Source organism: Schistocerca gregaria, chromosome 3, assembly GCF_023897955.1.
Source record: "Schistocerca gregaria isolate iqSchGreg1 chromosome 3, iqSchGreg1.2, whole genome shotgun sequence".
Lineage (NCBI taxonomy): Eukaryota > Metazoa > Arthropoda > Insecta > Orthoptera > Acrididae > Schistocerca > Schistocerca gregaria.
In genome coordinates, this window is record NC_064922.1 from 295,065,536 (window position 1) to 295,209,714 (window position 144,179).

A 144,179-nucleotide genomic window follows, 5' to 3' on the forward strand; every position below is an offset into this window, starting at 1 on the left:
GCACGGCAGTACAATAGTAGAGGAAGGACAAGGGTGGTGTATGCGGTCTCTCTAGTGGAGGTTTGCACCTTCTAAGTGTTTTGCCGGTAAGATACATAGTCCGTGGTTCGCCTTCCCCACAACATTGTATATGTGATCGTTATAGTTTAGTTTGTTCGTAGCTTTAATCCCTAGGTCTTTAGTAGAATTGGCAGTCCTTAGATGTGTGCGATTTGTCGTGTACCCGACTCTTAACGAATTTCTTTTGGTACTCATTTGGAGACGCCAAACTTTTCATTATTTAGGGTAGGTTCAAAAAATATTTCTAATGGCTCTGAGCACTATGGGACTTAACTTCTGAGGTCATCAGTCCCCTAGAACTTAGAACTACTTAAATGTAACTAACCTAAGGACATTACACACTTCCATGCCCGAGGCAGGATTCGAACCTGCGATCGTAGCGGTCGCGCGGTTCCAGACTGTAGTGCCTAGAACCGCCTTGGCCTAGAGTAAGTTGCTACAGCGGTTTTGCCCAAATTATGTTGCCATTGAATGTGACCTTATGATGACTTTACTACACTGTAAATGGGAGCATCATCAGCAAAAAATCCAAGAAGGCTGCTCAGATTGTTTCGTAAAGCGTTTATGTAGCTTAGACACTGCAGAGGGCCTATAAAAGTTTCTTGGGGAACGCCACATTTCACTTCTGTTTTACTCGATGACTGCCTATAGAGATCGTCTCAGGAGTGTAACTCGATTCGTGATTTCCTTTCAGAAAGAACTATAAACCTTCCTGACAGGAAATCGCGAGTCGAGACGATCTCCATAGGCACGCAATTTGATCAGTCGCTTTTTAAGAACGATATTAAAAGCATTCTGGAAATCTAGAAATATGGAATTAGTCTGAGGTACTCTGTCGATAGCACACATTACATCGTGAGAATAAAGACCTAGTTGTGTTGGACACGAGCGATATTTTCTGAATCTGTGCTGATTGTCAATAGACCGTTTCCTTGAAGTTGATGCATACACAGAGATGAAAAAGTCACGGGGGTAGCGATATGCAAGTATAAAAATGGCGATAGTATCGCGTACATAAGGTATAAAAGGGCAGTGCACTTTCGGAGCTGTCATTTGCACTCAGGTGCTTCATGTGAGAAGGTGTCCGACGTGATTACGGCCGCACGATGGTAAATAATACACTGAACATGGAGTGGTAGTTGCAGCTAGACGCATGGGACATTCCATTTCGGCAATCGTTAGGGAATTCAGTACTCCGGAGGTCCACTGTGCCAAGCGTGTACCGAGAACACCACATTTCAGGCATTACCTCCAACCACGAATAACGCATTGGTCAACGGCCTTCTGTTAATGGCCGAGGGAAATGGCGTTTGCGTAGAGTTGTCAGCGCTAACAAAGCGTGAAATAACCACATAAATCAATGTGGGATGTATGGCGAGAGTATCCGTTACGAAAGCGCGTTGAAATTTGTTGTTAATGGACTAAGGCAGCAGACAACCGACGAGAGTGCCTCTGCTAATAGCTCGACGTCGCCTGCAGTGCCTCTCCTACAATCGTGACCACGTCGGTTGGACCCTAAAAGACTGGAAAATCATGGCCTGGTCAGCTGAGTCCGTATTTCAGTTTGTAAGAGCTCATGATGGGCTTCGAGTGTGGCGCAGACGCTAAGAAGCCATAGACCCAAGATGTCAACAATGCACTGCGCAAACTGGTGGTGGCTCCATGACGGTGTGGGCCGAACCTAACTTGCAGCCATTCACGGACTTCATGTTCCCCAGCAACAAAGGAATGTTGGTGGATGAGAATGCGTTACGTCACCAAGCCGCAACTGTTCGCGCTTGGTTTCCAAACCACCTATCGAGCATTTATGGGACATAACCGAGAGGTCAGTTCGTGCACAAGATCCAACCGTGGCAACACTTCCACAATTATGAACGGCTATGTAGGCAGCACGGCTCAATATTTCTGCAGGGGACTTCCAACGACACATTTCCATGCCACGACGTGACTGAGCACTACGTTGTGCAAATGGAGGTCCGACACTATGGTAAGAAAAATCTCATGATTTTTGACAACTAAGTGTACGATCGAAAATACTCAAGCACCATAGCAAGATTTTACGCCCGTCAGAGATAGCGAATAGTTCCGCGGTGTGACGTCGCTCTAGCCAATCCTGCTTCAGTTGCAGCGAGCTGGTGTGGCGGATTTGTTTGTCTTGGAGGGGGCGGTATGTGCAGCCACGCTATGTTTGCAGAGCCTAGCCTTGGCACCGCATCTCCGGCGACGAGTGAGTGCAAGCAGGCCGACATGGAATCCTTTTCGCACAGCCGAAGCGGCCGTCTGACTTCTCGACAAGTGTAGCTGAACCTATCGAGAATTCTGTCCTTTCTCCTCGTTATGAATAACAACAACCTCGCGTTCGTTGGAAGTCTTTCTATAGGTTCGCGGTGGAACATTGTACTAATTTGTACTAATTTGCCATCGAGTGCTGCTCTTCATTTCGATTTACAGACCCAAACAGACCTCGTACGGGAAACGGGGAAATGTATTTTAGTTGGTACACCGGGTACGGTTACATTGGCCATTTCTCGCCGAGTGGGCGGATAAGTCGTTCATTGCATGTTCAACGGCCGTACAGGATCCCGATTCATTAAAGCAACTCATCTAGGCATTACATTTAGTAACTCATATAATCCATTTGACTTACCAGAAAGGAACAAAAAACGTATCATCAATGCAACGGATACGCCATGCAATGGTGAGTTATTTACTCGCATTCACTGAACTTGATCTCTGATAAGTTATTGGTTCAAATGGCTCTGAGTACTATTGGACTTAACATCTGAGGTCATCAGTCCGCTAGAACCTACTTAAACCTAACTAACCTAAGGATATCACACACATTCATGCCTTGCGGTCACGCGGTTCCAGACTGAAGCGCCTAGAACCGCTCGGCCACATCGGCCGGCTAAGTAATAGGATAATCACTAAACCTCTCTGAGGGAAAGGAAACGAAACAGACTTGAACGACAAGGTGTTTGTGTTCAGAAAACTGGCGACTTACACAAAGCTTAGTAGCTGACTGCACATAGGCAAATACATAGGCAAACGTACTATGCTTTAGTCCCTTGCGCACATGCAAAGTAGGGATGGATCGCGGTACGTTTTACGGGGGTATTCAGCACGAAAGGACTCTTTACACCTTCGACAGAATGATCTACGTTGGAATGAATCTACGCTTATGCCCTCACGTGGGGATACCACAGAGATAGAAATTAACAGTAGAGGACAGCCTATAGTCTCAATCTGCGTTAAAGGCTAGGAACCGCAGATTATTCATTTGACACCATGACTACTGTGGTTCATTAGACTCGTGGGTCTGAGATCCTTCCAGCTAAGGAGATTACAATCGAAATTGGTGACGACGAGACGTCGATCACCGCGTCAAGGAAAAAATCACTAATTTCACTCAGCATTCATTTAAGAGCAAACGCAATTGGTACTATGGCTACCCAGCTGCAGCTGAGGATCGCGGAAGAGACCTACTGAAAAATTAAGCACCGGTTTCATAGAGACCATGCGACTTATTACAAAGCTACACAATCACTCGAATTTATGATTCTAAGTTTCACACATAAAATGAATGACTACGTACATCTCAGGATACTGATACCACCAGTTTTGAATGCGACTTAGCTTATAAAATTTCAACTCATGTTAATATGTAACACAGCGTTCCATCACAAACGTATGTACTCACCGGCCGCCAATGTCCGACGTCGCTATTGAAAATGTTTCACAACATTCCCCAGCACAAAATATCTAAATTCAGTATTCTTTACGTATGGGCGGCAACTAACCTATTGCCGGCGCCTTTTAAGAACGTGAGCTGCTATGCTAACCAGGAGTGCTGAAAAAGAACGGGTAGCCGTTGACCCACCCAATACTCTATCTAGACTGAGAAATGTTCCAGAAAGTTGTAGAAGGATCTGAGCGGGTTTCTACAGGGCCATTAAAAGGACTCGATTTAAAAAAAAAAGTGGTAAGACTGGCTTTAGTCATTGAGACTTGTTCACGCCAGCAGGCATAAAAGAAGTCAACGAAATTTCACCTGGCCCCCAGAGCAGAATAAAGAAATCAACTTCCTCTACTCTTGAAGTTATGTCGTCATGTTCTCATTTCATTTAGGTGACTTCATTCAGACTTGATATATGAAAAGGGCCGAGGCTGCTGATCCGCATAACAGAATTTAAAAAAATCCAACAGAAAATCCCCCTACAAACAACGGAATGTGATCTTATAGAAATATTCAATAGCAGAAATCAGATGGGGGAAGATAAAATTAAGAAACGAGTGGGAAAATAACGGACATCTTTCAACATTTACAACAATGTGTACAGTAATAATTTTATTCCTCATTTTCTGGGCTTGTATCTAGGCACAAACACTTCCCCCTGCGATATTTCAGCAGTGAATCGTACACCCATGTTCACTGCGACAATATTTACTGTGAAATGCTAAAACTGCGTGATTCACAGTTATTCTAGGAAACAAAATGCGAATGCGTCATAATTCACACAATCGAAACAGCTTTGTCAGTTATTGACGAAGCTTTTGCGTCGAAGTTTAAGATGTTGCAGGAAGACATCTGAACACAGAATACTTGTATATTCAGTATACTTATCAAGAAATGCTTTCAACATGATAACGTAGAAGTTGAGACGCATGGACACGTGCAACGAATCACCGATTCGCCTTCATAGGACTGTGCATTTACAAAAGAAATATTACAAGATGAATGGTTGCTGTCCTCCAGATACGCTCTAAAATTGATGGAATATTCTATCTGCTGGAAAAACTTCGAAGATCACGATAACAACTTTGGTAAAATATTGCCACTGCCTACTTTGAGACACAGAACAACCTATAGCATAAAATGGTTATCGAGCCCCTCGCCGTCATCACTATTTAACCTCCAAGGGTAGAGTTGGAGGAAGATTCTTAGAAGAAATCACCATAGAGGAAAGCATTTACGCTGTCTGAGGTAGAACCCTGGTCTCCTACGTCCAAGCAGACAGTCTGAAAACATTTCTACGCCGGTGCTCTTAGTTTCTAATATAATTATTTATTTCCGTCACACTGTATATAACACGTCAACGGCCTTACCGCAGTGGTAACACTAGTTCCCGTCAGATCACCGAAGGTGAGGGCTGTCGGGCTTGGCTGATACTTGGATGGGTCATCATTCGGATCTGCCTAGTATTGGCAAGCGGGGTGCACTCAGCCCTTGTGATGCCAATTGAGGAGCTACTTGATCAAAGAATAGTGGCTCCGCTCACGAGAACTAACAACGACCGAGAGAGCGGTGTACTGAACACATGGGCCTCCAGATCCGCATCCAGTGACGTCTGTAGGATGAGGATGACACCGCGGTTGGTCAGTATTGCTGGGTCTTCCGAGCCTGCTCACATGGAGTATATAACATGTGACCGTGACTTTTGTTTGATTCTACCTTCAGACACACACACACAACTAGATGTATGCGTGTGTTTGTTTAAGTATATCGCTGGATTACATGAAGCAACTACCACCCAACTTAGCACACAAATCACATAGCAACAGGACTTAATTACCGTTTAGGGTAGGGAACGTTGGTTGGGCTGTGGAAGGGAACGTTGTTACGTATAAGCATAACACTCGATCGCCTGAAGCTGTTTCAGCCAAATTGCTGCATAAATGTTACCTGGAAAATTTTATTCTATTGGTAAAACATCTCTACTCCCTTCAATGGTGGAATATATGTAAGAATGTGATGACTTGTAGAATTAATCGGAAACGAACTACATTTTTTTGAAACCATAGTTTTTTATTGACATCACACTACTTTGCTGAATGGGTCTTGTTTCAGTACCGTGTTGTAATGCATTGTTTCCATGTTTCCTGGTAAGCAGGGGATATTAATTTTCGCAAATAAACGCTTCTTGTAGCTAACACAAACTAACCCATTATTAACTCATGTGTCTACCCCTTACTTTCCCACCCTCTTCCCCCTCATTGAACATACAGTGCAGTTTGACGTTTGTGTAGACACATTTTGCGCACTTTCACTGCAGTATAATGAAGTATAATTTTTATACGTATATTAAATAATAACTCGCATTTAGTCCGTTTTGTAGGACGTCATGGCTCTTTCCATTTAAGTTATACTTATATGTCTTAGTTGCTACATATTTTTTGCCTAATCTTATGCTAGGCAGCAAAAAGTACGAATTCTGTCTACGGTGCTGAACAGTTTGATTATTTACATCTTTCAATCGTATAATTAAGATATGGAAATTAAGTAATATTTTAGAAAATTCATTGTAGTGTTAATTAAACATGAAACTTAACTGTATACAATACATCACTCCCCGTCTGAAAACCTATGAATGTCTAGCAGTGAATTGTTGATTAGACAAACAAGAAATATTAGGGAGAAAAATCGCGAGGAAAACTTTAGATCCAGTGAGAAGCAGAGAATCCAGGAAGTTCAAAAGTAATGACCAGTTGTATCAAAATATAGATGAAGAAGAAACAAAAAGTAAAAGAAGACGGATCATTTTGAAGCATTTCTACAGTTTAAATGGCAACAGGCAGACAAAACAGGTCTTCAAGTATATCTGGGAATAAAATTAACAAGCTGGACCAGAGAAGTGAAAATATGTTTCAATATATACAACATAAAAGCAGAAGAAGAACCAGAAAGAGATATTCTCAGTAGGAAAGTTTAAATTTCAAACTTTCAAACCTTTCCAAGTCAGCAGCAGATGGGAAGTGGTTTGAAGAAAGAAGAAAAGAGACATGATGAGAAGATGAAAGAACATTGGAGGAAAAGGAAAGAACAATCACAAAGGAACGGCTTGAGTATCAGTATAACATTGGATTTATTACGACAATAATTTTAGTTAGTAGATTTATTATTTTTCTTTATGCTTCTGCGACAGTTGCATTATGGGCCACACAATTCGAGTTATTGATTTTCTTTGGTTTTATTCTCAAACGATATGATTTTGACCTTGACGTTGCTGGGAGTCGTAAATACTTCTCATTGTCAAAACTTGTTTACCATTTACCTCAGGAAATATGATATTTCAAGAAATTCGATTATTTTCCCGAAGAAATGAACTTGCTTATCGGCCTTCGCGAACTCCTACATGAACCACTAAGCTCGCCAGTGGGTAACGCCTGTCTGTTGCTAATGTATGCTGCCCGCCTGACATCTGTGAGTTACGCTGCGAATGTTCTGCATCCCAGCATTTAGAGTGCTACGATAAAACACTGGTATATTATAATTAATGGCATGTTTTCAGCCCGAAAGTGCTGTCAATCACAACCAGACAGAATGTAACAGCTGCCCCTTTAGTCGCTAATTACCCATATTTCGGTTCAATGCTCTATGAGAGTTTTACACATTAATACTAAAACCGCGGAGATCATTCTCACTAGGATACCGCGCCTATTCGTCATCATCGATTTCGTCCAAATTCATGGTATATGGTATGTCCATGGCTTGCTCAGAAATGAATATGACGGAAGTGGAAGCTCCAGATAGCCAAGCGTTTAGGAAAAAATATCATTTGTGGTACAGGTCAGGCATGGCATGAGCCATTCATATTAGCGTAGTTTCCATGTAGCGGTTGACGCATCGGAATGAGAACACAACGGTAATCCAGCAAACGAGTCCGTGAGGAGAATCTTTTTTTTTTTTTAATTTCAATTTTTAGGCTACTTACACTACAAATAAACCAAGATAATGCTCAATGTACTGTATTTAATTTGATGAAAGCCAAAGTGCATGCTACCATATTTTTTCTGTTAATTGACTTGTGGAGAGTACAAATACAGAATTATAAGAAGGGATTTTCAAAGTAAAATGCGTTTGCCATCATGCAGTATTAAACTGATTACCCCCTTCCTCTCTGCCAACAAATGCTAGCGTAATCTTGCGATGTCTAATTCTAGCGTCAGCTGAGGAATTTGATCAAAAAGCTTCAAAACACTCTTATCCCGTCGCAAGAGAAAAAGAAATCGAAATACATTACATTGTACAGCACTCGACAATAGTAGGCGAAATAGTGCCTTACGCGTAGTTTGGTATCAAAATGTGCGATGAGAGAAAACGTCTTATGAATGTAAATCAAGTTTGTTTTTGCACACAATCTTTGAAACAACAACTTAATTGTAAAAGTGCAGCGATTATAACAACGAAGATGTCGAGAAAATTAGTACTTCCGCTGTTTTTACAGCGAATATCACCCCAGAATGTGTAAGCTATCAAGTGTAAAATAATAAAATAATTTAATTTTACACATCGAATTCTCGTCTGCACCAAACCATCTCTTCCTGGAAATTTGTTTGCAATCCCAAATTTTCCTTTACCTTTCCATTTATGAAAATATAAATAAATGCATTATAGTGGTTTACTTGCAGTCTGAGTAAAATAAGAATTAAATTTAAAAAATTTAGGTTGCAGAAAATGCTATTTTTTTCTAAGTGCTTTGTCATCTGGGGCTCCCAGCTCTGTCACATTTATCTCTGCCCAAGCCCTGCATATACTATAAATTTGGAAAAAATCAGCGATGACTAATAGGCGCCGTCCTCTTTTCAGTGGAAGACGGAAGTAACTGCTCTCTTACATAACTTCAAAGGCTGGAACTTATTTTAACATAATATCAAGAGGTATGTTTACAAAGTGCAACATTTGGCATCAAGGAATATCGAAACAGAAGTTACGACGTGAAAGTTCTAATGAAATAATGTCTCTGATTTTCAGTTAGCGAAACATTTAAAATGTGGAACACATACCACACCAATGTAACATGCGAATAAACAAAAAAGAAACATAAAAGGTATGTATTGTAGGGGTTATTATTTCCGTAACAAAGCACATTTTCTGAAAATAGCATTTATTTTTACCACTATTGGCTAATTTCTCATTCGCTTAGGTTATTTGAGATCATCATCAATCATGTTCTTACAACCACTATCGCACTTTAAAATAATTTAGTTAAGGTATAGGCAACAGAGTTATAGATGCAAACACGGAAGCGTAAATATGGAGTGCCACAGATCATCTGCCGGCCGCGGTGGTATCGCGGTTCTAGGCGCGCAGTCCGGAACTGTGCGACTGCTACGGTCGCAGGTTCGAATCCTGCCTCGGGCATGGATGTGTGTGATGTCCTTAGGTTAGTTAAGTTTAAGTAGTTCTAAGTTCTAGGGTACTAATAACCACAGCAGTTGAGTCCCATAGTGCTCAGAGCCATTTGAACCATTTTTGAACAGATAAAATTTTTTTACCATGGTCGTAGCGTCAATATGTTCTCAGCATACGTTCGCTGCGCCTTTGAGATCTCATAGAAGAGATTTCGTGTGCAGAGTGTTCTAGCATCTTGATGGATTCCTTTTAATGAATCTACATGCGGTAGATTTGTCGAGCAGTGTATGAACAATTGAAGTTAACGATACAGATGCATGGCTCCTACTTGGGAGAGCTGCTTCTTCTGTTGTATAGCCGGATAGATCACTAACTGCAACTGGCGGGCAGACTTGGTAACAAGTGTCGGCAGAGCCTGCCGATGTCAACGACCGACATTTTGGCCTGTGAGTGAGTTCGACACGACACAGTAGTTGGTGCTGTTACGACATTTGCTTGTCATTCTGCGAGAGTGAGGATCGTACAGGCTATGTTCTTGTAGAACTAATGGATACTTTCGTAACTACCTTTATAGCTTCTTCCATAGACACGACCTGACAGTGACGTAATCCAGACATAGGCTTCAATCAGTTCTGCATACTGTATTAGATACTACCTTTGTAACCGAAATTTGGCAGAATGCCTGGTTGAGCAGCACATCGTGCAAACTATTTCATATGATTTGGTGAGCCATTACATTCAACAAGTGAGCCGTTATTGAGTGCCATCGGAGCAAATTCTGCTAACATGGATTCCTCAGAGTCCGACGTAATGCCCCTGAGGTAACGCCGCACCCGGTACATCAACGGGACAATGTTCAAATGACTCTGAGCAATATGGGACTTAACATCTGTGGTCATCAGTCTCCTAGAACTTAGAACTACTTAAACCTAACTAACCTAAGGACATCACTCGCATCCATGCCCGAGGCACGATTCGAAATTGCGCCCGTAGCGGTCGCGCGGTTCTAGACTGTTGCGCCTAGAACCGCTCGGCCACCTCGGCCAGCTTGGTGAGTCTTGTGGGTGGTAGTCTGCTGATGTGTCCATAAGACGTAACCTTCTTTTTTTGATGTCTAATGTTCGGTTTAACATATTCTCTGTGGTTTTCGTAGAGATTTTTCTTCTTTATTTTGCGTTCTTCCTTGAGTAAGTTTCCTGTGTTGCTTTTCGTATAGTGTGTTTCGTCTGTCTATCATATTACAGGCTTGATTACTTTCTTGTAATGTCTACCTTTGTATAAATAGACATTTCTTATTATATAATATGTCCTGTGGCTCGTAGTACGCTTCTTTTTTTGTAGTCGAGTCATTTATGAGATCTCCTCTCCTCCAGTAGATCCGAGGATTTCACCTACGTATTTCAAGTGTGCGCACTTTTTACCTTGCCTTTTTTTGTGTTTAATTTTAGTGTGTTTAATTTTGTGTGGAAGAATTCATGTTACTGGGAAGAGATTTCTTTCAGTGTGCCTGTTCTAAGATGTAAAAAGGGATTGTAGGTCAATCAATTTGTATGCCTTCTTGAAGTCTATGAAGGTGCGAATGATTGGAACATTCCTGATGACGTTGTACTTCAGAAATGTATTAAGGCTAAAGATCTATTCTAGACTATCGACTTGAGCCGAATTATGCCTTGTATTCACCATTTCTGCTTTCTAATAGTTCTTATGTTATCTAGAGGAAAAATGATGAGAGAATTATCTCTATAGATATCTCTATAGATTTTCACAGTCGTCTTAGCCTCTTGCCTGTGCCACGGATGGGGATAAGTGTGTATTTCCAGTTGTTAGCAAGGTTTATTACTTGTTAAGTTACATATCCTTTAGTAGTCCTGCAATGATACCGTCAACACAGATTGTCCTGTTGCTTTATAGTTTAAGTATACATCTGTCGATTATGGAAATTGCCCCAGATTCAAGAGAAAGACAGAAAAATGAGCAGCCAAAGGTGTTCAAATTCTGGGAAAGGCCCTCATTCTACACGAAAGTATGTACACCGGTGCACTGCACTTAGCCGAATATCACAAGTTCCGCTGTGACAGTCGTGCAGTCGTGGACGGGTTCGACGCTTTCAAATGTTTAGAATGCTGTCAGACCCATTCAGCGAAGTTCCGCTCGCGGTCCATAAGCGCAAATACTCACGTTTGCTGTTGAAAGGGTAGCGTAGCAGCAGGCGTATGGCCACCGTGGAAGTCAGTCGCTCTGTAGAGTCGCGGCCTCTGAAATTTGTCGCTGTTGTTCTATAACACCCAGTATATTATCATCAACTGCAATTTCGTTCCCAAATTCATATCAGACTGCTGTTTAACCTTCCTACCATTGCACTTACCTTGGTATGCAGACTAATCATGCTGTGGGTAGCAAACGTAGACGTCATAGACGTGTCGTCTGAGGCAATGAGATGACATATGCATGAAGTATACATGGAAAATTTCGAACTTACAGAAGGAATATACTTTCGCATTCTTACACATAGAGAAACTATATGTTGGTTCCTTTAGTAAGTAACTTTGCTCTTTAAGTTCTCTCAGGATCCGTTACTATTACAAAGAAGCCACAAAGATAACAATGAGAAATAGTATGTAGCAGCTCTTGGTGCCAATACGATAACGTTTTGCTTCGACTAATACTTTCCAGTCAATTATGATACACTTAAAGTCAAAAACTAATTCAATCTTCACGACGTGTGGTTACATCCGCCTTCACCTGAAATTTTTTCGAGTTACGTCTGAGTGGAACTTGCTTTCTATAAAGGAGCACAAACATGCTCATTTAGAAAAGGTTTGATTTCACATAGTCTGGCTCTTACGTCTTCTCTTACTCAGCGTTAATCCGTCTTGTAAGGCATGCGATGTACTCAGTATTTTGCAAATTATTTTTTATTTAACTTCGCTTCTGAATGCCCTTCTTGCTACCGCACTCGTCAAATAATCTACGGGAGGGAAGTAGTGTGCTCCGTCTTCCTGTGAATTGTGTAAGCTTTGTTATGTCTGTTATCGTGTTTTAACTGTTTTGGCACCGTATTTTCTGAGGCGCAAATTGAGGAACAGCCCACCATTTGCCATAAGAAGCGCGGCAAATCGCCTAAAAAAGTTTGAGCATTATGGGCACAGCCATCCAACCAGCAATGGATTTTGACGAACTGTACCGCCAGTTGGACAGACTTTGGCACGATTACCCTCAGAGTACATCCATCTCTCTCAGTCAGTGCCATGTAAAATAACTCCTAGTTTACACGAAGGGCCGGAGATTAACCAACACATTTATCATCTTACTCAATTCGTGTAGCTCTTTCTCGGAAAAAAGTCATCCAATTTTTCTGAAATTGTAATTATTTGCTTGTGTGCCCATACACAGCACAGCTACATATTTTCATCGGATATATATATATATATATATATATATATATATATATATATATATATATATATATATATATATGCTGTGGCACATGATTAATAGTTAATATTTTGTAGGTATTAATTTCTACCAGCTATGTACAATTGATTAGATTTTGTGCCTCCTCTATGATATTCTGGTGTAAACCGAAACCGATAATTATAGCAAAAGACAATTAAAGAGCTGAGTATCACTGATATTTGTTCCCTATACCGCTGTGCAAATGTTACGGACGAAAGTTACTTTCGCACGATGTGTCACTGTCAAGTAACATAACCAGATGAAACACTGACCTTGCATAGAAAGAACAATTACATGATAGTATCGTTCAGTAACTGAAAAAAATACGCAGTAAGAAGAGCAGGAATGACATTTTTATTCAAAGATAATAATTAAACAAAAATTAGACAGAAATCACTGTAGTTCATAATAGTCCCCTGTACATTAAAGATGGCTGGAAATTGTTCTTAATAGAATGTGTGGTCACCATTGACGGCAGTGGGTGCTCTGGAATGTTCTCCAACACTGGTGACGAGGTTGTTAAGGAGTTCTTGTGCAGGGCGCTCCAATCCACGACCAGTGCGGTTGACAAATGATGGATGGTCGTTGGTGCATATGGACGTGCTGCAACGGGTCTCCGCAATGCATTCCATACGTGCTCAATGGGATTTAAGTCGAGGAATGGTGCAAGCCAGTCCATTCACCAAATATTCTCTCGCCGCTAGAGCTCCTCTAACTGTACAGTATGATGCGATCGCACGTTGCCATCCATATAAATGAGTTCAGGGTCCAATGAACCACTGAAGAGATGCATATGAGGAAGGAGAACAGTGTCACAATAATGTTGGCTGCTGAGTGTTCTGCGTTCAGAGATCTGAAGGTCAATACGTCCTTGAAACTTTATGCCTCCCCACACCGTAACATATTTGTGGTATCCTGTATCGATACCATCCCACTAGCGATTTTGGTAACATAATGATAAGTGGCCATCTCACACTGACAGCGGTCACCTGGGACCTGGCATCCCTACTGAGCCACGCCTCCAGCGGCTCTGGACTACGAGCGCCCTCTGCCACCACGATGTAGGGCTCAATCCACTTGCGCTCGGAGCCACTTCGACGACACGAACAATTCGGTTTCAAGGATAAGTTGTCGGCTGAAATTCAACTTCTACGGATCACCGAACGGGTACAAGAAGGATACAACAAGCAGCACTTAACAACAGGCGTATTGCTTGACATCGAAAAAGCATACGATAAGGTGTGGCGGATCAACTGTATGTCCGCATCGACGACAAAATCTCCGAAATGAAACTGATCTGCGTGGAATTCCGCAGGGCTCTGTCCTTTCGCCTCTGCTTTTCAACTTGTATATGTATGACATCCCAACATTCCCCCTTGTTACGGCGAGTTTTTATGCTGACGATACGGCCTTTCTGAGACTGGACACTTGGACCAGCTAATCGCTAGGATGCAATGGAACGCTGGGGGCTGCAAAATAAGATAACGATCAACCCGACGACAGCCGTTCTGTTTACACGAAGAAAACCACTTCTGAACGACAAACTCCAAACATTTGATCAATTTATCCCATGGTCGCCGGGAGTGAAGTACCTTGGTGTCTATCTTGACAAAATATTGCTCTTACGCAGAATATTGACGAGAAGAAGACGGCTGCCTAGAAGATGGCCAGGTCATTGATTCCGTTCCTAAAGAGTAAGGATCTCAAACCTAAGACTAAACAATTTTTAAAGGCAACGGTGGAACTCACAATGTTATATGGCTCCACCTCGTGGGGAACTACGTGCGCCTCCAACTACAACAAACTCCAAACGCTGCAAAACATCTGCTACCGATGGATCACAGGAGCTCCATGGTGGACAAGAAACGTCGACATCCGCACCGCACTCCACGAGACCACTAAACAAGAGAAGGTCCATGACAAGCCTCTACGTGTTTTTGACAAAATCGATGCCCTTAGGGACGAAGTTCGACAATTAGAAAAGTTTGGAACCGTAAACCCTGCACGATGGCACACATATCGAGTACCGAAGTCAATAACGTTTCACCCCACATAGTCGGTCTGTCATAACACGAGAAAATAGTCACACATAACAGCCTAGACACATCTTACTCTCCACAGGAGATAGACATCATCAAAGACAGCAGACTAAAGGACCCATTGAGTGCCCAAGCCTAACAATGTGTAATAAATAGTTTTCCTATTATCCTTACATCCCATCCTAGAAGAATAAGCCATCATGGATGATCTCTTCAGTGCACACTACACACACACACACACACACACACACACACACACACACACACACACACACACACACACAAAGCCACTTCGAAACGTGACGCTACGCAGACGCCGTGGTCGCGGTTCCAGCAGTATAGTTCATGCTTAGTACAGCGAGACTTCTTCTTGTTAACCTTGATGAGCTGGACTCTGGTTCTTGCTGCACTGTTTGTAGTGAGTCTCCGTAAACTTGAAGGAATACAAATGAAGTACATCTTCTGTACTGTTGTGTTGACTTGCTCGCTAATAATTTCTGCTACTGTCCAACTTTCCTGCGATGAAAGTTGCCGCACTGCTCTTTTTAGTGTTCTGTACGAAATCGTACACAACAAAATGGACCACCACAACGATAACGTTAGATAGTGCCGAGGGGTGGAAACACGTAATGTACCGAGGAACCTTGTTGAATATGATCAATTTAGGTGGTCTACGTCTTATTGTGTAGGGAGGCATAATGATGCATGGGCATAATGACTTCCTAATCTGTTAACACGATACACTTACCTGTGAAAGCTATTGTGACACTGTACTCCTTCCGATTTTTGCATCCGTTCGGGGACAAATTCCACCCTGACTTCACTTTTATGGATGCCAATCTACGAAAAGCAATTCAGCAGCTGTGTTTAGGAGAGGTATTGCAAAAAGAAAAAAAAAGAAAAATATGTTCAAATGGCACTGAGCACTGTCGGACTTTGGGAGTTAACATCTGAGGTCATGAGTCCCCCTGAACTTAGAACTACTTAAACCTAAGGACATCACATACATCCATGCCCGAGCAGTATTCGAACCTGCGACCACAGCGGTCGCGCGGTTCCAGACTGAAGGGTCTAGAACCGTTCGGCCACAGTGGCCGACAGAGGTATGGCAACACATCAGTTGTGATGGTAGAGCAATGTAAATCCGTACCTCAAGAAATCTTTACCAACCTAGTGCCCAGCATTTGACCACTTTTCAGAGCGTGCATTGTCCCTCGTAATGGTCACATACCCTATTAGAAACCTTTTGTAACGACCAGAGGACCATTATGAATCGCGGCGACTTCAGTGTCAATTTTGTCTCTGAATAAAGGTGCCATTTCTGTTCGCGTCAATTAGCATTCCTTTCAGATGCCTTCTGTAGTACACTGTAGCAGTTCTTCTGTCTCTGTATGGTCCAAGTTTCGAGGTATGTTACTTGGCAGTGGCACATCTACATCTACATTTACATGATTACTCTGCAATTAACATTTAAGTGCTTGTCAGAGGGTTCATCGAACCACAATCATACTATCTCTCTACCATTCCACTCCCGAACAGCGCGCGGAAAAAACGAACACCTGAACCTTTCTGTTCGAGCTCTGATTTCTCATATTTTATTTTGATGATCATTCCTACCTATGTAGGTTGGGCTCAATAAAATATTTTCGCATTCGGAAGAGAAAATTGGTGACTGAAATTTCGTAAATAGATCTCGCCGCGAAGAAAAACGTCTTTGCTTGACTTCCATCCCAACTCGCGTATCATATCTGACACACTCTGTCCCCTACTACGTGATAATGCAAAACTAGCTGCCCTTTTTTGCACGCTTTCGATGTCTTCCGTCAATCCCACCTGGTGAGGATCCCACACCGCGCAGCAATATTCTAGCAAAGGACGAACGAGTGTAGTGTAAGCTGTCTCTTTAGTGGACTTGTTGCATCTTCTAAGTGTCCTGCCAAGGAAACACAATCTTTGGCTCGCCTTCCCCACAATATTGTCTATGTGGTCTTTCCAACTGAAGTTATTCATAATTTTAACACCCAGGTACTTATTTGAATTGACAGCCTTTAGAATTGTATTATTTGTCGAGTAATCGAATTCCAACGGTTTTCTTTTGGAACTGTGTGGATCACCTCACACTTTTCGTTATTTAGCGTCAACTGCCACCTGCCACACCATATCTTTTCTAAATCGCTTTGCAACTGATACTGGTCTTCGGATGACCTTACTAGACGGTAAATTACAGCATCATCTGCGAACAACCTAAGAGAACTGCTCAGATTGTCACTCAGGTCATTTATATAGATCAGGAACAGCAGAGGTCCCAGGACGCTTCCCTGGGAAACACCTGATATCACTTCAGTTTTACTTGATGATTTGCCGTCTATTACTACGAACTGCAACCTTCCTGATAGGAAATCACGAATCCAGTCGCACAACTGAGACGATATCCCACAGGCCCGCAGCTTGATCAGAAGTCGCTTGTGAGGAACGGTGTCAAAAGCTTTCCGGAAATCTAGAAATACGGGATCACCTTGAGATCCCCTGTCGATAGCGGCCATTATTTCGTGCGATATGCGTATATGCTCCAAAACCCTACTGCAAACCGACGTCAATGATACAGGTCTGTAGTTGGAAAGATACTTTCGTCCTTAGGTTTTGCACACCAGCGTAGTTTACCAGATGGCTGCGGCCGTTCGACACAAAATGCTGTGCTGAAGAGCAACTAGTCCATTGCAAACGTCTGTAGCGGCAGACAGGCCAATAGGTGACGACATCTGTGATCAGAGTGCCATTGTTGCTGCCTGCCGCCTGGGAGACGTGGAAAGAGGAGGCGCTGAGCGTCTCCATTCAGCTGCACACAGTGGACAGCGGCAGGGGCAGAAGAAAAGAGAGAGGCAAGCAGAGGCGCCGACTCCGCTGGGGCAGCTAGCCGCAGCGCCGCTTCCGCGTCGCCCCTCCGCGCGGCGTCGACTTCCTTGACCTGGGCGAGCGGCGGCGGTTGCGCTGGTCAGTGCCTGCTGGCCGCTGGCCGCTGCCGTGTCCCCCTTTTTTACCGGCTGCTCCGCCCCCTCGGGGGAAATCCCGGCCCTCCCCGGCCGGGCGCGCGCTTTGTGGGGCGGAAGGGGGCCGGACGGCGGGTCGCCGCCCCCGCACCGGCGCAATCAGCGCAGAGTGGACCCGCACATTTCTCAGGCCGGCGATCCGCGTTCGGCTAGTGCCTTCTGTGAGCGCAGCGAGGGTGCAGTCGGGAGCTCCACAGCCCGGTATCTCGCTCGTGTACGTGATTACTACTGCACGAACCGTATTACTCACTTCGCTCTCAGACTCCGCATTCTACCAGCGTTCCTCTTTCGGAGCTCTGCAGCTGTGAGATTTGTTAGACTCTTTTGTGACTGAACAAGTGGAAGACGTTAATCCCAGACACTGAGCACGAACGCTGTGTCGTCACGCTGTGGATCTCATGGGTACCCACATGCAGGCACCACTCTTGAACTTCAGTGAACTACTACAGCATTTACATCTGTCAAATTGTTATGGTGGCAGAAGAGCCAACACCGTGTCACTAGTGGAGGCCAAAATGCACCCGTTTTAGCTCACGAAGGCTGGCGTGAGGAGTGAAGGACTATACTGACGTGAGGTCTGGAACATGACAAGCAATTAGGATTCAGAAAGCGGACGAAATTGATACTTAACTTTAATCCACTAATGATGAAAGTCGCTCTTCATGGTACTTGATTCACAATAATTATCTGTTCAAATACATTCATAGTAACTGAATATGGCGCCATGCTAGGTCGTAGCAAATGACGTAGCTAAAGGCTATGCTAAACTGTCGTCTCTGCAAATGAGAGCGTATGTAGACAGTGAACCATAGCTAGCAAAGTCGGCTGTACAACTGGGTCGAGTGCTAGGGAGTCTCTAGACTAGACCTGCCATGTGGCGGCGCTTCGTCTGCAATCACTGATAGTGGCGACACGCGGGTCCGACGTATACTAACAGACCGCGGCCGATTTAAAGGCTACCACCTAGCAAGTGTGCTGTCTGGCGGTGACACCACTCAAATGAATATGTACGATTCCAGAGACCTTTTAAAGTGTCAGACGTCTATGATTTATATATGCAGACTGAAACGTCGAATGAAAATTTTTATCTAGACCCATGTCTCCTGCTCACTAGGTAATTCCGCTAACCACTACACCACGCTGACGCCATGACACAGTGGCTTTGCACCACTGCACGGACTTCCCTACCACGTCTCCTTTTTTCATTTTCCTTAGAATTCGTCCCGCCTTGTGGCGGAGTCCTCCGAGTAGCTTCGCTTTCTCCATTTTATTCCGTTATGGGGGTAAGGGTTGCGGAGATTTGTTATTGCTTGCTAATTCTTGAACTGAGATCAACTGTGTGAGGTGTAATGGCAAGTTTAATGTCGCCACATTTCGCACCACATTACAGCTTTTCACACAGTTTTCAACTCGCCAACATAAAAATAGCGCAACGGATAATGCATCTTCCCAACACCAAAAAGTGAAATAAGTTTATACACAACAATGTTAAATATTAACTCTCTGAAAGAACGTTAATCTTGAGCACAATATTATGAAAGTTTAATTGGAAGTTTCTTTACATTAATCCTAAGCACAATATTATGACAGTTTAATTGGATGTTTCTTTACAAAACTGCTCCTACACATACGTTATGATGTTGGTCATTACTACGAAAATCGTCCGATTCCGGTTCAAAGTTCGGTACTATTTAGGATGACAATCAAGTCTACAGTGGATGGTTAGTCAAGTGACAAATCTGAGTGCAAGATTACCCAAGGTCGCTCGAGTTTACAGGGGACGCAAGCTGGTGAACCAACAAGGTTTACGCCTCTGCACGCGCTATTTACCTTAAGCTGCGACGTGCTGCTGTCTGCAAGGCCGCTCTCTCCCACTAAAATTCCTACAAAACTAATCTGGCCTTTGCCAGTATTATTATGTGACAATATACACGCGCATGGTTGGAGCAGCGTGCATATTGTAGTGCCCTCCCAGTTCTCGCAAGAACAGTTAACTAATTTGACTGGTTCGTTTCTCCACAGTTGGAGCTAAACGTTGCTACAGCTAATTTTGGTTGGAGTGCAGCAGCTGTGAACGCAGTGTCCACACCAATTTCTTCTCCGCGTCGTACGGAGCATTAAGCGCTCCGTTCTGCACTTTACGCCAGTTCAGAGAAGAGTCCAAAAAATTTCTCTCTTGTCCTCTCATGGCAGAACTGCCTCCCTTCACTTGGGTTCCTTTTTAACGTCACGACTTTTGTCGGCCAATAGGAGCGTTTCTCTCATTTTGTAGAAACACCCTCGACCAATCGCAACTTCCCTTCTATCAAACTGCGTCGAACCTTCAGCAGTTTTCTCCTTCCTAATGAGTTTCCGCCAATCGGACGTTTTGAGTCCATTCTAGACGCCTAAAGCATGTTGACCTTTCCGTGTGTCGTACTCGCTGGACGAAAATGCGTCACTTGCTTTTGTCCGTATCCCATTGGAATTTCGAAATGCAGATTTCTAAAGCTTTTTCTCTCCTCTGTACCGATGACCTCGCTACAGGCAGCCCTCCAGCCTCAACATCTGGCCGAGTGTCACTGTTCTCCTTTCTGCCACCTTTTTAAGTGGTTGCCGGCGCAACTGCCACAGCGCGGCTTCGCTACGCCATTGTGCAGCTGGCTTTTCAAAACTACCCTGTTCTACCTCCCACGCAAAGACATGCATTGTATAGGAATGGTGTGTTAATTACCGTGGACTGACTGTCATCCCTTTTTGCATTACATCTTGACAGGCAAATGTTCGCATAACTGTCGATTTACGTTAGGTGTCATCTTCACCTTCTCACTGCGATTTGTAAATGTCTCATGCAAGGTGCGAATTTGACCATTTATTCTGCCACCTTACATGGGCCATGTCTCGATGATGATGTACCCCCTTCATGTCGTTGTGCAAAGCGTCGACCCATTGTGTCTAGGTCGTCCTTCAGGTCTGTTTCCTATGACTTCCCCTATGTCAACTGTCTTCCCAGTGGTATCATCCTCTGCACACATGACATGTCCAAACTATCGCAGACGGCATTTTCGCACTTTCTTCGAGACCAGTGACACTCCAAAATGTTTACTGATAGTGTTGTGAAAAACTTGATCCAGTCGAGTGATGCCACCTTTCCATCAAAGCATCTTACACTCCATGGTTTCCAGTCGTCAGAGTGCCTCTTTCTTAAGTGGCCAGTACTCTATGTTGTAGAACACATGTAAGGAGTCGGGATATTGGACACCGTACATGTGGGGTGCCTCAGTTTTACGTGTCGTTTATAGTGTTGCAAAACACTGTTTTATGTGTTTATATTTCTCTTGTTTGAGTTTTAATACACGTGGCATCGAGAGTGTCGAGAATAATTCTTTTACGTAAATTTGCATGTTTAAGTTGGGTAGAAACAGCGTGGAAGAGTCACTGGAGGGGAAGTCAGCCACGCCGTGACACAATGGCCTGCAGAGATACAGTCTAGTAGAGGTCAAGCGCGGGTGACGGGCACGGCAGAGAACTGGAGGAAGAACAGTATATCACGTAAGCGGCGCGTGAGGACGTAACTTACCACTCTTGTGGATGATAGAGTATTAATAAAGGGGATAGCAGACCTGATTGTTCACTTGAAAGCCAGCCAATTGTATGACACTTTACTTATTAAGCCATTTGTTGATTGGGCAGCCACAGCTACTAGAAATGAAAGAGCGACTGTCATTGGCTGTTCCATCCAGTGTCCAACCCCACTTAAAGAGAAGGGGAACTAGGCTGAGGAGACGCGCCACTGCCCGCCAAAATTGGTATTTTCCCTTGAGACGTGGCCGAGTGTGGTCGGTTGGCGTCCCTCTCTGACGTGACGACAGGGAAACGAGATATATTGTTGTGAACACTTCGTTCACCCGGCTTCATATTTCAGTCAAGAGCTGGCTGAATTATTTCAATAAATCTCCTGAGCCGAGAACGAAGAGAGCCAACATAGATAAATTCTTGAGAGAACAGTGAGGGCAGAGTAACACACCGCGCGCCAGTCTTGCAGGTGTGCTTCACCGTTAGAAGCAGACTAGGGTGAAGTTAACGTTTTTCGCTTCACGAGGACGTAGGGCAAGTTTGCTGATATCGAATCAGCGAGGCTCAGTATAGGTTTTTGATACAGATCCGACGACACACGGCACCAGCTAAACCGACGACGCTGTGCAATACAAGAGAAAGAACGCAGCAGCCATTACATGCAAATTTAGTATCGTAAGCCAGGTTGTACTCTAGTGATACGGAGCTCAAAGTAGGAAGACCTGTACTCCTTGTAGTATTTACCGAAATAAACGGATTTCCTTCGTGCACTCGATGCCCACGTTTGGTTAACATTTGCGGGCAAAGAGTAAAATTTGTTAGAACTGGTAACATTGTTCAGCTCGACGTTAAGATAGTCTTGCACTGGAGAGTTTTTCTCTCAGTGAAGATAATTAACGATCCTGAATTTTGTGATATTATTGATTTTTTTATATTTTATGTTATTTGAGAAATTTAATAGCAGGATCCCCTTGCCCGACAGGTGATACCTCAGAGTGCTCGTGTGCATTGTAATGACCTAATATGTGCAAAAGTGATTCCAGTAAATACAATTACAGGGAGTTGTTGTTGTCTGTTCTAAGATAGAAGTCCCCTTCCTGCTCCATTGAAATATTTTAGGAACAATGATGGCAGCAGTTCTTCTGAAGTCCAAACCCTTGGTGAGCGATAGCATGTTTCCTTACAGGTCGTATTCAAACTGCGTTATGCGCGCTAAGTGGAATGCAAACATAGTATTCACTTATTACCAACCAGTGGCGTGCTTAGATACAATATGATGAATGGCAGTCTAGTAGATCTCCTCCCTCTTCAAGTTCCCATTCCTGCCTCAGCCCACTCGTATTCACTCTAAACTCGAATAGCACTGCAGCTTTCCACCCGCACTGGAATAGCACCTCAGTATCGAATGAAGTGGTGGACCTTGCCTGAAACATAAGCATAGGTGCTTTATCCTAAACTGTCTGCCTTGTGAACAAGAGATGTGGATTCGAATCTTAGCCTTGGTAAAAAAATTTCAATGGTAGCTTCAGTTTACATATATACGTCATAGATGTTTGAGACTATGGAACCATGTAGTTTCATTTGATGAAAGCACTTACGCCTGGGTTTCAGGCAGGACTCCCCATTTCATTCGATGTTGAGGTGCTATTCCAATAGCGTCGGAAAGCCTCTGCAATGTTGTTGGAGTCTAGGGAGCTGAGACGTGTATGGGTATTTGAACCGAGGAGAAATGCGTCGGTACAGATGTACAAAGACATTGTGCTAGGGTAACCTACTCGTTAGCCAATGTGCCTTGTGAGCATGAGATCCTGTTTCGAATCCCGACTTTGGTGCAAATTTGGAAATAATATTGAGCAGTGGCAGACTGTCGCCAGCACCGGGTACGCTCGTTGTATCGTTGCGATCGAGTTTGGAGGGTATGTGAGGTGTTTGCATATCGCGTGGCTTTCTTCCGGGTTGGCGGGCTTCAAGAGTCGGCCGTTAGCTCTCAAAAGGAAAACGTGGAGAGACGTGGGATGTCTCCGGAGAATGGTGTGTCGACTGCGACCGGGTGTGTCCTATCAGCGTGATATACCGCGCAGTTGTATTGGTCGGCAAGTCTGTGATTTGGGGCAGCTAGCAGATCCAAGTTTCGTGATTTTGATCAAGGGAAAGGTCGCTGAAGGAATGTGGTTAAGCAGTTTGAGCCGCTGAGTTGTGCTGTGCACAAACATCAAGTAAGTTGGCCGTCAGTGTATGTGGCTGAGCGACGCGTTGAGAGGCGTTTCACTCGCATGATGATCGTGGAACTTACACAGTCGTTAATCGAAAAGTATGTGGATGATCTCCGTGTGAGCTGGTTAAATGTTGGCTTCACAGTGAAGTCTTAGTAATGACATGTCGTATACTCCTGGTGCTTTGTTTCGACTTTGATCTTTCAGAGTTTCTTCATATTCTTCTCACAGCTCATATTCAGTTACGTCCACTTCATCTCCCTTGTGCCTGAAGACTGCACCTAAGTGATATTATTATTTTTGGTGAACCGTCCTTAAATGGTTTCATGTTAAAGGGCAGTGATTGCTGTGAAGGAACATTTTGTAGACTAATACACGCATGTCTGATGCAAGGATTCTGCCCTGTATTTTGTGCGTGTGTTTAAGAGAGTTGCAGTTGTTCTGTGTTTGTCAAAAGCTGCTGTAAGCGCCAATGCCTTGGCAGAGAATGAGGTGTAATCCGCAGCCTAGTCCGACTGTGTTTACGTAACCCTGCCACGGCTGGGTTGCTTTGGGAGAAGACCCCATACAAAAACATTAGTATATCTTTTCCTTCCGCCAAGGCGGGTAAAACGCGTTTTGAAATTTGTGATTTTCTGGTGTTTAAACAAATGTTTTTTGGGTTACATAAAGATAGACCTGCAAGTACACTCCTGGAAATTGAAATAAGAACACCGTGAATTCATTGTCCCAGGAAGAGGAAACTTTATTGACACATTCCTGGGGTCAGATACATCACATGATCACACTGACAGAACCACAGGCACATAGACACAGGCAACAGAGCATGCACAATGTCGGCACTAGTACAGTGTATATCCACCTTTCGCAGCAATGCAGGCTGCTATTCTCCCATAGAGACGATCGTAGAGATGCTGGATGTAGTCCTGTGGAACGCCTTGCCATGCCATTTCCACCTGGCGCCTCAGTTGGACCAGCGTTCGTGCTGGACGTGCAGACAACGTGAGACGACGCTTCATCCAGTCCCAAACATGCTCAATGGGGGACAGATCCGGAGATCTTGCTGGCCAGGGTAGTTGACTTACACCTTCTAGAGCACGTTGGGTGGCACGGGATACATGCGGACGTGCATTGTTCTGTTGGAACAGCAAGTTCCCTTGCCGGTCTAGGAATGGTAGAACGATGGGTTCGATGACGGTTTGGATGTACCGTGCACTATTCAGTGTCCCCTCGACGGTCACCAGAGGTGTACGGCCAGTGTAGGAGATCGCTCCCCACACCATGATGCCGGGTGTTGGCCCTGTGTGCCTCGGTTGTATGCAGTCCTGATTGTGGCGTTCACCTGCACGGCGCCAAACACGCATACGACCATCATTGGCACCAAGGCAGAAGCGACTCTCATCGCTGAAGACGACACGTCTCCATTCGTCCCTCCATTCACGCCTGTCGCGACACCACTGGAGGCGGGCAGCACGATGTTGGGGCGTGAGCGGAAGACGGCCTTACGGTGTGCGAGACCGTAGCCCAGCTTCATGGAGACGGTTGCGAATGGTCCTCGCCGATACCCCAGTAGCAACAGTATCCCTAATTTGCTGGGAAGTGGCGGTGCGGTCCCCTACGGCACTGCGTAGGATCCTACGGTCTTGTCGTGCATCCGTGCGTCGCTGCGGTCCGGTCCCAGGTCGACGGGCACGTCCACCTTCCGCCGACCACTGGCGACAACATCGATGTACTGTGGAGACCTCACGCCCCACGTGTTGAGCAATTCGGAGGTACGTCCACCCGGCCTCCCGCATGCCCACTATACGCCCTCGCTCTAAGTCCGTCAACTGCACATACGGTTCACGTCCACGCTGTCGCGGCATGCTACCAGTGTTAAAGACTGCGATAGAGCTCCGTATGCCACGGCAAACTGGCTGACACTGACGGCGGCGGTGCACAAATGCTGCGCAGCTAGCGCCATTCGACGGCCAACACTGCGGTTCCTGGTGTGTCCGCTGTGCCGTGCGTGTGATCATTGCTTGTACAGCCCTCTCGCAGTGTCCGGAGCAAGTATGGTGGGTCTGACACACCGGTGTCAATGTGTTCTTTTTTCCATTTCCAGGAGTGTAAGTTTAACCTGGGTTTGTTTCATGGCAATCTTTCTTGCTTCTGTTACATATCTATGTCCTAGTGAATTGTGGTTAACCACGTGATATTTAAGTGTTGTTTGGGCCGTGTAGTATTCAAGTGCAATTAAGTGGCTGGTCCACTCTGATTGGAACTTTACTGTTAGTTGTAAGCTTTTGTTAAGTGCGACAGAGCCATGGCAATACTGTGTTTGCTAGTTGTTGATGAACTGTTTTACACGCATTTTACGGTCATACTTCTTTTGTTTCAATAAGAACTTATCCTAAATAACTGCTGCTTGAAGTGAAGATTGTGGGGAATGATCTACTGGAACCTTATGTTAATAAATTAAGTATGTGTAAATCGAAGTACGACTACCAACCATGATTCGCCATCCCGTTTCCCTTCCTGATAATAGTTGTGTTATGGATTGTGCAAAGTCGTATTAAAGGTACCACGTACCAAATATATAGAGAGTATACACAAGGGAGATGAAGTGGACGTAACTGAATATGAGCTGGAAGAAGAATATGAAGAAACTCTGAAAGATCAAAGTCGAAACAAAGCACCAGGAGTATACGACATTCTGTCAGAACTACTCATAGCCTTGGAAGAGCCAGCAGAGTGATCAGGGTCTTCTGGTTATTCTTCTCCTTCACCCAAAAGCTTTCTTCTTATTGCTGCCTTTGCTTTCTTTGTACTCAGCAGTTTGTCCACAATCTGAAGACCATTGTTGCTGTTAAGATCACGAACAATGTTAGGCCTTTCCATGACCTTCAATCTACCCAGACAATCATTACTAAATGAAATAACATCATCACTGATTCCCCATTTCAGTTTTTATCCCAACAAATACATTCTTAGGCACTCGAGTTCATATGAAGGTGTTGAACTACGTTTTTTAATTCTGGATACAGCCATAAAGACATTTTCTTAGATGATTAGGATGCCTTACGTCTCCGTATACTGGCGTAAATGCTTTCATAACAGCCATTGAGATAGAATTTTTGTGGTGATAAGGCTATTTTCATGGAGATACTATACTATACCGCGAGAGCGATAAGACATTTCAACAGAGTCACACAAAAGATGTTCCCATCGAACTTAGACGTTTTAAATTATTATGTACACCTAGCAAAAGTAGGAACTATGTCACTCAGCACTAAAAGTAACAAGAAGACAGATAACGATCTCCGAACGACTCGCAAACGAAACTCTTCAGACAGAACAGTAACTCACAGACCGAAAACTGAAATGCGTACACAACTGGTTGCTATGATAATGATACCAACTGAAAGATCAAAGCTTCCACGACAGAAGAGTGAAATCCACAGGCTTCTATATCCGATGCTTCCAGAAATGTGAAGGTTTGAATTCGAGCTCATACAAACAATTTTGAAAAATGAAATTATTACTCACTAGAACTTCCTGACATATTTTACACCTTCTCAAGCCGAAAATTCCAAATTATTTTATACGTTTACAAACAGAAAACGTGAGATCTGACTATTTTGCGCCCTTCCAACTCCTCATAAACAATATTCTGAGATGGGACGCAAAGTGGTTTGTAAGTAGTCTCCTCTGTAGACTTATTGCGTTTTCCCAGGTTCCTTACAGTGAACCGAAGTCTGCCACTTGCCTTACCTATGACTAAGCCTATGAGATAGTTCCATTTCATATCCGCACAAAAGCCTTCACCCAGCTATTCGCATGAGTTAACCGTTTCTAATTGTGAATTACCGAACCAATAGCTACGTTAAAAGTCTGTCATTAGCCAAAACGTAAAATACAAATATTAAACTACATTTATCGGCTTCTAGCACTCTGTTTCTTCAATGGTTATAACATAAATGAGTGGTCCTGAAAGATTACTGAGATAACTTTATGAGCAACTCTCAGTTATTCAGCTTGGAATATTAACTATCCTTAATATGGGCAATAGGGGAGTAGTTGTTTGGAGTGTTTTGCAGGCACCATCTGCATTTAATTGCGTATTCTTGCACGCTGTCACAGTAGTATGACACTAGTATGCATTCCCTAACTTCCAGTAGTGCCTTATTAAATACTAAATATTTGACAATAACATGAGTACTCACGTTTTACATAGTTAATAAATCAGTTTCAGATAGTATGACAGAAGATACAAGTTTTTTCACCGTACTCATTAAGTTAATTCATTAACTCTATAACCTTTTTAACATTTACAATAGTGGTTATAAAAGCTTTCTAAAATTCGTAAATGTGTTTTAAAACTCCTTCTAAAATTCATAAAAGCGGTTCTGAAATCTTTATAAAATCATAGTTTCAACAATACATAATTGGTTTGAAACATTTAAAATCACACTCGTAACGATTATTTTGTGTGGAGTGCAACCGCTGGTCCTGTTCTAGTTGTTGGCAGTCTGTAGCGGACTGCGCCGTGCACGGTCCCCAACTGACTGCTACACACCACTTCTTTAAAAAAAGTTAAATTCTAGCTGCACATTCATTAATTTGCCTTCTATTGAAGTACCTGCAATTCCTTTATTATGAACTTAAATTTCCAAGGCATCAGAGCCAGAAAAATAACAAAATAATGCAGCACTTCATTATGTTTGATATCACAATACCTTCTAAGATTCTAAAACTTCTTGACGTCATTGATATTGGACGGTTACTTTCAGACTTCCTTCTGTTATCCTTCTTTTCCAGAGAGGTGTGACCCGGGCTTTTCTTAAATCATTTGGTACAGGCTTTTGTTCTAGTAATGTCCGGTTTCTCGTTTCTCTTTGGAGCTAACTTAGCTCCAGATAATGAAGAGAATCTGACACGAACGTCGTCGGGCTCTTTCGATTTATTTTTCTGATTTTATTTCTCGCTCAACGCCATTTACGTTAATATCGCCTTATTCTGACACGTTTTACGTTTTTGTTTATGTTAAGTTAAAAGTTATTGTCATCTCAGCAATTGTTCACTACTTCTCCTTGTTTTCTTTATTATTTGTCCATCATGTTAGGCTAACTGGAGCTATTTTCTGCTCAGCAGTAGGAAAACTTGGACAAAAAGCGCTGACTTCTGAACTTTTTGATCGTTTTCTATATCATTTGTACTTTTACCAAAATTTCGTCTACGTCTTCTACAGCACTGTTGATGCAGAAATACACTATCAATGGATTTTCTCTTGCTGGGGACTAGGTGTTAGTGTTGTCCTCATCATTACATCATCATCATCATCATCATCCGTGACAGTGGCTGGATTGGATTGTGTAAAACTCGGACTGTGTAAAAACTGGGGCTTCGTACGTGTGCTGATGACCGCGCTATTGAGCGGCTCACAAACCAAACATCATCACACTGGCAATGAGTAACAGGAATTAACGTGGGCCTTCTTTAGTGAGATGCACTGAGATTATTGGCACGTCGGGTTAGCATATCAGCCACATCATTCGTTTATCTTTGTAGTTTCACCAATCGCTTAAGCTGAACTTTTCATTGCAACAGTAGCATTCTGAACATGAAAATGTTTTGCTACTTTTTAACTCCCCTTTCCTTCATGAATATTATCCACTTGTGGCACCACGCAGTACGTCCACAGTTTTTTGTTCCATTTATTATGGATTATTCTAGTTAATCATCTAGATGTGCACATTCTTAAGAAAACTGTGTTCTAGTTCTGGAAATTATCAGGCTGTGTCTTCATATTTAGCGCGAAGTAACGTCTTCCTAGGAAATAATATGAAAGATCTTCAGTTTAATGGGATTCCCACGTCTATTTGGATACCTTACACATTCTTAAGCCCCCCTCTGCAGCGCAAACCAACTCGTTCACTTTCAGTAAAATCAGTCGTATCGTAGTGTCACATTCGTTGGTATCGAATCAGATTCACGTCTTCGTTTTTGCATGTCGTACACTGTAAAATCTCATGTGTCGATGGGGGACTGTCGTTCCCTCTGGAATAACATTCTGGTCTCTTGCAATCCCCTTATTTTTCGCATCTTGGGGTGCCAGTGGTTCTTTTACCTTCTGCTTTTCTCGCATGTATATTACTCTGTTTGGCCTGTTTACTCAATTAAAAGTTTACAAATACATTCAGAAGACTGTTTATCAGGCCGAAATTTAGAATCTCGTCTACAGAGGCTTTAGCGAGAGAGCTCAGTCTTGACTGAAAAAGAATGAAAGGAGCAACCAGTTTTAGGCATATAAAAGAAACATTTACTGCTTTTACGGGAAGTGATTCAGGGAAGGTAAACCTAAACCAAGATAAAGAGTTGACAGTTTAAACCCTGATGTTATAACTACGCAAAATTCGAGTCTTGTACTTTAAGAACTGCGCCTTCTTGCTTTGTAATCTCATCGCGTCTGTCTATATTTACGTGTTGCAGAAAAATTCAGGTACATTTAGTCTGAGGTTCAAAAGACTAACATTCACATTGCCTTCGCTACTTCAGAATCTGTCTTCGTTTCGTATGTTATTATTGATCCTGTTTGCACTTTATTCAAGTTGCATTGATATGTGTCTCTGAAAAATGATGTCCAAATGGCGCCTGAGGGAAAAAGGAAAACTCAGCGAAGTAAAAATGCACAATGAGCTGCGTATAACATTTTTAAAATAGTACGTATTCGGCAGCGATAATGCATCTACATTTTGGTAGAAGAAATGATGAACTGTGTCCCGAGTACAGAGCTATTGAATTTAATACTCCTCTCCTGTGCTACTGTGTTTGGTATTCCATACGGGGTGTAACAATAGCGCGTAAATTGCACTACACGAATACATTTTTCAACAGTCTCACGTAAATAGTGAATGAATTCATAGTTGTGGAACGGTTTAGCATTTTCAGGCTACATATTTCGAAATGTACAAAAGGTCTTTATGATCTATGTTTTTCCGAAGCAATGGATATTCTTCTACATTATAAAACTCGTCGAGGAACAATACCTCTGCGTTTGTTTGTTCAGTAGGAAACACATAGCATAATAGAGCGCAGTGAATTCTATCACAGATCCTTCTGTCTGATCACTGACACACGTACATAGCACAGTACGTCCGCTTTAGGGCCAAAAGCAGCTCCTGTGGTTCGCACTGTGATTAGCAGCGGTAGAGACTAACGGCCTTAGTTGAAATTTTCATGTTCACCTCACAGGAGACAGTGTGGAGCTAATCCCACGGTAGACCTGCACAAGTACTATGTTTCACTTCCCATAACAGACTTTCCATCTGAACCCCAGCAAGAAAGCAGAGCTGGTTCAAGATTTGGGACTAGGATGGTAGGCAACCCACACTTCCAGTAACGTGATGAACCTTAACTAATACGCAGTAGGTTGTCAGTGGCTCAGATAACGATCTTATCTCAAGGTCACTTCCAATTCATTCTAGGCAATTGTTTGACTTACGTTCAGGGTCATGAAGTTACTCAATGCAGGTCATCTGATATAAAATCACGTGATATAAAATTTGCGGGAAGCAACTGGACCAATGGGAGCACATTAAAATGGAGGGAAACCCCCTCCCTCCCCCACAGACGAGTACGACTCAAGCTCCTCCCACCCTCCTTTTATCATCCTTAATAACTAGTTAGACTGAGTAGGCTCCTTCACTTGAAGCCTGTGCATCATGGGGAGAGGCTCGAGTTTCTTCTAAACGTATGAACTAAAATTCTGTACTGAAAGAGCTTGGAAGTAGTAAGAGTGATATAACAAATTAGCTAATGGTTTTATATTAACAATTTCTTTTATTGCCATTCAACTTTTTACAATAGGTCTGTCTGCTGTTTGTTGACAGTTCTTTTCTTTTCTTTGCCAAGCTATTTGTATTTGATGACATACACACAGTAGTACTTCGACAAAGCTATTTTTTTCTTTTTTGTATACAATAATTCGTTGTTGATGATGTATTTAAACAGATATTTCTTCTCACTTAAAACACTGGTTTGATTTACAATGTTATTTTCTCTGATGATTTATATCAGGTACATTTATTTACACTAAGGTTATTAGAGCGAACAAAGCCAAATTTCTTCAAAAAGTTTCTCACTTTGTCTCTACAACACTTGTTTCATGCCCTCGAGCAGGCAACTCTTGTAATGGCGTATCGAGATAGCCTTTAAGGCGGCATGATACACACAATTTGACAACCTCTGGGTGGAAACTGTATCTATGTTGTAGCCGTACATTTTCGATCTGAGCCATCTGCGAACGCTTAGCTTTGCCTTTCATCTAAGCAATAATCTTCTTGTTTCGTGGTATTATTTCAAAAGGATTATCGGCTGTATATCCTGATGTGTTGAATTCGTCTTGATTTTACCTAATTACTTCGCTTAGCTTGCAACCTTACATCCAATAGATGAAACAGTCAGTGTCTACATAAAGTAACTTCGGATCAGCGAAGTTTGATGACATAAACTGGTAGTGGAAAAGGTATATGTGGAGTTACGATAGATCCAGAGCAGACATACCAATATAGACAGGCTCCACTAACTGCACTGATACCTTGGTCATCTCCAGAGCGACCAGTCCTTCATTGAAGATAGAGCCCTTCCTGAAATTTGGCCTGGCGATGTAATCCCTTGTGCCGTAATGATCCCCTCTCCAGTAACTTTTGCGGTATTCTGTAGCTTTTCCTGTGTTTTTCTCGAAAATTAGAATTTAAAAAGTAACATGTCTCGAGAACACTTTATTTAGCGTTTACATCAATGTACTCCTTCAAGCAGCAAGGAGATACTGTAGGTGATTGTAACAAGTTCTTTATCCAACCAAAGACATGGCGGGAGGTTCCTGCAGTGCGCTATACATTGCTGCTTATTCCCCAGTGTTGTCATCAGATTCAGGATGGAGCTACTTCGAAAGACTATCCACTCTGGACACAGCAGCAAGCCACTGTGCATGTCATGAAAATTGATGGGATACGCCAGTTCTGCCCCCATGCCAGCATCCGCAACACTTCAAACAATATTGAAATCAAGCAGAACCATTAAAATGGTAGACTATGTTGCATGGCATACCCACAGAGGTTGTTTACATCCAGGTAGAGGATGTAACTTAGATTGTCATATGCCTTGTGCTCCTCCTCACTCATTCATTGTTTATTCTCACTGATGTACCAGTGCATTCACTGGCAAAGACCCCCACCAATCCCATAGCTGAAGAAGTGCAGCATGTCAACATTGGTCAACAGTTCAATATTGATATATGTTCTTCTTAACATTACGAAAGCCGTGGAGTGGTGAAATAGTGGACTGGATCAAGAGTGTATGTGCCCAAGTACACTCTGGAATTTCTTCATGAGCAGGTGTATATCAGTGTTCATGTATAATCTTGGCTATTACCCTAAACCTGTGATACTGAACTCCCGCCAAACATTCACCACATGCCATACTGCACATCAATTATGGCAGTGTCTTATAGTTTATTTGAGAAGCCAGACAGTGGAAGTGGTGCATGTCACATGAATTGTGACCACTGAACATTCCCACTAGATGACAATGATCTCTACGTGGAGTTTTCATTTCCCTACCCAGAGGCAGGCCTCAAATATGACAACTGCCTGTTCGTTCTCGGAATTGTTTTCGTGAGAGGTGGTGACCGGAACTTTGTTGTGATAAATCCAATCAACTTACCATGTTTTTCGAGCCCAGTAAGCAACCATCTTGCAGGATTATCCCCATTGTATGATTCGAAATTGTTGCAATGGAGTCATACAAGCATACAACTTGATACAGTGCTGCATACAGTACACAAGGTTCGGTGAATGTAGTAAGGGAGACAGAGGGGTTACCTTCACAAAGTGCACAGCCTCACTATACCAGAATGAAGTAAGTGCAAACTGTGTACCGCAATTGGGACGTTAACGACAATGGGTTAGTTATAAATTGCTGTCAACCTTTATATCGGAGATGAGAGGAACAGAATCTCCTTGGTTTGAAGCAAATAAGTTTCCTGAAAATAGGTTACAGAATTGCAATAGGCAGAAAAGATTGGTTAGTTTCTATCAAGATTATTCTCACATATACTTATGTGCGGCGTTGGACCATAAATCCCTTAGTAAGATTCAGTCTATTTATTCGGACTTGCTACTCCAAACCTAATTACCGGTACATATAATAAACAAGTACAAAGCAATCACTTGGTTTTGGTTAGCACTGAAATCTCTCTAAGTAATTGAGACAAAGACTGACGGCCTCTGTTCAACCCTATTCCAATGAAACTTTAAATATCCTACTTGACCTGAGTTCCTGAATGTCCACCAGAGTCTATCACCGTCTTCTCGTAGTTGAAGTCTTTACCAGTTGCATCGGCTGCTATGGGCCTACTCGGCCCCGCTGGCGTCTCGCTGCAGAATCTCCAAACTGCTGGCACTGGCTCTGAATCTGCATCGTAATCTCTGCTCCTAGCTATTCCGCTGCCTGGCCTTTTATTTCGTTTCTCATGTACTTGGGTGCATACGAGTTAATTTGTTTCACACGACACTTTCATTTTTAGGTGATCGGATTGCACAAGAATGCCTATGGTTCCACACGACACGCTCGTTTCTAATTGGCCGGCTTGCGCAAGAATGCTTTCGGTTCCACACGGCACTTTCGTTTCTAGCTGCACACAACTTAATTTGGTTCCACACGAGTCTTTTCCGCACGTGACTGACACTCTTCCTTGTTGTATTGTCGCCCTAGTGTTTGCATCTTCCATTGCGCAATTGTGATTCATGCTACTTCCTCTGGCAGGAAGTCAAACACTAAGTTATTTGATCAACAAGCCATACTTGGCAGCCTTCACCACTTATCTTGTCATTACGTCTTGGTGGACTATTTCTTAATGTCAGTTGGCTGTTTGCCTATGGAGCCTGGACTCTTATTATGGTCACAAAAGCAAGAATAAAAATTAAAATATTCTATGGTCACAACAGCGCTACAGGAGCTAGGAAGCACTCAGAGTCGGCGATTATAATGAACAGACATCGCTCCTGGTGTTGTGCATTCTTTAACCCTAACAAAGTTTTACCTAGGGTGAGCGTTTCCACACTACCAGTTCTTGGCTTGAGCAGTGAATGAGTTACATTTATCCCTCGAGTTGGTGCACCTATGTATAAAGTGCGCCATCGACAAATAACATTGTCTTGTACCGTTCCCTTATTGTTTTACAATTGTGAGCCTATAGCTGCTCCTTCGTTGTTGCTTCTGCTAACACAGTGCTAACTTGTACTGTCATGCATCAAATGAGTAAGTGAGCTTGGTGAGAAAAAATTTACAATCCGTACAAGAAAAGACCGAGATTCTGAACCAGTAGTACAATCCCCCAATGAGGAAGTAGTCTAAGAGATAATTAGCAGTCGAATAGGTGCTTGGCTCCGATTTGATGCAATACACTGTTTGATGCGTCACATGGATCATTACTGCGGGGTAACACTTGTACAAGGCGACAAAGTTATATATTGTTGATGTTGTTGTGGTCTTCAATCCAAAGACTGGATTGATGCATCTGTTCACGGTACTCTATCCTATGCGAGCCTCTTCATCGCCAAATGGGTACTGGACTACTGCTACCCACATTTTTTCCAATAGTCTGCTTACTGTGTTCACCTTTTGATCTTTGATCCTCCTTTACTCCTCTACGATTCTTAGCAGCCCCTCCCCCCACCCCCCGCCCCCGCCACCACCCCACTTACCTCAAATACTAAACTGGTGATCCGTTGATATTTTAGCATGTGTCCAATCTCTTGTTTTGGTCAAGTTGTGCCACAAATTTCTTGTTTCCCCAGTCGTATTCAGTAGTTTCTCATTAGTTACGTGACCGACCCACGTAATCTTCAGCGTTCTCCCCTGGCACCACATTTCAAAATCATCTGCTCTCTTCTTGTCCAAACTGTTTACCGTCCATGTTTCACTTCCATACCTGGCTATACGGCAACTATCCTCAACAAAGACTTCCTAACAGATAAATATATATTCGATGTTACCAGATTTCTCTTCTTCAGAAATGCTTTTCTAGCCATTGCCAGTCAATAATTTAAATCCTCTCCACTTCGGTCATAATCAGTTAATTTGCTGCAAAAATAGCAAAACTTATCTACTACTTTAAGTGTCTCGTTTCCTAACCTGATTTGTTTAGCATCGCTTCATTTTATTCGACTACATTACACTATGCTTATTTTGCTTTTGTTGATTTTCATCCTATATCCTCCTTTCAAAACACTGTCCATTCCGCACCACTGATCTTACAAGTTCTTTGCTGACTCTCATAGAATGACAATGTCATCAGCAAACATCAAAGATTTTATTTCTTCTCCCTGGGCTTTAGTTCCTACTCCAAAGTTTTCTTTGGCTTCCTTTACTTTGTTCAGTGTACAGATTGAATAACAGGGGGTAGGCTACAACCATGTCTCACTCCTTTGTCAACCATTGCTTCCTTTTCATACCACTCGACTCTTGTTACTGCCGTCTGGTTTCTGTACAAATTGTAAATAGCATTTCGCTCCCTGTATTTTAGCCCTGCTATCTTCAGAATATCAAAGAGGGTGTTCCAGTCATAATTGTCAAAAGCATTCCCTAAGTCTACAATTGCTATGAATGTGGGCTTGCCTTTCCTTAACCTATCTTCTTAGATAAGTCGTAGGGTCAGTTTTGCCTCGCGTGTTACAACATTTTTCCAGAATCCAAACTGATCTTCGCGAGGTCTGCTTCTACCAGTACTTCCGTTTTTCTGTGAAGAATTTGGGTTAGTATCTTGCAACAATGATATTGAAATGATAGATGGCAACTTTCCCTCTGCGCCTTGCTACAGTTCGCGCGGCTCCTCTCGCCGGAGGTTCGAGTCCACCCTCGGGCATGGGTGTGTGTGTTGTCCTTAGCGTAAGTTAGTTTAAGTTAGACTAAGTAGTGTGTAAATCTGGACCGATGACCTAAGCACTTTGGTCCCGTAGGAACTTATTACCTTCACCAGCTTTCACACTCGTCAGCAACTGCTTTCTTTGGAATTGGAAATACCATATTCTTCTTGATGTCTGACGGTATTTCGTCTATCTCATACATCGTGCACACTAGGTGGCAGAGTTTTGTCATGGCTAACTCTCCCAAGACTATTAGTAGTTCTGACGGAATGTTGTCTACCCCTAGAGCCTCGTTTCGACTTCTCACAGAAACATTCTCCCATCGAATCTTCTTCTATGTGCATCTCCCATGTATAGACCATCTATATACCCCTTCCACCTTTCCCTTCTTTGCTTGTGACATGTTTACTATATGAGCTCTTGCTATTCATACAGCTGCTTCCCTTTTCCCCAAAGGCCTCTATAATTTTCCTGTAAGTATCTGTTTTTCCCTTAGTGAAATATGCTTCTAATTCCTTACATTTGTGCTCTAACTATTCCTACTTAGCAGTTCTGCACTTCCTGCCAATTTTATTTTTTATACATTTGTATTTCATTTCACCTGTTTCATTTGCTGCATTTTTAAACTTTCTCCATTCATCAATTAAATTCAATATCGCCTGTGTTATCCACGAACTCCTGCTAGGCCTGGTCTTTTTATCAAATTGATCCCCTACTGCTTTCAGTATTTCATCTCGTAAGGCCACCCATGTATCTTCTTCTGTAACCCTTTTCCCTGTTCTAGTCAACAGTTGCCTGGTGCTCCCTCTGAAGCTCTCAACAACCTCTGGTTCTTTCAACTTATCCAGGACACCTTCGTTAACTTCCTACCTTTTTCCAGTTTCTTCAGTTTATTTTACAGTTCGTAGCCAGTAAATTGTGTTCAGACTTCACATCTGCCCCTGGGAATGTCCTACAATATAACATCTGGGTGCTACACCTATTTCCTTCCCTCCTTTTTCCTGCTATCGAATTCCAATCCCCCCCTCCCCCCCCCCCCCCAATCAGAATCAAATTCTCGTCTCCTTTAACTATACGAATAATTTCTTTTGCCTCATCATACATTTCTTCAATCTCTCCATCATCTGCAAAGCTAGTTGGCCTGTAAGCTTGTGCTATTGTGGTAGGTGTGAGCTTCGTATCTATCTTGGCTACGATAATGCGTTTGCTAAGCTGTTTATAGTAGCTTACTAGCATTCCTATTTTCTTAGTCATTATTAAACGCACTCCTACACTACCCATAGATATAATGTAGGAGTGCGTTTATTATATATATATATATATATATATATATATATAATGAAAGTTAATTTTATTATGGTTTAATTAAACAGTGCTTTAACTCATACAATGTAAGTTTATATTTCCACTGTTGAATTAAACTGAGATTAAATTGCAATTTGGTTCCTGCATGTTTACCTTGGTAACACAGTGACAGCTGCTCCTTACACGTGAGAAAAATACACCGCGCCCCCCTGATATCATAAAAGTGGTGTCCCCGTTCTAGGGTTAAAGATACTCTTGGTAAAAGAGTTGAAGTATCTCCAAGAAAAATACCATTTATGTTCTTATTTCCACAGTTGGTTGGAAATTCTCAAATAGTATTGCTAATTTTGAAAAATTGAGGTGTTCTACTTTATGTTTAACTTCTTCATTCCGCAGGTTGATCTCATTTTCACCATTTCATCATCTTCTGGCTTGCTGTAATCAACAACCAGGATGGATATGTGAACTGAATAATCAGAGTTCTGCCCCTCGATTTTTGGCAGGTCCTCGAGTGTTATGGGGAGTGGGGTTGTGAGTTAACGAGCGTTTCACTCTCATTTAAATATATGGCCGAAAGAGACAGCCTCCAGTAAATGTGAAACGAACCCTGTCGTGAAGGACGGTGTGCCACAAAGCGTGCAGATTCGCCACGAGAAGGGCAAACTCACGGGCGTCTATTGTGCTGAATGGAGCCTAAGCGCTGTTGTGTGCGAGTGAGACAGAGGAGAACCTACGTCATAGGGAAACCCTGTAGAAGCTGTTTGTGGCCTGGGAGACGTAGCAGTGTTAAATATGGCGGAACTAAGATCGGCCACTAAATGGTAACATTTCTGAAAACTATTTGATTTTGTAGTAATTCAGGGAATGAAGCCACACTAACTTTAATCTTACATCCTTCAGAAATTTTCATGGCGCTTGAATATTGAACATATCTATAATAGTTTAGGATTAACAAGTTTTGTAACAAAGACCAGAATTCTAAAATCTAAACGATTTGGTCGATCTTAACGATCGACATTTCATATAGAAGTGCATCATTAAAATGATAAATGTTGTAAATATTTGTTTAAAAGATAAATATAAACTACCAGTATTTTCAATTAAGCATCAGATCATCGTTTCCTCCACACAAAACGCATTGAAAGATGACAGCATGACACCTCATTCCACCATTAGGTAACAGAAAATTTGTTGTAAAGTTTAGTGCAAAATACACTCCTGGAAATGGAAAAAAGAACACATTGACACCGGTGTGTCAGACCCACCATACTTGCTCCGGACACTGCGAGAGGGCTGTACAAGCAATGATCACACGCACGGCACAGCGGACACACCAGGAACCGCGGTGTTGGCCGTCGAATGGCGCTAGCTGCGCAGCATTTGTCCACCGCCGCCGTCAGTGTCAGCCAGTTTGCCGTGCCATACGGAGCTCCATCGCATTCTTTAACACTGGTAGCATGCCGCGACAGCGTGGACGTGAACCGTATGTGCAGTTGACGGACTTTTAGCGAGGGCGTATAGTGGGCATGCGGGAGGCCGGGTGGACGTACTGCCGAATTGCTCAACACGTGGGGCGTGAGGTCTCCACAGTACATCGATGTTGTCGCCAGTGGTCGTCGGAAGGTGCACGTGCCCGTCGACCTGGGACCGGACCGCAGCGACGCACGGATGCACGCCAAGACCGTAGGATCCTACGCAGTGCCGTAGGGGACCGCACCGCCACTTCCCAGCACGTTATTGACACTGTTGCTCCTGGGGTATCGGAGAGGACCATTCGCAACCGTCTCCATGAAGCTGGGCTACGGTCCCGCACACCGTTAGGCCGTCTTACGCTCACGCCCCAACATCGTGCAGCCCGCCTCCAGTGGTGTCGCGACAGGCGTGAATGGAGGGACGAATGGAGACGTGTCGTCTTCAGCGATGAGAGTCGCTTCTGCCTTGATGCCAATGATGGTCGTATGCGTGTTTGGCGCCGTGCAGGTGAGCGCCACAATCAGGACTGCATATGACCGAGGCACACAGGGCCAACACCCGGCATCATGGTGTGGGGAGCGATCTCCTACACTGGCGGTACACCTCTGGTGATCGTCGAGTGGACACTGAATAGTGCACGGTACATCCAAACCGTCATCGAACCCATCGTTCTACCATTCCTAGACCGGCAAGGGAACTTGCTGTTCCAACAGGACAATGCACGTCCGCATGTATCCCGTGCCACCCAACTTCCTCTAGAAGGTGTAAGTCAACTACCCTGGCCAGCAAGATCTCCGGATCTGTCCCCCATTGAGCATGTTTGGGACTGGATGAAGCGTCGTCTCACGTGGTCTGCACGTCCAGCACGAACGCTGGTCCAACTGAGGCGCCAGGTGGAAATGGCTTGGCAAGCCGTTCCACAGGACTACATCCAGCATCTCTACGATCGTCTCCATGGGAGAATAGCAGCCTCGTTCATTGCCAATATTTTCTGGAAGAGGGATGAAACTGAACCTTCCCGCCCCCCAAAAGAAAGTGTGTTATAGACATACCAGTATACATCAAGGTGGGCTACACACCTGAGTGCTGTACTCAACATTCTTTAAGGCATTTTGGTAAAACTGCCTATTATAGCACTCTCGAAGAAAGTTCCATATCACTCTGTGATTGAATCGGCCCACAATGTCACACCAGATCTCATCCAAATTGGACGACGATCATTTCCTCACGAACATGATTACCCTCTTTCACAAGAAGTGTAAGCTCGCCATATACAGCTGTATAACACTTAATTGCAGAATACCGCAGGTCGCTGACGATCTCAGGGAACTCTTTTCCAAAGCGCCTCAGCAGGCATCTAGAAAAGGTGGAGGTTCAGGTGGTCCCTACTTATTTTGTGAACATGAGTTAGTGAGATCTTGTCTCCAAAGGTGCCAGCACACACAGAGTAGTCCAATGCAGCCACACGATTTACTTGGTGTTTCGTAACAAAATTGGCAGGGATCCTGCTGCTAGGCCGAGAGTGACGTCAAAGTGATGTCTGGCGCCACGCACGTCCATAAAGATAGCGAGAAGGTCTAGGGTGCAGTTGTGTTGGCAGACAAGACGGTGTCATCAGTCCATGTCGCGTGATGGACCCAGCTGCAGTAGTGTTTGCAGGCAAGGTGAATACGACCTCCGTCTCATCTGGAAAGAAGGAGAAGTAACTGATAAATATAATGCGGAATTAAAGAAACATATAAATGTGGGGATCTCTTACAACATTATTCTTCGCAGGGATGCGTTGTACTGTCATTCGCAGCCAGTCCATCACAGTATTATTATTGATTTCTCTTAGAAACAAAGGTCAATGATGATTGCGAGTTAAGTTAGGGCACGTCTATGCTGGCAGACTAGCTAGTGTCTTCGGCCCATACCACAGTGATGATGACAGACCAGGCGGTGATGGTGTTTCCAGGCGCAGCGAATACATTGTCGATGAACTGGGCAGTGTAACTGAAAGCATCATCATCTCGTCATGTCATGGAGTAGTCGCTGCATGTGCAACGCTGGGTCCACACACGTCCAACACACTGGAATTGGAGGAGGTGGAGGAGGAGGAAGAGGAGGAGTAGGAGGAGAAATTAAACAACAGATAGCAGCTATAATGAGCACATACGTTACTGGAAAAAAAATAATTTTAGAAGCATACCTGTGGTAACAGTTGAGGCAACTCACGTTCGCTTATTAGCCCATCACGAACTATCATTTCCATTATGACATTTCAGCTGTGCTGATACTATCGGTGTTGTTAGTGTTGCTGGTAGCAACTCTCAGATTAAAATGATTACCAGCCCTGAAACGACTTGTATTTATAGCAGAAAGCTACATTTCCTTTCTATTTCAACCAGTAGGAAACGAGTATGGTTATCTCAAGTCACATGATATTAGGCAGGACAGCACCGGATCACAGCTGTGCGTAGGTAATGCTGTCTTGCACCTCTACCGACGGTGTTCTTAAATATAACATTACACTTTAGTTCAGGTGCGTGCACTGCTCCATCAGGTGGACAGAGTACCTGCTGTTAAAAGAGAAAAATAATTTCCCGACATTTTTAGACAAGCTGTGTGATGTGTCCAGTAGCTGCAGAGTATAAGACGCCATTATCAGCTCTCTTCAAAAAATACCACACATATTTTAGTAATACGCCACTAGCGGATGCCCGCTAACACAGACGCCATCGATCTAAGCATCCGGCACTGCTCCCGCATTGATAATAATACTAATGGTCAGTAATGACCATAATTTTATATTTTGTCAGCGAGACAACACCTTACAGCTGTGCAATGCCAAGTAGCAATAAGCACTCACTATTGCACAGAGCAGGCACACAGCCCAGGCGCTACCACTAGAGACAGACACACATCGAAATCAACTTTCCTTGCCCCTTACATACCAAAGAAATGAAAAACCCGAATGTTTTTACCAGTGATACTTAGGTAGATTGTTTATAAATCGTTCTGTGGTATTTAATAGGAGCACACCAACAGTACGAGTCTTTGTAATACCTTTCCACGTTAAATAATAAAATTATGGATAGACTGATAGAATTTTGCATTAGACCTCCATCTGTCAAATACAGTTTAGTCGATTATTCATAGTGGTAGCAAAAACCTGTGGGTAAAGACACGAGAAGTGTGGATGCAATTACACTGTTTTGTGTGGGCGTTGTAACATGGATACCCCAGGGTCAGGTGTAGGTTGGATGTGATTTTGTTTGTATGCATAGTGTTGGTCAACACAGCCAAACCCATATTAATTATATATTCACTTAAAAGTCACCCAGATCTACTTCACACCAAGAGTGTAATCTCTCACTTATTTAAGAAAATAATAATGTATGACGGTAAAATATTGAAAATTAAAACCATAGGATGGCGACAGGAGGTCACAATCTGACAGACACAGCTATCGTGCTACCCTGTTTCATTCAGGTGTGACATTCGCTGCAGTGATGAGATATGAAACAGTAAAAGTGCTGACAGCATCTCTCCAGTGTGCGTTAATTCTCCTCACAAACAGTGAACTCTAAGTGTATCGACAGCAGTAAATTTCCCAGAACTGATACTGCTGGACAGAACCATCGAAAAAATGGTTAAAAGTAAGAAATTTCATTTATAAAATGAAACACCACGCGATAGTATGAGATCCTAAGCTAAGTCACGCAGATACAATGTAAGCTACCTGTGATCAGCGAACTCTTACGATTTCATCTGTAGCTTCATCAATATGTGATCCATCTGCATTCCTCTTCATTTATGAAATCACACCTCTTTACACTGCACCTAGATATTTTTACGGTTCGAAATGCAAATAAACTCTCATGTTTTGAGAGATAATACCACAGCATTCAGAACACGAATAAAAAAAAAACACTTGAATGACAGTTTCATTTTGACAACATGTCTGTCTATAAAACACCGTCTTTCCACTATTAAGGCTCCTGCACTCAAATATTATCCTCTGTTTAAGAAACCGGCTGTAGAGGTGTGTGATGGTATTCCATGTCCACAGCCGTAAGCCGGTGCTATTCTGCCTAAGACCATGTGACTGGAGACATTCATATGTGTTTCCTGCTGTCTGAAATAAGCAAAGGAATGTTGTCTTCGAATACAAATACGAATCGTTTTCGTGGCAGACGTCATTCTACTCAGAGACTTGCTAGCAGCAACATCATCAGCTCTGATAGAATCATTAGAAATGAAACGCCAATAATGGAAAGATGGTTCCTCAGGGGCTCATAAGCAAGTGATCCCACGGGTACACATTTATGATGATCTTTTTGCTTTTTTTCCATGACCGTGTATGATCGTTGTAGCTGCAAACTGTTGATTAATTTCTTCTTCTTCTTCAGTTGCAGATGTGTTGGACATGTGTCGACACCGGGTTACGCCTGCAACAACTACTCCACGAGCCGACCAGATGATGTTGCGTTTGTCACCCCAGCGCAGTTCATCGTCGATGTATTCGCAACACATACGTACACCGCCACAGCCCGATCCGTCATTATCACAACGGTATTTATTTGTAAGAAACTAGCTGAAATGTAGATCAGGCAATAAAATTTCTGAAAGCTAGATCTGCCAATAAAATTTCAAAAGGACGACTGATAGCTGACATCTATTATTTGCAAGTCAATATAACAGTCACTGCGTGCAACAGGCTTCTGAATGGAAGGTAACCTGACAACGGTATTTCCTGATGACAGAAGCGCGTTCACCATGGCAGCCATGTCCTGGATCATCACAAAATCGTCATGGACCTACATTTCTAGGTCGACTCGATGCCCTGGATCAGGAGGATATGATATTACAACACATCACTGCAAATAACAATGTGATGAGGGCATGTGGAATTATTCGGACGACGCTAATTTTGAATGTGAGACCAAGGGGCGTTCAACAAGTAACGCAACACATTTTTTTTCAGAAAGTTGGTTGGTTTTATTTTGGATTCCAGTACACATTATTCCCGACTGCTTCGGATACAAAACCCTATTTGTCGACGTAATCTTCATTCAATGCGACCGCCTTATGCTGCCTTACTGGAAGGGCCTGTAGGCCTACATGGTACAATACTTCTCGTCGACGTCGGAGCCAACATCTTGATGCATCACTAATCTCCCCATGGTCTACGTACCGCTCCCCCCGTAGTGCATCCTCCCTTGAGCCAAACGGGTAGAAGTTGGAAGGTGCGAGATCCGGGCTGTATAGTGAATGAGGAAGAGTAGTCCAATGAAGTTTTGTGAGTTCCTTTCGGCTGCGCAGACTTATGTGACATCTTGTGTTTTCACGGAGAACGAGAAGTTCGTTTGCATTTTTGTGGCAATGAACCCTCTGAAGTCGTTTGTTCAGTCTCCTGAGGGTAGCACAGTACACTTGGTAGTTGGTCGTTGCCATGAGGGAGGACATCAAACAGAATAATCCCTTCAAAATGCCGGAAGACAGTCGTTACGATTTTACTGGATGAGAGTGCAGCTTAGAATAGTTTCTTCAGAACAGATATGGCGTGGCGCTAAACGCTGGATTGTTGTTTTGCTTGCGGTTCGAAAAGTCTATGCATCATCGTCTGTGACGATGATCGACAAAAATTGCTACGTTCAGCGTCATAAGGAAAAATAAATTCAGCACCGATGGTTCTTCATTGTTCTTTATGGTCTTTTGTTAACCGACGAGGAACCCACTGGGCACTACCAACCCCAACTGATGGACGGGTGTGTCAGCACAGCCTACAGACACGTCCAGATGTGCAGAGAGCTGTTTGATTGCTGTCTGTCGATGCACACACATTCTAGCATTGCACGAGTCACTGCTGTTTATAGCTGGCCGGCATTCGTGGGATCAGACAGCGCGACGTTGTTGCAATGATGACAGATATCTCGCCCAACGACTACCACTCTTTTGCTCACTGCCTGGTCTCTGAATAAATTCTGCAATTGACTATGAATATCTGAATTCATCTGTAATCTTTTGTTATTCTTTGTTTGCTCTGTAGGGTAGAAGGTAAGTTATGGTGTGAATATTGTGGGACTGCTTGCTGTTTATCGTATTGTGTTCAAGGTTATTGCTTTGGATCTTTATATTTCAAGTCTTGCACAGTAAGGTGTTAGATTATTAGAGGGAACCACGCATTGTGATTGGACACGATTCGCCAAAGTATACGTTATCAGAATCAGGTTATGAAAGTGCTTGAAGTAACTGTGACCAATAAATTCACTCAAGTTATTTATGCCCATAATCCTTTCCATTGCTCAAAGTAAGCACTAACTACTCTGGACTACGTTTTTAAATTCCGCTACATTGCGTTATAGAGCCTTTCTTGGGTCAAAACAGTATGTATAAAGAAACATTTGCACAGGACCTTTTTCGAAGACATACTTCCAGATACTCAAAGCAATACACAAAAGAATAATTGGCTTAGAACTTTTCTTAAAATATCTGAGAAATCTGCTAAAACTATAAGGCAAGGTGATGGAATCGGCTATTCCGATGTTAATACCGCCTTACGTATCCAACTGCGCAAGTTACTTGCACATGTAAATCGGGGTGTCCATGGTTTATACATCCCACCTAAGAGTCAAATTATAGTTCATACATTTTCTACAGCAAGCAAATTGAACGCAAAGGACAATTTCATTGCAGTTTGCAGCAAAGATGTCAGAGAAACTTCTGGCATTGCATGAAAAGAATTAATAATGATGAAAGAATTTCTGGTCAACAGGCTTCCATGAGAAAATTAATTTTATCAATGTCTTTAATACCTGATATGATAGAGCATACAAAAGTGTTTTCTAAAAAGCAGATAGCGTGTCAGTCATCTATAGCGTGTTTGTCAGTATAAAAAAATTATATATTCCGATTTTGTTTTCCCGAATTCTTTGTGTTTCACTAAAGTTTACGTCACCAATTTAAAAATAAAAATCTGCGCCAAACGCCATGTACGTTGGTGGAAGTAGTTCTTAGAAAACATTTTTGGCCGAGGTTAGGTTATGATGAAAATGAATATCAAGCGCATGTTTTCCTGCAAATGTTTTCGTGTTTGAGCACATGAGATACTGCTTTTGGAAGCTTTGTTTCCTGGATAACCCACTGGAAGGACAGTGATGAGTGAGCTGAATAGTTCAGCAATAGTAATAGACAGGTGTTTTGTGGTACATTATGAGTATATCATCCACATCAAAGGTTTCCTACAGGCTTTTCCATGCGTAAGCTCTTCATAAGGCAGATGTAAGAATTTAGAAGCATATGAAAGACAGATACTGCCCTCAGGAAAATTAAGGAAGCCTCTGGAGGAAAGAGCAGAAGCTGTATGAATATCAAAAGCTTATATGGAAAATCATTCCTATGAGAAAAAGAGAAACTGGAAGGTGGAAGGAGTACGTAGAAGAGGTGTACAAGGGGATGAAACTGAAAGCAGTATTATGGAAATGAAGGAGTACGTAGATATAATGAGATGGGAGACTTGATGCTGCGAGAAGAATTTGGCAGAACGGAGAAACAAGACTCCTAGAGAAAATGACATTCCATCAGATCTACCGGTAGCCTTGGAAGAGCCAGCCATGACAAAACTATTCCATTCTGTTTGCAATAGGCAGGAGACAGGAAAAATACTCTCAGACTTCAAGAAAAATTTAATAACTCCAAATTCAAAGACAGCAGGTGCTGACAGGTGTGAATATTTACGAACTATTAGTTTGATAAGTCATGGTTACAAAATACTGACATGAGCTCTTTACAGAAAAATAGAAAAACCGGTAGAGTATTCCAGGAACTGCGACTGACGCTCGAACAACAGGGAACTGACATGCACTGAGATTAAAAAAATAGTGCATTGATAATGGCTAGTCACTAGATGAAATCTGGATTCGCGTAATAAAAGCTGCAACATAAAGGACGAAGGGTTTCTGCGCTCTATAATTTATAAGTGTATAAAACCGGTAGAAGCCCAGCTCTGTGAAGATCACCTTGGTTTCCGGAGAAATTTAGGAACACGTGAGGCAATACTGACCCTACGACTTATCTTAGAAGATAGGTTAAGAAAAGACAAACCTATCTTCATAGCATTAGTTATTTTAGAGGAAACTTCTGACAATGTATTCTCTTTGAGCTTCTGCAGGTAGCAGGGATAAAATACAAGGAGAGAAAGTCTATTTACAACTTGTACAGAAACCAGACGATAGTTATAAGAATCGATGGCATGAATGGAAGCAGTGGCTCAGAAAGGAGTGAGACAGGGTTGTAACCTATCCCTGATGTTATTCTATCAGTGCATTCTGCAAGCACTAAGGGAAACCGAAAAAAATTTGGAGTAGGAACTAAAATTCATGGAGAAGATATGAAAACTTTGAGGTTTCCCGGTGACATTGTAATCCTGCAAGAGGGAGTAAGGGACAATGGAAGAGTGGATGAACGGAATGGACAGTGTCTTGAAAGGAGGACATAAGATGAACATAATCAAAAGTAAGACAAGTATAACGGGAAAACGTCGAATTAAATTAGGTCATAATGGGGAAGTTAAATTAGAAAACAATATCTGAAATTGGTATGTGAGTTTTGCTATTAGCTCAGCAAAATTACTGATGATGACCGATATTAAAGATAGACTGCCAAAGGCAAGAAAAGCGCTACTGAAGAAGAGAACTATGTTAACATCGAAAATAGACCTGTTAGGAAGTCTCTTCTGAAAGTAGATGTTTAGAGTGTAGCCAGGTATGGAAGTGAAACATGGACGAAAAACAGTCTATACAACAAGAGAACAGAAAAAAATGGTTCAAATGGCTCTGAGCACTATGGGACTTAACATCTATGGTCATCAGTCCCCTAGAACTTAGAACTACTTAAACCTAATTAACCTAAGGACATCACACAACATCCAGCCATCACGAGGCAGAGAAAATCCCTGACCCCGCCGGGAAAGAGAACAGAAGCCACTGAAACGTGGTGCTAGAGAAGAACGCTGAAGATTAAATGGATAGATCACATAATTGGCGAGGAGGTAAAGAATGGAATTGGGGAGAAAAGAAATTTGTGGCACAATCTGACTACCACAAGGGGTCGGATGATAGGACACATTATGAGACACAAAATGGTCACCAGTTTAGTATTGGAGGGAAGTGTGGGGCTAAAAATCGTGGAGGGAGTAGATGCAGAAACATGTTATTTGCAGTAGTTATTCAGATATTAGGAGTGTTACACGGGATAGAGCAGCATGGAGACTTGCAGTAAATCAGTGTTCGGATTGAATACTACACAAACATGCTCTTCAGTACCTGCTGTTATCTAAAGTCCACTGCTCATCTTCCATCAACTTGTCGTCCGGTCTCCCCTTTTGGAATCCTGAAAAGAACAACTCTACCTCCAATCCGCGTGGCTAACATTCGCTCCATCCCCATTTTATTTTCTTTACAGTTACAAATTTCTAAGAATTAACAGTATGGGGAAAGTAGTGAATGCTGTTCGATAGAAAGAGGACAAGAATTAACCGAAAGAGCGGCTACTGCAAAGTGAAAAATGAAGTGTGGAAATTATCTGCAAGAACACTGTCAGAAACGAAATACAAAGGGAGTTAAGCCAGTGGTGAACTTAGAGACGGACAGGAAAGAGATCTGAAAACATGATGTCTATAAAACGAATTTTGAAAATAAACTATCTGACCAAAGGTTACAGACACAATATATAATACGTAACTGATCACTAGATGTCTTGAGAGGCGGACCCGCCAGTATGAAAGGAGGCAGCGAGCATTGTTTTGTCAGTAGAGAAGTGACACAAGAATGTATCGCTCTGGAGAGCTCAGTGATTTCGGACGTCTAGTCATTGGATGCCACTTGAGTAACAAATCAATCATGCACATTTAAGCTCTCGTAAAGCTATCTAAGTCGACTTTTGTTGGCGTGATTGTGAAGTGGAAACGCGATGGAATAACTACAGCTAAACCAGGATCAAGCAGACAACGTGTACTGACGCACGGGGACCGTCCAGGATTGCGCAGTGTGGTTGTAGGAAATAGCGTGTTATCATCAAAGAAACCACTCGTGAATTCTAAATTGGTACCAGGGGTATAACACGTACAATCACTGCGCGTAGAGAGTTAAGAAGAATTGGGTACAATAGTCAGATGCCTCATCACAAGCTGTTCATTTCTGTAAATGCTAAACGACATTTGATGTTGCGTAAAGAGCGACAGCACTAGATAGTGGATGAATGGAAACGAATGATTTGGAGTGATGAATCACGGTATATACTGTGGTAATGTGGTCGAGGTGTTTGGGTTTTTCGAAGACCAGGAGAATAGGGAAGCAAGGGCGCCCGTACGAGAGACTGTAGAGAGAGGGGGGACTAGATCAGGGGGTATGGAATATTTTTAATATCTTGGAAGACGAATTTACTCATAAAAAGTTACAAACCTGCATAATACCTGCTTTTAAATCATTGTATTGAAAGAAAAATACCTGACGGAACCATATTATTGTTGTTTCTTTGAGAGCTAGAGAACGGGCGGGGGGTGGGGGGGGGAGGGGGGGGGGGGTAGCAGCGGCGGCTCTCCTTGCTCCCGTGTACGAAAGGCCCCTTTCAGTGAAGTACAGAGGAAGTGCTGTTATGGTATGGACGACTTTTGTTGATAGGGTGTCCTCCACTTAGCGTGCTTGAGAAAACGCTAAATGCAGAATGACATGAACACCATTTACAGCACTGCTAAATGCGTGTAGTAGAGCAACAGTTTGGGACGATGATAGCGTGTATGAGCATGAAAATGCACCTTGTTATAAAGTAGCATCTTTGAGGCAATCGTTTCGGCCAACAAAAATCCTGGAATGGACTGGCGTGCCCAGAGACCCGGTCTAAAGTCAGTGGAATACCTTCGTCGATTTCGCGCTAGTCCCCAGCGTCCCACACTACTTCCTCTGTCCTGTGCTACTGAGAAAGAATGAAATGCCATTCCTCCAGAAACATTCAGACACCTCACTGAAAATGTCCTCAGAAGAGTTCAAGTCATCTTAAAGGCGAACCCATCCCACACTTGTGTCCACTAATAGCCCTCCGGATGCTTTTGATAAGATACTTAATTTCCTGGAACGACTTCAAGAGTAATGTTCTCCAGCGTGTACATGATAAACAAATCCACCACAGTTGTATTAACCAAAGTCTTGCACTGTGGAAGTCACTATATGCTACCAAGATTTCGAGGTCTTAGGCCCATCATCATGTGTCTCTGATATCTGAAGTGCTTCATACGTTACACGAAGTCCCAGTTAATGGGGATGGTTTTAATAAGAAATGGTACACAATAAAATATTTAGCTTACGCTAACGGGTATCTTGGAAGACATTGAAAAACTATTGGTAAAAAAGAAGAGTAAGAATAACGGACTTTTGAGCAGCACTCCCATCACACAGGATGCAGGAGACAAATACTTTCCCCTAGTATGGTATTATTTCGGAGAAAGGAGGATTTGAGGGATTTAAATATTATTCCTGCTATCTTTATTCCTCATAATAATAACCAACGTTTTACCTGTAATCATTTAATTTCATTGTCATTTGTTACGTTTGAACTTTTCTGCTACTAAGTGCAGATTTTGGCACCTGTAGGTACACTCCTGGAAATTGAAATAAGAACACCGTGAATTCATTGTCCCAGGAAGGGGAAACGTTATTGACACATTCCGGGGGTCAGATACATCACATGATCACACTGACAGAACCACAGGCACATAGACACAGGCAACAGAGCATGCACAATGTCGGCACTAGTACAGTGTATATCCACCTTTCGAAGGAATGCAGGCTGCTATTCTCCCATGAAGACGATCGTGGAGATGCTGGATGTAGTCCTGTGGAACGGCTTGCCATGCCATTTCCATCTGGCGCCTCAGTTGGACCAGCGTTCGTGCTGGACGTGCAGACCGCGTGAGACGACGCTTCATCCAGTCCCAAACATGCTCAATGGGGACAGATCCGGAGATCTTGCTGGCCAGGGTAGTTGACTTACACCTTCTAGAGCACGTTGGGTGGCACGGGATACATGCGGACGTGCATTGTCCTGTTGGAACAGCAAGTTCCCTTGCCGGTCTAGGAATGGTAGAACGATGGGTTCGATGACGGTTTGGATGTACCGTGCACTATTCAGTGTCCCCTCGACGATCACCAGAGGTGTACGGCCAGTATAGGAGATCGCTCCCCACACCATGATGCCGGGTGTTGGCCCTGTGTGCCTCGGTCGTATGCAGTCCTGACTGTGGCGCTCACCTGCACGGCGCCAAACACGCATACGACCATCATTGGCACCAAGGCAGAAGCGACTCTCATCGCTGAAGACGACACGTCTCCATTCGTCCCTCCATTCACGCCTGTCGCGACACCACTGGAGGCGGGTTGCACGATGTTGGGGCGTGAGCGGAAGACGGCCTAACGGTGTGCGGGACCGTAGCCCAGCTTCATGGAGACGGTTGCGAATAGTCCTCGCCGATACCCGAGGAGCAACAGTGTCCCTAATTTGCTGGGAAGTGGCGGTGCGATCCCCTACGGCACTGCGTAGGATCCTACGGTCTTGGCGTGCATCCGTGCGTCGCTGCGGTCCGGTCCCAGGTCGACGGGCACGTGCACCTTCCGCCGACCACTGGCGACAACATCGATGTACTGTGGAGACCTCACGCCCCACGTGTTGAGCAATTCGGCGGTACGTCCACCCGGCCTCCCGCATGCCCACTATACGCCCTCGCTCAAAGTCCGTCAACTGCACATACGGTTCACGTCCACGCTGTCGCGGCATGCTACCAGTGTTAAAGACTGCGATGGAGCTCCGTATGCCACGGCAAACTGGCTGACACTGACGGCGGCGGTGCACAAATGCTGCGCAGCTAGCGCCATTCGACGGCCAACACCGCGGTTCGTGGTGTGTCCGCTGTGCCGTACGTGTGATCATTGCTTGTACAGCCCTCTCGCAGTGTCCGGAGCAAGTATGGTGGGTCTGACACACCGGTGTCAATGTGTTCTTTTTTCCATTTCCAGGAGTGTATTATTCCTGCTATCTTTATTCCTCATAATAATAACCAACATTTTACCTGTAACTATTTAATTTCATTGTCATTTGTTACGTTTGAACTTTTCTACTACTAAGTGCAGATTTTGGCACCTGTAGGTATTTCAGCCTTCGGCTTATGCTATTATTCATGTTAGCTTTTGATACCATATGTGTGTCGCTTTGTTGCACGTATTCTGTTATTAGCCATGCTGCTTTTTCTTGTTTTTTCGCTAACGCCGACATCTCTCGTAGTGGACCGCCATTACTTTTAGTGGTTACTTATACTGTTTCTGCATTTTTTCGACATTCGTACGTGATTAACTTAGTTCCTCTCCATGCAGCGTTTGAACACCCTCACCCCCTTACCGCTCTCCCTCCCACGAATACGGCCCAGAGCGTTAGAGCTCAGTCCGCTTGCCGTAGCCTTGCGGGTCACACGCGCACTCTATGAGCATTTGCTAAATGTTGGCCTAGGATGTTGGCGTTTTCGCGTGGTTCGTCGTTTCAGGCTGTAAGCTGACATTTCTCCAGCGCAGGCTCCTTATTTAGTTTGGTTTAGCGCGTAACCTCCACCTAATGTCTTATGGTGGCTTTATTGGTATAGACTGTGCGCCCTGCCAGTGGGAATTTGGAACAAGAGGAATTTTCCCAGGCCGGGCGGCCGTCGCAGCCTAGTGGTTCTAGGCGCTTCAGTCTGGAACCGCGCGATCTCTACGGTCTCAGATTCGAATCCTGCCTCGGGCATGGATGTGTGTTACGTCCTTAGGTTAGTTAGGTTTAAGTAGTTCTAAGTTCTAGGGGACTTATGACCTCAGATGTTAAGTCCCATAGTGCTCAGAGCCATTTGAACCATTTTTGAACCCAGGCTGGGACTGAAGGTTGGCGTTCATCGCAGCCTCAACTTGGCTTGTTATCTGATGGTCCACCTACGGCAGATGTTTGCTTATTAGTTCTTAGGGCAAGCACAGAACGTTCTACTACTGCTAGGTAGGCTACTGTTCAATCATTTTATCTTTCGGTTTCCATCAGTCTCTAATTTCTGAAAAATTCTTAATTTCTTAATGGAATAGGTTAAAACTGTTGTTTTACTTCAGATTTCAGATACACCTGATGATAGGCCTAAGATCGCGAAACGGTGGTAGCGTATAGCGACTTCTGTCGTGCAAGATTTCGTCAGTGAAATATTTTACAACGGTTTCGGATTTGTTTACCTTGAACGCGTTGCAGAACAGTTGCGTATGTCCTGCAAGGAAAAACTTTTTTCTCCAGTATACTAGAACGATATGTAGTGGAAGCAAATGTTGCCTCTAGACTGCGAGCGGCAAGGACAGGGTTGCGGTGTGATGTGAAACGAATAGTAAAGACGACATAATTGCGCCCGCTGAAGGAAATAAAACGAACACGCACTGAATAAATTATCACGTAGGGAGGCATTATTTTATTCCAGTGGCTGAACAGGTGCGACTAATGGGACGGCGCTTAATACTCTGCCGGCATAAAGGCCATTAGCGACGGTGCATTTCCGCTCGCCGCTCGCTAGGAGCGCCGGCAGTTTCCTTTGAAGCGAGCGAGGTCTTGCCGGCTCCCGCCTGACGCTGACATAAATCGCAGAAATACGGGGAAGGTTACCGGCTAGGAATGAGCCCTCGTGCTCTCTCTGCAATGTCGTTGCGGAGCACGAATTCAACAGTCACCTCATTACTCGGCGGAAGCACTGCATTTCAGCATTTTTTCCGCTCGTGTTCCCAGGCACCGTAGTTATCGGTACGAAATAGTTAATGCAGCTGTATAGCCTTCGATTGCCGATAATTTCGTACTTGACAAGCGCCGTGAGTTTCAAACCAGCGGCGCAGCCGCGATCGGCCGCCGTTCTACCAACTGATTGCGTACGTGGGGGAGAAAGTGTGTGTGTGTGGGAGGGGGGGGGGGGGGAGGGGTGATGGTGGTGGAGCTAAAACTATTGCACAAAATGAAAGACGAACTTCCTGAAGGTAAATAATTCAACTTTTATGCTCATACTACTTGCAGTGCTCTGCGTTGCCCGTTACGTTTAGGAAATTGCAACACAAAGTGATTTGCCCTGTGCCTGGATGATACAGCGAATGTAAGCGGCATGTGAAATTGCAATCACTTTAATTCGAGAGGTGTATTTGAATCACGGGGTGTGAACGGAATGCGATGAATGAATACGTCTTCGCCTGCGGCATTCATAAAAATCCTGTTCTAGGCTTCCGGTTCTGACTTCTGCAAATATATACCCATTTCAAACCAAAAGTTTAGCAATAACAATTACATCATAGATTATGCTTTGATTCCTTTTTAAATTACAAACTGTAGTAATACATCTATAATGCAGAATGTACCTAAAATCTAATTGTAGCATATGTACTTTTATCACTTCAATACACTCAATTTCCTGCAAGGAAAACTTTGGCTATAAAGTTACGTACATACGCTTAACGAATAAATATTTCACATATTTATTAATACTTCTTAGAATCTCAGTACATATTCACTTCCAATAGGGGTGAAAAAACCCCTAATTTCCAGGGTCACTCCAAAAGAAATGCACACTATTTTTGTAAAAATACAGTTTTCACTCTACATGTGTGAAAGTCTGCGTAGATACATCCTTCCCGCTTGTTTTCAAACTTAGTTCGACCTGTTCCCATGAGTGGCGCCGTCACAGCATGTCTTCAAGGTGGCTGCTACACTTGACGTTCGACAGAAGTGACGTGCTGTCACAGAATTCCTGTGCTGTGAAAGCGAGACAGTGGGAAACATCCACAAGACGTTGAAAAATGTGTATGGAGATGCTGCTGTCGATCGCAGTACAGTTAGTCGGTGGGCAAGCAGGTTACATGATGAAAGCGGGCAGGGCAATATTGAGGATTGTCCTCGCAGTGGCAGGCCTCGTACTGCACACACTCCAGACAATGTGCAGAGAGTTATCGAATTGGTGACAGCTCACAGACCCATCACAGTGAAAGAATTATCACGCTACGTTGGGATAGGGGTAGGAAGTGTTTGCAGAATACTGAAAGTGTTGACGTTAAAAAAGGTTTTGCCAGGTGGGTTCCCAGGAAGTTGACAGTGGCTCACAAAGAAACAAGAAAATCGGTATGCAGCGAACTTTTGGAACAGTACGAGATTGCTGGAGACGAATTTCTTGGAAGAATTGTGACAGGTGATGAAACATGGCTCCATCACTTTTCAACAGAGCTAAAGTGGCAATCAATGGAGTGGCATCATGCAAATTCACCCAAGATAAAAAAAATTCAAAACCACACCTGTTCCGAAGGACTCTTGCTTGTGGACATCATTCCAAGTGGAACCACCATAAACTCTGATGCATATGTGACGACAGTGGAGAAACTTCAAGCTCGACTGAGTCGTGTTCGACCACATCGGCTAAAGCAGGATGTTTTGCTATTGCACGATTATGCATGGCCACATGTCAGTCAAAAAAACCATGAAAGCGATCGCAAAACTCGGATGGACAACACTGAAACACCAGCCTTACAGTCCTGACCTGGCTCCATGTGAATATCATCTATTTGGGAAACTGAAAGATTCTCTTCGTGGAACAACGTTTGAAGATGATGCACGCTGCCAAACAGTGACTCCAACAGGTTGGTCTAGAATTTTACCGTGCGGGTATACAGGCGCTGGTTCCAAGATGGCGTAAGGCAGTTGAGAGGGACGGAAATTATGTGGAGAAATGAAAATATTGTTCTTAAAGGATGTATTTACACACAGTAAAACTTTCAGACATGTAGAACAAAAGATGGAGGTAAAAAAATAGTGAGCATTTCTTTTGGAGTGACCCTCGTACTTACAAATACATACCGATTTACCAGTTTCTACACTGCAAGATGCGAAACTTTTCTTCCATGAAAACATAACGAAAGTATATTTACAGTCAGCAAAGGTATAATTTTGCAAAGCTCCAGTTTAACTACAACTAAAACTCTTAACAAAAAGCGTGATGGTACACAATGTTCTTTGTTTGTCCGTCTAGAGTGTAAACGAACAAGCTTTCCTGCGGGCTGCCTCTTGAGCGAGCCTCGTATAACTGACCTTGTGAAACACATGCCACACGGTGTCATCAGCTCTCTGCCTTGCTGAAAGTCGTAGCAAATGCAAGTCGCATGGGAAACTGCAAAAGCTGTAAATCGAAGGTCATATTTGAATCACTGAGTGTCAACGAATGATAGCACAGAGTATTTTGCAGTATGTTTCTATGCGACACTTCGTTACCTGCTGCGTTATTCGATGAAAGAATGTTATTGTTATGGGCCATCGACAGCTGGCGAAACGAGAAATGCTATAGGTTTTGGAACAATGTAAGTAAAGACTCGGTGCGTCACACAGTTTTAAACTGCCAGGAAGTTTCATATCAGCGCACACTCCGCTGCAGAGTGAAAATGTCATTCCGGAAACATACCCCAGGCTCTGGCTAAGCCAAGTCTCCACAAAATCCTTTCTTTCAGGAATGCTAGTTCTGCAAGTTTCGCAGGAGAGCTTCTGTAAAGTTTGCAAGGTAGGAGACGAGGTACTGACAAAAGTGAAGCTGTGAGGTCGAGGCGTGAGTCGTGCTTGAGTAGCTGAGTTGGTAAGCCGGCCCGGTAGCTCAGCGTGTTCGGTCTGAGAGCTGGTTGGCCTCTGTAATAAAAAAAAACAGAGTCGAAAGATCAACAAACGAACTTTAACGGATGTCATGCGACGTCCGCAACGAACAAACACAACGATCAACAACGAACAAAACGCAAAAAAAAAGTTGGTAGAGCGCTGGCCCGCGAAAGGCAGAGGTCCCGAGTTCGAGTCTCGGTCCGGCACACAGTTTTAATCGGCCAGGAAGTTTCACATCAGCGCACACTCCGCTGCAGAGTGAAAATCTCATTCTCAAATACATTACACATTCATTTTGTACTGAGTATCTGCTTTCTCATAAGATATTGACTTTTCCTCAGTTCCTCACTTAATAAACTTAATAAATCACTGTTTCAGAATTCTCTCGCAGTTGCATCTGCACATGTTAGTGAGGCGAGACTGTGTAAATTCGGCTATGTTTTGACAAAAGAAGCGAATTCTAACATGACAACAGGAGAAATGTGTACGTTTTACTCAAAATTCACCATTCGTGACACTTCTCTGAAAGTTACAAATGGTTAACAATCCAGGCGAAAACAAATTGCTGCATTTTTAGCGGCATCCTTTTTAGATTCTAACCAAAGCAGAGTTGACGGCACTTCCCCTCCAGTCTCGGCATCTACAGGCCATGGTATTCTGTGTGTACTCCTGGTATCGCCAAGGCGAACTCAGAAGCTCTTTCCAAGAAATTTAGAATGCGAAGAACTGCAAGTGGTGAAAATACTAAAAAGGACTTGCCTTCTGCATAATGGTCATTTTACGATGTGTCCCTTCTGGCAGTATTGATTTCTGCACAGGGGATTGACAGTTACCCAAAATTTCTGAGAGGAGAATGAAGATTGGTGATTAAACCCATGAAGCTCTGACTTAGTCTGCTTCCCATGATTCTCAGAACGGTGCGAGCGGCAGAATGGATGACTGGAAGACGGCTTTTAGAATGTCCATAGTGGGAGAATTTAGCAGACATAAAAACTACGCGATTGCCAGCAGCAACCGAACTTAGTGGTGATTGATTGGTGACGTTTTTTCCTGGGAGACTCTGACTAAAGCATACAGGACATGTGGATTCTTTTTATTCCAGCTGCAGTCTCCAGCCTAGTAGCGTCATTCTGACAGCAGATTTAGCTCCCTTCAGTGGCGGACCTCACTCTGGTAGCAAATGGCTCTGGGAGTTCACTTGCAGAGCAGACTGGGGTAAGACATCCACGTGCAACAGTCAATTCGAACACTCACATGCACAAAATGGTGAGAAAAACTACTGGCATTGGCTGTTTAGGGTGGAACAGAGATAATATTTGCTATCATTACTGTAAATCATGAGGGCTTTTCATGACTAGGCGGAGAGGCAAGCAGCATGTCATCTCACGTTCTATGTCTGCCTGAACTATGTAATCGCTGGGTTCATTTCACAGTTATGTTGTAGGATATTAACAGAACAGGAAGTTGATTTGTACGAGCTCTGACCGCACCATGCCTTATAACAAACTAGTTTGGTGTCTTATTTTGTGCTTTTACTGTATGGTTCATTGAAAATCATGTAAAGTTCCTTATAAATATGTGCATGCTGAGAACTATAGTAAATACTGTATTTACCTATATCAAGCTCTTGATTTGTAATTAGTAAATCCCAATCATCTAGTTAGTTAACAGTAAACAAAAATTGCGGGGACATCATTGACATTTGCTATGAAGTTTATTTCTTCGGGTGATATTTTTAGCCATATTTCATCTACTCATCTCTGTAATAATGTGATTTGTTCTTTGACACTATCAAGTGAATCAGTAATTAATGTCATGTTATCTGTAAATGCTAGGCAGTTTAAAGTGATTTTATTTGGATTTCTTGCTAGTTGAACACCCTTAGCATTGATGGATTTCCTCCATTTTCTCACTATTTCTCTAATTCCCAGTTGAAAAGTAGAGATGATAAACCATCTCCCTGTCTTAATCTTGATTTTATTTCGATACGTTTCGGTAATTCACCTATCAATTTTACTTTTGATGTGGAGGATAATGGAACGTGGTCGAATTAAGTCGGGTGATGCTGAGGGGATTAGATTAGGAAATGAGACACTTAATGAGACACTTAAAGTAGTAAAGGAGTTTTGCTATTTGGGGAACAAAATAACTGATGATGGTCGAAGTAGAGAGGATATAAAATGTAGACTGGCAATGGCAAGGAAAGCGTTTCTGAAGAAGGGAAATTTGTTAACATCGAGTATAGATTCAAGTGTCAGGAACTCGTTTCTGAATGTATTTGTATGGAGTGTAGCCATGTATGGAAGTGAAACATGGACGATAGATAGTTTGGACAAGAAGAGAATAGAAGCTTTCGAAATGTGCTGCTACAGAAGAATGCTGCAGATTAGATGGGTAGATCACATGACTAATGAGGAGGTAATGAATAGAATAGGGAGAAAACGAGTTTGTGGCACAACTTGACGAGAAGAAGGGACCGGTTGGTAGGACATGTTCTGAGGCACCAAGGGATCACACATTTAGCATTGGAGGGCAGCGTGGAGAGTAAAAATCGTAGAGGGAGACCAAGAGATGAATACACTAAGCAGATTCAGAAGGATGTAGGTTGCAGGAGGTACTGGGAAGCTGAAGAAACTTGCACAGGATAGGGTAGCATGGAGAGCTGCATCAAACCAGTCTCAAGACTGAAGACCGCAACAACAACAGTAGTATTTGTAAAAGTTCCTTTAGTTATTTGTGTTGTTTTGTTATAGAATCCCAGTTCCTTTATAATGTTGATTAGTGCATTTCTCTCAATTGATTCATACGCTTTTTAAAATATACAAAAGTTACCACATTTTTCAAGTTTGTCGTTTTCTTCATTTCTACTATGTATTGTATCCTTTAGCTCCTTCAGAAGTTTCATAGTAAGGATTTTATACGTCGCTAGCAAGAGGGACATTCCTGTGTAATTGTTAGGATCAGTTTTCTTTCCTTTTTAATCTGGTGGATGTATTAATGTCGATGTCCATTGTAATGGTAAGCTGTTTGTTGTCCACATTTCATTAATGACTTCAGTTAGACATAGAATAATGTTGTCACTAGAGCGTTTCCACAGTTCAGCTTAAACGTTGTCTTTCTCTGATGATTTGTTGTTTGTACGTTGTTTTATGATTTCTCTTATTTCCCCTATTGTTGGTGGCTTTGAGTCTGGTTGTATTTGGATTACGTTTTCAGAATGAAATTCCTCTTTTCGTGAATCGCAGCTATGTAGTTCTTTGAAGTAAAACGCAAGTATTCTGCAGTTCTCAGAGCTATTATATGCAGTTTCTTTGCCTTTTGACCCATAAACTGTAAACTTGGTGCTGTGTACTTCTTTACACTATTTTTGAATGTTTTGTAACAGTCCTTTGTGTTGTTATGCTTAAAATATGACATAGTTGATATTATTTGATCTTTTGTTTGTGGTACTCTTATCTTTCTGAGACCATATGACGCAAGTTCCCTCGCTTCTACAAAATTTTCCAGATATTCCAAGCTCGTTCTCTCTTTGTGATTAATTCATCACAATCATCACTGTAACTGGCACGTTTCCATTCCTTTTTGATATGAGTAATTTCTTCTGCAGTCTGAATAATTTCTTTTTAAATTGTTCCCAACATTTAGGTATTCTGTTTTCCAAATTCATTTTGTAATCATTTTCTCCGGATAACTTCTGTATGTTGGACTTTTTGTACTAGTGTCGGTTTTTTTTCTAAATATTTGTCTAACCTAGAATTAAGTGATGGACATGTAGAGGTCTGAATCTAAACTGGAACGCTCAGCAACTTTTACGTCGAGTCCTTCAATTTCAGTGTATCTATTCACAGGAACTATTTCGAGTTTTCACCTCAAATCGGATTTGATGATAGCCATGTCGTTTTCTTTCTAGGAAGGTTTTAGAAGAATGTGGAGTTTAGTACTATGTTATATAGTCTGTAACAGCTTAAGAGTCTTTCTTTGTTAGCGGTGGTTCTTTTACGTGCAGGAAATTGACTATTATCGATTTGTGCTGAAGTTCTTTGTCATTTTGTGTATTAAAGTCTCCAAGTAGTAATACTGTGTATTTCGATGGAGTGTATTCTGGGATGGTTAACACATTTTGCCAAAAATTTTCTGTTTACTTTCTGTGTTCTGTTTTTCTCATTTATTGGTGCATGTGTATATAAAATAATGTAAAATTCGATTTATAATTTAAATTTTAGCTGGAAAAATGTTTCATTCATTGATTTAAGTTCTATTCTTAAGTTTGACATGTTTTTTTTTATTATCATGAAACCTGTTCCACCTTGGGGTAAATTCTTTACAACTGTTTTTCGTAGTTTTGTCTCAAATACCGTAAATGCTTCTGAGTCGAACGGCTGTTCATCAGCAAATCATCTTTCTTGCACTGCTGTTCTCATTTTCTTCCTGTAGCAAGTTTAAGTTTTAAGTTTTCCACTTTTTAACGGTGAATTTATATTAAAAATGGGTAGGTAATTTATGTTTTCGTATTTGATTACATTGGTTCGTTGTTTAAGGTATGCTTCAGAATGCTCCAGCTTATTTTTTGCAAAGTGTCATAGACCCCTGAATCCGACAGCCTACTTTTCATGTTAGTGGAAATGGGAGACTCGGTGCTCACTAGGGTAAAATCTTTCTCAAAGTGCACCTCCATTTTTTATTGATTTCAGAGTTAGGGGAATTAGTCCCTTAAAGATACCACTCAGGGTTGTTAGCCCTGAGGATATGTTTCCGGCATCAACAGCAGCAGACACTAACCATGCCACTTGCTCCAAGGCAGACGCATTACAGATTTTTTCTTGTGTTGCTTCTTCTGCCGTTGCAAGAGCCTTTTCTATCACCTTCACTACCGTTGAAGTTATATCACCCAGGTCAGGTGAGCCCTTGTCTTTTTATGAGATTGTTACTCCACGCCCTCCTCCTTCCTCATTTTTTGAATAATGAGACGCTAGGCTTGAGGCTGGCATATTATTATTATTTTTATTATTGGTACAATGTACTGTGTATGTACTACGGGGCATGGATGTGGGGAATTCATGAAAATTTGGCGCGGCTTTGACAATAAGGTGAAACTTCCTGGCAGATTAAAACTGTGTACCCGACCGAGACTCGAACTCGGGACCTTTGCCTTTCGCGGGCAAGTGCTCTACCATCTGAGCTACCGAAGCACGACTCACGCACGGTTCTCAGAGCTTTACTTCTGCCAGTATCTCGTCTCCTACCTTGCAAACTTTACAGAAGCTCTCCTGCAAAGGTCCCGAGTTCGAGTCTCGGTCGGGTACACAGTTTTAATCTGCCAGGAAGTTTCATATCAGTGCACACTCTGCTGCAGAGTGAAAATCTCATTCGGGAATAAGGTGAAAGTTAAGGGACCAGTGGACACATCGGGTAGTGAGTGCTGGTAATGCTGTTAAGCAAACGGTTCTGCGAGGGAGGTTTGCGACGCCGCTCGCAGGTGAAGAAGCCTGGTCTGGCTGCACTATAAACAAGGGAGAAGACAAATGCAGAGAAATGAGGCGCGAAAATGGCCATTGATGTGCTATGAAAAGCCCGTACGTTGCAGTTAGAAACACCATCTAGAGGAAATCTGCATATGGGGAACTAAATGGGCTCGAAAAAGCTGTCGTTATAATTATTAAGGAACACTCCAATCCATTCCAGAGGGATTGCAACAGAGACGTAGGAAAAGGAATATTAATAAGGTAGACCAAATTTTCAAGGCAAGCACTCATATCGCCTTTCTGTCAGTCTCTGGAACCACAGAGAATGGCGATTGTTGAAATTGCAGGCCAGCCATAACGACCATCTGCTGATGGATTTCTGTGGCCAACTGCCTCAGTGAGTCAACCGCCTGGCTCCGCGGTAGGAGCACGCCACGGCCGTGGTGAGGTGGTTCCGAAATTTGGTAACGCACGTGCGTGAGGAGGAGGGAGGCGGCCAGCCTACACTCCTTGACTGACATCGTCTGCAAGCTACCATCTGCAGTGGTGGAGACAGGACGCTACCTCGCAGCCTGCTGGTTTTAGGGCTGTTCTCTGTCACCGACCGAGATGTCGTAGTTGGACTACAGGAGCTGCTATTACAACTACGGCTACTGGCTATTAGCCCTTGGCGCTCTACATGGTGACCACGAGTAGCGCTTCACGGAATAGCCAGCCGCACTTCAGAAGGCAGGTATGGGGATTCCAGCTCGGAAGACGCATGCTGCCAGCCATGCTGTCATGAGGAGGACTGGAGCCGTTACGTCACGGGGATGGAGTGGCCAGGTGTCATAGCAGCATGTTCTGGCGCAGGTGTTTGCGCTGACACACGTACACACGCCGTGCCGCAGGCGTCTGGCTCAGTAGAGGCACTGTTTATTCATCCGCGGAATGGAGTCTGAACTCAACTTGTCTCTGTGTCTCTTAACGCCCCGATATGATTCACCCCTCTCTCCGAAACCATATCTCTCAGCCATTTTGGCGCTTTACGCCCCCTGAGGTCGAGGGTAATGGTTATTATTATTATTCTTTCTTTCTTTTCTCAGACGTTATGTCTGGTCAAAAATGGAAAGTGACGTGGACCTTGATCAAGCGTGACTTTCTTTTAACTGTACGGTATATGTTATATTGCATGTAGGAACTTTCGGGTAATTGAACATGTATCAATAATTACGGATTTCTGTAGTTGTATATATAAGTTTGGATGTAGCTGTATTGCGTTGATGTACTGGTGGATATTGTGTAGTATGACTCCTGTAGTTGATAGTATAATTGGTATAATGTCAACTTTATCATGATGCCACATGTCCTTGACTTCCTCAGCCAGTCGGATGTATTTTTCAATTTTTTCTCTTGTTTTCTTTTGTATATTTGTTGTATTGGGTATGGATATTTCGATTAGTTGTGTTAATTTCTTCTTTTTATTGGTGAGTATGATGTCAGGTTTGTTATGTAGTGTTGTTTTATCTATTATAATGGTTGTGTTCCAGGATCATTTGTATTCACCATTCTCCAGTACATTTTGTGGTGCATAGTTGTATGTGGCAAGCTGTTGTAAGGCAAGCTGTTGATGTATTATTTTTGCTACATTGTCATGTCTTCTGGGGTATTCTGTATTTGCTAGTATTGTACATCCGCTTGTGATGTGATCTACTGTTTCTATTTGTTGTTTGCAAAGTCTGCATTTATCTGTGGTGGTATTGGGATCTTTAATAATATGCTTGCTGTAATATCTGGTGTTTATTGTTTCATCCTGTATTGCAATCATGAATCCTTCCGTCTCACTGTATATACTGCCTTTTCTTAGCCATGTGTTGGATGCGTCTTGATCGATGTGTGGCTGTGTTAGATGATACAGGTGCTTGCCATGTAGTGTTTTCTTATTCCAATTTATTATTATTATTATTATTATTATTATTATTATTATCATCATAATCATTATGATATACTGCTCATATACTACATATATTTAAATGATACTGAAGAAATCTGGTTAGATGTGACAGAGAAACTGAAGATCCTTCTCTTGCTAGCTGAAATACTTTTTATATAAATAAATGCTTCTGTATCGTCCAGGCTATGATTTACTGCCGATCAAATAGCTGATGTCTTTTATGACTACCCGACTTTTTCTATCATTGAGTACAATTTATTTATTCATTTAGTTAGTTGTTTGGCAACATACATCCCAAAGTGGCAACAGTTTGAACTGTATTAAATGCTTCAAATGGCTCTGAGCACTATGGGGCTTAACTTCTGAGGTCATCAGTCCCCTAGAACTTAGAACTACTTAAACCTAACTAACCTAAGGACATCACACACATCCATGCCCGAGGCAGGATTCGAACCTGCGACCGTAGAGGTCGCGCGGTTCCGGACTGTAGCGCCTAGAACCGCTCTGCCAACCCGGCCGGCGAACTGTATTAACCAACTACCCAAAAGGGCTCAGGCATTGTTGAAGATGTATCCAAAACTGGCTGAGACGACAGAGAGCTCACGTCGCATCAGTTGTGGGACAGAAGAAGTTCGGAGAAGAGGAAGTGATACATTGTCGATGCACCTAAAAGTATTAAATTTTCATCCGTTTAGATCTCTAAGAAGGAACAGTTTTAAGTAACCACACATAGGAAGATCACCTGTCAAATTCTTTACAGATTTTTTCGTAAAAAATGTCAATGATAAACGTGAGTGGTTACAAGAAAAGTGACAGTAGCAGAATATTACTATCTTTGCTTACCTAAATTTGTTGTAAGATATTTACTTACCAGCACTGCGCAAACTTAAAGGGCATTGTAACAGAGTTTCGCAGTATCTGTACTTGAAACCAAGTTCGTACCGCCTCCACAATAACTTTACGCTCGAAGGTAGCATTTAGTTATCGTAAAACGTACCTCTTCGCGATTATAGCTTAAGTTCATGGTAAGCCACCACACCATTGCATGTTGCCGCCCAAGTTTCAGCTAACGGTGGCTTGCCATTACTAAAATGAAGATTGCAAACCTCTGACTAGGAATATCTGATCGTGTTGCGGAGTTATACCAATCTGTCGTGGAAGAAATTTCTCGTCTGACGTACAAAAACTTCTGTGTCGCGTTGACGAACATGAGATTGCGAATCTTCCTCTTGAATGAACTGATAAGTTTGAAAACGATGGAGAAAAAAACGTATGCTGTTGCTAAAACGTTAAAAACGCTTTTCTTGGATTATTCGCTAAGTTTACACTGTTCGTCTTTACCGCTATCTCGCACATATTTCCCGCGGCTGAGTTACGAAATTCGTAACCTAACATTAAACCCTTTCGTGACAGGAATATGCATTTCATCTCATTCAAGAGAAAAAAATAAAGCATGTATTAAGACGAATTACGCCTGAAGGTGGACCCACAGGGCTCGAAGTGCATCGTGTACTGAATAAACACGAAACGTTGTGACTGAAAGCGTTTTTTATTTCATACCTCGAGTGCATTAAGTGCAGTCACGTTTGAAGCTGCAAAATATGGATAAAATTAGACAGTTTTTTATTTAGAACGTATTCTTACTGCTACACTCCTGGAAATTGAAATAAGAACACCGTGAATTCATTGTCCCAGGAAGGGGAAACTTTATTGACACATTCCTGGGGTCAGATACATCACATGATCACACTGACAGTACCACAGGCACATAGACACAGGCAACAGAGCATGCACAATGTCGGCACTAGTACAGTGTATATCCACCTTTCGCAGCAATGCAGGCTGCTATTCTCCCATGGAGACGATCGTAGAGATGCTGGATGTAGTCCTGTGGAACGGCTTGCCATGCCATTTCCACCTGGCGCCTCAGTTGGACCAGCGTTCGTGCTGGACGTGCAGACCGCGTGAGACGACGCTTCATCCAGTCCCAAACATGCTCAATGGGGGACAGATCCGGAGATCTTGCTGGCCAGGGTAGTTGACTTACACCTTCTAGAGCACGTTGGGTGGCACGGGATACATGCGGACGTGCATTGTCCTGTTGGAACAGCAAGTTCCCTCGCCGGTCTAGGAATGGTAGAACGATGGGTTCGATGACGGTTTGGATGTACCGTGCACTATTCAGTGTCCCCTCGACGATCACCAGAGGTGTACGGCCAATGTAGGAGATCGCTCCCCACACCATGACGCCGGGTGTTGGCCCTGTGTGCCTCAGTCGTATGCAGTCCTGATTGTGGCGCTCACCTGCACGGCGCCAAACACGCATACGACCATCATTGGCACCAAGGCAGAAGCGACTCTCATCGCTGAAGACGACACGTCTCCATTCGTCTCTCCATTCACGCCTGTCGCGACACCACTGGAGGCGGGCTGCATGATGTTGGGGCGTGAGCGTAAGACGGCCTAACGGTGTGCGGGACCGTAGCCCAGCTTCATGGAGACAGAGCAACAGTGTCCCTAATGTACTGGGAAGTGGCGGTGCGGTCCCCTACGGCACTGCGTAGGATCCTACGGTCTTGGCGTGCATCCGTGCGTCGCTGCGGTCCGGTCCCAGGTCGACGGACACGTGCACCTTCCGCCGACCACTGGCGACAACATCGATGTACTGTGGAGACCTCACGCCCCACGTGTTGAGCAATTCGGCGGTACGTCCACCCGGCCTCCCGCATGCCCACTATACGCCCTCGCTCAAAGTCCGTCAACTGCACATACGGTTCACGTCCACGCTGTCGCGGCATGCTACCAGTGTTAAAGACTGCGATGGAGCTCCGTATGCCACGGCAAACTGGCTGACACTGACGGCGGCGGTGCACAAATGCTGCGCAGCTAGCGCCATTCGACGGCCAACACCGCGGTTACTGGTGTGTCCGCTGTGCCGTGCGTGTGATCATTGCTTGTAGAGCCCTCTCGCAGTGTCCGGAGCAAGTATGGTGGGTCTGACACACCGGTGTCAATGTGTTCTTTTTTCCATTTCCATGAGTGTATATCAGGAGTGTTTCTTTCATTACCCTAAGAGCATGTTACATGCATTACTTTGTACGTTCTGCAATATTTTCAGCAAAACTTGTTCACGTCCAGCAAACCAAAATCAGTTTTCTCTTATTCCCTCAAGTCGATCAAGGCGAGTATGGGGATGACTCCTCTGGAAGGGTACGACCAATTTCCTTCTGAAATCTCAGCTTGTGATCTGTCTCTAATCGCCTAGTTGTCGATGGACCGTTAGACCCTAGTCTTAGACCATCTTTCTCCACTGAATTCAGTGATAAATTTCGTCTTGATCGCTTTGTTTTTTGTATATCGACTTTAAATTTTTCATAATATTAACACTCGTACGTACTTCCAAGTTAAAGATTTAGTGTCCCCACCAACAGTGGATATCGATCGTAGCTCGGAGACATTGCGTCTGGTGATCGATGATCGCTGCCAGAGGGGTATGCAGCACGTGACGTCGTTCATCGATTCAAATTCCGTCCGTTGCTCGCTGTTACCTGGAAACATTCCGTCATTAGTAACCTACACTTCCATGTCAATGAAAAATTTCGTTCATCACAAAACATTTAAATAACACCTTTACCTTTCCAGTATCTGACGGGACCTGTGCCTCACTTTCACACCGCTAGTGTGCGCAGCTATTAAACTATTCTGCCCTGGCACCATTCGCGGCAGTGAAATGTCTGCTGGCGCATTAAACTTTCCGCACTGCAACTTGGAAACAAGCGCCAGTAAGAATTTGGAGCGCAATTTACTTTACCCCAGAGCACAAGGAGTAGTTCTAACTCTCCGAATCGCCTTTCTTATTCATTTACTGAGAATACAAAGTACGTGCTCACAGGAGCGGATCGAATTACACTTTCTGGGGCACAGTTTACTTCTACTGCATCTCACATTATTTTTCTATGTGTTAGATTAAGTCTGACGCAATGTGCTATACTTAAAAGTGTTACTAAATGTATGTGTCACAAATACGTTAAGGGTCAGCAGTTTTCTTATAAAGAAAGGGAAAAATTACCTCTCCTTGAGACAGTGCAGAACTGTCACGACCTGATTTGACCTCCAATATTAATCAGATCCTGTAGCTAGGCTCTGTTATTACAGTGAACTGTACAAACAGAGGAATATACACTGATCAGCCAGAACATTATGACCACCGAATTACTATCGATGTAAACTCGTCTAGACAATACCTGCATCATGTGGCGAGGAATGGCTGCTGGTCAGACACACGTTCGGTGCATGTACACTACAGGCCGTTAAAATTGCTGCACCACGAAGATGACGTGCTACAGACGCGAAATTTAACCGACAGGAACAAGATGCTGTGATATGCAAATGATTAGCTTTTCAGAGCTTTCACACAAGGTTGGTGCCGGTGGCGACACCCACAACGTGCTGATTTGAGGAAAGTTTCCAACCGATTTCTCATACACAAACAGCAGTTGACCGGCGTTGCCTGGTGAAAAGTTGTTGTAATGCCTCGTGTAAGGAGGCCAAATGCGTACCAGCACGTTTTCGACTTTGATAAAGGTCGGATTGTAGCCTATCGAAGATTGCGGTTTATCGTATCGCGACGTTGCTGCTCGCGTTGGTTGAGAGCCAATGACTGTTAGCAGTATATGGAATCGGTGGGTTCGGGAGGGTAATACGGAACGCCGTGCTGGATTCCAATGGCCTCGTATCACTAGCAGTCGAGATGACAGGCACCTTATCAGCATGGCTGTAACGGATCGTGCAGCGACGTCTCGATCCCTGAGTCAACAGATGGTGACGTTTGCAAGACAACAACCATCTGCACGAACACTTCGACGACGTTTGCAACAGCATAGATTATCAGCTCGGAGACCATGGCTGCGGTTACCCTTCACGCTGCATCACAGACAGGAGCGCCTGCGATGGTGTACTCAACGGCGAACCTGGGTGCACGAATGGCAAAACGTAATTTTTTCGGATGAATCAGGGTTCTGTTTACAGCATTATGATGGTCGCATCCGTGTTTTTCGGTGAACGCACTTTGGAAGCGTGTATTCAATGCCCAGGCGATCAAGGCCTTTATTAGGGCTAGAGGTGGTTATTATGGGTACTGACTTCTCAGGATCTATGCACCCAAATTGCATGAAAATGTAACCACATATCAGTTATAGTATAATATATTTGTCCAATGAATACCCATTTATCATATACATTTCTTCTTGGTGTAGCAATTTTAATGGCCAGTAGTGTAGTATCAGTGAGCGTGTTGTCCGTGTGTTGAATAGGGAAAGCGTCTGACCTACCTAAATTTGACTGAGGGCAAATTGTGATGGCTCGGAAGCTCGGAACGAGCATTTGTTTGGTATTCGCGGAGTGCTTAGCGAGTGTCTTCAAAACGTAGCGAAACCAAGGTGAAAACACGACCAGATGTCCGTGTGTTGGGAGGCCACCAATCGTTACAGACATCGGACAGGATGGGCAGACTGGTGAAACAGGACAGGTGGCGTACTGTGGCGCAACTAACATCAGACTTCTATGCTGGGCAGTGCACAAGTGAGTTTGAACACACAGTGCACCGAACATTTCTATGATGGTGCTTCGTAGAGGACGACCTGTGCACGTGTCATTTTTTACAGCACGATGTTGGCAACTACGGCTGAAATGGGCATGTGCTGGACGGGGGCGTATCTTCATCATGCCATTAGGAAGGCGTGAATCCGTCGTACTCCAGGGGAACCACTGCTTGACAACTGTACTGCGGGACGCAACAAGCCGGCGGCGGCTCCATTGTGCTCTGGAAACCATTCAGGTGGGCACCCATGGGTCCAGTGGAGCTTGTTCACGACACTATGCCGGCTAAGACGTATCGTATACTTGTCATAGACCACGTACGAAGGCTGCTGTGGCAGAGCGGTTCTAGGCGCTTCAATCTGGAACCACGCGACCGTTACGGTCGCAGGTTCGAATCTTGCTCGAGCATGGACGTGGTGATGCCCTTAGGTTAGTTAGGTTTATGTAGTTCTAGGGGACTGATGACAGATGTTGAGTCCCATAGTACCTAGAGCCTCTTGAACCAAGACCACGTACATCTTTTTATGACCATCACATTTATCCACAGCAGTGACTTTTTAAACAAGATAATGCACCATGTCACGAGGTCGGAAATGGTGGAGTGGTTCGACGAACACAGTGGCTAGTTTCAGATGTACCCCCGCCCCACCTCCCCCCACCCCATCTCACCAGATCTGAACCTCGAACACACCCTGACCACTCTTTTTCGTAAATCACTATGGTGAATGGAGAAGCAAGAAAAGAGAAATCACATGTTTCTAGTGCTGTGGCATCAGCCCCCAAATCTGGCATATTGGCACCAAATGTAGTGGGAGGATGCCAGGAGGTGCCATATTAAAACTCGGCGAGAACTTTCCAGATTATTTGTTTGCTTCTACTACAGTGCTCCATTCACCCTAGTCTGCATCACAGGCTCCACAGTGCTGAGGCAGCACCCCAGCGGCCTGTGCAGCACAACACAGTGTCGTGCCGGCCTTGTACACCAGCGGAGTGCAGCTTTGTCGGGATGCCACTGTTGACCAGGCAGTCTGCCTCTCTGCTGACTCAGCACCGCTTGGTGTCAGCTGCAGGCGGCCAGCTGCGTCCTTCTCGCCAGCGTGGCTGAGGTCGGGGTGACGAACAAGCGGCCGCTATTCAGCGTGTATGTGCGGCCCACACCTTGACAGTCTCTGGCGTGTGTTGGAAGCCGAAACGACTGCCCACAGTAGTGAGCCGAAGAGAGGCCTGCTGCTGACTGGCTGCAGACCCTGCGTCGATCTCACAACGTCGATTGGATTGGGACGTTGGTCCCCCCATCTGTTGCTGTGTGTAGCCCGGTGGTGTGACACGCGCCACCATCCAGGAGAGCTGCCACACCTGGAAGAATCTCGGTAGAAAACAACACCCATTGATACTTGGCCGTGCGCCTCTGTTTTCTCAAGCATGCTGGTTTGCGTCACTTATGCGTTACACTTAGGTTGCCGAGTGACCCACTTCTGCCTGTGACTTGCTTCATGGAAAGTGCTGTGTGCGCCACCTCTGGCAGTTTTATGCCCCTGTGGCCTCTATTTGCCTTCGCAACTGCTGGTATGCGTAACTTACTGCAATCCGGCCTGCACTTGGCTGTAACTCGTGCTCCGAATATCGCACAAAACTGTCCCTACCCTAAATGGTGGTGCCGCTACACTAGTAAGTGTTGTCTTGCCTGAAGAACCAACACCGTGTTACTAGAGGCCGAAATGCACACGTTTAGCTCACGCAGGCTGGCGTGAGGATGGAAGGACTACGCTGATGTGAGGTCTGGAACATGACAAGGAATTAGAATTCAGGAAGCGGACGTAATTAGTTTCATACTTAACTATAATCCATTAATGATGAACGTCGCTCTTGACGGTACATGATTCACAATATTATCTGTTCAGAATTCATTCTAATTACTGAATATGGCGCCTTGCTATGTCGTAACAAATGACGCGGCTGAGGGCTATGCTAAACTGTCGTTTCTGCAAATGAGAGCGTATGTAGTCAGCGAACCATTGCTAGCAAAGTCGGCTGTACAACTGGGGCGAGTGCTAGGGAGTCTCTCTAGATTAGACCTGCTGTGTGGCGGCGCTCGGTCTGCAATCACTGATAGTGGCGACATGCAGGTCCGACGTATACTAACGGACCGCGGCCGATTTAAAGGCTACTACCTAGCAAGTGTGGTGTCTAGCGGTAACACTACAGTAAGCATGGGAATTGAATGTGTAAGCCCTCTTCTCCTTCTTCCCCCCGGGTCTCTGTCCATGTTCTCCTCCCTCTCTTGTTGTCCATCTTCTCCTCGTTCCCCCTCCATCCTCTTTCTTTCTATAATCTCCCAATCCATCTCTCCATCCATCCTCTCCTCCCCCTTCTACATCTCCTCCCGTCCTGCACCTCCATCCAAGGCCTCCTTTTATTAGAACCAAAAAATACAAAAGTTAAAAAAAATGTCCTACAGATGGCGCTTCATCTGTTCAGAATAGCAATAATTAGCGTAACAAAGTAAGACAAAGCAAAGATGATGTTCATTACAGAAAATGCTCAATATGTCCACCATCATTCCTCAACAATAGCTGTAGTCGAGGAATAATGTTGTGAACAGGACTGTAAAGCATGTCCGGAGTTATGGTGAGGCATTGGCGTCGGATGTTGTCTTTCAGCATCCCTAGAGATGTTGGTCGATCACGATACACTTGCGACTTCAGGTAACTCCAAAGCCAATAGTCGCACGGACTGAGGTCTGGGGACCTGGGAGGCCAAGCATGACGAAAGTGGCGGCTGAGCACACGATCATCACCAAACAACGCGCGCAAGAGATCTTTCACGCGTCTAGCAATATGGGGTGGAGCGCCATCCTGCATAAACATCGTACATTCCAGCAGTTGTTTATCAGCCAGGCTTAGGATGATGCGATTCTGTAACATATCAGCGTACCTCTCACCCGTCACGGTAGCAGTTACAAAACAAGAATCACGCATTTCCTCGAAGAAAAATGGCCCTATAATGGTAGATGTGGTAAATCCAACCCATACCGTGGCTTTCTCGTCGTGCAAGGATTTTGGGTAGCCCAAATTCTGCAGTTGTGGGCGTTGACAGACCCTCGGAGCGTGAAATGAGCTTCGTCGGTCCACAACACGTTACTCAACCAATCGTCATCTTCCGTCATCTTTTGAAGCGCCCACACCGCAGATGCCCCCCGCTTCACTAATTCGCCAAGTAACAGTTCATGATGCCGACGCATTTTGTACGGATAGCATCGGAGAGTACGCCTCAGTGCCAACCAAACAGTAGTGTATGGAATGCCGGTGCGACGTGCGAGTGCACGAACGTCGACTTCCCCGTGCATAGATGAACGCGCTACAGTCTCCATTTCTTCCTGAACTGTCTCAGCAGCATTACGCCTTGTGCTTCGTCGGCCACTACGGGGTCTATCGTCTTAACAACCCCTGGCTTCGAACTTCGAAATCATTCTCGCCACTGCTGCATTTGTCAACGGACCTTTACCCGTTCGAATCCCCTTCATATGGCGATAGGATCGTAACGCTGAACTAGCACATTCCCCATTCTGATAATACAGCTCCACTAAAAGCTCCTTTTCAGGTAACGTCGTCATGCTGCAACTGCTGGATCATCTGAGTCTCTCTCTCTTTTTTTTTTCTTTATTGTTATTTTCAAACCCGTACAAACAGGCAGGCTGTCAGGAGCATGTTACGCCGCTCTTCAGTCATAGAATAGATCAATAAACAACAGAAAGAATACACATAAGTGACATAACGGTGGGTGATAAAACACTAGATACATAAAGACAAACAGAGCCGTTCACACTCGACGATAAACCACACTACAAACTGTTGACACGACGCACAAACACTGAAGATGGCGATGGCACAGGTGAACGATGAAGTTCGACGGTGAACACTGAACACTAAACACTATGGCACACACGAGACGCTGATGGTGGTGATCTCTGGCGCGCGAATGTCCACTTAGAGTGTGCGAGTCTGGGGACCTGCCAAGAGGAGAAGAATGGAGAGGTGGGGGAGAGGGGAGAACAAAGATGCCAATGGCTGAGGAGATGGGGAGAGGAGTAGAGGGACGGGGGAGGGGAACCCCAGGGGAGGAGTGGGGAGAAATGGAAAATGGAGGAGGGAGGGGAGAGAAGGGAGTGAGAGTGCCCAAAGGAGCAAATACAGGAAGACGGAGGGAGGATCAAAGTTGGTAGGAAGGGTAGATGGAGGGGAGAGGGAACTGGCGGAAGCCACCTTGGGAGAGGGTGAGGGTGGAGAGATGGAGACTGGGTGGAACGTGGGAATACAGGCGCGGCATTGGGTGGGGGTGGGAGAGGATGGGCGTGACAAGCTGGTGAGGAAGATCGAGTTTGCGCGAGGTGTACAGGATCGATATCCTTTCAACGAAAAGGAGGAGGTGGGGGAACGGAATGAGATCGTACAGGATCCGCTTGGGGGAGGGGAGACAGATGCGATACGCGAGGCGGAGAGCATGGCGTTCGCAGATTTGAAGGGATTTATAAAAGGTAGGGGGGGGGGGCAGAGATCCAGGCCGGATGGACGTAACAAAGGATAGGGCGGATGAGGGTTTTATAGGTGTGGAGTATGGTGGAGGGGTCCAGACCCCACATACGGCCGGAAAGGAGCTTGAAGAGATGGAGTCGGGAGCGTGTCTTCTCTTGGATTGTCCGGAGATGGGGGGTCCAGGAGAGGCGACGGTTGAGGGTGACGCCAAGGTACTTAAGTGTGGGGGTGAGGGCGATAGGTAGGGCCATAGATACTGAGATAGAAACCAAGGAGGCGGAAGGAAGGGGTGGGTTTGCCTACAATGATCGCCTAGGTTTAGGAGGGATTGACCTTGAGGAACCACTGGTTGCGCCAAGTGGTGAAATGGTCAAGATGGCATTGGAGAAGGTGTTGGGAGGGCTGCAGTGTGGGGGCAAGGCAAGGAAGGCAGTGCCATCGGCAAACTGGAGAAGGTGGACGGGGGGTGACGGCGGCGGCATGTCCGCCGTATATAAAAGATACAGAAGGGGGAAGAGGACGGAGCCTTGGGGGGCACTGGCGGAGGGAAAAAAGGTGTAGGAATCCGTGTTATGGATGGTGACGTAGGAAGGACGGTGGGAGAGAAAGGAGCCGATCAGACGGACGTAGTTAATGGGAAGAGTGAAGGTTTGGAGCTTGAAGAGGAGACCGGAATGCCATACGCGGTCATAAGCACTTTCGAGGTCCAGGGAGAGGAAGATTGCGGAGCGACAGGAATTAAGCTGTTCGGAAAGGAGATGAGTGAGGTGAAGGAGAAGGTCGTCGGAAGAGAAGGACGGCCGAAAGCCATACTGGGTAACGGGAAGGAGGCGGTGCTGGCGGAGATGCTGGCGGATGCGGCGGGTGAGGATTCTCTCTCTCATTACAGCTCCTTTTGTACACGATTGTAATGCGCAGTCGCTGACGTTTTGCTGTCCAGCGCCATCTGTCGGACATTTTGTGACCTAATAAAACCCCATGTCATTCCAAGCATGTGTGTTAATTTTCACCTCTCTATCTACATTATTCCGTGGTTTATTAAGTTTTCAAGTTTATACTGACTTTTTGATCACCCGGTATATTACACATATATTAGGTAAATATATATTAAAATTATATAGCTAACTACCCACCAGAATGTTTGTTGGAGTATCGTGTAAAATTTTAAGTAAATCTCTGAAGAAAGTTTCGAGATTTTTAGTAACAACGTATGTAAATATATGAGACTACTTACTATTCCTTTTCAGATTATTTTTGATACATGGACGATATTTGTAACCCGTTCTCACCTAAACTAACAATTGTAAGGCTTTTATTTTTAAATTTATGACCGGGTTCGGTCTAACACATTCACATCATCAAGTGCAGTTACTGAAATCAAACAAGAGAAGTTATTCGCTTATGGAGCGAAGAGAACTTAGCGAAGTACTCAAACTTACCTTAAATGTTTGATCCCCACCCGAATTGCAGGATGGAGGCTACAGAACTGTTTCACAGTCTTTCTCCAATACCCTTTCCCTAAATTTACCCGATAGAGTGAAAGCAGAACGACGTCGGATCTCTTCCATAGCTTTCCGTTTAAGTTCCCTGGACTTCCCTTTTGCTCTTTTGTGTACGCTATATCGACCTATTATGATCGTCAGAACGTGTCATTGAATTCATTCGTTGTCTTCTGCTGTGCCTGCACGATAAGTCCTCCAAACACTGGACCAAAACCACACAACTGTTTACACTTCCTTGACAGATATATGCACTTTCTCACAAAACCACTCACAAATCTTCTTCTTCCATTCACTTTCCTTCCTACTTACAAATATTTTCAAAGTCAGCGTTCATCGAATTTGATATAAATGTGGTATATAAATGACACTAATATGAAATGCAAACTGATAGTAGGAATGGCTAGACGAGAAACGCAAGGCTGTAGAAGCATGTATAAGTATGGAAAAGATAAATGCAGCGTATAGGAAAGTTAAAGAGATTTTTAGAGAAACGAGAAGTAATTTTATGAATGTGAAGAGCTAAGACGACAAGCCAGTACTAAATAAAGGAAGAGTGAAAGGATTAAGGAATATAAAGAGGATCTGTATAAAGGAGGCGTACTTACAATTAGGGTTAGTGTTATAGAAAGAGTAGAGCAAGTAAATGAATATTAGACGGGAGTTTTGATACTGCGAGATGGATCTGTCAGTTTTGCAAGATCAAAATGAACAAGTCCACTGGTGTACACAACATTCCCTCAGAATTATTGAGAGTCTAAACAAAACAATTTCACGTTGTATGTAAGATATAACAAACAGGGAAACACCGTCAGCAAAAATGTAGTAATTCCTATTACAGAGCCAGCAGTTCAATAATTCATGGTTGCAAGACACTAACACGAATTATGTACATGAAATTGAATAATTGATAGAACACGACCTCCAGGAAAATGGATTTGGATTTCGGAGAAATTACCCTGCAACTTATCTTAGAAGATGGCCAACCAACGTTTACCATACCATCTCTTACAATATATTTGTGAAAACGTTCCGTACAAGCATTTCCCTTCAGTATCCAGTGGAACAGTGTGAATCACCTTTCGATAAACCTGGGAAGACAGAACCTACGTGTTTATTTTTATCTGCCATTTCCAAGATGCTATAATTGAAAAGAACGAGCTGTATTTCCTGAAAGATAGCTAATTACTTGAGATAAACGTAATTCCTTCATAAAAGTCTCGTTAATCAAACTCACAAACTCTCTGGTGTTACATTTATTGATGAGTAGTCCAGCGTGTGTATCTGGTTGTCCGTCTTGCAAACGTGAGTGGCCGCCACTCTTTCCGGTAATGTAGGACAGTTCGTTGTGCCAGACGTTTTCTACTAAACATGGCCCAACAAATGGGTTATTCGGGAGCTTAATGTAAAGACACATAGGAATTCTGTCAGGGTGAGGTTTCAGCAAGAGTAGAGTTGCCTTATTTGTTTTCCAGTGCCGTTAACGTTCGTTCCAATATCAAGTATTTGTGAGTTTGTGAGATGGCCAGGTAGTAGAATGATCAAGCAGGAATGTATTTTTAAATGAAAAATTTCGTATATTGCCTTCAGGCTCATGTTCAAACATCAGCCTGATGAGAGACACTGCATGAAACTTTTATATAACACCACACATTTCTACGGGTGTTTGATAGATCAGTGACCATAAAGTCATCACAGACTTGACTCAAAACACTTCTTACGTATACAGGACTTACAGTTTGCTCTATAAGTTGCCCTACATTCTTTTCATGGAGATATCAGGGTCTTCTGCCTTCTCCGAAATGTTCACTAACACAAGGTGAGTCTCTTTCTTCTTATACTAACTTACTTGGTGCGTATTTATGGAGATCTTGATTTATGATGTTTTCAAGCTCTAACGACAATATTGTCGCAGTATCATCTATCAATCAGCTATTTTTGGTAGCGCTCTTTCTGAGCTTATCAGCTTGGTGCCATCATAGCTGTAATAGCATCACTGTTGTTATACAATGCCTCTTTCGTGATACTCTCCCAAAGCTATTCAGAAGACCAGTTGCATTTCTCTTGATTGTGGATTCTTCGATTAGTTGTTCGAAGCAGTATCTGATTTGAGTATTAATTCGCAAGGCTGTATTTACCGCCTGTGAAACACGAGTAGTTTTCGCAGTCGACACACAGCAACATTATGGCCACTTCCTTATATCACAGCCGGCCGGTGTGGTCGTGCTGTTCTAGGCGCTTTAGTCTGGAACCGCGTGACCGCTACGGTCATAGGTTCGAATCCTGTCTCAGGCATGGATGTGTGTGATGTCCTTAGGTTAGTTAGGTTTAAGTAGTTCTATGTTCTATGGGACTGATGACCACAGATGTTAAGTCCCATAGTGCTCAGAGCCATTTGAACCATTTGAACCTTATATCACCGAGTGGCTGATATGGTCATTGCAAGATGCGAGACCTTATCTTTCCACTTTCGATGTAACTGTATATTCATTAGTTCTTTAAATTTTTTTATCTTTTTATGTTGCAATACAAGCAGTTCTGAAGTAACAGTATTATGTGCGCTCTTTTTTTTCTTGTTGACATAGTTGGACCTCTTTATGCCGCAAATTAAGAATTTACTTGGTGCCTTTCATACTGTCTCTGTTGGTGGGATTTAGGAACATTGAGACTAAGAAAACATAGCAATATTCAGATAACTTACGGGTTTGCTGCCGGGTGACGTCGTCGACCATCGCCGATATTTCGACAGGAGCACACCCTGCCATTGTCAAGGCACAACTGCAAGGAGGAAGCAATGTGCAAGGGAACTTAATACCTCGGATCACAGAGGAGAAACGAGGAAGATGCCACACATAGAATAAGTAACCGCAGAATCAACACACAACCGAAGATAACCAACATCTTCTCTGCTCGTGATGACTGGGTGTTGTGTGCTGTCCTTAGGTTAGTTAGGTTTAAGTAGTTCTAAGTTATAGGGGACTGATGACCATAGATATTAAGTCCCATAGTGCTCAGAGCCATTTGAAGCATTTGAACCATAACCAACATCAGAAACGTCGATAGTGACTACTAATCAACAGGTGAGGTAGCACTAATTCTGTCCCTCTGTTTTTTGACGAGAGACAGAGCCAAATTCCAAGCAGCATTTAAACAAAATCCACCATCCCTGTTTATAACGTTGCTCGATAATTTGATTTCAACAGCTTCCTCAATAACACTATCCCAATAGCTGGACCTGCAAGGCAGAATCTCCGTGTTGTTGTATTCCATAAGATGACCAGTGTCAAGGCAATGTTCTGCAATAGCGGATTTGCTTGGCTGTTTTAAGCGTGTGTGACGCTTATGTTCAATACACTTTTGTTGTTTGGCCTCATGGTAGTGAGAATTTAAACCGGTTTTTAAATCATCTGAATTCAATCCAGCCGAATATTCAGTTCACTATGGAGGTGGAAAGGAATGGTTGCCTTCCCTTCATTGATGTGTTGGTCAGAAGGAAGACTGATGGTACGTTGGGACATTCTGTTTATAGGAAGCCTACTCACACTGACTTGTATCTGCGAGATGGTAGTTGTCACCATCCAGCTCAGCGTGAAGGAGTACTTCGTTCACAGGACCCACGTTATCTGAGACCCTGAAAGTTTGGCATCTGAGCTATCACAACTCGAAGTCACCTTTCGTCAGAATGGTTATAGTGAGAGGCAGATCAAACGTGCGTTGCGCTGTCAGCCTTCTGTGCAACGGCTGAATGACGATAGCAACCAATTGGCACCTAAGTCTACGGCCTTTCTGCTTTACGCAGGAAGCATTTCCAACAGGATTGGCCTTATTTTTCGACCACCTTCTAAGATTAAGGCCTTGTTGGCGTCCGTTTGTGTAAGGCTGGTGTCTATCGTATTAGTTGCAGTTGTGGCATGTCATATATTGGTCAGACAATCAGGACTGTGGAAGACCGGTGTGTTGAACATAAGCGTCACACCGCTTACAACAGCCGAGCAAATCCGCTTTTGCAGAACGTTCCCTTGACACCGGTCATCCTATGGAATACAACAACACGGAGATTCTGGCTTGCACGTTTAGCTGTTGGGATAGAGTTATTAAGGAAGCTGTTGAAATCAAACTGTCAAGCAACTTTATAAACAGAGTTGGTGAATTTTGTTTAAATGCTGCATGGAATCCGGCTCTGTCCCTCGTCAAAAAACAGAGGGTCAAACTTATTGCTACCGCACCTGTTGATTAATAGTCACTATCGAGATTTCTGATGTTGGTTATTTTTGGTTGTTTGTTGATTCTGCTGTGTGGTATCTTCCTTGCTTCTCCACCGTGAACCGAGGTATTAAATTCCCTTGCACATTGCTTCTTCCTTGCATTTGTGGCTTGAGAATGGCAGGGTGTGCTCCTGTCAAAATACCGGCGGTTTTCGACGACTTCACCCGGCAGCAAACCCGTAAGTTATTTGAACATTCACTTCGCCGGGAAAAGTTAAGGTCTGATAGCAATGTTGTGGATGTCTTCACTCGCTGCGTGAGAACTCACATCGCTCTATGGACAATGATAGAGACGGAATCTCTATCATAAGTGTGTGTTATGCACACCATTGCGAAGTCCGTGACCTTCATATACCTCCCGTAAATGACAGCCCCTCGTGTGCAACGGTCCTTGCTCATTATATCAACAGAGGAACAGATGAGCAGTGTAACACAACACCTTATTTACAAGACACAGAACAAACACTCCTGGAAATTGAAATAAGAACACCGTGAATTCATTGTCGCAGGAAGGGGAAACTTTATTGACAGATTCTTGGGGTCAGATAAATCACATGATCACACTCACAGAACCACAGGCACATAGACACAGGCAACAGAGCATGCACAATGTCGGCACTAGTACAGTGTATATCCACCTTTCGCAGCAATGCAGGCTGCTATCCTCCCATGGAGACGATCGTAGAGATGCTGGATGTAGTCCTGTGGAACGGCTTGCCATGCCATTTCCACCTGGCGTCTTAGTTGGACCAGCGTTCGTGCTGGACGTGCAGACCGCGTGAGACGACGCTTCATCCAGTCCCAAACATGCTCAATGGGGGACAGATCCGGAGATCTTGCTGGCCAGGGTAGTTGACTTACACCTTCTACAGCACGTTGGGTGGCACGGGATACATGCGGACGTGCATTGTCCTGTTGGAACAGCAAGTTCCCTTGCCGGTCTAGGAATGGTAGAACGATGAGTTCGATGACGGTTTGGATGTACCGTGCACTATTCAGTGTCCCCTCGACGATCACCAGAGGTGTACGGCCAGTGTAGGAGATCACTCCCCACACCATGATGCCGGGTGTTGGCCCTGTGTGCCTCGGTCGTATGCAGTCCTGATTGTGGCGCTCACCTGCACGGCGCCAAACACGCATACGACCATCATTGGCACCAAGGCAGAAGCGACTCTCATCGCTGAAGACGACACGTCTCCATTCGTCCCTCCATTCACGCCTGTCGCGACACCACTGGAGGCGGGCTGCACGATGTTGGGGCGTGAGCGGAAGACGGCCTAACGGTGTGCGGGACCGTAGCCCAGCTTCATGGAGACGGTTGCGAATGGTCCTCGCCGATACCCCAGGAGCAACAGTGTCCCTAATTTGCTGGGAAGTGGCGGTGCGGTCCCCTACGGCACTGCGTAGGATCCCACGGTCTTGGCGTGCATCCGTGCGTCGCTGCGGTCCGGTCCCAGGTCGACGGGCACGTGCACCTTCCGCCGACCACTGGCGACAACATCGATGTACTGTGGAGACCTCACGCCCCACGTGTTGAGCAATTCGGCGGTACGTCCACCCGGCCTCCCGCATGCCCACTATACGCCCTCGCTCTAAGTCCGTCAACTGCACATACGGTTCACGTTCACGCTGTCGCGGCATGCTACCAGTGTTAAAGACTGCGATGGAGCTCCGTATGCCACGGCAAACTGGCTGACACTGACGGCGGCGGTGCACAAATGCTGCGCAGCTAGCGCCATTCGACGGCCAACACCGCGGTTCCTGGTGTGTCCGCTGTGCCGTGCGTGTGATCATTGCTTGTACAGCCCTCTCGCAGTGTCCGGAGCAAGTATGGTGGGTCTGACACACCGGTGTCAATGTGTTCTTTTTTCCATTTCCAGGAGTGTACATTAACGGAAAAAAAGTGTCTCACCAAAACGGCGCTGTGCGAGGAAAACGAAAGTTGGTAGGATTGTTTCTACATCTGAAAGATGGTGATGTTGTTGTTGTTCTGGTCTTCAGTCCTGAGACTGGTTTGATGCAGCTCTCCATTTACTCTATCATGTGCAAGCATCTTCATCTCCCAGTACCTACTGCAACCTACATCCTTCTCAATCTGCTTAGTGTATTCATCTCTTGGTCTCCCTCTACGGTTTTTACCCTCCACGCTGCCCTCCAGTACAGAAAGATGGCGTCTATTGAAATATTGCGCCAGTCGTGTAACAGTGGCGCTACTAGCGCACCTATGAGAAAGCAAACCAGGTTGTTTCAAGTACGCACTGTAACGGTCGTAAGGTCAGTTACTTTTGAAGTTGGACGTAGTGAGTTGATGTTTGTCAAGAATTTTCTAATTCTGTGAACAAGCCATTATCAACAGTTCACTAAGTTGGAAGAGTGTCGTGTAATAGCCTACGAGAAGCTGTGTGTTCTTTCCGCGACGTTGCAGAAAGACTTGGCAGGAACGTAACTGATGTATATGATTTCTGCCAGCTATAATCACGGCAAGGTACGGTGGCAAGAGGATCAGGCTCCGGACGGACATCGGTCCTTTGTACTGCCTCTGCAGCAGCAATCTGAACAGCAGATGTCACGCAGTGACACATGAACTGTGGACAAATCGGTTGAAGGGCAGTTGCCCTGTAACGTTGACGCAATTTACGACTTCAGTGGTATCAAGCAAGAGCTCACTGCTGAGCGGACTGGACGCCTGAGTGTTTTCTGATGGAACCCTGCTCTGCCTCGGTTCCACTCATGGCCGTGTGTTGGTTTGGACGACGCCCGTTGAGCGCCTCCAACCAACCTGCCTTCGCCCCAGAACACTGGACCTACGCCTGGAGTTATAATCCGGCATGCTATTTCATGCGACAGCATGACCTCTCTCGAGGTTATCCCACACCCAACGACCGCAAATTTGTACATCATTCTGACGATTCGACATGTTGTGCTGTCACCTATGTACGGCATTCCAGAGGGCGTTTTGCAACAGGATAACAGTAGTATCGCTGTTGTAATCCAACATGCTCTGTGGACTGTCGACATGTTGCCTTGGCCTGCTCGATCGCCAAAACTGTCGCCACTTGAGACATCATTGACGACAACTCCAACGTCATTCACAACCAGCATTAACCGTCACTGTATTGACCGACAAGGTGTAACACGCATGAAACTCCATCCCACAAACTGGCGTTCTGCACATGTACAACACAACAGATGTACTTTTGCGTACTTGTATTCAACACTCTGGCGGTTTCACCAGTTATTGATGTACCAGCATTTCAAATTTGCACTGCTTACTTCGCACATACATTAACCTAAAATCTTGCAATGTCAATCACTTAAATATGTTACCTTGTAAAAAGTAGTTCTAAATTTCATTAGTCCACATTAATTACTTTTAGGAGTTGCGATTTTTTTCCGTCGTTGTTTATAACGAAAGAGTTTACAGCAAGTCATGTTAGAAACAGAGATATCAACGTCTTTGCCTATATCATCCGCACCACGTTGAACATGCAGGTGTGTGACCAGCTGAACCGGACGTGCTGTCTGCTGTCCTTCTGACGCACGCAGTATCATCATCCTTATTTTAATATTTCTTCCCTCTATAGATCATTCTACACTCCTGGAAATGGAAAAAAGAACACATTGACACCGGTGTGTCAGACCCACCATACTTTCTCCGGACACTGCGAGAGGGCTGTACAAGCAGTGATCACACGCACGGCACAGCGGACACACCAGGAATCGCGGTGTTGGCCGTCGAATGGCGCTAGCTGCGCAGCATTTGTGCACCGCCGCCGTCAGTGTCAGCCAGTTTGCCGTGGCATACGGAGCTCCATCGCAGTCTTTAACACTGGTAGCATGCCGCGACAGCGTGGACGTGAACCGTATGTGCAGTTGACGGACTTAAAGCGAGGGCGTATAGTGGGCATGCGGGAGGCCGGGTGGACGTACCGCCGAATTGCTCAACACGTGGGGCGTGAGGTCTCCACAGTACATCGATGTTGTCGCCAGTGGTCGGCGGAAGGTGCACGTGCCCGTCGACCTGGGACCGGACCGCAGCGACGCACGGATGCACGCCAAGACCGTAGGATCCTACGCAGTGCCGTAGGGGACGGCACCGCCACTTCCCAGCAAATTAGGGACACTGTTGGTCCTGGGGTATCGGCGAGGACCATTCGCAACCGTCTCCATGAAGCTGGGCTACGGTCCCGCACACCGTTAGGCCGTCTTCCGCTCACGCCCCAACATCGTGCAGCCCGCCTCCAGTGGTGTCGCGACAGGCGTGAATGGAGGGACGAATGGAGACGTGTTGTCTTCAGCGATGAGAGTCGCTTCTGCCTTGGTGCCAATGATGGTCGTATGCGTGTTTGGCGCCGTGCAGGTGAGCGCCACAATCAGGACTGCATACGACCGAGGCACACAGGGCCAACACCCGGCATCATGGTGTGGGGAGCGATCTCCTACACTGGCCGTACACCTCTGGTGATCGTCTAGGGGAGACTGAATAGTGCACGGTACATCCAAACCGTCATCGAACCCATCGTTCTACCATTCCTAGACCGGCAAGGGAACTTGATGTTCCAACAGGACAATGCACGTCCGCATGTATCCCGTGCCACCAAACGTGCTTTAAAAGGTGTAAGTCAACTACCCTGGCCAGCAAGATCTCCGGATCTGTCCCCCATTGAGCATGTTTGGGACTGGATGAAGCGTCGTCTCACGTGGTCTGCACGTCCAGCACGAACGCTGGTCCAACTGAGGCGCCAGGTGGCAATGGCATGGCAAGCCGTTCCACAGGACTACATCCAGCATCTCTACGATCGTCTCCATGGGAGAATAGCAGCCTGCATTGCTGCGAAAGGTGGATATACACTGTACTAGTGCCGACATTGTGCATGCTCTGTTGCCTGTGTCTATGTGCCTGTGGTTCTGTCAGTGTGATCATGTGATGTATCTGACCCCAGGAATGTGTCAATAAAGTTTCCCCTTCCTGGGACAATGAATTCACGGTGTTCTTATTTCAATTTCCAGGAGTGTATTTTGCCTTTCCTCCAGACATGTCGGGGGCGTCCGTTATCCTGAATCAAAGCTGGGTCATCAGGTCGGAGGTCAGTACATCTTTCAAATGTGCCTTTAACTTCATGAAGGCCACTGCGATCCATGGTGCATTCCTTGATCCAGAAATCGTCTGAAAATTTCTCCATAGTTTAAATTATTTGGTACGATAGTGTGTGGTGGCAGTTCATGGTCCAGCAGGTACAGATAATAGTGCTTCACCGACCTGACACTGTTCCAGTGTCAGTGGTTTTACGTCATCTGTCGTGGAGATAGGCCTTGAGTTTACTGCTGCTTCGACACTGCCTAATAGTGTAGAGTTGTTCTACGATTAGTCTTGAGCGCCCCACACCTTCCGCAAGCACCGCTTGACGGTGCCCTACTTTCTCTCCCACCATCCTGCCCACAAAGACGATCATGGTGCAGTAAATTTCCAAATGGTTTCAATTTTGGCGAGGAAGCGATAGCTCTCTAAATTTCCATAGTTCCGGCTGTTGTGCGTTGATGATGTGAAAGGCGTTCGTGTTGTCGACGCAGATGGTGTGTGGCAATACTAGCAAAACTCTGTGAAATCATAAAAAATGTGTCGTTACAGTGGATCAGAGTTCTAGATGTATTGCTGACATTGTTATACAAGTGAATAGTGTTATACTGGTCTTGTCCATACTCATGCCTGTTTCTGTTTTGATGTAGAGAAGACTACAAAGACTGCTCCAGTGACAGTAATAAGGTTTAATGTCCTCACTCGATCTGTAGATACGGGAGTTTGAACAACATATATTTTGAGTGGAGTCCGCCTTTAGCAAAACACAATTTTGTTTTTTGTCCCAGACAAGTTTCACTGCAGTTATGGCATCATTAGTGTTTTTTTTATTATAGCTGTTAAAAATAAGGAATGTTCTTTACTGTTCAAATACATATAAATATTAGTTTCTAAATCGTAATTACAGGTTTTTTAAGAACATATAAAATTGTTTATTATACCTTCTTACCAGATGGTTTCCTGCTGTATTATGTTTTTACGGTGACTGTGCCTTCATTTTGTCGTCGTTTTGGAGTCTCCTGACTTTGCATGGTAAGCATGTATTCACGATCTTTTTCATAGTATGACGACCTTTAAATATCCCAAATTCTTTTCGTAGTTTGGATAACACAATTAGGGCATCAATATGACAAAGATCATTGTGCTTTTTAAAGATGAGGAGTCCAGTGAAGCAATGTGACCTATCAAGTAGTATTGCGTCTTGTTATGCATTAGTAAGGTCTGAAAACTGTAATATAGCTCCCAGAGGGAGAAGTCCGTTATCATTGATTGGATAAAGGCATCAGATTTTAGACTCTTGCGCCATCGGGTTCCCGTTCGCTGTGTGTGGATTTCCTGAGTAAAACACTGGCGTTGACCTATTTCCTTCCATGAAGTACGTGCGTTTGCGAGCTGTATTACTGTCAACTCTCCAGAAAGTTTATTTTTGTGACGAATCTTATGTTTGAAGCGAAGAATTCTGCCTGTTGTACGAATTAGTCTCCAGTAGGAATAGAATTTGGAAATGTCCATCAGGTCTGGAGATATAGTAACTGCCATCACATCTTTTACATTCTTTCTCTCTTCTGGGAGGTCATGATGCACTTTTAAGTACCAGATGGCCAGTATTATTCTGTGTGTACAAGCCATGGTGGTTCTTTCCATCAGACACGTGGAGATTGGATATGATTGCCTAGAAGGTTAGGTGACCGGCTAGGTTATCAGGTCCAGGACAGTTTCTCAACTAACTAGGCGACGTATGAGTACGAATTTATGTCAAGCTGTTAGAAATGAAGGTCTTCCTTCGATTAGCATAACTGCTTGTTCAGCTACAGTTTACTGTAGCGTCCGTCCAAAGCACTGTGTGAGTGCTGTTGTACCCTGCAACTGCGCAGAAATAGATTAGTGATTGTCTTCCACAAGTTCAACTAGACGCTCGACACGTGGTTTGTTATCTTTTTGACAGGTGGAAGTCTGTTCTTCCTGCAGACTAAACGAATCATTGTGTTGCCTTGCAAAACACTGCGCACGTACAGAGCTGCTCCCCACGTTCGTTCCGCAGCACAACAAAATACGTGACTCTGAACATCGTGACTTTTAGTAGTTGCCTAGCTTAGCGCCAGCTGCTTCGCTCACGTAGACTGTATGGCCTGCAGAGATTTCTTTGTTTTCGTTTAATCAAATTTACATGTTGTTCACAAACTTTAATACTTTCTACGTTTTTCACTCTTGTTGATGGTAAATGTCCCTTAAGGAATCGTTGTTAAGAAGTATTTTATGTTAAGTACGAAATCTATTATCTGCGATCAACCGGATAATTGAATATAGAATAACGTTTTGTAACGCAGACGCACGACTCTTAGATGACCATGTACAAGTTAAGATACCAGAAATTCGGGATGTTGGAGGGAATCTTTATTGGTCTTTACTGTATCATGATGCACATTACACCGAACGTCTCTAGATCACAGAATGGTCTCATTTGGTCGCCTGTGTGCGTGTAAGCCTCAAGAACAAACTTAACAGCAGCTAAGTTCTCACAGACGGCAGATCTGCTCCCATTGAGCACCCAACAAATATTTTGGGGAAGAGAACAATAGATTTAGACATGCAGAATGGTAGACTGTCTGTGACAATGATCACCACCAGTTAAAAGCTCTTCTTGAAGGTGTGTCCCTGGCTCTGAGCACTATGCGACTCAATATATGTGGTCATCAGTCCCCTAGAACTTAGAACTAATTAAACCTAATTAACCAAAGGACGTCACAGACATCCATGCCCGAGGCAGGATTCGAACCTGCGACCGTAGTGGTGGCGCGGTTCCAGACTGTAGCGCCTAGAACCGCTCGGCCACTACGGCCGGCCTGTTTTCGAAGTGCAGCTGCTGCATTGCTGTAATTTTGATTATGCCCTGTTCCTTTTGTCCAAGCTCATGTTGACACGTCAACAAGTGCACTGCGACTGCTAAGGCGTGTGAGACTATGAATCATGATGACTGATCATGCCACCTGGTGGCCATAGTTGGAACCGGACGGTGGTGCTGTGGTGCATGGAAATAATGCACCCCATACTCTGGACATTAATGCTACCAGGTTTGGTACTCGTATGGTAATTAGTTTCCTTGTTAAATAGGGAATGTTTAATTATAGCCACTCAGTATATAGCAGGTAAAACAGTTGTGACAATAGTGTATATACTGAATGCCTACTCGAAAGCTAGTAAAAAAATCAAGAAATAGGTATTTTGCATTGTGTAAAGTAACTGCTATAAACAGCATTTGCTCCATAAGTGTTAAAACATATATGTAAAATAGATAACCAATCGTAATCGGTTGTGAGAACACCGCTAGCCATCTGCGGCGATTTGTCGAAAACTCGTAGACTGCATGTAAACAAACAGTACATTGACCAGACAGCTCGGAACCTTGTATGACTCATAATAAATCAATATTTGACCACCAACTGATACATCATAATCACTCGAAAAGATCTATGGCGAATAAATTAAAAGTTCTTCACAATGCACCTACATGGTTGCTCTTTAACACATTGGAAGGGATAGAAATCTATGCTTACAACAAAAATAAACTCTCGCTGATACCCAACGAGCAATTGGACTTCAATGAAAAATATTTCATTGATCTTTTTGAAGACTTGCTATATTATTTTTCTGCTCTTCTGTTCCTCTGTTACTCTTTCTTTTATTTTTATGGAAAGTTTTCATAATTGTTAAATCTTTGTTCACTTTATTTTAAACACTTCGCTGCTTAAGATGTTTTTAACTTTTTTATTCTTGACTGCCTTAATAAGCCCAGTTTGTTTCATGGCAATTACTGTGCAGTGCTTCCCTTGTAATATGATGGTTTTGCTATGGGTTAACTACAGAACTCTATTTTACTCCTGTTCATTTTTATTTCTCTTCTATTTCCACAAATAATAATTTTAACTTCATGTTTATTGCTATTTTATGGACGTTTTTGACCGTAATCAGCTATATTCACAGTATCTTTTATCTTTTGATTGCTGACGCTTTTGTTTTACATTTATGGCTACTTACATGGCTACGTGATGTGTTATATGGTAGTGATGTAGCCTATATTCGCATTCAACTGACCTTATGCACGCCTGCTTTACGGAATTTTTTGGAATATTTGTGACCGTAAACAACTATGCTCGCAATTGTTTTAAAGTTCAGTTTCTTATTCTCGTTGTTTCTTTGTTTTTGATTACCTCGATGGGTCAATGATATTTTGTGTCGCAGTTCATTTGATGTAACTTATTATTCCATATTTTAGGTGTTAGGTACCCTCTCTTACATGTTATCTTCGGGTTACTTGGTCACTGTCATCTGAGGATCTGACATTCCTGTTATTTGCATGCCCGTATTTTGAGTTCCTCTTCTTTTGTAACGTGTATATCAACATCTCCATGCCGCTTCCATGGTCAATAACGGCGTCACTCAAACAGTGTTTTCACTGGCACTACGATCTATGAGCAATCTCCAATACCTAGAACGCATTTCTACATGTCGGCCTGCGTGCCTGTACGTATTTAACATCCAGTAACTGTCGCAACTGTGAAACCGTCTTCTGCTAGATGGCGTATGTCGATACGAAACGCTGTCTCCATGGGAACCATTGGTGTCACTTAACCACTATCTTCGCTGACATACAATCTAACAATTTTCAATAAATCCCCACTGATGAATACGAAGTTTCCACAACAGCTTTTGATTGGTTATCTCTTTCATTTATATTTTTATCACATATTGACGAAATACTGTTTATAGCAGTTACTTTATATAATGTAACATACCTATTTCTTCATTATTAGCTTTCGGGTAACTATTCTGTATATACCCTATTGTAACAACTGGTATACGTCCTGTATCCCTGACTGGCTATCGCTGACGTAATTCAGCATGCAGTGGGTGGAGCATCGGATATTTAAGCAAGTACTACCTCGTTCTCCTTAGCGGTTGACGTTCATGGAGTCGTAACACCTGCTCCGTTCACCGTCACTACCTATCGTCAAGAGTATAGTTTCTTCTTTTAATATTTGTTATATATGGTGTATATTATACGTCACTATTATTGTAAGATATCGCTCCAAATCCGCCTGTGTTCATGTTTCAGTATAAGGGTATAAGGACGATTACAAACCGTCCGAAGCCAGTAACCATTCAAATAAATGTTTTATTGTGCTCGAGACTGTTTGCAATCCATTTTTAAGTTCTTTTAGGAAGGCCTCTCGATTGCGCAGACTTCTGTGAAGCCTTGAGTTGTCATGGAAACGGGTAAGTTTGTTTGCATTTTTGCGGTGATACATACACTGAAGTCGTTTCGTCAGTTTCCTGAGGATAGCACAATACACATCAGAGTTGATGGTTGTACCATGATGGAGACTATCAAACAGAATAATCCCTTCAGAGTCACATAAGACTGTCGCCATGACGGCTTAGAACTTTTTTTTTTTTTTTTTTTTTTTTTTTTTTTTTTTTTTTTAGGAGACGTTGTAGCTCGACGTCATGGACTGCCTTTTCGTTTCCTGTTCGAAGTGATGAAGTGATGAACCCATGTTGAAAGGTCTCTGTTGGATTCCTTTCATGTTAATTTCTTAAATGTGTTGTCATTTACGGCATAAATTCCTCTTCTAAATTTACTGTGGCGTTTCTGACTATCTGCAAGGAGACTGAGTAGTGGAACGTGTTACTTTTACACATAAACGAGAACGATCTGTCACACTACTACACTTTAAAACACAGTTTATATGCAATTCATGTCACACAGTCTCATACGGAACCTACATCCTCTTTCTTTTATGTACTGTATATGATAAGATACTGTCATCCCCCTTCCCTTCTGTGTGAGAGGATGAATGAGCAAATGTATTTCTAGCTGCATGCTTGAGGGTAGCAGACAAGCCTGTCTGCTAGAGAACAGTAGGACCAACGTCGGAACAGGTAGCTATGCTTTGTAAAAGCAAAGAGGTTTCTATCCTTAGTATGGTTCTGTCCGTCCCTTGTCATGTTGGTATAGGAAGCTGCCTCTCTGGTCACTTCCGTTTTGTATCGGGAAGCACGCTCAGTAGGAGCGCAGGTCAGTCTGTCCGCGGCGAGCGTCTGAAGTGGTAAGATCTCCGGCTAAGCGCGTGTCTGTTAAGTCCGCAGGACAATGGATTTCTTAAGTTCAGCCTAACTGAAAATTTAATCAACTTTATTTCAAGTTTAGCTCTAAAATATCTAATGTTATCTTAAGTTGCAACGCAGTGTATTTCGAGTGCGAACTTCAGATTATTTTACAGTAGTTGCTTTGTCACTAGTTTGTGAGTAAAGTGGAACCACGTGTTGATCAGTAACTCTAACTAAGATGATCAATCTTAAATGCGAATGTGCGTGAGATTATAACGTCTCGCCTTAACAATATTTTTCAATATAGCAACTTTTCTTTATGTTCAATCCACGTGGGGTGTACTTCGTGAGACCAGTACCACGTGCTTATACAATTGTTTGACCCATCAGGTTAATAGTAAGACGATAGTAACCAGTTCGAGGTTTTTCTTTTGTAAATTGCTTTTCGATCTAATTTATTTTAATTATCAAAATTATTGTGGCATTACACTCTTTGTGTAAACCAAGTTAACCACGTGAAGCATGTGGCGTAATCATCAAAGTAGCTCTCAGCTATTCTTTTCGGGAATATTTCACAGAGAGTTCGTACGAATTTAGTATACCAGGGTGTGGCAATTACATGACGGACAGGATTGCGTTACGAACGTGACTTCTTTGGGTGAAAATTGAATCGGTTGGTTGTGGTTAATTTCCTCTTACATATGTTTCAATGTTCTTCGTGTGTTATTTTATGAATGTAGTGTTGTATGCAGTCTCCCAATCTTGGCTCCCTATTTGATGTGTTCCGTAAGATTACAAACATACATTTTCACAATCCAAAATAAGGCACCAGCTTAGTTATGAATCAAGTTTAATATGCTGAAATTTCAATGATCAATGTTAAAATAAATTTCCAACTATAAACTGATTTATTTATTTTTATTTAAATTCTCTTTTTTATATATGTATCACCGGTTTTCGTATGACTATTAAAAGATTATAATTAATGTTAGTCTGGTTGGAAATTTGGTAAGCTAGATTGGATACCTGGTGAAACAGTTGCTCAGTAATGCAACGTTAACTTCCTCAGATGGCTCACAGCTTTTAACCCTCTTTTATTGTCTATCAGCACCGCTTTCACATAACAAATTAAAGCGACAACATTACAATGTTTTATCGCCTTTGACAGTTTTCAACAAAAATGTTATCACGTTCAAACTCGTAACGCCAAAGGAATCCTTCGTTGGTCTTTATGGTCTTCTGTTAGGCGACGAGAACGCAGCAAGTACACACCTTTGTGTAACTCAACTGGCAGACGAGTGTGTCAGCACTACCAAGTTAGACGTCCAGCTTTGCAGCCAGATGTTCGATTTTAGTCCGTCGATAGCCTCGACTGAGAGTGTCCACACGTTCCAACATTGCAGGAGCCACAGCTGTGTCACAGATCGGACAAGATTGTGCGATGACGACAGACGCCTCACCCAGGGACTCACGATGCTTTTTTTCAATGCCAGGTCTGCTTAGACACTCGGCAAGCGCCTATGAATACCTGCGGAGCTCTGGTTTCCCACAAAAGAGAACTCAGTGACAGCCCTCTGCTTGGAACGCACCTCTGTTACAGACGCTATTCTGAAGGCAATGAATAGCATCACCACGTACCGGAACTTGATGGAATTACTCTGGCTGACACTGCAATATTCCACGCTGTCCCACAGCAAATTCAACATTTTTTCAACGGAAAATGGCCGACAAAAAAGGTGCTGCATTACTTAGTGAAAGCCCCTCGTATTAATGACATTGCTGCGCAGGGTGTTTGGTTTCCGCTGTGTAGAACACATCGGGTTTGTTTACTTAGTCCTGTTGATCCTACGATATGCACCTGTTTGCAAGAATGCGAAGATCCGCTAGCTGCGTCTACTTGCTAACACAATTGACATTGTTCTCTGCTGCTGGAGTCTAACACGTTGTACCTTCGACGCAAATGGACTTGTGATGCGGCTTTTAACAGTTAGCACCAAACAGCCTACACTTCTTTGAACCATTTGACACTGGTACACTTGCCTAATATCGTGTACGGCACACCTGAGCACGCAAAACTGCCGCAACAAGACGTGTCATGGACTCGACTGATGTCTGAAGTAGTGCTGGAGGGAACTGGCACCGTGAATCCTGCAGAACTGTCCATAAATCAGTGAGAGTACGAGGGGGTGGTGTTCTCTTCTGAATAGCCTCTGTTTAAGCACAGAAATTATTTGTCAGCACTTTTCAGTTTCTGTTGTCCAGTGACGTCAATAATTTTATTACATTCTTGGGCCCCTTGTCGGCTTTCTTCGCGAAACGACGTAAAGTGGACCATAATTTTATTGACCTCGGTAATGTTTGTTGGTCAGCGAATGTTTGTTCCTGTTTAGCGCGGACATGAAATGCCGGGTGAGTGTAAGTGATATTTTTACCATGGGAGTGGATCTTCTGGGGAGCAAGAAAATTATGGAAAATTCCTTGGTCCCATCGGGATTCGATTCCGCGACCTTTCGGTTTTCAGTCATACACATACCGCTATAATATCAGGCAAGTTTCGAGGTTCTCTGGTGTCGTTTTGGCTGTGCTACTGCATGGCCATGTCCTCGTTTTCACTGTGGCGGCGGGCTTTAATTAATCATCGTTCAGCCAGTTTTCACGAAATTATTCGTGAATCAGTCTGTCTTTGAGTGAAAATCAGATCAAAATCTTTACAATAGTTCGTGAGTTTGTCCCGAGCATACAAACACAAACTTCGGCTGTTGGCAGAAAAGGAATTGACGTCACTGTGTCACTTGCTTCGGTATCAGTCGCGGCATCCTCGCTTCTTCATTAAGTCTCTTTGTTGCTGCAGGTTTCCAACTGGCTGAATAAATTGACATTGTTCGCGTTCTCTCCCGATACTATGCAATGGATAACAATGTGACATCCTTTGCCGATGATGCTCGTGAAGCCCTGAGTGGAAGGACCACACCTGCACAGAAATTTGAATTTTCGGCCGCCTTTCAGGCATATGAGGTGCTAAGTCTTATTTCTACTTCTCCCTCCTGTAAATCACCTAGTCCGGATTGTCCCCCTGAGGAATCTTATATCCTCTTTTGGCCCCTCTTGGATGCGACGTTTACGACCATGTTAAATGACGTCATGCAGGGGACAACTGTGCTCGCAGCCCTTAATACCGAAACTAACTGGCCGTGTCAATGTGGATTCTTTCCGTCTTCTCACTTTGCTTCATTTTGATTGTAAAACTATTGCGAGGGCAATCAATAGCACGTTATCTTCTCTGATGGAGAACGTGATTGGGGAGCATCAGAGTTGCCTTCCTGGTAGTTCGATTTTGAGTCTAATAACGGACCATCGGGATGTGATTTCAGTTGCTGTTGTCACTTCTGTTCAGTTTGCCCTTGCTTTTCTGTATTTTGTTTGGTCCGCGTGTTGGACATAATTGGTTTCAAGAATGCGGTTTTTGCAGTTCTTTCCTAGATGTTTGAGGGCACCTTGGTGCAGATACACTGAAGCGACAAAGAAATTGCATTAGGGATGCGTATTCAAATACAGAGAGATGTAAATAGGCAGAATACGACCCTGTTAGCGGCAACGCATATACAGGGAGCTACAAAAAGGTACGGCCAAACTTTCAGGAAACATTCCTCACACACAAATAAAGAAAAGATGTTAATTGGACATGTGTCCGGAAACGCTTAATTTCCATGTTAGAGCTCATTTTAGTTTCGTCAGTATGTTCTTCCACCAACGCTCAATGGAGCACGTTATCATGATTTCATACGGGATATTCTACCTGTGCAGCTAGAATATGTGCCTTTACAAGTACGACACAACATGTGGTTCATGCACGATGGAGCTCCTGCACATTTCAGTCGAAGTGTTCGTACGCTTCTCAACAAGAGATGGATTGGTAGAGGCTGACCAATTCCATGGCCTCCACTCTCTCCTGGCCTCAACCCTGTTGACTTTCGTTGATGGGGGCATTTAAAAGCTCTTGTCTACGCAACCCCGGTACCAAATGTAGAGACTCTCCGTGCTCGTATTGTGGACGGCTGTGACACAATACGCCATTCTCCAGGGCTGCATCAGCGCATCAGGGATTCCATGCGACGGATGGTTGATGCATGTATCCTCGCTAACGGAGGACATTTCGAATATTTCCTGTAACAAAGTGTTTGAAGTCACGCTGGTACGTTCTGTTACTGTGTGTTTCTATTCCATGATTAATGTGATTTGAAGAGAAGTAATAAAATGAGCTCTAACATGGAAAGTAAGCGTTTCCGGACACATGTCCACTTAACATATTTTCTTTCTTTGTGTGTGAGGAATGTTTCCTGAAAGATTGGCCGTACCTTTTTGTAACACCCTGTATAAGACAACAAGACAAAAAGTCTCTGGCGCAGTTATTAGATCGATAACTGCTGCTATCAAGATTAAAGTGAGTTTGAACGTGGTATTGTAGTCGGGGCATGAGCGATGGGACACAGCTTTTCCTAGGTAGCGATGACGTGGGGATTTCCCCGTACAACCATTTCACGAGTGTACCTTGAATGTCAGGAATACGGTAAAATATCATATCTCTGAAATCGCTGCGGTCGGAAAAAGATCCTGCAAGAAAGGGGCCAACGGCAACTGAAGAGAATCGTTCAACGCTACAAAAAGGCAACCCTTCCTCAAATTGCTGCAGATTTCAGTGCTAGGCCATCACCAAGTGTGAGCGTGAGAATCGTTCAACAAAACATCATCGATGCGGGCTTTCGGAGCTGAAGGCCCACTCTTGTACCTTGATGGCTGCATAACACAAACCTTTACGTCTCCCCCCCCCCCCCCTCCGCAACACTGACATTGAACTGTTGATGACTGGAAAAATTTTACCTGGTTGGACGAGTTTCGTTTCACGTTGTATCTAGCGGATGGACGTGTACTGGTATGGAAACAACCTCGTGAATCAACGGACTCTGCATGTCAGCAGGAGACTGTTCAAGCCGTTGGAGGCTCTGTAATGATGTGGGGTGTGTGCAGTTGGAGTGATGTGGGAACCCTGACACGTCTAGATACGATTCTGACAGGTGGCACGTACATAAGCATCCTGTCTGATCACCTACATCCATTCATGTCTATTCCGACGGACTTGGGCAATTCCGCCAGGACAATGCCACACCCAGAACGTCTAGAATTTCTACAGAGTGGCTCCAGGAATACTCTTCCGAGCTTAAACACTTCTGTTGGCCACCAACTCCCCAGACATGAACATTATTGAGTATATCTGGAATGCCTTGTAACGAGCTGTTTAGAAGAGATCTCCACCCCCTCGTACTCTCACTGATTTATGGACAGTTCTGCAGGATTCACGGTCCCAGTTCCCTCCGGCACTACTTCAGACATCAGTCGAGTCCATGCCACGTCTTGTAGAGGCAGTTCTGCGTGCGCAGGGATGCCGTACACGATATTAGGCAGGTGTACCAGTTTCATTGGCTCTTCAGTGTAGTTATTAATGGTCAGCTGACGGAGCCGAACGCGAGTAGTTGAGGTCTCCCTCTGGACAGCCAGCTTTCGATGTCCTTCTTTCGAATAAATAAGGGGCAGTTCCTCGTGATTAACGTGCGTGTTGACTTAGAAGAAGATGGCTTAAATAAGGTAGAAGAAAATTAAACATATACAAAACTTGAGATGTGACGAGGTTTCCAAGACAATATAGTTCAAATAAGATAGGATAGAAAATGGACAGAAATACAGAATAAAAGATTAAACAGATGAAATAAGTGTGGGAGAAGGTTAAAGGTGATTATTAACTGCTGTGTAACGAAAGATGAAGAAAAGATAAAAAGAATAAGGAAGTCCTCTTATTAGAAAGAAGGTGGGGCCTTGATAGTTCATTGTGGAGCAAGAGTTTCCTCGAAACGTAATTTCGGTTATGTCACCATAAGCCTGAGATAGAAGTAAAAATAGGATTTATGAGTCACCCCGCAATAGCTTTTTTTTGCAAGGGATTGCACCAAACTGCAAGAAGCTGTGAAGTTAGAAACTAGAAGAGAAACTAGAACTCCTGCGAGCAGAGGACGTAATAGGAGAGGGAGCGGCAGGTGGATTTCTCTGGTGTGTCGTTTCGCAACGCAGGCTCCGCGTGCAGCGGCCGCCAAGGCTGCAGACAGAGCTGGCGGGGTCTGGGGCCTTGGTATTTCCCGCGCCAGTGCGGTAGGTTAGTGCTGCGGCACTGCGCGACACAATGCTTGCAGGCTCTCACCAGGGCTTCCCAGCCACTGTAAAAGCGAAAGGGATGAGAGAAAAAGAAAGGACAAGCCGGCCTGTAATTGTGTTCCGAGGCGGCGGAGCTGCAAGTGGCTGCGTTTCTAGGAACTGCGACTGCAGCTCCCGGGCTCCCTACCGGCCGCGTCTTTTTATGCGGCGACGAACTACCCGCCCCGCTCAGCAGACAACTGCACAAGTAGCGGTCACGCGAGCCGCCAAGGGTTTGAAACTTATGACACCATTACAGCACAATAGAGGACACTGCAGGACTCCTTTCCTTGTTCATCGTGCCCCAGATTGCTATGCTGGACCTGAACAAACGTCTTCTGTCAATGCAAAGTTTCCAAAACCTGCGGATTGTTCTGTTCCTCGAAAAGTGCAGCACTGTCCGCGCTTCAGAGCAACAATCATATCCTATCGAAGAAGGCAGTTTAAACATCTTAAATGCCTTATAACGCTGCAAAGAAATTCGCCACTTTTCTATTAATTTTCTCGCCAAAAATTAATCTTCTGTCTAAATCCGAACGAATAGCAGACTCACTGATTCGAAGTTCCGATAGCCATTTGAGTTTCAATATCCAATGTAACACGAATCGAACAGTAATATTTACAAGAGGTTTAAATCTACTCGTCAACACTTTTCTATTAATTTTCTCACCAAAAATTAACCTTCTGTCTAAATCTGAACGAACAGCAGACTCACTGATTCGAAGACCCGATAGCCATTGGAGTTTCAATATCCAATATAACACGAATCGAACAGTAATACTTACAAGAGGTTTAAATCTACTCGTCAACACTTGCACCAACTGTTGATTGGGAAGTAATATTTTGTGAAATCATAGCTATGAAATTATGATTTCACTTTCCTATAAACAAAGTCCTCAAACTTACGTATTTGCTGAAGCAGAGCATGTCGATTTCGGGGCAAAGGAATGAGTTTTGTGTGACCCTGGCATCAGTCTATTGGTCTCTTCAGTAAAGTGTAAAAAAATGGTTGAAATGGCTCTGAGCACTATGGGACTTTACTTCCCCTAGAACTTAGAAGTACTTAAACCTACCTAACCTAAGGACATCACACACATCCATGCCCGAGGCAGGATTCGAATCTGCGACCGTAGTGCGTAAAGTGCAGTTACACTTTCTCGTTCCAACACCAAATACCATCCAACGGATTACGAGAATTGCCCAGAAAGTAATGCACCCCATTTTTCTTCTTCAACAATAATTTATTGTACATAATCAGAATTACACACACGAAATAATGGTGTTTTATCTACACACCCAGTTTTTCCACGTTATTTCCATCCCGTTCTATGGCCTTCCTCCAGCGCGGAACAAGGGCGTGTATGCCCCGTCGGTACCAATACTTGTCCTGGTGGCGGAGCCAATGCTTCGTTGTTTAAATCACCTCCTCATCTTCCTCGAAATGTCTTTCAGTTGTCGAGCCATAATGCGTCTGTCCTCACGAATGACATCAGCTCGCTGCAACATGACAGGTGTGACAGCCGTGGATGGTCTCCCGATCGCTGCAAATCGTGGATCGTGGACCTCTGCCGAACCGCCTTCTGATGACCTCCTCACCCCCCGTACCCAGCAACAAACTGTACTTCTGTCGGCAGCAGATACTCCATAGACCTTGCACAAGCGTTTGTGCATATTCCCCACAATTTCCGTCTCTGTAGTCAGAAATTTAATGACGGAACGTTGCTTGTAACGCATCTCACCTACAGACGCCATTTTGATATTGTCCTGCTTCTACACTGTCTATCGGAAGTGACGAAAACTTGGCGCGCTCACTCAGGAGACTTCAAATAATACATGCGTAACGTTTCGCATTCGTATCATTGTTTTCGGCTGAAAAGAAAATGCAGTGCATTACTTTCTGGGCAGATATGATACGGCATGGATAGATCAGAGACAAAACACATTACTCTGCCTGTGATACGACATGTCGTGTGGCTAGAGCCTCTCGTCTGGTAGACCGATCGCCTGGCGCAAGTCTTTTTAGTTGTCGCCACTTTGGCGACTTGCGTGTCGATGAGGATGAAACGATGATGAAGACAACACAACACCCAGCCCCTGAGCGGAGAAAACCTCCGAACAGACGCGAATCGAACCGAGCCCCTTTGCATGACATTCTGCCTGACCACTCAACTATCGAGGAGCTATCGAGGTGGACACTATGCCAATGGCCGTTGGCGTCCAGACCGGCTTCCATCCGTCTCGGAATGGGTAAATACGGGTCCTACATGGTTTTCAAAGGAATCTTATACCGTCGAACCTGTAAAATAGTGGCAACTACAGATAACGAAAATGGAGGTGGATAGCAACCACGCCCCATTCTCCTCAGACTAGTCAACAAAGATTGAATAATATAGAGATCTGAAGACTGTGGTCGCCAGGAGAGATGCGACAACTGATCCTCGTGCTCAGAAAAATCAGTTGAGGACGATGCGAGCTGTGTGAACGGGGGCCCTCTAACGTTGGAACGCAGTATCACCACTGGGAAACGAACGTTGTACTGTTGGGTGGACCTGACCAGCCAAAATAGTCACATAATCGTTGGCAGAAATGCAGCCTTTCAGAATAACGATGGAGCCCACAGAATAACATGTTGCAGCGACCCAGATCATCACCGAATCCAGCCATATTTCGTTCTTGGGTTGTAAACTCGGCCAGAAGTTTGAAACAGTGTGAAACAGAACTCATCCGACCAAATCAATTTCTTTCACTGCTCAATAATCCTGGTTTTATGGCTAAGGCATGACGTTTTCCTGTGACGGGCGTTTGCATCACTGGTGAGTCATCTTGGAATTCAGGCTCCCCCTGCAATTCCTTGCTTATGGGGCAAGCATGGTGTTGTTTTTGTGGTGACAAGGTTAGCGAGTGCGATGTTCAGTTCTACAGTGAATTTTGCAGCTGTCGTTCTATTATTTTCATCACCACCCTCTTCAATGAGCGTCTGACACTTTCAACATTCATTGTATGAGGAACACATTTCCGGTACGGTGTCTCTTGAAACACCAAATATTTAAGTTACCTTGGTTACGGAAGCACCCGCCGTAAGGGCACCAACTATTTGCCCACGTTCTCATTCACTTGGGTCCGACATAGTACACCCACAACTACACAGAATACAATTCTGACTAAGACTGACATTTGCAACGTATTGAGGACGTTGCACAGGTACCGGTCGCGGTCAAATTCAACAGCGCAAATCTCCAGACTTGGCTAGCATCTGTATCTATATTCAAGCATGCATTTCTCACAGTGTTTCCATAGCTTTGTCCGACCGCTTTATCAAGCTGTCTTTCCGTACAGGCAACTACTGACAAGTAGAAAAACTGCAAACGTTTGTCTTTAAACACTGCCTTACATGTAGAGGAATGTAGTATTCTTTAGTAATACACTCACCACGAAGGAATTACCTGAATGGGACGGAAATCGGTAGACGAGATGCATATATACAGACAAGAGAAAGATTACAGCTTCAGATAATTAGATGATTCATTCAAGAAAACGAGCATCACAAATCGAGCAAGTGAATAACGCGGTGGTCCGCCTCTGACCCTCATGCAATCAGCTTAGCATTCATTGACAGAGTTGTTGTTTGTTCTCCCAAGGGATATCGTGACAAATTCTGTGCAATCGGTGTGTTAGTTAGTCAAATCCAAATGTAGTTGGGGCTGCTCTGTCTCATTTGGTGAGATATCTAGCCACCTTGCTGGTCAAGCTGTGGCTTGGAACGCATGAAAAGTGCCGAGTGCGGTCGGGCATTATCTTGCTGATATGTAAGCCCAGGATGGCTTGCTATAAAAGGCAATGAAAAGGGGCGTAGAGCAAGGCGACGTGCATCTGTACTTTAATGGTGAGGCGGATGATAACCAAATGAGTTCTGCCAAGAACAGAAGTAACTCAGCTGCTGGTAATTGGGCAGTATGGCGGGCTACAGACAAGTTGGCATCCAACTGATGTCCGGGGCATTTCCCGACACGTCTTCGCTGGCCATGGCGCCTACGTTCGAAGCGAGACTGATCACAGAACACAGCTCTATTCCAGTCAATGAGATTCCAGTCCGGAGACGCGTCTCGAGGTGGCCTAGAGAGTGGTAGGATACCAACCTGACTGTCACCCACCATACGGCCCGACACCTAGGAGTGGGGTGTCATTTCTTTTCATAGCATGTCTCCTGCGGTTGTCACCCGCGGCACCCTTACAGCACAGCGGTAAGTCGACAACATTCTATCCCGGTTTGTTGCCCTTCATGGCAAGCTATCCTGGTCTTACATTTCAGCAAGATAATGACCGCCCACACTCGGCGAGAGTTTCTACTGCTTGTCTTCATGCTTGCAAACCCTCCCTTGTCCGCCCCTGGTATCTGAGTGGTCAGCGCGACGGTATGTCATACCTAACGGCCCGGGTTCAGTTCCCAGTTGCGTCGTTGATTTTCTTCGCTCAAGGACTGAGTTCTGTGTTGTCCTTACCATCATCCCCATCGACACACCAAGTCGCCGAAGTGCCGTCAACTCAAATACTTGCACCAGGCGAACGGTCTAACCGACGGGAAGCCCTTGCCACACAGTATTTCTATTTCAACCCTACCTTGGTCAGCAATGTTGCCCGATCTCTCCCCCATTGAGCACTTTGGAGCCTTATGACAGGGCCCTCCAATCATCTCGGCATATTGAAGATGTAACCCGTCAATTGTACGGAATCTGCCACCATATCCCTCAGGAGAACACCCAACACTGACAACCAATGTCAAACTGAATAACTGCTTCCATAGGGGCAAATCGTGGACCAACGCATTATTAAAGCGCTCAATTTGTGAAGCTCTTTCTCTCGAATAAATCGTCCAATTTCTCTAAAATTGTAATAGTTTGTCTATAAATGTACATTACATCTACCAATTTTCGTTCCAATCGGATAATTCCTTCACGGTGCGTTTTTTTTTTTTTGTTTTTTGTTTTTTTTTTTTTTTTTCTCCTGAGAGTGTGTTAACTGGCCATTTTGTAATAAATGTACATGTCTTTCCGTATGTAAGCTCACCTTACAAAATATTGGTTACCATATTAATAAGGCACAGTGGTGCCTTTCAGCACTGTTACGTAAGTAGGTGTATACCCACGCAAACACAGTTAGAAATCGGAAACTAACGGAGTCTGAACCCAAGTTTCTTTTTTATTTCTTTCACATATGTCAGGCTCTCAAATAAGAGAATACATAAAAGAGAATCAACAACAAAGAGTAGAAAGGTAGGTATGAGAATCAGAGCCGATGGCTCTCTTCTCTGTGACTCCCGTGGGAACTGTGGAGAATACGAGTAATCTCTGTGGTTGGCGCGAATTTTAGGCGTCGGCTGCGATCGACGTGTGCGTTAGTCGGCACATGAGCCCTCTTGGTGAGGGCGGAGCTCGGATGTTCCTCTCTGTAGCGGACAGGGAGCTGCACTTTGTCAGAACGCGTGGTGCATCGAGGCTGCTGCTTTATTGACTGCGGAGGTAGCGGAGTGGGGTTCTGCATCGTTGTCTCGTGCTGATCGCTGGGCGACGCTGTCATCGCCGGAGTGTCTTGAAGTATATAAGCAGGTTTCACTCTACTTAGCGATATGGTGTCTTTGTTTCCCATTCAGTACTATGTCTAGGGTATGTACATCTGCGTATCACGCAGGTCCAGTGTTTGGCGGTTGTAGTGGTGGTGTGCGTAACAATACATGCAAGTTTTTAAATCGTTGTGCATGAATGTTCCCGGGACTCCATGTCTGGACGCTTTCGCAGGTTTGATTTTCTTGATCGTTTCTCTCAATCTGACTGGTCATCTGCATTCGGTACCTCTGAGTCGTCAGCGAACTCTCCGGGCAGACGTATTGTTTCTCCGTAGACCAACTCTGCCTGGGAGGCGTCCATATCAGGTTTAAAGATTGTCCTAAGACCTAACAGTACAATGGGTAATGCTTCCGTCCGTTTAGTACCGTGGCACATGGCTGCTTTTAAGGTGCGGTGCCATCTTTCTACCATCCCGTTGCTTGCCGGATGGTAGACGGTGATGGCATTATCCGCACAATCTTGATAACAGAGCGAACAGTTCTGATTCGAGCTGTCGTCCTCTATCAGTTGTTTTATGGAGTGGGCAGATGAACCTCGATATACAAGTTGACATGAATGCCGTTGCCAGAATTTCCGCCGAGATGTAATCGGTAGGTATTGCTTCCGGCCAGCGTGTATACCTGCCAATGATTGTTAGCAGGTAGCGATTACCATCTGGTGATGGAAGAGGTCCTACGACGCCCAAATGAATGTGCGAGAAGCGTGCCTTGACATCCGGGAATTGTTCGACTGGAGGGCGCACGTGTCTGCTCACTTTGCATAGCTGACAGCGTGGGCAAGAACTTGTCCAGTTAAGGCAGTCGCGGTCTATTCTTGGCCATACAAATCTTTTGGACACCAGTCTGGTAGTTGCTCGAACACCAGGGTGGCATGGGTCGTGGAGACAATCAAACACTCTTCTGTGATGTGTGATTGGAACGTAAGGGCGTGATCGACCATGTTGTACGTCACAATGTAGTCGTACGTCTTCCCCGGGCACGTCAACTAGCTGTAACTTCAACGCCGTGTTGTAGTCACTCAACAGGATATTTAGCTCATTATCTTCCTGCTGGGCTTGCGCTAGTTCTGCCATAGTTACAGGCTGTGTTATACTGGATACTCGTGGCAAACTATCAGCTACCATGTTAGTTAAACCTGAGATGTGGCGTAAGTCTGTGGTGAATTGGCTTATGAACTCCAATTGAGAATACTGCTTTGGAGAGCGTTTGTCACTGTTGTTATTGAATGCGTAAGTCAAGGGATTATGAACGGTGAAAATGGCGAAATCACGAGCTTCGACTTGTGGTCTGAAGTGTTTGGTCGCTAAATATATAGCCAAATGTTCTCTATCGTAAGCACTCCAGCGTTGTCGTGCTGGTGACAACTTCTGCGAAGAGTATGCCAGAGGTTGCCATGCGCCATCCACCAGCTGTTGCAGGGCTGCGCCAACACCAAACTGGCCAGCGTCCACCACCAGTGCTAAAGGTGCTTCTGGTTTAGGGTGTCCCAGCAGTGCGGCCTGAGCCAGGCTCTGACGCGTCACTTCGAATGCTGCATCAGATTCCTCATTCCATTGTACGGTTGCATTGCTGCCAACATTTGGGCCGGCTAATAACGCGTTTAACGGTGCCTGCTGTTCAGCTGTCCGTGGTAGATGCCTTCTGGAAAAATTTAACATGCCTAGGCATCTTCTTAATTCCTTGACCCTAGTAGGCTTGGGTATGTGTGGAATAGCTTCAACTTTTCCGGGTAAGGGTGCTGAATCTGTAGCGAATATGCGATGACCTACAAATTCCACTTCAGGTTGGCCAAACAGGCATTTCGCTGTAGTTAACACTATTTCAAACTTCTCTAAGCTTTGGAGTACTTCTTTTAAATGCTGCTTGTGCTGTTCATTGTTTGCGGAATATATGAGAACGTCATCCAGGTAGGCAAAACAGAAGGGCAATCCTCGTAATCCAGAAAACGTTGCCATGTCTGTGCGGCATTTCGCAGACCAAACGTCAGGAAATTACTTTCAAACAATCCAAAGGGTGTTATTACGGCTGTCTTTGGTACGTCTTCTGGCGCTGCAGGAACTTGCGCAATCTAGCACACTAAAGACTGGCGCCGTGCAGCGCGTGATTGTAGTCCCTTAACAAAGGTACAGGATAACGATACGGAATAGTTCTGGCGTTCAGTGCTCTGTAATCGCCACACGGACGCCAGGCTCCACCTTTTTGTGGTATGAGGTGTAAGGCCGACGCCCATGGACTGGATGACGGGCGTATAATTCCTTCTTTAAGCATTAGCTCGAATTGTGCTTTAGCTATAGCGAGGCGTTCAGGTGCTAGTCTCCTAGGTCGGCATGACACAAGCGGGCCGTACGTGGTTTTTATGTAGTGTACTGTATAATGCAATACTTTCTGCGGTGCTCCTGGCGGTTTCGTTAACTCAGGAAAATCCGCTAGGATTGCGCGGTACTCTGCCATTTCAATTAATACTGGTACAATCTGTGTCACGATAATAACAAGCCGTTTATAGGTTGGTCATACTGTCTGTCAGGCGGTCATTGGCCAAGTCTAGCAAAAGTCTTAAATGTGATAAGAAATCAGCTCCTAGTATGGCTTCTGTGACGTCTGCTACCGTGAAATCCCATTTAAAATGTCTACGGAGTCCCAAGTTCAGATTCTCTTGTTGCAATCCGTATGTTGAAATCTGCGAATTGTTGGCGGCGGATAATTTAAATGAAGTGTGCGGCCGGCAACAATGCAAGGACTATCTTGGTAGTACACTGAGGTCTGAACCGGCGTCGATTAAAAATTTCCTGCCTGACACATGATCTGTTATAAAATGGCGTCGAGATGAAGGAAGGTAGGAGGTAGCGTCTACTGCCACTTTCCGCTACAATTTGGAGAAAGATCATGGGCTAATGCATTTACGTGCTTGCTCTCCATACCGACTACGATACCACTAAATGGTCTCTCTGTCCTCGGTTGTAGATTGCGATGCAGAACGACTTCCATGTCGTCGTCGGCTACGGCTTCTCTGATTGACAATGATGCCATTCTACATTAGTTTCGAGAGCTCTGTGCATAGGAGATCGACCTTGGCGGTTAGTGCATCGTAAACCGCCCGAGGCACCGTAGTAGATGCAACTGCTACGCTGACAGGTATGTCTGCAACACTGACCTGTGTGTTCGGCGTGATCGCTTCCAGTTCGCCTGCCGCGTCCAGTGACGTCTCGTTCTGCGTGGCGATGACTGCTTTTACCTGCGGTGGCAGGCGGGAACTCCACAGGGGACGCAGAAGGCTGTCTGGAATCGTGCCGGTGTCCACCTTGCTGCGGAGATGGCGCAGGAACTGCGAAGGTTTCCGGTCACCGATTTCTTCTTGTGTCAATATTTGCCGCATTCTATCTTCTTGAGAAACGGCTAAGCGTCGTATCAGTTTAGTCCTTAACCGTTTACATGCATTCTCTGTCGGAGGAACTGTGATGATATCCTGAACTTCGGTTGCGGTAAAGATGTTCGAGTTCGCTTACTACGAGGGAAAAATTAGTTGTTTCTGCAGTTACTCCCGCGTACGTGAAACTCGCTTCCACCTGTGCGAACCACAGCGTTGGGTTGTATGGCCAAAAGGGTGGTAAGCGAACCGCTTGTCTTGATACTGCAGGCATGTCCATATCCGTAACTGCTGTTTGTTTTGCAGTCGGGGTCACCAATGTTGCGTAAGTAGGTGTGTACCCACGCACACACAGTTATAAATCGGAAACTAACGGAGTCTGAACTCAAGTTTCTTTTCTATTTCTTTCATATGTATCAGGCTCTCATGTAAGAGAATACATAAAAGAGAAACAACAACAAAGAGTAAAAAGGTAGGTATGAAAATCACAGTCGACGGCTCTCGTCTATGTGACTCCCGTGCGGAAAGTGGAGAATAATTTCTGTGGTTGGCGCGAATTTTACGCGTCCGCTGCGATCGGCGTGTGCGGTAGTCGCCATAGCATCCACCATAAAGGGTGTTGAACTGGCATCAGCTGGTGCTGCGGTTCCCCACTGCTGACGCAAGCCGAAGCAGTCAAGTAATGTGTACGTGCCAGTCGACAAATAATAGAAAGAAGCAAACGCGTTTCGATGTGCCCATGAATACAGCGTGAAAGATGTGGGGTGTGTCGGTCTTTCAGATCAGACTCCCGAAGGTCTGCAAGGAATGGTATAATAGTCGAAGTCATGTAACACTGAGTAAGAACAATGGTCGCAAGAACAACCTAACCATCAGGGACTGGAGACGATTGTCACCTCTTGTCAATGACAATCAGTTTCCAGCCCAAGAGGAATAGTTGCTGTCAGTGACCGAAGGTCAATTTCAACCAAATTCTTTGGGAACATTGAGAAAAAAATGCATGCAATGTACATCTGGACCCAGGTACCTCGCAAAAAGCCATTGCTGAAGGCAGCACATTAAGTTGCAATTCATCACTGGTCCAAACTATACAGAAATTGTAGTATAACTGACTCGCCGGCCAGAGTGTCAGAGCCGTTCTAGGTGCTACAGTCTGGAACCGTGCGGCCGCTACGGTCGCAGGTTCGAATCCTGCCTCGGGCTCGAATGTGTGTGATGTCCTTAGGTTAGTTAGGTTTAAGTAGTTCTAGGTTCTAGGCGACTGATGACCTCAGACGTTAAGTCCCATAGTGCTTAGAGTCATTTGCACTATAACTGACTCGAGCCGCGTAATGTGGTCCAATGAGTAACGATTATTCCTTATTTGAAGTGATGCAAGGCGTGGAGTTTGCCGACGGTCCAGTTGGGGGATTGACAAGAAGTGTGTGTTTTAGGGCATTATTCGTATGATGACTTGGACACATTCGTTCAGGTTACGATAGACAGGAACCGGGATGTTTATTTTAACACTCTTTGTGAGCAAGTGTTGCTATGACTATAGTATGGACACACCCGTCTTCTAAGATGACAACATCCTGGTTTAGAGGGTTGTGCGGGGCTGCACACGTACGTTCGTGGTTTGACGAACTCTCAGACCCCGTACCACACTTGGACTGTCCTGATAAATCGCCTAATCTTAACTCCATAGAATATATCTGCGACAATGAAGAATGGTGGGTGAAAGACAGCAATAATATCAACGCAGTTTGATAGCGCAACGGAATATGATCATCAATTAGTACCTTCAGCTACATATACGAGGGGCTTTGAAATAATTAACGCAACACTTTTCTTTCTGAAAGCAGGTTGGCTTTATCCAGGATTCCAATATACAATTTCAGCCGTGGTAAAATTGCTGTTTTGAAGAGCGCACCGCAGCGCGTAGTGTGAAGCAGTCGCCCTCCGTTTCTGGCGGTGGCGCCGCTGTGGCAATCGCAGCTTTGGTGTCTCCCTCTGGTGGGATAGGGGAAAGGTTGCTATTCATGTGAATTTAAGGGGCGCTATGAGCTCGCCAGTGGGTCAGTCTGGGTCAGTCTCTCGTCCCCAGCTTGCTAGTCTGTCTCTCGTCCGTATTTGTGATTCAGTTAGTGTCTTTCTGATGGTCGGAGTGCTAGTATGTCGGTCGTTCGGATCAACCTTTAAAGCCGACAAAATGAGAGTCTTTCCACTCCTTCAGTAAGAGAACTCAGCGAGTCGTCGCCCGGTCGGGGTTTAGTTCCTGCATCTGAGTCTGCGCATTAGGCCGCCAGTCTGCTCGAGTTGCTCATCCAATGGTCATTGTCGGTTGGGTCGATCGGTTGGTCGGTCGCGCATTGAGCACAAGATGCCTTGTCCGTCTTGAGCGTCGGCTCATGTGAGGCCGCCACGTAAGTCCAGTGGGCCGCAGCTTATAGCGTGAGGTAGTGACTTCGTGGTCGACACGAGAGCAACAGGAGTCAACCCACGACATCGGGCTGGCCGGTTCGAACTGCGACGCCGTGGTGTAACTGGTTCTCCGAACGCTTCTGGGCCCCTTCAGTTACCACCTTGTGGAGCTTGGCTCGGTCCTTTCCTGGTGCAGGGATGCCGTTTTGCCAGCGGCCGTGTTTTTTTTTCTGCATGGTTGGGTCCGAGCCAGTATTTCCGCCTTCGTGTGTCTGGAAGTGAGTGGGAGACGCACCAGCAGTGCAGTCGCGATGGAGCAGCAGTCGCGGACGGAGCAGCGGGCAGTCGGTGGGTTGGTGCGCACCAGGAAAGACGGGAGTTCGGCGCGCCTTCCTGCGTCCTTTGAACGGTTCGGGAGAGCGATTTGGGGGGCGCTACGCCAGGTCTCCTCCAGAAATCGCAGTTTATTAGAAGTTAAGTCATTGGTGATATCCTATTTGATTTACTAGTTTTGTTGGTGAGGTCACCAGCCCCTTGTTTTGGGGTCGACCCACCATTCTTTTCCATTTGCCCACCCGCGGGAAGGTGATTATTTATGAATTGGGTGGTCCGTTTTTCCCTTGTGTAGTAGGGTCGGGTTAGAGAAACCTGCGGTTCGGGTTGTTCGGTAATCTCCCTATCAATTTGCAGTACGTTAGTAACTACCTCTGTCATGTTTGTCGGATTCGGTGTGTTCACGAATTTATTGCTTGGAATGTAGCGGCCTAATTCCTGAGACATGTTTTGATCTAGCCCATCATCTTGAGAAGCGGTATCTGTGTACTGTAGAGCATCTTAACTTGTCTGGCCAATCCTGTAGAATTTTATATAAGATTGCATTTCATGGGCTTTTATTTAAATGATCATTTTAGTATATAAAAGTGCCACCCTTTCACCGTAAGACTTTTCTTAGAAGTTAAAATCAAGTTGCACCTTCGGTGGCAAAGTCAATATTTCAATTCTTAGTGTTTGTACCGTTTCCATCCCTCCTACGGAGGTACATAGTTGGTGTGCTTGTGTAAATTGTTAAAACGTTTAGTTCAAAGAAATCTGGTGTGTTGCAGATTTGCACAAATGTAGTCTTTCATAGGTTGTTGTGAGCGGTCGTAACTACGGCCGTGTCAAAAGGGAGCGGCAAGGTTCTCAGTCCGAAAGCTCATACAGTGAAAAATTTGTTTCTTACTGACTCTGAATAAATTGTAACTTGATATTTAGAGGGTGCTTTCTGATTGAAATTTTAAATCTGTTTCTTTTAAAAAATGCTTTAGGCACCATTAAAGTGAATAAATTACCATTTGTTAAAAAGGAATTTGCTTATGATTTCATCAGTTACTCCCTGGCAACTACTTCCACTCTCACATAGTGTGATTAAATGTGTTAATGTTCTTCATGAATCGCTAGTAAGTAGAATAAATTCTCAAGAAAATTCTCAAGAAAATTCTTTGAAAATAAATCCACAGTTCACCATATTATTCCCCATCGATTTGGCTACAAAACCATATTTTTCAACATGATGTCTGTTCAATGTGACAGCCTTACGCCACCTTAATGGGAAAGAATGTATGCCCGAATGATACCACTCTACTGGTCGAAGCCAACGTCTTGCTGCATCAGTAATCTCCCTATCACCGAAGAACTATTTCCCACGGAGTGCATCCTTCATTGGACGAAAGACATGGAAGTCGAAAGATGCGAGATCCGTGCTGTATCGTGGATGAGGAACTACAGTCCGATGAAGTTTTGTGAGCTCCTCTCGGGTGTGTAGACTTGAGTGAGGCCTAGTGTTGTCATGGAGGAGGCGATGCGCGTTTGAATCTTTGCTGTGACGAACACGGTGAAGTCGCTTCTTCAATTTCTTGAGAGTAGCGCAATACACTTCACAGTTGGTCGTTGCACAGTGTGGAAGGACATCAAACAGAAGAACCTCTTCAGATTTACAGAAGACCGTCGCCATAACTTTACCGACTGAGGGTGCGGTTTTGAACTTTTTCTTCGTAGGAGAGGTGGTGTGGCGCCAGTCCATGGACTGCCGTTTCGTTTCCGGTTCGAAGTGATGACCCTAAGTTCGCATCCCGTAACGATGTTAAACAAACAATTGTCACAATCAGTCGAAATGTGCAAGCGATTCCGCACAGAGGTCCTTCGTTGCTCTGTCTTCTGTTAGGTGTCGAAGAACGCAGCGAGCTCACACCTTTGAGTACCACAGTACCACAACTGGTGGACGAGTGTGTCAGCACTACCAATAGGGACGTCCGGTTGAGCAGCGACCTATTTGGCTGTGATCCGTCGATCACCTCAAACGAGAGTGTCCACACGTTCTAACATTGCAGGTGTCACAGCTGTGTGCAGCCGGCCGTCACGTGAGAGATCAGACAGGTTTGGGCCATCTTGTTTCTATGATGACAGACTTCTCTTCATGTTTACTGCCAGCGCCTTCGAATATCGGCAATGCTCTTGTTTCCCGCTAAAATAAAATCAGCGACAGCTCTCTGCTTGGAACACACCTCTGTTGCTGACGGCATTTTGAAGGCTACGTATAGCACCTCCACGTGTCTAAACTTGATGAAACTATAGCGCTGAAATGGGAATATTCCACGATGTCTCGCAACGAATTCCTCATTTTTCAACAAAAAATGGAAATGAGCGTTTGGCGTCATTGGCCGGGAGGCCCCTTACGGGGCAGGTCCTGCCGCCTTGGTGCAGGTCTTATTACATTCGACGCCACACTGGGCTACCTGCGTGCCAGAGGGGATGAAAGGATGATGAAGACAACACAAGACCCAGTCCCTGAGCATAGGAAATCCCGGGGAATCGATCGCGGGCCCCTTAGGACGATAGCCCGTCGCACTGACCATGTAGCTATAGGGGCGGACATTTTTCAGAAGAAATTTTCCAGGAAGAAAAATGTGTTCCATTACTTGTGTGACACCGTGGAGATTGTTACCTGACGTATTAAAACATGTCCTACTATCCTGTTCCTATTTATTGTCAGTGTTTTCCATATGTTCCTCTCTTCAGTTCCGCAGATTGTTTTAGGTATATTGATTTTAATTTCTGCTATGTTTTTTTCATGCTAAACTACAATTACTTTTGTTTTTGGTTTGCTTACTTTTAATTTCCTTTATTTCAAAGTGTCTTACAGGACTTCCAACATTGTGCTCATCTATTACGATGTCATCAGCAAGTCTAATACAATGTATTCTTTCAGCATTGACATTTATGCAACAGACCATGTAGTTGTGTTTACCTTTGGAACTTGCAGACAAGAAATAATACTTCAAAAATTACAGGAAACTGGTCTTGGCAGTATTCCAGATCTACTCCAAGGAGGCATGAAATATTTTCTACAAATAAAATGTGTTAGTATTTTTCATATAGTGCATTTTACGCGAATAGATACAAGGTTGTAAATGGTCACTGCCACTGAATAAAAAAGCTGATGGCTTTATGTGTGAAGTCACTCGTATTCGAATTAATGGGATCCTTTTTTCAGCATAAGGAACACATTCTTCTGTTTCAACAATTTCTTGTGTGTAAATCCCTACGTTCTATTACACGAAACACATTTCGATTATGTGCAGCTAATTTCTCAAAGAAAATGCGACGGAATTTTAGATGTAAATCACAGAGTCGCTTCTCGTGGCGAATGACCTCCTTGAATTCGAAAACTCAAATCAATTTCCTCTATTTGACACAAATCGTTAGAATTATTCACTCAGTTTCATTGATACTAGACGGTAACAGACCGACAGTCTGTCGCGTCGAGTTTAGGTTTCAAGTGCACCACACGTTCTATAGTAGCCGATAACAGCTCGACTCCGGCTTCGGAAGGCCGGACTACTTAGCGAACTTGCAAGGAGAGACATTGTGATGATCATCGACTCTATTGATTAGCGGTTGCACGTGCGCGCGTGTTGTGTGTGTGTGTGTGTGTGTGTGTGTGTGTGTGTGTGTGTGTGTGTGTGTTTGCTGTTTATGGGCGTTCAAAAATGAGGTTATCAGGGCACATACAAAAATCAGTAGGAACGGATTTCTGGAACCGGCTAAAAACGTCCACTGGGCTCGCAATGGGAAGGACGACGGTTTAAACCCGATTCCAACCATCCTGATTTAGGTTTACCTAAAGCTCTCCAAGCATATTCCGCTATGGTTCCTTTGAAAGGGCGTGATCGATTAAACCCTTCCTTCTTTTTAATTCCAACCCATATGACAACGTACGAGGTGCGTTCATTTTTTTTTCTGAAAGCTGGTTGGTTTTATTCAGGATTCCAAAATACCCATTTGGCTTCGAAATCCTATTTTTCAACATGATGTCGGTTCAGTGCGACAGCCATATGCCACCTACCTATAAGGGAATGTATGCTAGCGTGGTACCACTCCACTAGTCGACGTCGGAACCAACGTCTTTGCTGCATCAATAATCTCTCCTTAATCAAAGTACTACTTTGCACGAAGTGCATCCTTTATTGGGCCAAACAGATGGAACTTAGATAGTGTGAAATCCGGGCTGTAGGATGGATGAGAAAGAACAGCGTGGTGAAATTGTTTGAACTCCTCTCGGTTGCGCAGACTTGAGTGAGGCCTTATGGTGTCATGGAGAAGGAGAAGTGCGTTTGCGTTTTTGTGGCGATGAACACGCTGAAGTCGTTTCTTCAGTTTCCTGAGGGTAGCGCAAAGCAGTTCACAGTTGATCATTTCACCGTGAGGAAGAGCATCAAACAGAATAACCCCTTCCAAAAGACTTTTGCCATGACTTTACTAGCTTGGGGTGCAGCTTTGACCTCTGTATTACTAGCAGAGGTGGTGTGGCGCCAGTCTAAGGATTGCCTGATTTCTTTGTCAGTTCGAAATGATGAACCCATGATTGATTACTCGTGACGATGTTCGACAAAAAATTGTCGCCATTATCCTCGTAATAGGCAAGCTAGTCCGCGCAGATGATCCTTCGTTGTTCTTTATGGTCCGCTATTAGCCGATGAGGAGCCCAGTGGTCACACACCTTCGAGTATCCCAACTGGTGGCCGAATGTGTTAGCGCTACCGACAGGGACGTCCAGTTGCGCAGCGACGTGTTTGTGATCCGTCGATCACCTTGAAAGAAAGTGTCCGTACGTCCCTACATTTAGGGTTACAGCTATGGGTAGGCGGTAGGACGGCACCTTGGGAGGTGGGGCAGGTTGGCGTGGCCTTGTTGCGATGATGACAGACACCTCGCCCAACGACTCACCGTGCTTTTGTACACTGCCAAGTCTCCGTAGACACACTGCAAGCGTCCGTCATTATCTAAGATGCTCTTGTTTTCCGCCAGAAGAAGGCAGTGACAGCTCTCTGTCTGGAACGCACTTAGGTTAGAGACGACATTTTGATTGATACTGGTAGCGCACCTACTTATCGGAATTTCATGAAACTATAAGAGCTTGTAATTTTGGTAATTTTCACCTCACAAATACTAGTATACGCTCAATAGTAAACGCTTGATGGCGGGAAGTTATCAGATAATTGAATTGTAAAAGAAATGAACCGCCGCGGAATCTATTATTCTTTATCTTTGCCACTCCAGCGCGGCGGCTGTAAATCTCTATGTACACGTATCGAGTAATGATATAAAAAGAATTCTGTTGTTTCCACACAAGTGAGGCCATGAACGCTTCACCTTTTGCTATTTCTATTCCATGAAAAGCGGACACATACCTGCTGCGTTCCGCAATTTATATTTTATAATTTGTGTAAAATAGTCTGTATATTTGCTAATTGTCTTCTCAATCAGAAATCATATAGTTTTATGTAATTAATTACGAGAAGGCACCATCAAGACAACATTAATCTCAAGTATTGCCTGTGATGTGCAAAGCTTTTGTTAATACCCACCAGTTACTGTAACTGTTATATAAAGAGGGACGTAGCATTAAAAAACGTGTGTTATTTATGAAGTGTGTTTATTTAGACAAATTATCCTTAATTATCTCCATCTCCTCATTACTTGAATGTTTATCATTTCGTATCAGTTTATCTCCAGAAATTACGATCATGCTGATGGAGCGAATGCAGCATTGAGGCGGGAGGAACATTATCGTTTTCCTACCATCTCTGAAACAACCCTGTTCAATTTTGTAGAGTTGATTTCTTTTCAAGTCAGTAAATCTTTTCGTCCCTTAGCGTCGACCCGGGTATAAGACCCGCCAGGTTAGCCTCGAGCGCTAATGCGCTGCTTCCTGGACTCTGGTAGACGCGCCGGCCCCGGATCGAATCCGCTCACCGGATTAACGACGAGGGCCGGTGTGCCCGCCAGCCCGGATGTGGTTTTTAGGCGGATTTCCACATCGCTCTAGGTGAATACCGGGTTGGTCCCCTCGTCCCGCCTCAGTTACACGACTCACAGACATTTGAAACACATCCGCAACTTCCCATGACTTACACAAGACGCAGGCAGATGGGGTACTCTGATTCCGTCCCGGGGGGTACGGGGTGGTGGCAGAAAGGGCATCCGGCCACCCCTTCAAATTACCAGGCCAAATCCGATTTAACCTCGCCAATCCCGCGAAAAATGCGGGACAACGGCGCAAGCGATAGAATAAAGTGTCGGTCCGGGTGTGACTGCATCGTGATCATGAAAACGCGCTGAAATGATAATGTTCCTCCCTACCAATCTCAAATAAATTAATCTTCTGCTCCGTGTCCAAAGAATGTCAAGTATTTGGTGGCTTGTTAACATCAGATAATTCAATCTCTGATTCTGTTGCCAAGTTACACACAAAACATTATATCTTCAACACTTTATATAACACTACAAGCTGAAGCTGGAATATCCACGATTTTCCACAACAAATTCCGTATTCATTTCAACCGAAATTGGCCAAGAAAAAAAATTTGCTGTATTACTTAGCGAACACCCCTCGAAAAATCGGTGAAATTTTCTAAAAACAGAGAGTGAAAACAAAAGCAGTACGACAAGAAATCTATATTAACGGCACAGGTAAATATGACTGGCCGATCATTCACAAAAAAAAGAAAGTATTGATGAGCCACGTACCCTGACCTACGTTAATAAAAAACTCCAACTAAAATTTTAGGGAACAAGACGGACGTTTCACAAAACTGTGAAAGTCGTACCACATTAGTTTGATTGTCAGTTAAGATAGAGTGAAATGACGGCAAATGAGCTAGTGCTCTGGGATCTGAAAATATAGCACATTTAACTAAAATGTGGTGCACCGTGATCTGTATGCCACAAACACCACAACACCACAACGTCCTTTTCCGGAGCATGAAGCCGTATGTCAGAAGGCTGCATTCTATGCGAAGAGGAGTGAGAAGGACTTTATCCCGCCTGCTAACATGGAGAGAGGTGCACCATGGGTGATTTGTCGACTTCACAGGACGTAGTTTATTGTCTGTAACTCCCAGCTACTCTTCATCCCATCAACGTATGACAACGAGGTAACAGCATGTAGGGGAATGGCACGTTGAACTATCGTGACACGTGTCTTTGGGTATTACATCCGGTATTCGTTTCCCTTAATACCCATGTGCCCTGACACACAGCAGAAATCTTGTTCCCCAACCTTTGTAGTGGAGATGGACGGTCTGGATATCCTGGACTGCTTTATCTGCTGGATACAAGTACTGTAGTGAGTGAAGGGCGAGGAATTCAGCAGTCACAACACATCTGATAAGATCCAGTTCCGTCAAGATCGCCCTTAATTGAGCATCGAGCACAGTGAATTCGTGAGGTAAGCAGATTGTAAGGAAACGATTAGGGGAAAACAACAGAACAAACAACAGAGTACTCCTGTTTACATACATCCGTGAATGTTGTTGATGCACATGAAAGCCTTCTACTCACGTTTCATCATGCCACATGAAGTCAAAATTAGAAAGCCGTGCAATCTCTTACACATTTAAAATATCAGAAAATAGTGCTTGAAAACCATATGCAGGAGTGCAACTTCTTCTGTACAGTACTAAATCTAAAATTGCTCTGGGACTGTGCAGTAACCGAAGTGGCAGTTAGGGAATACCCAACATTTGTGTCTGCAGTGGTGACTCCTGTATATGGTTCTCGCAGATCCTAAACGTTCTTCTCGCTCGTGGACGACTGGAAAAAAGGCGTCAAATAGCTGGACAAGCAAAAGTATGGGATGTTGGTAAACTGGAAGCAGCACGAATCTAATACTTGATGCACCATGAGAGGCTGCCGCCTGTTGGTTAGTGGTGTATTGTGGATATGGGACTGATGATGTAAACATCCTTGGGCAGCCTGAACATCTTATGGCGGATAGAGTCATTGATCTTCATGTCACGAGGTGTCAACAACCGTATACTGTACATCCATTGTCTAGCCCAGTATCTCGAAAATCCTATAAAATTGGAGCAGAAGCACCCTGTCTGCTACCCAAGACCGACAGTTAAGGCCCAGAAATGTTACCAACTCTTTAAATTGTAGAATAATGAACCCCATATGCAAAAAACGAGAACCACTAAAACATTTTACAGGGCATCTTACCGTGGACGTTATACTGTTCACGCCTATGTCAAAGAGTGTAACAATTAGAACACTTCCCTAGGGAACATTGTTGTCTTGCTAAAAAATATTTGACAACACATCACCAATTCAGTACCTAAACAACGCAATTACTTAAGAAGGACCGATTGATATGGAGGGTGGCAACGAAAGAACCATTGGTGGAGCTGCCATAGAATAATGTATCCAAGTAAAGTCGCACACCTAACTGATGTCGAAGAATGTACGTGTACAATGCTGTTTAAGTTGGAAAGCCCGATGGACTGCAGCCTCTAGTGGGGTCATGTTGTTGACAGTGGCTCGACGTCACCTGAACCCACACTGAGAGCGACTAAAGAGACGTGTGGTCTGATATCCAGATCAGACGACGGTTAACCATTCGCTCTAGGGCTTTTCCTACAAAGACCGTTAACGTGCCGCTCCGTTAGCTACTGTGACACGATCAACCCTTGCGTAGTTTGATAAAAGGTGTCAGAGTAGTCTCCATACACGAATTTGGAAACTGTCCTGTCTGTCACATTGTGTTAAAACTATGGTTTTCGACGCCGTCTGCAAGTCTCACAGCACGATGTAGTGAAATTAATCGTGATCGGTCGCAGTATCACGAGCCTTAGACAGTGCTGAATCCAGTTCCCACACGGAGAAACGGCAGCAGTATGACACAGAATTGTTGTATCTGAAGTCCAACTCACAGCTCTCAGTGGCTGTGTGGTAGCGGTGTAACGCTGGAGCCTGCCTAGCAGTGGCAGTATTCATCGCAAGATGCTCTTTCATTGGGCGATATCTCTGGACACTGCTTGGAGAAACATACGCACCAGCACCGCTGCTGTAGGAAACAGACTATTTTTACTATAAATCCTCCCGATGGATATTCATATTTTCGTAGACCAAGTGGAGCGACTTTTAGATTCCAGGAACGCTTGTGAAGACCTTTCCTTGCTCTCCTTGATGATGCGTCTACTGACTAGCATTTGTCGAGGATAATGTCGTCGTTTGGCTGCCGGGAACTGATTATTTCTGAAGAATGAGAATGGTCCGTCACAAGTACACAAGCCGCAAAGTGCCGTTTCGACCCCAAATACATCCACGAGTCATCTCGCAATAGCCGTAGACGCATGTTATGTTTAAAATTATAGTCCCATCAGTGCTACAATTATGTTCTGAGGCAGGAATCTATTTCCAGAAGGACCAACCTCCCATACACTTGGCAGCGATGGTGCAGGAGTGGTTTTAGAAACAGAATGAGATTTCTCTTCTTGACTTGTCTCCTTCTGCACGTACCCTAAAGTCTATTGAATCAGGCTATGCGACGAAGTTCGTCTGACCTCACGCTAAGAACGCGTGATGTACCTTAGAACTCCACCCTAGATGCCTGGAAGTAGGTGGCAGAAACAGAGAGATACAGGATATCACCTACTTTATAGATTCTTCCCTGCACATTGCAAAAAGCCTCTGGAGTCGAAGGATTTTGCGGGATGTTGAGTGGTAAAAAAGTCTTACGCTCTGCCCTTTTGATAACCGAAAATATTTCAATAAAAACAGTGAGCTGTTCGTTCCATTAATTCTGTAGCCTGAACGGATTAAACATATTTACGGAATAACGTAAAAAAATGCGCTAGGCATCATACGAACCAAACCATGCCAGTAGGTTGTTTCCTGAGATACCACCTACTATGCCGCTAAGGTAAGAACTCCTTATGCTACAGCCCCAGAATTTAGACACCTCTGACTGTGCTGGACTCCACATCACGAAATTAAGTGCCTTTGCTAGGTATGCAACTCTAAGAACGATGCGGCACAGTTTTCTAGTATGCTTTTAAACGGTGCCCCCTTATACTAAGTATCAAAAAAGTGTTAATCCTTCTACGAAAGTCACAAGTAAAAGTATTTTTTTACTTTTATGATCAGTTGTGTACATCTTATAATGTGTACATCTTATAATGTGATTCGAATTTCAGCCGTGGCCACGTTTTTGTGCTATAAAGTGCACATTTTTTATAGTATTCTCAGATGGCTAGGAAGCAGTATTTTACAACTTCTCTATTTCGGACACTGACATTTATTTTGATGCCCAAATAGCAAAATTCATCTATCATTTGAGTGTCTCATTTGCTAATGTAATTCTCTCGACATCGCCCTAATTTATTAGACCCCATTCCATTACCCTCGTTTTGCTTTTGTTCATTTTCGACGTTTAACCTCTTTACAAGCTACCATACATTCCGTTCAACCGCTCCTCCGAGTCATTTGCCCTCTCTGAGAGAAGTATAACTTTTTGTTTCGGAACTTCAGTTCCCTTTCAGGTTTCTCCTTCGTTCCTTTTACTGCTTGCTCAGATACACGTTGAATTAATTGGTAATAATCCCAAACCTGTTTCACTCTCTTGTCAACTGCTGTTTGCTTTCCGTACACGACATAGTCAACTTTTCGCTCCTCATATTTTATCCATACTGTCTTAGTAATTTCAAAGAGTATATTCTAGTCAACATTGCCGAAAGTTTTCCCTAGCTACAAATGCCTCGTTGCCTCGTATATGCCACCTATGTCCCTACTGCGTTTGTTTTGTTAGGGTTTGTCGTCTGAGCTCTTTATATTCATGCAACCGCTTCTCTTATCTCGAATGGTCTTTTCCCTACTGCTATAGGCGGCATCTGCCTTTCCCATATTCCTTTGTGTTTCTTCTGCCTTGCATTAGTCCTCTAGTCATTCCTCCTTACCCTTTTTGCACCTGTCGTCAATCTCACCTTTTAGAAGTCTGTGTTACCCATTTTGCATGCCGTAAACTGAGGTTACTTGAGCCCTGGGGTGTAACTTGGACCCAAAACAAAAAAAAAATGTTTTAAATCAGTCCTGGGTGTGCTGAAATGCACGTACAAAGCTGATTGACCATTTCGTCGACAGGTAGCAGCACTAGCTAGCGCCCAGTGCCCTCTGCACTGCCTCTGTTTTTCGCGCCTTCTCACAGCTAACGTTACATTGTGGTGTAGTGAAACCAAGGATTGTCGCTGCCGGAAAACTTCCACTTTCACCGCGCTTTCCGTTGGAGTTGCAAGCAAGGTAAAGTAAAATTGACGTTTTATACACATTCCTTAACAAAATAACTATTGCTCTAATTATGCAGATAAAGAACGCCCAGTAAAATTGATATATTTGTGAAACAGTGTGCTTATAACGTAATAATGGGATTACTTGGACCCGAGCCCAGCAGTGGGTTCAAGTAGCCCCAAGCGTTATATTTAAATTACACACTTCTAAATTTCACTGCAAAATAATGTATATCATTAAGTTTTGTCAATTTATTTGATTAAATCATTTGTACACTGTTGATGTTTATTTATTTGCAGATCTGGAGCCAAAAAAAATGACTCGAAATCACAAAAGATCCCCTGGGAGCAGAACGTATTCCGATTTCACAACAGAAAAATTGAAAGAATGTTTAAATGCTGTAAGGTCTGGAGAAACGAGTGGCTTCAGCACACTTCAAAATAAGTAGGTCTACGATTAAAAGGAGATTGAAGAATGACCGTATGAATAAACCAGGACATCCGACCATTTTTAATCATGAAGAAGAGCAGGCTTTCGCAAGCCACATAGATAAAATTTGTGATTTCGGATTTCCCGTGGATGCAATGGACTTACGTTTTATTGTCAATTCGTACCTCGCAATGCATAGAAGAACAGTACATTGTTTCCGAAACAACCTCCCTGGCACTGAGTGGGTAAAATTCTTTTGAAAACCTGGGTGCTTTGACTGAAGACGTTCCACCACGTAACATTTACAATTACGATGGAATCAGCATCTCTGATGATCCTGGTAGGAAGATGATAATATGTCGCCGAGATAGCAAATATCCAGAGAGGATAATAAATTCCACAAAGACTTACGTGACTGTCATGTTTTATGGCAATGCTGCAGGATCATCTCTCCCTCCATACGTAATATATAAAGCAGAACACCTTTGGACAACATGGACAGAAAATGGACCAGTGGGTGCTAGGTACGACCGAAGTAAGCATAGTTGTATTGACCATGCAATATTTGAAGATTGGTTTATCGTCCACCTCCTGCCTGTACTGAAGAAACAAGAAGGCACTAAGATTGTAAATGGAGATAATTTGTCATCTCATATCAGCTTAAATGTTGTTAAGCTGTGTGAAGAGCACAATACAAAATCTGTGTGCCTGCCACCGAACTCCTCACATCTGACACAGCCCCTCCATGTAGCCTACTTTAAGCCTTTGAAAGCTAAAAGGAGAGCTATTTTAACCAAATGGAAACAGTCTGAAGCTGGAAAGAAATCAGCATCTTTGCCAAAAGATCAATTCCCCATGATACTAAAAACTGTATTAAACGAGATGGAGCCTAAGTTGCCAAGCAATTTGAAAGCAGGTTTTAAGAAAACTGGCATTGTCCCCACAAACAAGGATGAGCTTTTATCTCGTTTTCCGAAACAAGATAGATCAGTAAACTTAGACCTTGTTGGAGACGAGTTCTTAGCTCACCTTCAAGAGAAGAGGTGTGAGTTTATAAAGCCCCAGCCTAGGAAAAGAAAAATCCTTTTCACCAGGGAAAAGCATTCGTGTCCCTGATATTCAGCCTGAAGAATCAGAAACTTCATCTTCTAAAAGACGAAGAGAAAATGGACGTACAATAAAAACAGCTGCAGAGAAAAAAGTTTCACGAAGAAAAAACGAAACTCCACGAAAAAATCATGTGATGAGTGAACATCTGAGGACGAGGAAGCTTATAGTCTAAGGGACTCCGGAGAAAGCGTGACTCACTTTCTTCTGAAGATGAAATTTGTATGCCACCCCTTCGCAGTAATCTTCCAGAGAACAAAAATAAAGAAGACGAAGAAATGCTGAAAGCTTCCTTACAAGAGCAGGATTTTGTTCTATTTTGTTCTTGTGGCTTGGAATAATGTTTTATTTCCAGGTTAAGTAATGAGCGTCTGCGACAACGGTGCCATTGTTGACTGCATCACACCTGCTTCACTTTATTTAAAATTTTATTACTCTCCTCGCTAGACTTAATTTTTTTCTCTATACGTAAAAAAATACTCCTTCGCCTTATGTATCTGCAACAAAATACAGATGCATGTTAACGTGGATATATCTAACAAGCGTGCGTCTAACCGTTACATAGAAAATAAAACCAGTGAAGCACATCACAGTCGCTCATATGAGGTTCTATTTCCTTCTGCGGTCGCATAGACCTTTCCGCGTTCCACGAAACGGCTCTCCCAAGAAAATTCTGTTAGCTTTGGGAGAACTTACAAGTTCCCGACAGATTATCCGCTAACGCTGAACTCGTATCGGAGGAGACCCTCTACACGAAGGATCGTAATCCAGGAGCTGGGTAAGAAATTACTTTCCCGATTCCCAGAATAACTGGAAATACAGAGATGACGTACAATTCAGCATAGGCTGTAGGACTTCTGTAGCTTCCATTCCATACAGAGCTTAGATTAATAATTGATGATTTTGCAAAGATATTTCAGTTCACCACCCTCACACACGATCACGTATTATTTCTCCTTTCGAAATGATTTCAACGAGTAGCCTGTGAAAATACCTTCCACGAGATGTTCTGAATTTCACGCATGGCTTTGTCATTTTTGTTTTTCCATGGCCGTTTAAAATCTATAATAAAGTCTTTGCTAGCACCTTTGAGTAAAGTTTTAGGGTTTAATGTCCCATCGGCTCAACGATTCAGTGGTATTTAAAGGTGTCTGAGAATAAAAATTCTTCTCTTCAGCCATTCGATTTCTCTGTTGCAAATGACGCCATAGGTAACCTCAAAGCTGTGTGATGCGCCGTATTTCTGTTGCAATTCATGTTATCGATTCTGTCTCATGCCATTCTCATTTTGTACCGTGATAATATCAACCCGCTCACGGCTTATTCAGAAAGAAGTTATGTAACCTTATTTGTGGTAAAACAACTCGTTTGTTCCTGTATTTTTATGTGTATTTTTCAGTTTGTCTCTCTCCTTAGTGAATAAAAAATATTTCAAATTCACTACCTCTTCTCCTGACGCATTCTTCGTGAGACATCCTTGACATTGAGTTGTTCTGGCTTTTCCACCAAAACTGATTGTTTCCAGGTGTCAGGGAGATGAAAACGTTAACTTAGCTGAAAACGCAGACATTTGGAAATGATCTTTGACATTACATGTGTTTCGTTTCTGTATCTACACAGATGGGAAAAATCACAACACCAGAAAATAATCTATAGTAATGAAATTTCGGGAATTCGTTCGTCTAGGTAACATATTTAAGTGATTAGCACTGCAAGATCATAGCTGAATGTAAACGAGGGATAAGCCATTGCAGATGTGGAAGTTCTGATGCATCAAAAACCGGTGTAATCGCCAGAACGTTGAATGCAAGCAAGCAAACGTGCATGCATTGTGCTGCACAAGTCATGAATGTCAGTTTGCGGTATGCCTGTTGCACTTGGTCGGTCATTACTGGGTCAGTTAATGCTGTTTGTGGACCACGAGCGGGCCAAGGCGACATATCGACACTCGGTACAGAATCTTGGGTTACAACAGCGTTTTGTGGTCGAGCGTTATCCTCTTGGAAAACAATCACTGGAATGCTATTCATGAATGCCAGCAGAACAGGTCGAATCACCATACTGACGTATAAATTTGCAGTCAGGATGAGTGAGATAACTATGAAAGTGCTCCTACTGTCATAGGAAATCACACCACAGATCACATTCCAGGTGTGGGTACAGTGCGTCTAGCGTGCAGACAGGTTGGTTCCAGGACCACAACTAGCCTCTTTCTAACGGCCATCATTGGCTACAATTTGGAACCTGCTTTCAACACAACCGACCTCCACCGTGCCTTCCAATGAGCTCTCGTTTGACACCACTGAAGTCACAATTGGCAATGGTTTGGGGTCAGTGGAACACACGCTACAGGGCGTCTGGCTCGGAACTGGCCTTGAGGTAACCGATTTGTAACAGTTCGTTGTGTCATTGTGGTGCCAGCTGCTACTAAAATCGCTGCTGCAGATGCCGTACGATACCCCAGACCCCTACGCTGAACACAATGGTCTTCTCTTTCGGTAATTCCACGGGGCAATCCGGAGCCCCTGTCTTCCAGCGATCGTACATTCTTCAGTCCATCGCTGCCATCTTTCACTTATAGTGGCCGAGCGGTTCAAGGCGCTGCAGTCTGGAACGGCGTGACCCCTACGATCGCAGGTTCGAATCCTGCCTCGGGCATTGATGTGTGTTATGTCCTTAGGTTAGTTAGGTTTAAGTAGTTCTAAGTTATGTGGGACTGATGACCTCAGAAGTTAAGTCCCATAGCGCTCAGAGCCATTTTAATTTTGTCACGTATAGTAACTACATTCCTGTCATGTCTTTCTGCAGTACCGCAGAAGGAATACTCAGCTTCTCGTCGCCCTATTGTAATACCTCGCTCAAACTCGGAGAAGTGTTGATAATGGAGCCTTTGTCGCTTTTAAAGGCATTTTCAACAACATGAACTGACGACGTCCAGTCCCAAAGGTAACTAACGCTCATGACCGTTACAGCGTCTATTTAAAGCAAACCTGATTTCCATCCTCATAGTGACTCTACAAGCGCCACTCTTCGGCGACTGGCACGGAATTTTGAATAGACCTTATCTTCCAAATGTAGAAAAGGGCCGACAGATTTTCATTTACGTCAATCAACTCCTTCCTGCTATTGCATTATTTCCGTCAGTGAAGTATTTTAGAACATTTTGCCAACTTCTTACAGAAATACAGAAATTTGTAAATAAACTTTCTGCTATTAGTGCGACGAAGTTAATGACCAAAGAACCTGACGAAACCCTGACTAACAATGCCAGCCTCAAAGAAGTCATAATTCACTTCAGCAGCTCTGTGTGTGTGTAGGAATGTTGTGAGTGTTGTCTGCATTGTCTGGATCGTTCTGCTAACTTGAGAGACGTTTCGTGCGGTATAAAAGAGACCAAAAGGTCAGAAGTACGACCTCCGACGACTGTCAACAAGAAAATTGTAAGACTTTAAATCATTTTCCTTATTAGTATCAATTCGCTGAAATCTATTTACGAGCCCTTACGGAACAGCATTCATTATAATCAGATCCCGTTAACTTCTTTTGAGTCTTTACTTAAACATAAAAATTCAAATGGCTTGTAGTGGGACGTGAAATTGAAGCGTCACCCATCCACCAGTGTCAGCCCAGTTTGCAGATGAATGTAAGTTTAATTGAGTGTTTTGTTTAGGTATTTTGTAGTATTTATAATTGTTGTGAATTATCTAAAGTTTTGTATTTATTTTTATGTTTCATGTACGGAGAGGGCGGCGCAACGAACGGAGACAGCATCTTCGCTGCCGGGACCAGAGGGAAAATTTCTGGCCACTATACGTCGAGGGTCGACAGCCAAAGAGCAACAGAAGATCCTGAAACCGAGTTGTTGCGTCGTGCTTCTAAAAACTGAAAAAATAAGAATTTGTAATGTTTCTACAACAATGACGTCATAGAAAGTTTGGTTGGTTGGTTTTGGGGAAGGAGACCAGACAGCGAGGTCATCGGTCTTATAGGATTAGGGAAGGACGGGGAAGGAAGTCGGCCGTGCCCTTTGAAAGGAACCATCCCGGCACTTGCCTGGAGCGATTTAGGGAAATCACGGAAAACCTAAATCAGGATGGCCGGACGCGGGATTGAACCGTCGTCCTCCCGAATGCAAGTCCAGTGTCTAACCACTGCGCCACCTCGCTCGGTAGAAAGTTTAATCATGTTGTAAATGTTCACTCCTATCTTGTCAGGGCTCAGGTTCACGTCTATATGTAGTATATAGGAAGATAATAAACTAGTGTATACTACAAAAGTTTAAATACGTGTTCCGAGAATTTATTTATGAAGAATTATTGATTTATTTGACAAGATTATTAATTTTGACAACGTTCATCGCGAGTTTGAGTCTTAAAAGTTTATTCAATGTGGTTTTAATATTTATTAAAGCAGATTCTTGCGTTAATATAGTGTCTGAGAAAAATGAAATGACATCTAAATTGAAAAAAGTTTGCGTAAACCAATTGGACAGAGTGACGTAATTCTGCGCATACGACTCAAGTGATGAGGTTTTAAATTACAGTTTCGTTCAAGAACCATTCAGCGACCACTTATAAAAAGAGTTGAAATAATTCTGAAGTGTTTTGTAACTGACGTTGGTGACGAAGTCTGCACAGGGTCATACGTCAAAAGAAAATAATTTATACAAAACGTACGTCGTTACACTACAGCCTCCAAGCAATATGGGACTTAACATCTGACGTCCATCAGTCCCCTAGACTTAGAACTACTTAAACCTAACTAACCTAGGGACATCACACACATCCATGCCCGAGGCAGGATTCGAACCTGTGACCGTAGCAGCAGCGCGGTTCCGGACTGAAGCGCCTAGAACCTGTCGGTCACAGGGGCCAGCACTTAAATATACTACATCGAAAATTTGTTTAGTTAAGCCACCGCTATTTCAAGCAATAAAACAAATGTCACTGGATGCTGTAGCAATTGGTGACTGCTGAGGGAAGATGGTATTCAGTTTATTTTCTTCTCTATGGAGTACGCTTCTCTCTCACCACGATTTGATGGCAGGTAATCAGTAAATATTCAGCAACACTTGTGTGAGATGTCAATGTTTAACGAACATTTTATCCCCAGATTAATGTTTATGCTGGCACATATTTAACCACTTCGACAATGTAGTTATTGCGATCATTGGCTACACAGAAGCGGGTTTCGGGTTCTATCTCGGCGCCCTTCTTAGATTTCTCGAGGATAGAACCCTCTTGAATTAATAAACAGTGATAGTGACGTGCAGTCTATGAAGCGAAAACCAGAGTAATGAATGCCACCAGGTGAGCCACCCATTACTTCTATTTTTCCCAAAAGCGGCACCAGGACGGCTGGTGTGATCCTCAATATATGCGATAAAAGTCGCATCCAATCGTCTCGTTATTTTAAATACTAGTGCTCCATTTAACTCACAGCTTACAAAGGCAGACTTTGGTGTTCATATATCACGGCATGCTCGGCAGCGGGAATTCACACAACACTCGACAATCGGAGAGGAGGTCTCTGCAGAAAGCTCGTGGGCAGCAAACGACTTGACGGGGCTTGAAACCCGAGAATATTTTTTTTTTTTGTTCATGTTTATCAGAAAAGAAGTGTAGTCACAGAGAACTTTGTTGAGAGAACGGTTTATGATTTACGAATAGCCGGTATAAAAGACAATAGCAACCCAAATAAAACAGGGACGAAACATTTATGTATGGCAGAATGGGAGTTCCCGTTATACATTTCCGAACAATACACCAGCTTGAAACAGCTTCAGTCCGTACTTTTTTCTCGACTCTGTATTGCAGGTAGATATACTGCTTCTTTATTTCTTCTATTGTAACAATAACATGCAATCTATTCTTCCAATGTATCAAACAGTGCTACTGTTTCTGCTTTGTGTCCGTTCCGGCACGTGTCGATAGAGAATTTGTATTTAAAATTCACAAACAAAAGTTTGTTAGCTGTAGCAGTCAGAAACAGCACGTATCGTGGTATCCTCTAAAGTAAATTAGACCGTTACAGCCTCACAGGAAACATTTCCACTATGGTTCAATTCAGATGTTTCTTGCACGAAACAATGAGCTTCAGTGTGAAAACTCGTAAATGTAGCTACCAGTCATTATCCAGCAAGGAATTTATTATACATTGTGTCCCGCGAGAATCTCCCTTAGGGCCACAGATACTAAGTTTGCTTTGTTTGCGACTGTTGTGACAAATGTTAAACCTAGCTTAAATTAAAAAGAGTTGCTAAAGGCATGTCCATAAACAGTAGTAAAAGGCTTGTAGCGTATTCATTATAATCATACTTCGAGAAGATCTACTGTATGGTGTCCAGAACCTGTAAGGGAAAGATCCGACGACATGCTGATAAGAAATTTATAGCTTTAAACACTTAGAATCACAAACTGATTACAAATTCGACGTAAAGAAGAGTGCTACAGTGCTATTGAAAACTCTAAAAACATCTTTTAAAATGTAATTTTTCATGCGCATTTAGGTAAATAACAATAATAATAAATAAAACTCGTAAACTATGATTGATTTCACTCCACATCTTATCTGAAGTGAACTCCTCAGCCCTAGCTGTACTTCACGCCCAACAATATTTCATACGAATTACTTCAGGGTGGAATTTAAGTACGGCCTCCAGAATCAGCCGGGGAAAACTACTACATCAAGCTTTTCAGCAAATTTACTCCTTAACGAACCCAGTTTCTAAACGAAACATCTACATCTACATGGACTCACTACAAATCACATTTAAGTGCCTGGCAGTTCGTTCATCGAACCGCCTTCAGAATTCTCTCTTATTCCAATCTCGTATAGCACGCGAAAGAAAGGAACACCTATATCCTTCCGTGTGAGCTCTAATTTCTCTCACTATATTATGGTGATATTTTTCCTCTATGCAGTTCGATGTCAACAAAATATTACCGCATTCGGAAGTGAAAGTTGGAGAGTGAAATTCTGTGAAAGGTTACCGCCGCAACGAAAAATGCCTTTGTTTTTACGATGTCCACCCTTGAATCCTGTATCGTTTCAGTGACACTCTTTCCCCTATTTCGCAATAATACAAAACTTGCTACCTTTCTTTGAACTTTTTCTATATACTTCTTCAATCCTACCTGGTAAGGATCCCATGTCGCCCAGAAGTATTCCAAAAGAGAACGGACAAGCGTAGTGTAGGCCGTCTCCTTAGTAGATGTGTTATATTTTCAGAGTGTCTTGGCAATAAAACGCAATCTTCGGTTAGCCTTCCCCACAACATTTTCTGTGTTCTTTCCAGTTTATGTTCTTCTTAATTGTAATTCCTAGGTATTTAGTTGAATTTACGGCCTTTAGATTCGACTGATTTATCATGTAACCGAAGTTTACAGGATTACTTTTAGCATTCGTGTGAATGACTTCACACTTTTCGTTATTTAGCGTCAATTGCCAAATTTCGCACCGTAGAGTAATCTTTTCTAAATCGTTTTGCAATTTGTTTTGATTGACTCATGACTTTACTAGTCGCTAAACGACAGCGTCATCTGAACTTTGAATCCTCTGACAGGAAATTACGAATCCAGTCACATAACTGAGACGATAGTCCATAAGCAAGCAATTTCACTACAAGCCTCTTGTGTGATACAGTGTCAAAAGCCTTCCGGAAAACCAGAAATAAGCATTCAGTTTGAAATCCCTTGTTAACAGCACTCAGTTCTTCGAGCGAGTAAGGAGCTGGTTGTGTTTCACAAGAACGATGTTTTCTAAGCCTTGTTGATTGTCAATAGACCGTTTTCTTCGAGGTAATTCATAATGTTCGAACACAATATATTTTCCAGAATCCTGCTGAATATCGTCGTTACTGATATGGGCCTGTAATTTAGTGGATTGCTACTTTCTTGAATGCTGGTGGTACGGATCTAAAGTCGAACGAACGGTTCCATATGATTGGTACGTATGGAGCTATTGTATCAGCATACTCTGAACGTTACAAAATCAATGCTGGGTACAATAACAAATGTTTTTTTACGACCTTGTTTCTTTTTACACTCTTAGAGTCACTTCGAATATTTGGAAAACCTTCTAGTTTGCTCACACACTCACCGTATCAGCTGTTATAGGTTCCTCTGCCGTACCCATCATTTCATTCACAAATCCGCACGGCGAGTTCCCCACAAAGAACTTGTATAACTATGGCTCAAAAGCCTCGAACGAATATCGTAATACAAAGTACAAAATAGCAGAATTTCGTATCAATGACGCAACTCATCTTCAAGAAGAAGGCAAGGGGTTAAAAGGGTAGAGCAAGAGGGGGAACTTGAGCATTCCTAGAGTCTAGGGCACAGACGTTTCATTACAGAATTGTCACATACTGCCAAAAATGATTATAAAGCTCGCAGTAATAAACTGAGCATTGATGAGAACAACGAGAAACGGTTTGACTTTAGCTAGCACTACATAACTTGGGTTTTTATTAGTCTGTTAGGCTTTCGACGGTAGATCATACCCTTTGCTTGACACGGCAGCTGACTTAACGATGTTTCAAAGTCATGGTCGATGTGAACCTTTACAGAACATTAGTGATACAGAAACGCCAAACTTATTCTGTTGCTTCTCCTTCGTTTAGCTCTTACTACGCTGCTGGAAAGAAACGTTCTAACACTGCGCAAAACTTAAAATGGCTACATATGTATGCATACCTATCTGACGGTACTTTTGGGGAGACGGGGTTTCTAACATTAATCTTCCGTTGGTAACACTTTACCAAAACAACCATAGCACGTTGTGTTTGGCTTTTATTGTACAAGTCAACCTTAAAAAGTAGAAGACCTGAAAATAGTGAAATAAATCCATTAACATTACACGTTTTAATAGTAAAAGTGTGTTACAGATACCACAGAAGTTCAGTAAATTTTTAGCCCCTTTTCTTCCTTTGAGCTGTATTAATCTGAGGCATTTGCTCGTTATTTTGACAGACATCCAACATGATTTTTTCAATGGACCTGAATTTTTTTGTATAACAGATTGATAATTTTCAGTGTAGACCAAATATTACTGGTATATGGATAAAAAAGGATTTGTGGACATTTTCTCACTTTATTTCCTAACTCTTTGGATACGTAGCAATCGCTCGCATGACGATGTATTCACGGATCGTTAAACGAAAAATTAACTAAATCAAATGATGTATTTCATATACAGGGTGGTCCATTGATAGTGACCGGGCCAAATATGTCACGAAATAAGGGTCAAACGAAAAAACTACAAAGAGCGAAACTCGTGTAGCTTGAACGGGGAAACCAGATGGCGCTATGGTTGGCCCGCTAGATGGCGCTTCCATAGGTCAAATGGATAGTGACTGCGTTTTTTGTAAACAGGAACCTCCATTTTTTATTACATATTCGTGTAGCACATAAAGAAATATGAATGTTTTAGTTGGACCACTTTTTTCGCTTTGTGATAAATGGCGCTGTAATAGTCACAAATGTATAAGTACGTGGTATCACGTAACATTCCCTAGTGCGGACGATATTTGCTTCGTGATACATTCCCGTGCTAAAATGTACCGTTTACCAATTGCAGAAAAGGTCGATATCGTATTGATGTATGGTTATTGTGATCAAAATGCCCAACGGGCAATACAGAGACTGCCAATTAGATTGATTATGGAGGTGCCACTCGCTGATTGGATACCCTCATTGTACGTAGCCTTGATTATATTAGACCCTCATCCGTACACCTATCATCAATAACCACGCTGAGATCGCGTGAAGCGTTCACGTAATTTGAAAAGAAGTATTGTATCAGCTACCCAAGAATTATGACATTTAGATATTAAGTTCTCTGACATCCCTCAGAGATAGTACCTAAGTGACGTTACTATGAAAGACGAGGCTGATAGCTTGAACTGTCAGAACTGTGGCCCTCGTGGGCGGCTTTATGGCCGCCTACAAATGCGGCGTTCGAGATATTAACAAAAAATCATCTACGAATAGTGGTTACTATACAGGGTGCTACAAAAAGGTACGGCCAAACTTTCAGGAAACATTCCTCACACACAAATAAAGAAAAGATGTTATGTGGACATGTGTCCGGAAACGCTTAATGTCCATGTTAGAGCTCATTTTAGTTTCGTCAGTATGTACTTTCTCGATTCACCGCCAGTTGGCCCAATTGAAGGAAGGTAATGTTGACTTCGGTGCTTGTGTTGACATGCGACTCACTGCTCTACAGTACTAGCATCAAGCACATCAGTACGTAGCATCAACCGGTTAGTGTTCATCACGAACGTGGTTTTGCAGTCAGTGCAATGTTTACAAATGTGGAGTTGGCAGATGCCCATTTGATGTATAGATTAGCACGGGGTAATAGCCGAGGCGCTGTACATTTGTATCGAGACAGATTTCCAGAACGAAGGTGTCCCGACAGGAAGATGTTCGAAGCAATTGATCGGCGTCTTAGGGAGCACGGAACATTCCAGCCTATGACTCGCTACTGGGGAAGACCTAGAACGACGAGGACATCTGCAATGGACGAGGCAATTCTTCGTGCAGTTGATGATAACCCTAATGTCAGCGTCAGAGAAGTTGATGCTGTACAAGGTAACGTTGACCACGTCACTGTATGGAGAGTGCAACGGGAGAACCAGTTGTTTCCGTACCATGTACAGCGTGTGCAGGCACCATAAGCAGCTGATTGGCCTCCACGGGTGCGCTTCTGCGAATGGTTCATACAACAATGTGTCAATCCTCATTTCAGTGCAAATGTTCTCTTTACGGGGCTGACGAGAACCCGCAAGCAATTGTGCTATCACGTCATCAACACAGATTTTCTGTGAACGTTTGGGCATGCATTGTTGGTGATGTCTTGATTGGGCCCCATGTTATTCCACCTACGCTGAATGGAGCACGTTATCATGATTCCATACGGGATACTCTACCTGTGCTGCTAGAACATGTGCCTTTACAAGTACGACACAACATGTGGTTCATGCACGATAGAGCTTCTGCACATTTCAGTCGAAGTGTTCGTACGCTTCTCAACAACAGATTCGGTGACCGATGGATGGGAAGAGGCGGACCAATTCCATGGCCTCCAAGCTATCCTGACCTCAACCCTCTTGACTTTCATTTATAGGGGCATTTGGAAGCTCTTGTGCACGCAACCGCGATACCAAATGTAGAAACTCTTCGTGCTCGTATTGTGGACGGCTGTGATATAATACGCCATTCTCCAGGATTGCATCAGCGCATCAGGGATTCCATGCGACGGAGGGTGGATGCATGTATCCTCGCTAACAGAGGACATTTTGAACGTTTCCTGTAACAAAGTGTTTGAAGTCACGCTGGTACATTTCGTTGATGTGTGTTTCCATTCCATGATTAATGTGATTTGAAAAGGAGTAATAAAACGAGCTCTAACATGGAAAGTAAGCGTTTCCGGACACATGTCCACTTAACATATTTTCTTTCTTTGTGTGTGAGGAATGTTTCCTGAAAGTTTGGCAGTACCTTTTTGTAACACCCTGTATAGGCTATCTAGTCATTGACGACATGCTGTTAATATGGACAACAAATTTGTTTTACATTTCACTCTTCAGTTCTGGACAATCATCTTTTGGGCAGTTTTGTATAATTCACTGTAAGATGCGTTACTGTCTTCATATCTGATAGAATGATGTGAAAGAAAGGTCCATTATTGATTCATATGCTATGGTATTTAGGAAATGCTAACGTGGTTGCAGAATAAGTAAAAGGAGCCTCCCCCCGCCTCCCCCCGCCTCCTCCTTTTACTTATTTTGCAGAATTTTAGGAGCAGCCAGAGAGTGGAATTACGTGGAACAATCTATATAGGATATGTAGTGTAGTAGATAAGTAGGCGGGAAAGTATGAGTACAACGTAGAAAGATACTATGGATCCCGTCAAGCCAAACAAAAGACTGACACGAAAATACTTACCAACCGTAAGGAACTACAGTAACAGGAAGATCATACTCGTTTCAGAGTGGAATTCTCTCTAGTAGAAATAATACTCCATTCTCCGAGACAAGTCCGTTTATGAGAACTGGAATGAAACTTAATGTTGATACAACCTACGTTGCCCGTGAGGAATATTTTTCACCATCTCGACCAAATAAACTGATGCTGGAGGTCCCTCGGCACTTTTAATGTACAGTTGGATGTGGACAGACGGAAACCAGGAAGCATCAAAATTGTGTCACCAGTCTCAGCGTTAAACGGGTTATTTACAGAAGAAATAAACTTAGTTTGCCCTTCACTGACGCCGTTGGATCGAGTTTAGCCGGCGGTAACGTTAGAAGGAACGCTAACAATGAAAATAAATAACATATATTTTTATAACTGCCGCACGTTCAATGCTTGACACGATATAACGATGTCACGTTTAACTGACACCGGCACACAATATTGTTGTTTCGTCGTTACAAAAATGTGTGAACCAGAGGAATGCGGAAGTCTGTCACGTTAAATTATGGGTTCCACCATCAGTTTCAGGAAGAGGGGACTGTCATGCATGATGGAAATAACGACACACTATTTCCAGTAGACCGGCGTCTGTAACGGCTGTGGCGTTAAAATGACATTTAATTCAATGGATGCTTTACGTACCACACAGATATTGAGATTGAAAGTTGATGTGACAACATGTAACGGTGAGCACTGTGGAGTTGATAAATACGCTGCACATCACAAAAAAATTCCTGTAATTGTCTCTCACTGCGACGACGCAGTTTGAATTCGGCTCAGGGGTGTCCACAACCGTCCTCTGTAGTTGTAATCAAAGCGTGGCGCGCTGCGACTTCACCCTCAGGCCTGGCGACACCTCAAACAGCAAGATGTCGATAAATACGAAAAACAGCAAGCGCTCAGAAGGTCATGTGGGGCGTAAGGTGGGTTAATGGTGTAACTTTGGCACCAAATTTCATCGTAATTCTTCCCAACGCCATCGTGGACGTGCCACGCCCCTTCTTACTCACATTTCACTCACTGTGACGCCTCTGCGAAGGAGGTCCGGACCGCGATGCCCAGCCTTGAAATCGCGTGGTTTTCTTATGTGTGGCCTAGAAAAACATTTCAAACTCACTGCCGCTAGGAGCCGACATGAAAAGACCTCAGAAGGTGGCATAATGGCCGCTGACTGAGCCACCCTTCCCTACTCGTGTCCATTCCCACACAATGAGCGAGCTGAAACGAATGTTTGCAGCGTGATAAGCAACAGGGCGACTTTGTCGACAATGATGAGAACCTCCGGACAATTCAGTACTGTAAGGATATCAGGGAGCTGCAACCCCATTAAGGGTGAATGGCGTCAAACAGGCCGACTTGGAGCAGGAGAGGCACCACAGGACATTTTATTTTCTACTGTCGCTTGATACGCGCAAGTCTTCAGGTCCAGATTGTATACCGATTAGGTTCCTTTCAGATTACGCTGATACTATAGCTCCCTACTTAGCACTCATATACAACCGCTCGCTCACCGATAGATCTGTACCTACAGATTGGAAAATTGCGCAGGTCGCACCAGTGTTCAAGAAGGGTAGTAGGAGTAATCCATTTAACTACAGACCTATATCATTGACGTCGGATTGCAGTAGGGTTTTGGAGCATATACTGTATTCAAACATTATGAATCACCTCGAAGGGAACGATCTATTGACACGTAATCATCATAGCTTCAGAAAACATCGCTCTTGTGCAACGCAGCTAGCTCTTTATTCGCACGAAGTAATGGCCGCTATCGACAGGGGATCTCAAGTTGATTCCGTATTTCTAGATTTCCGGAAAGCTTTTGACACCGTTCCTCACAAGCGACTTCTAATCAAGCTGCGGAACTATGGGGTATCGTCTCAGTTGTGTGACTGGATTCGTGATTTCCTGTCAGGAAGGTCGCAGTTCGTAGTAATAGACGGCAAAGCATCGAGTAAAACTGAAGTGATATCAGGTGTTCCCCAGGGAAGCGTCCTGGGACCTCTACTGTTCCTGATCTATATAAATGACCTGGGTGACAATCTGAGCAGTTCTCTTAGACTGTTCGCAGATGATGGTGTAATTTACCGTCTAGTAAGGTCATCCGAAGACCAGTATCAGCTGCAAAGTGATTTAGAAAAGAATGCTGTATGGTGTGTCAGGTGGCAGTTGACGCTAAATAACGAAAAGTGTGAGATGATCCACATGAGTTCCAAAAGAAATCCGTTGGAATTCGATTACTCGATAAATAGTACAATTCTCAAGGCTGTCAATTCAACTAATTACCTGGGTGTTAAACTTACGAACAACTTCAGTTGGAAGGACCACATAGATAATATTGTCGGGAAGGCGAGCCAAAGGTTGCGTTTCATTGGCAGGACACTTAGAAGATGCAACAAGTCCACTAAAGAGACAGCTTACACTACACTCGTTCGTCCTCTGTTAGAATATTGCTGCGCGGTGTGGGATCCTTACCAGGTGGGATTGACGGAGGACATCGAAAGGGTGCAAAAAAGGGCAGCTCGTTTTGTATTATCGCGTTATAGGGGAGAGAGTGTGGCAGATATGATACGCGAGTTGGGATGGAAGTCATTACAGCATAGACGTTTTTCGTCGCGGCGAGACCTTTTTATGAAATTTCAGTCACCAACTTTCTCTTCCGAATGCGAAAATATTTTGTTGAGCCCAACCTACATAGGTAGGAATGATCATCAAAATAAAATACGAGAAATCAGACTCAAACAGAAAGGTTTAGGTGTTCGTTTTTCCCGCTCGCTGTTCGGGAGTGGAATAGTAGAGAGATAGTATGATTGTGGTTCGATGAACCCTCTGCCAAGCACTTAAATGTGAATTGCAGAGTAGTCATGTAGATGTAGATGTAGAGGTCTATACTTTTACAAATAAATTCATAAAACTTTGTCAGCATGATCAAGAAAGATTCAGGATTCACACTCATAGCAGTGGAAGTGCAAAAACATAACAAAATAAATTTTTTTTAGATATGAAATTTCATCATTTTTTTCACTTAGTGTCGGCTGCATTTGTTGCTATAGGTACATTTTTCTTCACTAGTAAGAGAGATTCTTTGATGAATTTTGCACAGCATACAAACCATACTTATAGGTGTATGATACTCTAGAATTTTCCAAATCTATTAAAAACTGTGGTAAAAACTGAGATTATTAATTACAAAATGTGATTGTTTTCTTAACATAAAGTTTACAACGTAACAGCTCATTCATTTTTTCATAAATTAAATATATTCTAGACTTTCAGAAACATGTAAGTATGGTTTGTATGCTGTGCAAAATGCATCGAACAGTCTCTCTTACTTATGAAGAAAAGTGTACCTATAGCAACAAATGCAGCCAACAGTAAGTGGAAAAATGATGAAATTTCACATGTAAAAAAATTATTTTGTTATGTTTTTGAACTTCCGCTGCTACGAGTGTGAATCCTGAATCCTTCCTGGTCATGCTGACAAAGTTTTATGAATTTACTTGTAAAAGTATAGACAGTGGAAATTAAAATGGCCAGTGGTGCCTCTCCTACTCCATGTCGGAACGTATGATGTCCTACCCCCCTTAACATGATGTGACCCTTTGGAGTGTAGAGTGACCGCAAATTTTCCTCTAGGACACAGGGTGGAACCACTAGGGATCGTTGAAAACCATTGGACGTCCTCCGGTGGCCTGACCATGGGGGAGGGCGGTCGGGCTGCAAGGGCAGGGGGAGGCGGCAATGTTGACATGCATGTGAATAAAACGACAAATGGTTCCTCAATGACCCCCCAGTTCGCCATCCCTCGATGCCACCCGCTCACCTCTGTTGACTGTTGACTAGTTTAAAACTGTATCTGTACAGACACTTTGCAGGCTGCCGCTTGCTTTGATCGTAAATGTAGCTCTGAGTGATGTTAAATCTTATTACCTTTACAGGAAAAAGTATTATCTTCGAAATAACGACCAAATCTTGGGGTACACCTCTAACATTCTGCGTGGTGTCTGTTTATTCTGCGTCTCCCTACCACTTTCTCCCAACGACGTTCTGAGCGTGTTTTCTAGGGAATTGACTAGTTTGAACCTGGGACTTGTTGCTGCTAAGGAGACGCCAGACCACACATGACATGTAGAGTTCAGAAGAGTTAGATGAGACTAGCGATGATATAATCAAATACTTAATGATTTCAGCGTCAGCTCAACTGCACTCCCTGTAAAATAATCTTAATACTAACTAAATTTAGTGGAAGAGATTCAAGGATTTCCTATTTTTAGTTAGCCAGTAAAATAACGTCGAAAAAGCAGTTAAGTTTACCACTGGAATTTTTATTCTACTCACAAAACATTTTTTATAAATTGTACTATTGATGAAAGAAAATATTTTAATGTAGGATGATAAAAACCAACTGCATTCAACAAAAATGTGAACGAATATTCCCTGAATGGGTTTCCAAGTTCTATAATGGATCGAAGGATGACCTATGCCATATCACATCTATAATCTATGTTTATATTAAGTTTCATAATGGAGAAAACTATCAAAAATGGTCTTCAGTAATCCTCAATTATCTTTAATTACTTATTTAACTTGTCATACAATTACAGTGGCTGATGTGGCTTCTCAATAATTATATAACAGAAAAATCATTGCGTTTCAGATTTTAACTTCAAGTAGCAAATGTGAATATCACGAAGTTTAATTGACGACCGACACTAGCATTACGTAAAAAGAGGAAGTAACAGATGAGACTTCTGCAGTTCTGAGTAAAGCCTTACGTACTCTTATGTGGCATCGCGTACACTCATTACCTTGTCGCTGGTTAGGTAGCATTAGGGGTGGCTGGCGGCGCCGCTCCACACACCTCGCTGTCTCGGTAGCAACTCTCTCGAACTTACTACTGTTTACCAAAGTTGGTTTAAGAAAATGGTATCTGGCTGTGTTTTCAACTGATCAATCAGCGTCTCAATGTTAACCTTAAGCTCCACCTACAAAAATTATGTCTATCCAATGAGTAACGTTATACTTTACGTGATGAGGCAATGTTTTTAATGTTTGCTACGTAACGGAGATGCTTATAGTCTCACACTAAAACTTGCAGCTGGTGTGTCCCTTTTAGTGTTATCGTAAGATCTATACTGTCGTTCTGGAGGGCTGTATCTTTTAACATGGGCTGGGCGATGGACTTCTTGGTGGTCGGCTGGGTATGTGGGTGTACCACTGTCCAGTTCTTATCGTAGGGCCTTCTAGCCTACATGGCTCTGCTGTCGGCTTCTGTTCTCGTTTCTCCCCTCAGAACTGCGTCTGTTTCACAGTGGAAAGGTATGACATACACTTAGACATTCTTGTGTTAGTCTGTGGTATTCCATTTGCTCACTCATTGATCATATTACTTTGGTTAATTTAATGTTAGGATTTATTCGGACTATGTAACATATTGCTGGATTTACTATCATGTCAGGGTTTTCATGGAAGATGTTGGATTTGCCTGACACCTTACACACCCTCAATTTTTTATACATGAACTAGTGAATTAGTGAATGTACTCATGGCGCTTTTGTTGCCTATGACTGCGGTGTCTATCAGAACTCAATAATCAAATTAATTGATTTAATAAGATTGAAACCTAAACTGCTGGTGTACCCATGTACCACCACAATAAAATACAAATAGTGAATAGTTGAGTGAGTATGAATGAAAACAAAATGACAAACACGATTTAGAAAAGGGATGGTGTTTGAGTGGCAAAGCATACATCGGGAATGCAAGCTATACAAATTCATCCCTGAATCAATACCTTTCACGACGCAATCTGACTTCGTTTATATGAATTCATTGGAGAAATTCTTCCAACCCATATCCATATGTGACATACAGCAACCAGTGCTTAACAGTATTGGCTAAAAACAGTCTTGGTTGCAATTTTAGGTTTTTTATTTTCAACTACGCGTTTCACCTTATTTAGGCATTTTCAGGTTATCTTAATTTGGTATTTCTTAGAAGGATCCTTTAGACAGTGAAGCCAAAGGGCATCTAGAAACGTTTTTACTGAGTTTAAGGAAGGCGATGTTGGCCTGATATATTCGACGATGCCCTTTGGCTACGCTGTCTAAAGGATCCTTCTAAGCAATACCAAATTAAGATAACCTGAAGATGCCTAAATAAGGCGAAACGCGTAGTTGAAAAACAAAAAACTAAAATTGCAACCAAGACTGTTTTTAACCAATAATAAATCCACTGCGAGGTCCAACTCTATTCAAATGGAATCAGCCACGACTAACAATGCCACATAATGTGGTTCACTTGAGAACAGGGAGCTGTAAATATCACTTAACAATTCTACGCAGCACCTTGATTCAGGCGGCAGCAGAAAACGCGGTCTGGTGTTGTATTTACCAGAACATGGGAACTTCCCTATCAGAGCCCTGAAATCCCGGCATATTTCAGTGTGAGGAGCACCAGTTCGCTGGTCTGGCCAAACCAATCTGACTCACAGGCACGACTGTGCTTGCTGGAATTGAAAAACATCGGACGGCCGACCCAGGACGAGTATGTTCACTTCCGTGACACACGATATGTCCGAGAAGATATGCAGTTCTACCCTCGGTACAGTTGGAAACTGCCAGTGGCTCCTAGTGCACCACTTACACCACAAGTCTCACCTACAAAAGAAAGATCTAAGGTTTTCCACCAAGGAAGGACCAGAAGACGAAGATAGCAAAGAATCACCACCACTTTCCACCAATCCTCTGTACGGGAACCGAACTAGAGGAAACGAAAGCACGTCCACTTTGTACAAATCAATCGAACTACCTTCTACTCACTGAATCTCCCCTCTTGAATGTTGCATTGGCCTGGTAGCCAATCCACACACAGTGCCGGGGTTCCCAAGTTGGAAGAGCAAGTTTCCACATTGCATATCCTGAGAGGAGGCAATTAGCGACGCCAAATAACTCTTGTCTGAAAAAAAGGAGTTACGGAAGCGTCGTTCTCACGTTAAGTATGGCCATATTTGGGCAAGAAAAAAAAAAAAAGGAAATCGATCTAGAAGGGACCAAAGTTCCGCATTTACAGACAGATATAATCTTTCCAGGCCGACCATTTCCAATTTCTGAAAGAAGGGTGTTAAGCTTCCCACACAGTCATGCCCGTGAAACATTTGTGTTTCTTTGCTGCTCACTAAAAGTATCTGGCAACTTCCTGGCGTTAGGGTAATTGCAGCCTTGCCTCCAACAAACATATGCAACTGCTCTGACCATATCGTCCCAGCTTCTGACATGGGACTGCATGGAGTTGTATGATCTCCTACTGTTTGCACTAAGGCTCACCTTCCAGCAGTCTCTCTTAAGTAGCTTCCTCCACCCACTTTCCGTCAACTGGCGGCCTTTTCTATGGACTGTCGCCTGGCCCAGGTAAAATGTTTTACGAACCAGCGCCCTCCTGAAATCCTGAAAGGAGGGGAGTTCCCAGAATCACTCACACATCCTGGTCGCTGTACTCAGAATTTATAGCCCCAAATCCATCTCTCTCCCTGTTCTCCGTCACGACCGCTATGGGCCCTTGGGTACAAGTTCTCTACTAATTAGACATGCAGTTATAAGAACATTCTGCCAACAATTTCCTCATGTAAACAAGTCATAAACTACACATACCAAATGCAGTACTTGCGAAAGTGGAGATCATGGCCTAAAATATGAATATAACAATATTGTTAAAGTGAAAGAGTGGCGTTCCACTTCTAAGTACCTAACCATCATCCAGTAATTTCTGCATGGTGATTGTCCCACGTCAATAAAGAGATTAGTGTGAGATGGAGCAGCAGAAATTATGAGATTTTATCTGGGTCTTTGAGAATGAGATGTTCACATCACGACAGCTTTCCCAAGCAAAAACCAAAAGATACCACACCCTGCATTGACCTCATTCAACCAGGTGTCATACTCACTGTTGCATGCCTGGGAAAGTTTTCTGATTTGCTGGATGGTACATTTGTTCCCTTGGACCCTCAGGTCTTCGACATACAACCTTGACCATAAATAGATTGATTAAACAGTTAAAAGGTCATGCAGACATTTAACTAACCAATTCACACTGAAGTTGAGGTAGAGATGATTTGTTTCCCTAACCACAATACAGTATCGTTGAGCATTGAGTATTCTCTGCCACAGAGATTTTGTGACCTCTGCCCAAGCAGCCGGCCGAAGTGGCCGAGCGGTTCTAGGCGCAACAGTCTGGAACCGCGCGACCGCTATGGTCGCAGGTTTGAATTCTCCCTCGGACATGGATATGTGTGCTGTCCTTAGGTTAGTTAGGTTTAAGTAGTTCTAAGTTCTAGGGAACTGATGACCTCGGAAGTTAAGTCACATAGTGCTCAGAGCCATTTGAACCATTTTGAACCTGCCCAAGCATTCACAATGATTCAGTCTTCCATCGAGACTATAAGGCGAGAAATTCTATTGAAGCATTCGGCAGATCTATTTCTTTCAGTACAACAAAGTAAATTGTGCTTACGCAAAATGAACAACATTTAAATGACATGTGAGACATAGTGAGACTTTACGCAAATGACAAAGAAAGAGTAGGAAGGTGAGCACTTTCAAAAGCTGATTTGAATATTCCTTTATCGGGTTATCTGGTGTGTGTGTGTGTGATCTTTTGTCAATCTTAGATTTTAGATGAGAGTGACATTGTACCGCAGTATACATGTAAAAGGTGAAAAAATTACATCTAACCTAATAAAATAAATACAGCAAGGCACACAAAAAAGAACTTAAAAAAATACAGACATATTTTAAGCAACCTACTGCGCCCTTGTGGAGGTTTTTTAGGGAGTCCAAAAAAGTAACTTTACATTAGTCACACGACTGAACGCAGCATTACACTGATGAGGTGTGCAACACGTTGGATGTAGCAGGTGTAGGGGGTGTGTTGGTGCTAAGAGAAGGGTTACCCTTTTACTAAACAGCATCAGTGTTGGCAACGGTGTCTGTGGCAGGACCTGTATCCAGTCTATGGCAGCAACAAGTAGACACCTGGCCTATTTACAGACCAGAGGTGGGGCAGCAGTTGACAAACTGTCACTCTTGTTAAAGACAGTCCTCCAGCAGAAGTTCAAATGGTTCAAATGGCTCTGAGCACTATGGGACTTAACTTCTGACCTAACTAACCTAAGGACATCACACAATCCAAGCCCAGAGCAGGATTCGAACCTGCGACCGTAGCGGTGCCGCAGTTCCAAACTGTAGCGCCTAGAACCGCAAGGCCACTCCGGCCGGCTCCAGCATCAGTTGTCAGTGGTTGTAGCAAGTGTCAGGAGAAGTCAATCGCTTGGTCTGGCGCTCTCTAATCCCTCCTTTCTCGTCAGCAGTGGTTTTCACTTAGGTCTGGCCCTCGAAACTCTTGTGTCAAACAGAGGTGGCTCCAAGTGGGCGCATGACGTCAGTGGCGAGCTTCCTTTACCTGCCGGCTGCAGGCGTGGTACCCCTGCTGTTGCTTTAACTCTCCATTGGCATGAGTGAAAGGGCTGAATGGGGCCCTGTTCATGCCTATGTCGCCCTTGACCGGCCCCAGAGTCCTCGCGTCAGCCAACTGCCTGCCCTGTCGCCTTGGGGAGGGGGCTGATCGGTCAGCTGCCGATGTGGCCATGTGGTCTTGTCGTGTCAGCTGCTCACTTTCTTGACGTGGTCGCCCTCTTATATGACATCACACCGGCAGTGGCACTCAAGATCGCGCTACTTCACAAGGCAGCCCCACGAGCCGCATTGCGATATGTGGTGCCAGCCAACTCCAACCGCGGCCCGCTTCTCGCTTGCAGTTTGGAATGCCGTAGTCTTCTGCACAATCTTTAGAGTATATTTTAGTTGCATGTTTTTACACTGAAGGTTTGCAAAAACACTTACATAGGAAATCATAAGAAAAATATGGACTGTTTGTAGTTGAAACTTTACAATATGACCACTGCAGAAAAGTGCCTTACTGCTTTCTTTCAATGTCACTAGTAAGGATGCTTAATTAAAAAATCGCACTAGCATCGCTAATTACTCGCTTATCTAAAAGACATAAACTAATTATTTTCTA